The 143,166-nt window shown below is 40.8% G+C and overlaps 9 protein-coding genes across 10 annotated transcripts; 3 read left to right on the top strand and 6 right to left on the bottom strand.

The window, feature by feature from the left end:
* Positions 1-5,436: 5,436 nt before the first annotated feature.
* Positions 5,437-17,614, bottom strand: lrfn5b (leucine rich repeat and fibronectin type III domain containing 5b). Its single transcript, XM_062436855.1, has 6 exons — positions 17,549-17,614; positions 11,323-12,239; positions 10,342-10,516; positions 9,230-9,563; positions 6,266-6,566; positions 5,437-6,132 (listed from the first exon to the last, which is right to left on the bottom strand). Exons 2-6 carry the CDS (start codon positions 12,211-12,213, stop codon positions 5,437-5,439), a joined length of 2,397 nt encoding a protein of 798 aa, XP_062292839.1. The 5' UTR covers positions 12,214-12,239; positions 17,549-17,614.
* A 1,533-nt stretch (positions 17,615-19,147) lies between these two features.
* Positions 19,148-20,944, bottom strand: LOC133997302 (sterile alpha motif domain-containing protein 15-like). The gene is made up of 3 exons (XM_062436869.1): positions 20,787-20,944; positions 20,582-20,680; positions 19,148-19,593 (listed from the first exon to the last, which is right to left on the bottom strand). Exons 1-3 carry the CDS (start codon positions 20,856-20,858, stop codon positions 19,381-19,383), a joined length of 384 nt encoding a protein of 127 aa, XP_062292853.1. The 5' UTR covers positions 20,859-20,944; the 3' UTR covers positions 19,148-19,380.
* A 370-nt stretch (positions 20,945-21,314) lies between these two features.
* Positions 21,315-39,659, top strand: LOC133997293 (methylmalonate-semialdehyde/malonate-semialdehyde dehydrogenase [acylating], mitochondrial-like). The gene is made up of 12 exons (XM_062436856.1): positions 21,315-21,442; positions 22,171-22,215; positions 23,386-23,460; positions 23,894-24,055; positions 24,646-24,724; positions 25,678-25,980; positions 26,271-26,392; positions 35,052-35,241; positions 35,387-35,568; positions 36,345-36,524; positions 38,419-38,517; positions 38,650-39,659. Exons 1-12 carry the CDS (start codon positions 21,404-21,406, stop codon positions 38,752-38,754), a joined length of 1,581 nt encoding a protein of 526 aa, XP_062292840.1. The 5' UTR covers positions 21,315-21,403; the 3' UTR covers positions 38,755-39,659.
* A 3,012-nt stretch (positions 39,660-42,671) lies between these two features.
* LOC133997295 (ectonucleoside triphosphate diphosphohydrolase 5-like) lies at positions 42,672-52,044 on the top strand. Its single transcript, XM_062436861.1, has 14 exons — positions 42,672-42,725; positions 46,243-46,484; positions 47,524-47,603; positions 47,880-48,023; positions 48,489-48,564; positions 49,085-49,120; positions 49,427-49,515; positions 49,603-49,685; positions 50,038-50,099; positions 50,509-50,610; positions 50,944-51,087; positions 51,383-51,439; positions 51,629-51,744; positions 51,909-52,044. The coding sequence occupies exons 2-14, from the start codon at positions 46,250-46,252 to the stop codon at positions 51,990-51,992; spliced, it is 1,308 nt and encodes a 435-aa protein (XP_062292845.1). The 5' UTR covers positions 42,672-42,725; positions 46,243-46,249; the 3' UTR covers positions 51,993-52,044.
* A 1,141-nt stretch (positions 52,045-53,185) lies between these two features.
* znf410 (zinc finger protein 410) lies at positions 53,186-73,589 on the bottom strand. The gene is made up of 14 exons (XM_062437794.1): positions 73,242-73,589; positions 72,412-72,600; positions 72,143-72,321; positions 69,067-69,988; positions 62,628-62,662; positions 62,394-62,526; positions 60,488-60,673; positions 59,685-59,906; positions 57,277-57,436; positions 56,393-56,574; positions 55,768-55,857; positions 55,481-55,600; positions 54,218-54,337; positions 53,186-53,323 (listed from the first exon to the last, which is right to left on the bottom strand). The coding sequence occupies exons 2-14, from the start codon at positions 72,542-72,544 to the stop codon at positions 53,223-53,225; spliced, it is 2,583 nt and encodes an 860-aa protein (XP_062293778.1). The 5' UTR covers positions 72,545-72,600; positions 73,242-73,589; the 3' UTR covers positions 53,186-53,222.
* A 3,247-nt stretch (positions 73,590-76,836) lies between these two features.
* pgfa (placental growth factor a) lies at positions 76,837-83,811 on the bottom strand. Its single transcript, XM_062437502.1, has 7 exons — positions 83,693-83,811; positions 80,268-80,301; positions 79,978-80,174; positions 79,798-79,874; positions 79,652-79,681; positions 79,508-79,576; positions 76,837-77,113 (listed from the first exon to the last, which is right to left on the bottom strand). Exons 1-7 carry the CDS (start codon positions 83,756-83,758, stop codon positions 77,077-77,079), a joined length of 510 nt encoding a protein of 169 aa, XP_062293486.1. The 5' UTR covers positions 83,759-83,811; the 3' UTR covers positions 76,837-77,076.
* Positions 83,812-87,801: 3,990 nt separating this feature from the next.
* actr10 (actin related protein 10) lies at positions 87,802-95,441 on the bottom strand. Its single transcript, XM_062437085.1, has 13 exons — positions 95,252-95,441; positions 93,601-93,673; positions 93,427-93,509; positions 92,774-92,882; positions 92,449-92,556; positions 92,279-92,346; positions 92,012-92,091; positions 91,249-91,284; positions 91,017-91,096; positions 90,693-90,766; positions 90,334-90,415; positions 89,240-89,441; positions 87,802-88,613 (listed from the first exon to the last, which is right to left on the bottom strand). The coding sequence occupies exons 1-13, from the start codon at positions 95,326-95,328 to the stop codon at positions 88,432-88,434; spliced, it is 1,254 nt and encodes a 417-aa protein (XP_062293069.1). The 5' UTR covers positions 95,329-95,441; the 3' UTR covers positions 87,802-88,431.
* Positions 95,442-109,423: 13,982 nt separating this feature from the next.
* Positions 109,424-116,638, bottom strand: naa30 (N-alpha-acetyltransferase 30, NatC catalytic subunit). Its single transcript, XM_062437553.1, has 4 exons — positions 115,603-116,638; positions 114,174-114,297; positions 113,811-113,866; positions 109,424-110,878 (listed from the first exon to the last, which is right to left on the bottom strand). Exons 1-4 carry the CDS (start codon positions 116,461-116,463, stop codon positions 110,741-110,743), a joined length of 1,179 nt encoding a protein of 392 aa, XP_062293537.1. The 5' UTR covers positions 116,464-116,638; the 3' UTR covers positions 109,424-110,740.
* A 17,905-nt stretch (positions 116,639-134,543) lies between these two features.
* LOC133997609 (homeobox protein OTX2-like) lies at positions 134,544-136,274 on the top strand. Of its 2 annotated transcripts, none has more exons than XM_062437272.1 (3): positions 134,544-134,655; positions 135,045-135,196; positions 135,651-136,274. In XM_062437272.1, the coding sequence occupies exons 1-3, from the start codon at positions 134,544-134,546 to the stop codon at positions 136,272-136,274; spliced, it is 888 nt and encodes a 295-aa protein (XP_062293256.1). The 2 variants fall into 2 exon arrangements, with proteins under 2 accessions (XP_062293256.1, XP_062293257.1); XM_062437273.1 differs by having other exon boundaries at positions 134,544-134,640.
* Positions 136,275-143,166: the final 6,892 nt, after the last annotated feature.

The raw sequence follows: 143,166 nt of genomic DNA on the forward strand, positions 1-143,166 counted from the left end.
TGCATTTGTTGATGATTAATAGACTAAATAATTCCCTGGCTTCAGTGGTGGAAAGTCAGCAGGAAAAACAATACTTTTTATTCCACTATATCTATTTCCCAGCTACACTTGGTTTCTTTTCAGGTTAAGATTTTACATTAAAACATTTTTTTTAAAGCATATGATGAGTTTAAAACACAATATATTGTTATAGACTTAACCCCTTACAAAGAGCATTGTCAAATTGGGACCTCTTGACACATGTTTCAGATGTCTATGAGCTGTAAGAAGTTCTACCAAAGAGTGATTGTCCCTTCTTAAGTTCTAAGATGGTTTCATTTAATAACAGTTTGAGGCCAAAATAAGTAAAAATATCCAACATGTCACAAAAAAGGCAAAGATTAGAGTAAAGTCTGAAAGTAAAAATTAATGTGTGTTGGTCCAAATTCTATGAAGACTGTACTGAGGCCTGCACTGTTGCTCTCACTTTTGGCTCCACCAGTCTCTCCCTCCCTTCATCTTTCTTTCTCCCGTCAGCCACCAGACGTCAATCACAAATCGACCTTTATTTGATTAATGCCTCATTTCAGGATCCTCATCACGTCCCTGCTTCGCTCCACCCGGTCACTAAAGGTGAAATCTCTTCAAAAGAGCATAGCCACTGCATCTACATTTCAAATCACTGACTGTATGGCTGCACAGAGATGTGATCGGCCTGCAGGTTTTACACTGCAAACGTGGTCACAGTTACATCAAAAGACTTTTAAAGCTTTGTTTATGAAGAGCTACCTGACATTCTCAATTTTACATGCAGTAGCGCTGTCCCATCAGCTACAGAGGATGACAACCGATCAAACAATAGCTCTGGGGCCACCGCACTATTATTTTCTCCCCATGTGTTTTAAGGTGTTTGTTTTATATGCCCAATTAGTGTGAAATTCATGTTAAATGTGACACCGTGGTTTGATATCTCAACTTAACAAGCACATTAAGATGAGATCACTCTGAGCAATAAATAAGATTAACACACAGAAACACAGTCAATTCATAATCCTAGTGTGAGCTTGTTGTGGATGCCCTAAAGCTATGCAGATTTCTGTGTGTGGATGTAAAAGAAAAATGATTCAGCAGTGGCCAGTGCAGGCATGCATGCAGTAACATGTAATAGTTTTGGACCTCTTGGTGCCTCTGTGATGGGTGAGCAAAATGATGTGGCCCACAACCTCCCAACAGCTTCCTATCCTCCATTACCAGAAGCCTGAAGTGATAACAAGATTAGCATAAGCACTTTTAGAAAGTCACTGTGGATGGGATCCTTAAAGAGGCTTAAACTGTCCCCCTTCACCATCAGCTGATAGATAGTTGGAGCTGACTGGCACATCTGCTTGGTTCTTGCACTGTTCTCTTAGTATTCTTCAAGACTGGCAAATCAATGAGAGATCCATCACTGGGTGACGCTCAGCGGTGAGACAGAGAGCAAATCACTCCTATGAGCGATAGCAGCTATCAGGCAAATGGGCAGAAAATGGTTTCCTAATGGTGCCTGGTATGTCTGGTGTAAACTGCAGCCAGCCTCTTTGTCGTCCATCACCCTGGAGCATATGTAACTGAAAGAGAGGAGGCGGCAGGAGAGGAGAGGAAGAGGAAGAAGCATCTGTTCGTTCAGCGTGGGAACCCCTCAGGGGGGCAACACAATAATCTGGGTTCACGTCAAACCAAATCTGGTGTCTGTGCTGTGGGTTGATGCTGTGTCACTTAGTAAGTCTGTGTGTCAAACAGTGCAAGTCACTCAGTCAGCACCCCCGGTGTGTGACCTTCACTCAGCCGATGCTTCCACTCTGTAATGGGATTATAAAAATGCTCACTCATTTTCTCTTTCGGCTTTGTCAAAAATCCTGTTGGTAATTGAGGCAGACTTGACTCAAATGCTGAGATCATAAAAAATGGATGATGCTGTTCTACAAACCTCTTGAACTGGCTAAGCAAGGCGCAGGAGAGCACTGGTCAAGAGAGAAATAAAGCATGAGATGTTAGCATCCTAAAAGGACACTTGGCAGACTAGTTTAACAGCTTTAGTGATGAGTTTGACTTGACAGTAACAATTGGTGCTGAGTAAACAAGGAAGTCTTTAGTTTAAATTTGACCATTTCAATTATTTCACCCTTGCCCAGACTGATGTTTTCCCAGAAACAGTAATCACATTAACTATTAATGAGCCATGATGTTCATCCTGGACCCATTTACTCCTCTCAATAATGCATACTCTTTTGAATTGCCTGTGCATATTTTACACTATGCCACCTCCCCCTCTGTGTGCCCCCCCTCCTCCCCATGTGGGATATCACTGATGTTTTGGTCACACTCACTTTTTGGCCCCTCTACATCTCGCTATCTCTACATGTACTCCCATGGATAACGCTTGCCAGGGAAACAATAGTCTCATGTGTGAGTCAATCTGAGGATGCCTGCTGTGTGAAGATAATGAAACACTGAGTTGCAGCATGGAGAGCAAAAGGTGCTAACACACTTGTTGAAAGACCTCAGTCTTCTTCGACTAAATGTTCCTATTAGTCCTCTCTAACTGTGATTCTAACAGGCTGAATTAGGCCCAATGATCTCTTTAAATAAGACAATTGACCACAAATTGGACACATCAATGCCCCAATGTGATTTTCCCCACATCATGATTGTCTTAAATGCAGGCAATTGTGGCATCAGAGAACACGTTGGTTAAAGTGCTCCATATAGAGACTTATCCTGTCAGAACCAACTGAAACTCACACAAAGGAATGAAAAGCCCATTAGCAGTGACAGCAGAAAATGAATTTAATTAACGGAACATTGAAGCTACTATTGAGACGGCGGGGGGGCTCTCACTCGATGGCATTCAAGCAGCATATTGAGTCAGTCCAGACAGCAGAGGGATTGGCCAGTCTGTTTGTAGAAGGCAGGTCAGATCACAAAGATTGGCATGTTCACTTCTCCAGCGGGCCAGTGGGTGGGTGGTGGAGGGGGCGTTGGAGGTTTGGAGGTTTGTTTGAGAGCGTGGCGAGTCGCTTGCAGTTGAGAGGAGTGAGCATGATTCAAGGCAGTAGACAAAAAGGGGGAGGGGGGGTAAGAGGAAGACTAGACAAGGACCAGGAAACACATTATTAAGGGTTTTGTAAGCGGGTCAGGTTCGTGTGGTATTGTGAAGGGGAGCGTGTGGTGCTGATCTGGCCGCAGGGCTCACTCCACTCTGCTTGTTGCCAGACCTCCAGCCAAGGTCCCCCCCCTCCCCCCCTCACCCCCTTTGTGAAGGTGCACTGAATACTGAAGAGCCAGAGGCAGCATGGCTGGCTTACAAAGGGTGCTCTTTTCTCTGTCTCCTGCATTCCCCATTCCTGTTTCACTCTACATTCCTCCTTACTCTCCGCTCCCTGTGCCTTCTCTCTCTTTTCTTACTTCCCCCATCTCTGAGCTGTCTCGCTTTCTTCACTGCACCTCTCGTTCCCTCTCTATTTCTTCATCCTCATCCCTGCCTCTCTGCCTCCCACCCTCTTCGCCGTATTTGTTTCACAAAACCTTCCATCTACCCCTCTCTGCTGCTTCGCCTCCTCTCCTCCTCTCATTCTATGTCTCTCTCCCCAGAAAAGCATCTATTATTAACACACAATTGCCGAAGACTGAACCAAGGTTCAGGCCAAGCTCCTCAGCATTTTAATCACCCATAATGAGAGCTAGAAATAATGAATAAAAGTGCTTGAATCCAGCCTGTTTGTGTGACAGAAATTAATTTATGTCTTGCATACTGTATGTGCAGCTATTCTTAATAGATTAACTCTGTATTCTTGACCTATATACTGTATCCCTTGAGGTTTCATGCTGTGAGAGGCATGTATACAAAAAAATCTATCAGGCAACATCTGACCACCAAAAATACGCAGTGAATCAGAGGTTGTATTCCAGCAGATAATGCATATTATGTCAGCCCTGTGATCAGAGACATGACTGTAATTGTAGAATTGTGTCAGCCCAGGTTCCAGTTGCGGCGGTTGTATTTAGCCTCTCCTGTGGCAGGTTTCTGCAGTGGCTGCCTCCGAGGGCACAGGCACAGTGCTGTCAGGCAAGCTTGTAGATGTGCAGGAGAGGCATCCCCGGTGACTAACATGGCCTCTTTTCATCATCTGCTTCCCTCCCCTCTTTGAACAAACACAAGGGCTCAGGGCAGGGATCTGTCAGAGGTCCACCACTCATACAGAGAAAGGGGAGTTATGTTGCTGCAAGACTACTGAAACCCCAAATTCATTACCGCTTGGGCTGGTGGAGTTTGCTGAACCGTGGGATGCATCTATGGTTTTGTTCTTTGTGCAGCACAAAGAGAAAGCTGCTCTATCCAGCTGATGCTTGGATAAGTTGGTAGAATTCACATGGCAAGCTGAAAATGAGATAGAAATGTCCCTTTTGTCACTGGTTTATTTATACTTGTAAACATCAAACAGAAACAACAGCAAAATCAAGAGCTGACGTCCTTCCATACTTGTGATTATCGTTTCTCTTACATCGACAAGTTAATTTACAATGGTTGTCATTGGCGTGTCATGATAATGTCAGTAAGTAAAAAATATGGAAATGAACCAAGTTTCATTCCTCTGAATCTCATCCACACGTTATATCAGATTACTTCCTGCACCTGTCATGCTGTTGGTGTTGGTTCAATCGCCGTTGAAATCAGTCATGACAGGAATCCTATCACAGTTGAGTCTTTATGTAATTATGTGATAAAAATGTATCGATTCAAACCAGAGGGCAGTATTAGGCTGAGTCGACTTGTGCCACAAAATGCTGCATTGTGCTGTGTCTGGGAGTGTCGGATGAAAAGATGGAGCGCTGTCTACTACATTCTGGTCCAACACCTCTGGGATGTAAAGCACATTCGTAATTTCCCCCAAACCACCGCCAAGGTAATTAAGACATTTCACCGTCTGTCTGTAAGAGCTGGGGACAAGAATCATGTTCAAAGTCTACAGATTGTATCATTTAAGTAACAGGCAATGAGACTGCGAGTATAATAACCCCACCCCCTGCACATTTCGTTCTTTGTTATAATACAGTATGTCCAGGTTACTGCATTCAATACCACATGAACATTTATTTTTGTCTTGAGATATACAGCATCTCACACAACTAAACATTTTTGTACATGAAGTCATTTTATACATCTTTGTGCCTTTCATCAAACTTTGATCGAACGTCGTTATAAAGAAGACTTTGATAGGTTATAAGGTAGAAAACAAATGTGAAACGTTTCCCATAACCCTGTATGCCTGCCTTGCCCCCAAATATAAGAGGGAAGCTTACAGGTCTCTCAATGGAGAGCACAAACGCTCAAAACAAGGCATTAAATCCCTGTCTGTTCCATAACGGGCCACAAATCCAATTCAAGAAAACAAGAGAACGCAGGTCATAAACTCCAAATCATAAAGTGCTCTCCAAAAGCCACTCAGACCTGGAGAGCTTGTCCCTGGCCCGGTGAATGTTTGTTGTGCTCTTGAGCTGCGGCAGCTCTCCACTCATTGACAGGCTCCGCTTGGAGCGCAGACTGGCCCCAGTTTTGGGGTAGGCCACATAGCAGCGCTCCGTATATGAGTCTGCATTAAGGGAGTGCCTGCGGTTAACCCTGACACCCCCTGCAGGCACTGTCATGTATTGTCGAGGGGCGTGGTAGGGCCGTGGACCCCTTGGAACAGCAGTCCATTTGGTGGGCTGCCCTGGTACAGCCAGTGCAACGGCAGTGGCTATTTTTACCTCTGACGAGTTATTCCGATTCATGTTTTCAAGCTCAACATCTGCCTGAGCATCAGCTCGGTGGGACTCTGAGGGTTTTGGTGGAGCACTGGAACGTTTGGGCCTCGGAGCCCCCGGGGAGGCCGGGTGCCAGCTGTGGCTGGCAGCAGAGGTAGACACAGTGCAGTCAGGGACACAGGGTTTGGTGGTGGCTACCACGACTGGTGGTCGCTGCTTGGCCGGCTCCGGGGGCGGCAGCGCAACTCTGAGGCACTCCTTGTCATTCTTCTCTGGACGCAGGACTTGCTTGGAGAGAGACTTAGGAATCCCACATCCCTGTAGCTGTCCATCACTGCTCAGTGACCGAATATCCCCCATCTCCAGAGCCTGACAGCAGAGGAGACAGGTATGTGAAAAGAGAGAGGAATGAAAGTTGTTTTTTTTAGACACCCGTGTTTTAATATCAATAAAATTAATGAACAAAAAAAGAGCAAAACAGAAGGTATAATGCCAAACTGACCTTATCTACATCTCCTTGGTTACACACCCGGTAGCGCACAATGAGGAAGATGATAAAAGCAAGCACTGAGGCCACAATAATCCCTCCAATGATAACCACAATGGTACCGCCAAGAAACTGGGACTGCATGAAATGGCACCTCAGGTACTGCGGCTCGGTGGTGAAGTGGACACAACCGATCACCCTGGTGGCTGTCAGCGAGGTCACCTGGTCGTCGTAGATGGCCAGAACACACAGATCATATTGTGTACCAGCTGCCAGGTTGTTTACGAGGATGTTCTTACTGGTCGGGGGTATCATTCTGTGAAAAGAAAAGCTTTGTGAGTTCTGTCATAGATTAGAGAGGGTTAAATGAAAGGAGACAGAAGCAAATCAGATTATCCATCTTATTGTTTTGTAGGGATAAAATGACATGACAATCATTTTTCTCTCAGCAGGCTATTTAAGATCTGTCTAGGCATAATCTTTTGTGGCATTTGATTTGTTCTCTCCAGCATCCTTACTGATAAAAGGTTGCTTTCAGTAGCTGGGAATGCATGTTGCCTCTGTTGTTCATAACATCAGGATTACAGGCTTGAGTCTCTAATATGCCCCCTTGCATTCAGTAGCTGCTGCTGAACGACATATGTGTTAGTGACTTCGAAGTTCACTTGGAAAAAAAATGGAGCCTGTGCGACGATGCTATCACATCACAGTGATTAGCACAAAATACAGAGTGAAAAAGGGTAAAGATGAAAGAATGCCATTTATGTCGGTTTCTCAGATGGGCATGCCTCTGATGCTTTTTGTAAAACACTGGCTGATTTCTCTTTCATCTTGCTATCTGTCCACAGCTTAGTGCTGACATTCTGTTTTGATTTTGTTGATTAAGCATTATCAAGGTTTTGCACATAGTAACTGATACACTGAGGCAAGGGGGGGATTATGAATCGAATAATAAAAAATCAGATTCAGTGCATTAGTCTGTCTTCCTTAATAGACACCACAAATAATCATGTTGACAGTCAGGTCCAGTTCTTAATAACTACATTTCCAAGGGGATTTAAAAAATGAATGTAGACTATATACAGTAGGTAAAGCCACGGTCACAGGATTTTTAATAATATGTTTCCAATGATCATTCGTTTATTTGCATACATATTCAGATTTTTAGGGGACATATTATGCACATTTTCAGGCCTTTATTTTTAATCTAGGGCTTTATTTGAATATCTTTGCATGATTATTAATTAAAAAAACTCCTTATTCATCTTATACTGACCTTTTATGCTCCCCCCCAGTTCAGCCTCTGTCTGTAGGTAATTTTAGCTCCTGACAATTTAAAGGGAAATTCTGGTATTTTTCAATCTGGACCGTATTTTCCCATTATTTTAGGTCTACATGACTAATAGGGACAACAATTTTAGGAATTGGTCTAGTTTTGAGCCCACTCGCTTCAGCCCGCAGCCATGAAAGGGGCTGCAATGTAATCCTTACATCCACTGAAGTTAAACACAGGAATGAGCCGCCTTCAGCTTACTACATAGGGAACTACATATGGGGCAGTTTGCACATCGTTTTTGTAAAGGCTGTGGATAGCTCAGCGTGAGTCATGATAAAGAAATAGTAATTTAGTAGATTAAATAAAATGTTTCATGACAGGAAGTTTCCAAATTGCAAGGATAATAAGGGCATGATACACACTGTACAGTTTTCATGGATTACCTCTGGACGTGTAATTCCTCACACAGTTACGTGTTGTAATCACATTTTTCATAAAGTGTGAAAGCTGAGTGTTTGGACCAGCCAGCCTCGCTGTTTTCATCCACTAGATTCTGTTAAGGTGAAACAGTCACCTGGACGACAATGTTGATAAACGCTGTAAATCCATTTAGTGTAGTAACAAAACTGGGATTAATCTCTTCTGTGGATACTTTGCAGAAAAAGTTTTCCTCTTCACTCGTCAGGAGAACGGCACCATCAGTTTCTCTGAGGTAACATCACTGTATGTTGCCTTTCTGTCCCCATTCTTCATTTATCATCTTTTTATTTGTTTTTTCTTATATCCTCTCTGTGTACTGCAGCTCAAATAAATACACTTGGCCAGTCAAAGTAAAATGACTCATGATCATCCTCATAATAGTCCACAGGATAATCAATCATCATTGTACTTAGTTTTTTTAGTTCCCTTACAGTCTAACCGAGGTGAGAGTCAGCCTCATACCTGTAAACAAACTAGCATGCGTGGATGAATATGTGGGTGGTTCGGTCAGTCGGCAAACTGCCCCATATGCATTTCCCTATGCAGTTAGCCATAATGCTGCTATAGGCGGCTAGTTCCTGTATTTACTTTTGTTGTCAGACACTTTTAACCCTCACATACTGTTCATATTTGGGCATTTCACAGTATCCCCTCATAGTTAGTCTCTATACATAATTTTGGAACCACAAATCATTGATGAACACCTCATCAGTCATTCATAAATTGGTAGTTAACCCTTAATTAGGTTTTCAGAGAGTAGAGAGAGTGTAATCTTTACTTTTTATGCTTTTTGTTGATGGAGAAAAATGATTTGTAACACATGATACACGTTATATAACACTGGAGTGCATGACGCTTTCAATGAATGATGATGATGGTGAATAAACAGTATTTTACTGTTTACGCAAACATATGGAAAAACCTTAGCAACAACCTTAGCAACCAAGGCTACAGAACAGACGGACATTTATGGGCATGCAAGCCTAGCTGATGTCAGCTCGTCAGCAAGTTAGAAAAAAATGTTGCAAACAAAGCTTTCACAGCATGTTGAAGCCCTGGATTTTGATTTACAGGTGGCATTTTTATATAATTTATGTTACCTCAAGGTTTAGGCTCTTTAACATCCAACATCATAACAGTATATAAATAACAGAAAACCAGAAAAAGCATATGTCCTCTTTAAGATGTGTTTACATTTAGGTACTTTGAGTATTTCTGCTTACCTGTACACCAGCGAATCATCATAGCTCCCGTTGTATTGGATCTGGAACATGCGGATTCCTGGAATACTCCTCTGAAAGTTAAACTTGACCAGAGCAGACGTGGACGTGGCCTCAGCAATTACTACTTTCTTCTCCTGGCTCGTCTTCGCATTCCCCAGGGGCACCCCTCCTGCCTCAGCCCCAGTCTTGGTCACTGTGGCGATATCTGATGATCCGGGGTCAGGCTCCTGCTCTGCGATTGTGTTGTTGGTGATATGAGGGAGTTTAGCAATGACCAGATCCACCGTCTGCTGGGCTTCGCCGGCTGGGTTGGAGGCCACGCAGGTGAAGGAACCTGGAACATAAACTGATTGGATTATCGTCCTCACTGATACCTATTATTACAGATAAGCGCTGTGGGCCACACATGCTTTGTGCAATGTTACAGTTTCATTTGGCAGACGCTTTTATCCGAGGTGACATACACATGAGAGTTAATACAACACAAGCAAGGATCTAGTCAGGAAAACAGCGCGAGTACAGCTGCAGTAAAAACATATCTAATCATATTTAAAAGAATAGTTTGAAATCTATTTTCCTTTCTTGCCAAGAGTTAGATGAAATGATATTTGTCTGTTACAATTAAGGCTACAGCCAGCATACGGTTAGCTTAGCTTAGCACAAACACTGGAAACAGGGGGAAACAGCTAGCATGTTTCCAAAGATAACAACATCCACATACCAGCACTTCTAAATCTCACTAATTAACATTTTACATATATCCCAAGTGTAAAACACAGTGGTGCTTGTGGTTGCCCTGGAGTATTTTTATACTTGTCAAAATCATATCAAACACATATTATTATTCCATTCACAGTATTTCTATTTATCTTAAAATATGTCTAGAGGGGTCTTTAACTGATGTACATGACATGAACTAAGCTCAAGGTGAAAAAGTTATTCTTCACTCCATTGTGATTTTAATAAATGTGTGAGCCAGCGCTCTTCCATAATCTCAACTTTATCACCCAACGTAGACAAATACTTCAGTCCTATAGGCCTCTGTGCACACAAGCAAACAACTAATTTTGTTCAGTCAACAGCACAAGCACAGCCACTGGGTGTAAACAGACCTGAGTCCTTGACAGTGCTGATGAGGATGTCCAATGTGCCGTCAGTGTGGACCGCGGCCCTGGACGAGTTGGACATAAGGCGTCCGTCAGGGGCGATCCAGTGGATGATGGGGTCAGGGTCGCCCCTGGCCTTGCAACGCAGAGTCACACTCTGACCCTCCAAAGCTCGCAGCTCCTGAGGCAGAGGGAGGTGGAGGCAGTTAGTGGGAGGACCTCAGCATATGTTAAACACACAGGCACACTGATGACTACACTACATGAAGCACTGCATCCAAATACAACACTTTGGGCAAACAGTCGTCTCTTCAGTCTGAATAAGTGAGATATTAATGCCATTACTGATGATGTTGTGTTTTATTGCTTTATTCCATGTAAATACAATCAGCAATTGGTCATTGTCATGATATTGAATTAGCACGATTACGAAGGCAAGATAATCAATATGACAGCACATTGCAGTGTAGTGTATATGCTGTACCCCAAGTAAAAGATAATTTTCTCAGCAATTATGCAAAAGAGGTCTGCTGAATGTAAATGAGATGCTATAGCTGTAGTTACTTGGCAAGGATTTGATCAGATAATTTTGTTTGGATGCATGAATAAAGAGCTAAATCACTGTAAGCTTTCTCTGTGTAATAGCTTCACCACAGATCCATCATAAACCTGCAAATAGCTTTATTAAAATGATAACTGAAAATCTAGCGACAGAATTTCTTGAAAAACCCCAAAGGCCACAGTTTGATTACATTTTAAGTAAATCCTATATATTTTACAACATTCAGTTAGCTGAGTGGGCCAGCTGAGTCCCACAAGTCTTGTAAGACTCCTCTGTATCGCAAAGCTAATATTTGGTGTGCCAGTCAAAGAAAGCACAAACTGCCACCTTGGATTTACTGAGGCACAATCCAATGTCTGGCTCAGAGACTGTAACTGTAGCAAGTGTTTTGTCTTACAGTGCACAGCTCAATCCTGAGGTTATACCTGAGAGTGCCTAGTGATGAGAGGAGGCTCACACAGGAACTCTTCTTCTGAAACAGTCCAGAAATAGCGTCCAGCTAGGTGCTGCGGGGAAGCACAGGTCTCCAGATCATCCTCCCTGCGCAACCTCCTCAGCCAGAGCAGCTCACAGTTACACCTCAGAGGGTTCCCTCCGAAGCTCAGTGCAAATGACAAAGGCCCCATTATCCCCGAGGTAGCCAGGACCCCTGCTCTTTGGAAAATAGGGTCTGGAGGAAGCTTCTGGAGCTTGTTGGAGGTCACGTCCAGCCTCTTGAGCTTCTGCAGACCAGAGAAAGTGCCCTCTGGGATGTAGCTGAGCATGTTGTGGTCCAAATTGAGGGTGTGGAGATTGGACATCCTCTGGATGGCCACCCATGGGGCACTTTCCAAGTTGTTGTAGGATAAATCCAGCTCTTCCAGGGCTGTCAGGTCATTGAAGGCCCCAATATGGATATGGGTGAGCTGGTTGTTGTTAAGGATGAGGTGGTGCAGCTTGGACATGCCACTGAAGGTGTCGTTGGTGATTCGGGTTAGCCGGTTGCTGTCGAGGTGAAGGGCTCGTAGGTTTTCGAGGTCTTTGAAGGCATGAGGCGCGATGGAGCCGATGGTGTTCCGAGAGAGAGTCAGGTCAACTAGCTTGGTCATGTTAGCAAAGTCTTTGCGTTTTATGTTGGTTACAAAATTATCCCCCACACGCATCTCCACCGTGTGCCTGTCGATGTTCGGAGGCACAAACAGCAGCCCCTTTTTGTCGCACAAAGTTGCCAAGTTAGGGTTAAGCATCTGGCAGACGCAGCGTTTGGGACAGATTTGAACTTTGTGGGCCTTCACAGCCATGCCGAGGACTATCAGATACACCAGAAGAGACTCCATTTGGCTTTTCAGTCAGGTTAATACACCTAAAAGAGATGAAGGCAAAAAGAGAAAGAGAAAAAAAAACTGTAATATGTGTAATCTCTATCAAACTGTAATTTTTATAGCAGGGTAATCACGCATGCACTTAGAAACCTCCTTTAAAAAGTGGAACTGGGGATTCTGCTCCTTAAAGTTGAAGCTTTTCAACTAGATTTGAAAGACTATCTTTGACAGCTCACAGCCAAGATTCACAGCCAGTCCAGATTTTGCACAGGAAGCTGAACAAATCAATGCCTGAACAAACAATAAATGCTGTGCAATTAGACATGAAATTGGTCACCTGTAGACTTGAGAGTGAAACATCTTCAGTAATCTTGTGTGATATTTGTGACAGTTCTCCTTTTTAGTGCCTGCTCCCCTGATCATACTTTCTTTTTTTTTTATATGTTAATGCCAGTCCTTTTATGTTTGTGTACAGAGGGATGAAAGTCTAGACTGACAGTCCAGGGCCTCATCTGAATTAGACTGATATCTCACAGGATCATATCGCCAATAGGAAGGGATGATTGGGCGCAGTGCCTCTGTGAGGATGTGCTATGCCTTGCTATTGATTTTCTCTCTGCTCTCTCTGCTGCTACTCTTACTTATGACACAACTGAGATGGGGGGATAAAGAGGGATCCATTTGATGAATCCTGAGACCTTGTCAGGGATATAGCATGTCATAAAACTAAGAAAGTGGAGATCAGATCACAACTCTGCAAGTGCACCACACAATGTATCGGAATGAAAGCAACATTCATGTGATTATATTTATAAAACTAAATTTAGTGTCGTTTTTGGTTGAACATGTAATATTCCCCCCCTCCGGGAGTCCCATTATAGCACACAGAAAGGAACTACAATCCAATCAAACACAGAGAACAAGATATTCAATCCCACAACTGTAGTAAAAATCCAAAGCCAACCTTTAAATACTGAAGAGAAAGGGCTGATTTATAATTATAGCTTTCCGTGGTTTGCTGGTAATGTCTCCATTGTCGACATTGGGTCTTGGAAAGTGTGCATAAAAATCTTGCCTCAGCAAAGAGCCTGCCAACTGAGTACCTTCATGCTTCAAAAGCCTCTGTTGCACCGTAGCCGTGACACAGAACTCACAGTGTAATAACCTTGACAGTCGGAGTATGAAGAAAATATCATAGAGCAAAGAAAACATCAGACAGTATGGGAGTGACACACTGCCGTTTGGGGGCATGTTTTTAACTTGAGCAGGGAGTGAAGGGAGCCCGGTGGCAATTTGACAGCTGGGTAAAATGTATCACAGCCTGACAAGGAGGCAGGAAAGAGGGTGCCTTAAAATGGCTATAATAGCAAGGGAAGGGATGATATCATTTGAGGGAGCACGCTGGGTATAACATTTTCATGAATATTGCTGATCAGGCGGCAGTGAATCAATGTCTTTCCTGACCTATTTTTACAAGGGACACCTTTACCAAGTCACACAAGAGACCTGTTTTGGCTCTGTTGTGGCTTTCAGTCAGCGGTGCAGCGGTGCAGAGATCTGAACTGGTGAGAAAGTCATTATTAAATGATGTCATGACTCTCCTTAAATGTGGCAGATTACTTCAGTGTCAAGCAGTGCTGCAAAGCTATGTGTAAAGATTCCCAAGTACCTGCTGTATGTGGAAAGTTTGATATCTACGTCTGTGTGGATGAGTGTACAAAAACTGAGGTGTACACAAGTGTGTGTGTGTTTGTGTGTTGTGTGTGTGTGTGCGTGTGTGTGTGTGCGTTCATGTTAGTGTGCCAACCAGCTTCTGCTCTGACTCTGAGTGGCACGGCCTATGGATGTGCAATGAGGCAGAGAGGACCTGCTACTTCCAGACTCGAATGGCGCTGAAGACGTGATATTGATTCACTCTGTTGAAATGGGGGTTTTTTTTGCTGCTGAAAACTCAGCCAAACGTGAAGAGAATGGTTGCAACGGTAATCCCTACAAAATTCGTTCTGCGAGGACAAAAGGACAGCCCCTCGCTGCCGAGACAGGGCAGGAAATATCTGTTGCTGTCGCCCTAATTTGCATTTAATTATGGGTGTTCCACGGAGATTTGCATAACAGGTTGCACTCATCAGGTACATGAACAAATAAGTAGATAATCAATCAATGGGTTCATCAATCATGCACTTCATTTTTAAATGTCACACCCCCAAGAAAATCATTATCTTCCACGTTGGGCTGTTCATTATAGTGAGGTGACTTGGGAGGGACACAAATAAACAAGAAAACAGATAATCTACTGATCCATTAACCATAATCTCATTCTTAGTCAATCAATTGTTCGTTTACTACCTCTGAGCAGGTCTTTTCGCCTTCAGAGAGCAGAACAGACTGACAGCACACACCCACACACGCACACCAGTGGGTGGATTTGTGCCTAATAGAGGTAGCTCACTACACAACAACCCCCAGCTATGGAGACAGACATTCATGCGCAGCGCAGTATACTGTAGGAGAGGATATCTATGGTGTCCCTGGGCAGTATTCGCCAAGAAAAGCCTTATGCAGCACACTGCATGCCAATTGGCTGGTGAGGTCATGGGGGATATGTTTTCAGATGGTCTAACTTATGCTGGAGCTCATGTGAGAAAGCCTCTGCAATCCACGTCTGGGCAGGGAATCAGGGAAAGCAGCCCTGCGAGAGGAAGGTAATGAGATGAAGTCTGTTTAGTATGCCTCCACGCAGGTCGGAGCGATGGCACATGGCAGAGTCTCGGCAGTGTCTCACCTGGGTTACTCAGGGAACAGCAGCCGGACGACTGCTGCTGCTGCCAAAAATAAGCTGTGTTGTGTCAAGGAGGTAAACTGATGCTGGAACAAGGTGGTAAAATGGTATCGACAAAGCAGTGAAACAGGTCCTCAGTCCGCTTGCTTTATGAGACCAAATGGAGCTGCTGCCTCTGCTGAAGTGGATCATATTTTGACTGAGCTCATAGAAAATTTTATTTCGTCAGATAAATGCTTGTTGTAGCCTGAGTCCAAACATCCTGATCAAACACTGATGCTGTTATGGCGGTCTAACTAACACATCTGTGTTTGTGAATGTGGGTATGTGCTGTGACACCCTTTTCCTACAGAGTCTGCCAATGTTAGATTGCGATAGCTCTTGGGTGACAGCCTCGATGCCATGGCAACATAGAAAACGTCAGTTTTGGGTGAGATGTAATCAGTGGCTCATTTTCAGATCACCTAATAATATTTAGAACAAAGCGTCCTCTCTAGAGGAAAGGACCTTGACAATTTGGTTTGAGATAACAACTGAGGTTCTGGTTGAAGGCCAGACCAGACTCATTGGACCATTTATGGCACAGTGGTGATGAGAAGAAAGGATATTTTACACTCAGCTAATGTTATATTAGATTCGGTATTTGGACTGACTAAATCATTACTGCTTTTTCTAGTCTTGCACATAATAAAAACCTAAATGACTTGATGGAGTACCCTGATGTAGATTAAAATAATTTTTCGCTCAGACAAGCTTGTGTGTGAAAGTGTGTGTTAATCTGTGTGTGTGCCAGGGGATGGCATACTAAGCAGACCCCACTGCATCAATAGAAGTGCTGTTCATCAGCATTTACAACTCCCCCTTGTAACTCCAAGTGTTTTCCTTCACACAGTATCAGAAGAAATATGGTGCTACCTTGATATGCTGGATATCTCATGCTCCAGTCATATCTGATGATATGTATCAAGGAATATCAGTCCAACAACAAACACTCCTCGCGGTTTAGTCGCTGCTGTCTTGCACTGAAGCGTGAGAAAAATCTAAATGCTGATCACTGACTTTAGATCTTAATTCCTTCACTGTTGTGACGAGCCCCTGATGTGAGGGCCTTATGACCTAGGATTTTCCTCCGAAAAAAGGAATGAAGAATCCTTAAGCACCAACTCTGAATATCAATATGGCTTCCTCGAGTGAATACTCCACAGTGTGGGCCTGCAGGACTGTAGACTTTCAATCTTGCCCATTCCCAGGTGAAATTTCAGGTACAGGAAGTGCAGGAAAAATTAAATCCCTTCACATCTTTGTGAAACACAATACTCTATCAAAAGAGCTTTTTACAGCCTACCTGTGGGGAAATAAGAACAGCTGAAATGAAACCCATGATCATTATAACAATTGACTCATTTTCCCTCTTTCAAACACCCTCAGGATCCTGTGCTCTCTACCTAACACAGCAACAAAATGGCTAAATAATGTACAATCTTCTCTCTCCTTATTGTGCTCTGTAATCAAAAAGCTGCTCTCACAGTAGTCTACATGCACACATACGTACACAACATGTGCACTAGCTGTGTGTGTGAATGCATGCAAGTTTGTAAATGTGACTGTCAAATAATCTTGTTGTTCCAAATCGTGATGAGAGCACTTCTTCAGCAAAAACAAACGCTCATTTTGTGGTGAGCAAAAAAAATTTGGGTCAGTGAACGTGGAGCTGGTCTGCAGAACAGCCGTGGTGCTCATGGACCACATATCACTTTGCGTGGCAAGGTAGCAGAACTGGAGCTACATCACTGAGTGCATTAACATAGCAGTAAGAGCACATAGAAGCGGCGAAATGAGGCGTGGGCCTGGTTTCACTGGTGAAGCAGTTACATTGGTGCCTCAGGCACTCATGAATAATAGGATATGTGATAATTAACACTCATAAGAGTGACATATGACAAGACCATTGTACCTCATGCTTTGAACCAAAAAACACTTTTCACCTGTTTTCATCCATCACTTGGCAATATGTTCCACTGCCCACACACTTATCCAATTATCAGTTTTGTTGCTTGGGCTAATTTAGACTTTATCACACCTTAATGACTGATGTGTAATTTGCATATCAGCTCGGGTTTAACCACAGCACAGACATTACACCAGCTGATAGCCTATCACTGGATCCTCTGGGCTGATAAAATACACAATGAAGCATCTTATTCTGCACGTATCTGAATCTGACAGCGGGTTTGAATAATTTGCACATTAGGCATGATTCTCACTTTCACCTGTAGGGATAAAAAAACAAAAACAAAAAAACAGCACACAGTGCAGCCAAGTGGATACTTAAAATAAAATTGCTATCTTAAAGGATATTTAGAGATGTAGAGATACATATTTTTTGACCTTGCGGTACAGGTCCTGGGCTGGTGGGTTGCAGCCACAACCCCTGTCACAAGGGAAAATCTGAACCTATTCAGATGCGTCCTGGGAGAACTAGCCTACTTCAAGACAATATTGCGCCTCTTGAAAGACACTTTCCCCAAAAGAGTTCAGTGGCAAATGCAGTCCATAAAATATTGAATTTACCTTGCAGATGAAACATCAACCCAAGTCAAAGGAGGATGGATTTGAGCTGATTTCCTCCCAGGAGAGCCGAGAGCATACTGAGTGTCTTGCCTAAAATGGGACCGACTCTGCCTCTTGGAGATAATTCAGGTGTCCCGAAACACGCGTCTTGGCTCCTATAACATGTGACGGCCTGCGAAACCACCGATGCCCTTCAAGAAATCCATGACCATAAAGGACGACTCCATTCCGATCTTCTCACATCGGAGAAATGCGATTCAGCTTCCCCTTTCGTGAAAAAAACATACTGGGAAAACCACAACCTGAAGGGTCCCGGTGTGGCTTCTTTGAGGCTGCAGCTGTGCGGGATCGCCTCTACTGCGCATCTGCCTGTATGCACCTCCAGAAGAGAAAACGCCTTTGTAGCGACAGGCTGCTTTAATATCTACAGCGCTGTGAGTGACTGGTGCTGTGCAGAATACAGCCAGATGTGCGTATCGCTTTCACTGGGCTTCTTTTTATTTTTCTCCCCTCCCGCCGATGCAGAGCTCAGTGCGAGTTAATCCAGATTGACTGAAAGGTTGCTGCCATAATATACCCCCCCCCCTTCTGCTGCCCCCGGACTATACTGTCACCCACCGACCCAGCTCCATTTCTGACCAGAGGTGCTGTGCTCGGAATGGTAATCGGTGCGCTCCGAGCTGCACAGAGACCATTTGTGTGCATAGACAGATGCAGTGCCTCCCAGCCTATCTCAAAGGCAGGCATCATAATTTATTCATGTAGATTCAACTCCACTGCACGAAAATGCAGCAGGCCAATAATATTCTCTGAAATGAAATTTAAAAAAGCACTGAATAGTATTTATCAGATGTATACACGTACAGCAGATGAGATCATAAGAGAAACAATGTGGGTATATAAACTAGACTGTTATTGAAAGTCCACCCATTCCTTTAGATAAAACCTTCGGTGTGCAGTGTGTTGTCGGTAAAGCCAAATATAGAAAAGCCTATAGCTGAATATTCCTGCATGTATTACATAGATTATTGGCAAGAAAGTGTTGAGTTGGCTGAAACTGAAAGCCCTGGCTCCCTGTGGGTCTGCTTGGCACTCGACCCATCACTATCTGATGCAATGATACTATGGCCTTTTGTGCAAGTTGGCAAAGTAGTGTGTGTGTGTGTGTGTGTGTGTGTGTGTGTGTGTGTGTGTGTGTGTGTGTGTGTGTGTGTGTGTGTGTGTGTGTGTGTGTTAGTCTATTACAGCAGTGCAGGAGTCTTCTTGGAGGGCAATACTCGCAGACCCAGTGTCCCCCCCCCCCCCCCCCCCCCCCCCCCCATACTCCCAAGAACAATGATGTATACTGCTCGTTATCATCCAGAGAATTACCCCCAGGATTTCTATTGCGGATCAATAGTTTCATCCAGTTACAACACATCCATTTGAGATCAATAGGAATAGCCAGAGCAGTTTAAGCATTTGTAGTCATCCTGAACTGGAATGGCAGAAACTAAACTGTATGTATGTGCCCACAAAGCCAGAATATCATGTGCTGTTATTAGTCTTAAACTGCTGCTATTTGTCTTTTGTTCTTTCACTTTCTTTATGGGAGTCAGCCAGTATATAACCAGCAGATTGAGTTTTTCAGAGGAGGTAATTTTCATGGGAACTGAGCAAATTGGCAACCTGCATAAAATCCTAGTAGGACAACACATTTTTACGAGTCACAACAACAGCAGTGTGGGAGCATTTTGCTGGTGGGAAGTGAGAGGGCTGTGACCTACTGCAAGTGTCTCATCTTCATGAGCTGACAGCTGGCGATATGAAATGACACTGACATGTCTTGGTTTTCACTGTGCTCCTTTACTGTTGTGACTCATTTTCTGCTCTCGCTGACACGTGTCATTCAGGAACTGCTGGTAGGTGAGGCTGTCCGCCCGTTCGCCTGTCCGGTTCTTCATCTCCAAGAAAAGGCCCACTCTGTCCCTCGGAGGGTCGGCGATGCTGCGACTCCACAGGGTCTCTGTGATCCCCAGCAGCTTGTGCACACGAGCAGATATAGCCTGCAGAGTGCAAAGCAGGGGGTTGAGTCCTTTGATAAAGTTTATGTTTACAGTATCTAACCTTTATTTAATAAGCTATGTCTTCTGTGAGAGAGTGAGAATGACTTTCAAGGAGATCTCACCGAGATTGTGGCTTTATGATAAGAAAAGGTTACAGTGATATGCTCCTAAAAACAAATAAATCTCACTTACAGCTCTTAAAATGTATCAAAGGGCTTAGGGGTTTAAATAAGTTTTGACTAAATGGAGCAAAAACAATGCTTTACTGAGTCTGTCTGTCTCCAGGATCCTTCATAATCAGTTAACACTCACAAAAGAGACCTTGTTTTTTAGTTTGGTGCTTCTGTGGTAAAGCAGAACTGAATACATAAAGATGCTTTTAGCCAATTTACTTCTGACTTTTAGGGGAGAGAAATAAGAAAAATAGTCTTTTTTTTTTTTTTAAACTGTGAACAGCATATATCTGATACAGGTGTTTGCTGGCAATGATGCTCGGGTACAACACACAATTTTAATTGGATGTCACACTGTTCAAAAGGAAGAGTGCACAAGATCCAGAAGAGATGTGCAACTGAGCTGGCACCAACTAGTTTTCTGGTGCTTACAGTCCCCTCAGAGACATTTGGAATACAATTATTGATGCAAGTAACAATTATTCATATTGCTTGTTAGTCTGCTTAGTGCTTTTTCCCCCCATAAATCACAAATTATCATAGCCCAAATGAGGTATGTCCAACAATGCTTGTTAATTTTATTTGCTGAACTTGGCTGCTTAAATGATTAATTATTTATCAAATTCCAAATAAATTAGGGCACACTCATGAAGAAAAATAGCTTTAAAACCAGATGGTAACACTGTGTTGTTTAGTAGTGTTATGTTAGAGCAGTCAGTGCCATCATTAGGCTATTTTCCTTGAATAATATGAGAGCCTTCAGCTTTGATATACCAAACAAGTACAGCAGTCTCTTCTGTCTCTTCTTATAATACCTGCATGTCTTTAAAATCTGTTATTCCGAGTCTTGGCAAGTAGACACAATTTACATAAATGAGCTTTCTTCCAGTGATGATGTTCTCCGTGAAACATGCCTGCGACAGAAATGAATAGTAAAGTCAGGGCATGAAGTGAAGTGAAATATTATCACGCATTCAGTCAGTGTTATCTCTGTTAAGTCAGGTGAATGTTATAACCTACGGTGTATTGTGGAAATCCTATAGACTCAATCCATCTCGCAACATCATGACAACTCCACTGTAGGAACTCCATGTTGCCTGAATGCGTGTTGCCATGGAAACTGTTACCTGGCACTAGGTATTGAGAAAGTGTTTCCTTCACTCACTCACACAGAAGCGCATTTTTAGTCCTGTTATAAAACTTTAAAAAAATTAAATTAAAAAAAACGTCCTAAACTCTTCCTAAATCAACTTCCCAACATTTATCGACACTAAACTTCCGAGGAAAGCGCACTTAAATTGTCTCCAGTCTGTGTTTATGGGATCAGCCAATCAGCTTCTCATACTTTAGGGAGGTTGGTGAATTAGACACTCTGATTGGCTTTCGAATCGGCTATGCCCCGCCCATACCGACAGGAAATGCTGCACCACTTCCATCGATCTACAAATCATCAGGACCGGTACCTTACACGCACTGTCACATAGTTAATGTCTGTTATATCGTATGAAAGCGCAGCACTCCGTCCCATCGCTCTTAGCTCTGCAAATTTGTGCCAGCTGAAGTTCTCTTTTGCACTCCTGTGTCTTGTGGGTCGGTTGAAGGGCTTCAGAGAAGGAAAAAGAGACCCCCACCCAACAATGGCAGCAATGCTCCTTCGTACCTTTGCGAACAAGAAGGTAAAGCTAATTCGTGCAAAATCTTATTTCAGTGTGGGTTTTTTTTGTTGTTGGACGCTTATGCAACTCTAAATAGCTAGCAACCTGACTGAGCTAGCTAACAAAGTCGCTGCCTTTTATACAACACGCTGCACAGAGGCCCCCCCCCCCCCCCCCCCTGTTTTGCAATTGTTTAATAGTGGTCGTACTTTGTAATAATAACCTTACTTTGCATCAAATTAGATAAAAACTAGGAATAATATGTGCTTTATTGGACGATTAACAAACACAGTTAAACCCTAATTAGACACCATACACCTAAATTGGGCTGTAAGTTAATTAAAAACCCTTATAGTGCATTATTAGACCCAAAATATACTATTTTTAGACGCTATTACACCAAATTGTGTTTAAACTGCTATATGAATAAAACAGAAGTTGAAATTATACTCTAATTAGAAACCATGTAAAAGAGCCTAATAGAATATATTACACCCAATTTTATAAAATCATAGACTAATAAAGAGCATTATTTTTATTTTTTGTCTAATTTGATACACAGTAAGGCTTTAAGTGCCACTTTATTATGTATGTGTTACTGGCTGGGTAGGTGAGGGCTTGTTTAATTGCTTGACGTGAACAGGAGTGACAGTGGAGCAGTCAGACTTGGCTCTTATGCATGGGGCCTTGTACAACGATATTAAAATGAATTGGAGTTGACTAATGCTCTGGTGTTTGCTTTCTTGCAGGCCGCCCTCCAGCTGGGTCGCATGTGTTACTCCTCCTCCTCAGTGGTAAGAACTTCCACTCACCGATTTTAACATGTGCAGCAAAGAATGAACCACAGGCGGTTCATAATGTCAGTCTAGGAAAGCCTTCATACCTCATGACACGTGCCACATTTTGTTGTAATATGCAAATAATTATTCGACACACTTGATGCTTATAAAATGTTTGCAAAGATTGTCTTAATTGTTTTGAAACTCCAACATGGGGCTGAGATGCATCCTGTGCCCTTTAAATATCCATAAAATGTCTCGAGATTTTCTTTGTTGTGGAAAATGTCATTGACTGTACATGATTTAGTTCAGGGAAACCTCTCTGTGTGTGTGTGTGTGTGTGTGTGTGTGTGTGTGTGTGTGTGTGTGTGTGTGTGTGTGTGTGTGTGTGTGTGTGTGTGTTGTTCCACAGTTTCCAGATCATCAGTGCATAATTGTGGCATTAACTCAAAAGAATCTGGAAAACTGTGGATAACATTGCTAAAGCACTAGAAGCTCCCTTTAGCATTGCATAGTAACTGAAAAATGAAGACAAACTATATAAAGCAACATTATATTTGGTGATTGGAACATAATGACTTCTTAAAGGCTTAAAACACATTGTCTAGGACTTAGAATTGATTTAACCTGTTTTTAAATATACAAGAAACTAAGTTACATTCTTCCCATTATTTATACAAATAATAACTTGTACAGTACAATATATTGACAACTGTCAATCACAATGTGACTTAAAAGATTTTGCCAAAACGTTATTAGAAGAACTAAACTAAAACATTGTTCTAGAAAATGAAATGCATGTGTGTAGCTCCTGAATATATTATGTGCATTACATTGTGGGACAGTTGTGTATATCAATGGCAAGCCGGCAAAACTGTTATAACAGGTTTGATTCTTATTTTTTTTGGATTGCACTTAATTGTATTACTTTTCCAGTGTAAATACACTTTATAGTCAAAACCATTGAGTTGCTATGTTTTATGGATTGGTGCACAGTTGATCTAACACAGAAGATGAGTGATGAGCCAAAAACATGACTCACTGTGTACAAGTGAAGAGGTCTGAAACAAAGTCTTTAGAAACTGTCTGTGTACTTCATGATAATGGACATATGACCCCAATGAGCTAAGTCATGATGTAACCAGACAGTAAGGGATTTAACTGTGTTCTTCTGTGATCCTCTAGCCCACCACCAAGTTGTTCATTGACGGCAAGTTCGTCGAGTCCAACACTTCTGAATGGCTTGACATTCATGACCCTGTAAGTATTCCTAGATGGACAGTGCTTAACCCTGGACAGAAGGCTGCAGTAACAAGATCTGTACTACAAGCCTTCTGCAAATCACAAGAGCACCTTTGCAGTAGTAAAGCGGAAATGAGTCTTAATTCTGCCAGTTTATATACGATTTATTGGGAAAGCAAGAGCACTCAGAGCCTTGTCCACATAGCCAGTCTTGTTTTATATCTTCCGAAAGCCCAACCTTGTGAAGTTATAGCCTATAGCAAGGAAATGATAGGTGATTAGAGAATGCAGCAATAGCCATCTATTTTCATCACATAAAACTTAAAACCTGAGTGTAGAACATATATTTCATGATCAATATTAATGAATTAATGTACATGTAGTAATGCCAAGTAATAACTTCCCCTGCTCTCAGTCAAGTTGTCTATCCGGACTGTCTCCTGCTCCTTAGGCCACTAATGAGGTGGTGGGACGTGTTCCCAAAGCCACCCAGGAAGAGATGCTGGCAGCTGTCAACTCCTGCTCCAGAGCCTTCCACTCCTGGTCCGAGACCTCCATCCTCAGCAGGCAGCAGATCTTCCTGCGCTACCAGCAGCTCATCAAGGATAACATTGTAAGACATTTTGTTGCTCGCTCAGATAAACATGTTTAAGTGTATTTGGGTCAGTGACAAATAAGGGTTGGCAAGATGAGCAATTCAAAAAGATCTTTAAAAATAGTTTTAAAAGCAGCATCAGGTTTGTTAAAATATACATTTTGTATTTTTATTGGTTTTATGTCATTTGAAATTTGCACCATTATTAAGTGTATTTCAGTGTACTTACTCAAATAATTACTTCATTTTAAAACAATAATGAAAATAATTCTTTTTGGAGTATTTCTTCATTTAAATTTGAAAGCCTTTTGTCAATATTGAGCAGGACGTATCCTTAAAACAACCACTTTTTCAAAATAAGTTGTGACAAATTATGTAAAATTTAGTGTTGCATTGCTAAAAGTAGATTATATTTATTCTACATTTTAGATCTATACGAAAAAATACTATAATTACACCAGTTGACAATGGGTCGCATCACGTCATTGATCCATTTATGATGAGCTGGAAATATTTTTAAGATGAGCTAGATACATAGATGCTAGATGTACACATGACTTGCTGATGTCTAAAATTCATCCTTTTGTTGTTTTCCACTTATTTTTCAGAAAGAACTGGCTAAGTTGATCACACTGGAGCAGGGCAAAACCCTTGCTGATGCGGAGGGAGATGTATTTAGAGGACTGCGTAAGTAAACTGCCAGGTTTTAATATCCTGATTGAATTAAAGAGTGCTGGTGAATATATAGCAGAGCTCAAATTCCCTTGTTGAAGCTGTTGTCTATAGTATCTGTATCTGCTGATGAAAAGTCTGTAGCTTTGTACCCCTTTATTCCATGGCCTGGCTGAAAGTTTGATAAGTGGGCGGAGGGTGTCCATTATTTGTGTGCAACCAGACACTTGCTTTCATTTTAAATTAATGATAGGACCAAGGATCTGTTCTGCCCATTTCAGAGGCCTAAACTGCTATCCAATTCTAATAAAACAGTGGTTATGGCAATAGGAGTGTGGCAGCATTACATTGTTTAGTCCTTATGTGACAGTGAGACTACCTAGTTTGTTTTTGCCTTTCTGCAAAGCTCTTCGCTGGCTATATAGAGATAATTGTGCAGTTATCCTCATTGAGGCGCACTTGTTCACTTTGGCAGACTCGCATTAACAAGAATCATGTTGAGAAATTAAGATCTGTGTGCTCTTGCAAATAAAGGAAGATATATTTCAGTTATTACAAGACAGTGCTGCCAAGGTATTTTTTGTAGTTGGTGCAGCTCCCAGTTTTCAAATGCCCAAATAATTCTGGCTCGCTAACTTTCAGTTATCAGCTGACAGACAGGCTGCATCTGCAGGTGTGCTGCCAGCATTAGAGATTTTCTATAGTGCTGGGACCAATGTTGCTTGAAGTTTTTCACAAGTTCTGTCACTGTTCACTCATAAGGAAAATAGATCAATTACCAGGGAGGATTTTTATTCTTTAAAGAGAGACTAAAGTAAAAACTGGATAATCCATTGCATATAGATATCTTAAATAAATCATTTTTATTACATTTTTTCCAGAGTTGTTGATATGTGTCATCCATTAGTTTGTATTGTGTAGCTCATATTTCAGATTCTGCAGCTCATACCTGAGTTTCTCTCCCCCAGAGGTGGTCGAGCACGCCTGCAGCATTACATCGCTCATGCTGGGGGAAACTTTACCTTCCATCACCAAGGACATGGACACTTACACCTACCGGCTGCCCATTGGTGTGTGTGCCGGCATCGCCCCTTTCAACTTCCCCGCCATGATTCCTCTGTGGATGTATCCCCTCGGCATGGTATGCGGCAACACCTACCTGATGAAGCCTTCAGAACGGGTCCCTGGGTGCACCATGCTCTTGGCCAAAATGCTCCAGGATTCCGGGGCACCAGATGGTACTCTCAACATCATCCACGGCCAGCATGCAGGTGAGTGTGTGTGCGTGTGTGTGTTTTCCTGTTCTCGGAAGCATCTAATCTGTGCGTGTAATAAACAAGGTGGAAAGGTCCAAGGATGATTCAAACACTAATCATATACCTCAAGGCAATATGTAGATAGGAAATTTCCATAACATGTGCAGCCTATATCTGTAAGTAATTCCCCAGCATTTGAGGTGGGATGATTTCAATCTCCGTATCCGAGGCCTTTGTGCTCTTAAATTGTGCCTTAAGGGTTCAGCATAGATGAGAGAATTTACAATATCCGTGTCTTTGTGTAGCCGTGAACTTCATCTGCGACCATCCTGCCATCAAAGCCATCAGCTTCGTTGGATCCAACCAGGCTGGAGAGTACATCTACGAACGGGGCTCCAAGAACGGCAAGAGAGTGCAGTCCAACATGGTAAACCAGAACTCTCAGTACTGATTTTTATTTGCTAAATATACTTCTACTACACTTGGGATTATCAGTCTCACAGGGCTGAAATAGTTTCCATGATAACCCACATATTAAACACTGTTCCTATTGTTACAGAAGCATACTGCACCAGTCAAAAGTTTGGACACACTTGCCCATTCACATTGAATGAGAAAGTGGGTCCAAACTTTTGACTGGTGCAGTATGGAGCAAATCATTCTCTATTACTGTTACCAAGACAACAGCTCAGTACTTGGCTGTCAATCACTGATGTTCGCAACGTGTGATCAACACCGTGCTGCTTCTGTTTGATGTCCTACAGTCTACTGAATAGGAATGGGTCATTACATTATAAAAAAAAAAAATCAAATAGTTTATGTGAATGTCATCTGTCATCAAAAAATCTAATTTTTACTGCTGCCTGAGAGTAACTAAATAAAAATATGGAATAAGTTAGAGTCCTTAACAGTCGCTCAGATTATTAATGTCAGCATTGTCGTCACTCAGGAATGTTCAATAATTTAGACATGTAGAAAATGATTACATGTCATCCAAAAAAAAAAGACAGTTGTGAAAATCATGAATGGCTCTCCCTCTCCCGGTCTTTCTCTCCTCATTCCTTCCCCTCTCTGCCCCTCCCTCCCTCTATCGCTCTTTCTGGTGAAATGGTTTAATAGTTCCCAGTGCATATTATTAGGGCCCGAGCACTGACAAGTCAGTGAGGGACCTATTGCTTTTGCCAGGATTCTTATTAGGGCCCGAGCACTGACAAGTCAGTGAGGGACCTATTGCTTTTGCCAGGATTCTTATTATTAGGGCCCGAGCACTGACAAGTCAGTGAGGGACCTATTGCTTTTGCCGGAATTATTAGGGCCCGAGCACTGACAAGTCAGTGAGGGACCTATTGCTTTTGCCAGGATTCTTATTATTATTATTCACGTTCTTATGCCGTGTAATGAATCGCATTTTTGGCGGCTTGAACATAAATGAAAACTCATGAAATTCTGCACAAACGTCGCAGCTGGTGAAAATTTATTTAATTTAATGTGATTGGACGCAAGCGTGGTAAGGGGACTCGCTAGCGCCCCCTAACGTCGGGTCATGTGACCACAAATCCTCTCGGATCAGCATGAAATTTAAATATGTTACAGCTCTCATTGGATAATTGGGAAATTAATTTTGTGGAATTTTTTTACCAAACAGGAAGTCGCCCACGCGGCGTGGCGTGCACCGATTTTCATTTTTCGAACAACGCTTTGAGGACTTTATGATGTTCACAGAATCATGAAACCTGCCACGTAGGTTTCAAATCATGAGCTCTTTCATCTGATACCACATTTGCCCAATATTTTGCCCCAACAGCTCAGTAGCGCCCCCTAATGACTTTTCCCACTTAGCATGTACTGACAAGCTCTAAAACTCACCAAATTGGACACACTCATCAAGACTCACGAATATTATTTTTTGATATAACCGCAACCTTTTAAGTTGCAAAATGACTCTACAGCGCCCCCTAGAACATTAAAAGTTGAAGCCCCGCCTTCTACATGCACGTACATGAACGAAATTTAGGATTCATATATATCATGACCAGACGCACAAGAAAGCCTCTTGGACCCATACCCTAAGTCCAACAGGAAGTCGGCCATCTTGGATCACAGGTGCATTTTTTCCGCCATTTTCCCCATTTCCAGGCCTTGCACTTTAACGAACTCCTCCTGCAGTTTTGACTCCACAGACTTAAGATTGGCATTGTATCATCCTCAGACCTTGATTATGTAAACTTGATGACAGATTTTTCCTACGTTATACCAGGTGGGCGTGGCAGTCGTTTGTTTGTATAAACAAACAACTCCTTATAACTCCTCCATACATTGTCGGATGTTTATACATGCACTGCGTAAAATGTCACACCTGGTGACGCCGTTTAAATTTCAACATCATTGGGGGTGGATGTGGCAAGGGGTCTCCATAGCGCCCCCTAACAGCAGGTCATGTGACCACAAACTTTGTCTGATCTTCGTGAAATTTACAGGACTCATAGCACTCATGGGTAAACCCTCAAATTATTTTTTTCAAATTTTTCGCTCTAACAGGAAGTGAGTTATTGTGCATTTCCTGCGTCAATTTTCCGTTTTTCCCTCTGCGTTTAGAGGACTTTCCCATCTTCACAGAATCACCAAATTGACAACATAGGTTCACACTCAGGCGCACTTTAATTTGAGACCATAACTGCCCCTGGGCGTGGCACAACAGCTCAATAGCGCCCCCTAATGCCTTTATCCATTTTGTACATTTTCACAAACTCCTACACTCACCAAATTGTACACATACGTCAACAGTCACACAGATTGACTACTGACAAAGTTTGGGATTTTTAAGTGAGAAGATGACTCCACAGCGCCCCCTGGAAGATTTCAAAGTTTAAGCCCCGCCTTCCACATTGACATAGAAAAATGAAATCGACAAGGCCTATGTATTATGTCCAGACGCACAAAAAAGCCTCTTGGACCCATACCCTAAGTCCAACAGGAAGTCGGCCATCCAGGCTAAAATTTTCAATCTGGATGATTTTTATTATTATTATAGTTGTACGCCTTTTTGACAGCCTAAACATGCCCCAAAACTCACCAAAACTTGCAATCATGTCCGATCCGGAGAACACTTTGATATTTTAAGGAGCGCGGAAATGGCCGACGCAAAAATTGATTAATAGCGCCCCCTAGAAAATTTAAAAAATCAAGCCCCTCCACTCAGATTGACGTAGACAAACCAAATTCGGGAAACACATGTATCGTGTAAAGACGCACAAAAAAGCCTCTTGGAGCCATAGCCTAAGTCCAACAGGAAGTCTGCAATCCAGGCAAAAATGCTCAATCTCAATGATTTTTTGACCCTTCACCCACATTCCTTATTGCTTAGAAGTCACTCAGACTCATTTGTGGTCTTAGACTGCCATCTAGTGGAGACATTAACCGCTGCACACAATGTTCAATTAAAGGCACAGGAGCAAAGACATCTACATGCCAGTTTTGACAGCCCTGCGACCGCCGCACGCACCGACGTGCACGTACGGCGTTACAATTGGGGGGGTAAACGGGGGGGTGCGAGGGCCCTTCGACACTGCTTGCAGTTTTAATTATTATTATTCCTATTATTATTATTTTTCACGTTCTTATGCCGCCACTTTGAGCGCATTTTTGGCGGCTTGAACATGCATGAAAACTCATGAAATTCTGCACACACGTCACAGCTGGTGAAAATTTATTTAATTTAATGTGATTGGACGCAAGCGTGGTAAGGGGACTCGCTAGCGCCCCCTAACGTCGGGTCATGTGACCACAAATCCTCTCGGATCGGCATGAAATTTAAATATGTTACAGCTCACATCGGATCATTGGGAAATTAATTTTGTGGAATTTTTTTACCAAACAGGAAGTCGTCCACGCGGCGTGGCGTGCACCGATTTTCATTTTTTCGAACAGCGCTTTGAGGACTTTATGATGTTCACAGAATCATGAAACCTGCCACGTAGGTTTCAAATCATGAGCTCTTTCATCTGATACCACATTTGCCCAATATTTTGCCCCAACAGCTCAGTAGCGCCCCCTAATGCCTTTTCCCACTTAGGATGTACTGACAAGCTCTAAAACTCACCAAATTGGACACACTCGTCAAGACTCACTAATATTATTTTTTGGTATAACCGCAACCTTTTAAGTGCCAAAATGACTCTACAGCGCCCCCTAGAAAATTAAAAGTTGAAGCCCCGCCTTCTACATGCACATACATGAACGAAATTTAGGATTCATATATATCATGACCAGACGCACAAAAAAGCCTCTTGGACCCATACCCTAAATCCAACAGGAAGTCGGCCATCTTGGATCACAGGTGCATTTTTTCCGCCATTTTCCCCATTTCCAGGTCTCGCACTTTAACGAACTCCTCCTGCAGTTTTAACTCCAGAGACTTCAGATTGGAACTGTATCATCCTCAGACCTTGATGATGTAAACTTGATGACAGATTTTAACTACGTTATACCAGGTGGGCGTGGCAGTCGTTTGTTTGTATAAACAAACAACTCCTTATAACTCCTCAATACATTGTCGGATGTTTATACATGTATCACGTGAAATGTCACACTTGGTGACGCCGTTTCAATTTCAACATCATTGGGGGTGGGCCTAAACATGCCCCAAAACTCACCAAAACTTGCAATAATGTCCGATCCGGAGAAAACTTTGATATTTTAAGTAGCGCGGAAATGGCCGACGCAAAAATTGATTAATAGCGCCCCCTAGAAAATTTTAAAAATCAAGCCCCTCGACTCAGATTGACGTAGACAAACCAAATTCGGTAAACACATGTATCATATCCAGACGCACAAAAAAGCCTCTTGGACGCATACCCTATCTCCAACAGGAAGTCGGCCATCCAGGCAAAAATGCTCAATCTTGACGCTTTTTTGGCCCTTCACCCACATTCCTTTGTGCTGAGAAGTCACCCAGACTCATTTGTGGTCTTAGTTTGCCATCTAGTGGAGACATTAACCACTGCACACAATGTTCAGTTAAAGGCAAAGGAGCAAAGACATCTACATGCCAGTTTTGACAGCCCTGCGACTGCCGCACACACCGACGTGCATGTACAGCGTTACAGTTGGGGGGAAATCGGGGGGATGCGAGGGCCCTTCGACACTGCTTGCAGTTTTAATTATTATTCACGTTCTTATGCCGTGTAATGAATCGCATTTTTGGCGGCTTGAACATAAATGAAAACTCATGAAATTCTGCACACACGTCGCAGCTGGTGAAAATTTATTTAATTTAACGTGATTGGACGCAAGTGTTGTAAGGGGACTCGCTAGCGCCCCCTAACGTCGGGTCATGTGACCACAAATCCTCTCGGATCGGCATGAAATTTAAATATGTTACAGCTCTCATCGGATCATTGGGAAATTAATTTTGTGGAATTTTTTTACCAAACAGGAAGTCGCCCACGCGGCGTGGCGTGCACCGATTTTCATTTTTCGAACAACGCTTTGAGGACTTTATGATGTTCACAGAATCATGAAACCTGCCATGTAGGTTTCAAATCATGAGCTCTTTCATCTGATATCACATTTGCCCAATATTTTGCCCCAACAGCTCAGTAGCGCCCCCTAATGCCTTTTCCCACTTAGGATGTACTGACAAACTCTAAAACTCACCAAATTAGACACACTCATCAAGACTCACGAATATTATTTTTTGGTATAACCGCAACTTTTTAAGTGCCAAGATGACTCTACAGCGCCCCCTAGAACATTAAAAGTTGAAGCCCCGCCTTCTACATGCACGTACATGAACGAAATTTAGGATTCATATATATCATGACCAGACGCACAAAAAAGCCTCTTGGACCCATACCCTAAGTCCAACAGGAAGTCGGCCATCTTGGATCACAGGTGCATTTTTGTCGCCATTTTCCCCATTTCCAGGCCTCGTACTTTAACAAACTCTTCCTGCAGTTTTGACTCCACAGACTTCAGATTGGAACTGTATCATCCTCAGACCTTGATGATGTAAACCTGACGACAGATTTTTCCTACGTTATACCAGGTGGGCGTGGCAGTCGTTTGTTTGTATAAACAAACAACTCCTTATAACTCCTCCATACATTGTCGGATGTTTATACATGCACTGCGTAAAATGTCACACCTGGTGACGCCGTTTCAATTTCAACATCATTGGGGGTGGATGTGGCAAGGGGTCTCCATAGCGCCCCCTAACAGCAGGTCATGTGACCACAAACTTTGTCTGATCTTCGTGAAATTTACAGGACTCATAGCACTCATGGGTAAACCCTCAAATTATTTTTTTCAAATTTTTCGCTCTAACAGGAAGTGAGTTATTGTGCATTTCCTGCGTCAATTTTCCGTTTTTCCCTCTGCGTTTAGAGGACTTTCCCGTCTTCACAGAATCACCAAATTGCCCACATAGGTTCACACTCAGGCGCACTTTAATTTGAGACCATAACTGCCTCTGGGCGTGGCACAACAGCTCAATAGCGCCCCCTAATGCCTTTATCCATTTTGTACATTTTCACAAACTCCTACACTCACCAAATTGTACACATACGTCAACAGTCACACATATTGACTACTGACAAAGTTTGGGATTTTTAAGTGAGAAGATGACTCCACAGCGCCCCCTGGAAGATTTCAAAGTTTAAGCCCCGCCTACCACATTAACATAGAGAAATGAAATTTACAAGGCCTATGTATTATGTCCAGACGCACGAAAAAGCCTCTTGGACCCATACCCTATGTCCAACAGGAAGTCGGCCATCCAGGCTAAAATGTTCAATCTGGATGATTTTTATTATTATTATAGTTGTACGCCTTTTTGACAACCTAAACATGCCCCAAAACTCACCAAAACTTGCAATCATGTCCGATCCGGAGAAAACTTTGATATTTTAAGGAGCGCGGAAATGGCTGACGCAAAATGGATTAATAGCGCCCCCTAGAAAATTTAAAAAATCAAGCCCCTCGACTCAGATTGACGTAGACAAACAAAATTCGGTAAACACATGTATCATGTCCAGACGCACAAAAAAGCCTCTTGGAATCATAGCCTAAGTCCAACAGGAAGTCGGCCATCCAGGCAAAAAGGCTCAATCTTGATGCTTTTTTGGCCCTTCACCCACATTCCTTTATGCTGAGAAGTCACTCAGACTCATTTCTGGTCTTAGACTGCCATCTAGTGGAGACATTAACCCCATCACACAATGCTCACTTAAAGGCACAGGAGCAAAGACATCTACATGCCAGTTTTGACAGCCCTGCGACTGCCGCACGCACCGACGTGCATGTACGGCGTTACAGTTGGGGGGAAACCGGGGGGTGCGAGGGCCCTTCGACACTGCTTGCAGTTTTAATTATTATTATTTTTCACGTTCTTATGCCGCGCGTTTTTGGTGGCCTTAACATGCATGAAAACTCATGAAATTCTGCACACACGTCACAGCTGGTGAACATGTATTTAATGTAACGTGATTGGACGCAAGCGTGGTAAGGGGACTCGCTAGCGCCCCCACACGTCGGGTCATGTGACCACAAATCCTCTCGGATCGGCATGAAATTCAAATATGTCATAGGTCTCATCGGATCATTGGGAAATTAATTTTGTGGAATTTTTTTACCAAACAGGAAGTCGCCCACGCGGCGTGGCGTGCACCGATTTTCATTTTTCGAACACCGCTTTGAGGACTTTATGATGTTCACAGAATCATGAAACCTGCCACGTAGGTTTCAAATCATGAGCTCTTTCATCTGATACCACATTTGCCCAATATTTTGCCCCAACAGCTCAGTAGCGCCCCCTAATGCCTTTTCCCACTTAGCATGTACTGACAAGCTCTAAAACTCACCAAATTGGACACACTCATCAAGACTCACGAATATTATTTTTTGGTATAACCGCAACCTTTTAAGTGCCAAAATGACTCTACAGCGCCCCCTAGAACATTAAAGGTTGAAGCCCCGCCTTCTACATGCACGTACATGAACGAAATTTAGGATTCATATATATCATGACCAGACGCACAAAAAAGCCTCTTGGACCCATACCCTAAGTCCAACAGGAAGTCGGCCATCTTGGATCACAGGTGCATTTTTGCCGCCACAGGTGCATTTTTTCAGCCCTCGTACTTTAACGCACTCCTCCTGCAGTTTTGACTCCACAGACTTCAGATTGGAACTGTATCATCCTCAGACCTTGATTATGTAAACTTGATAACAGATTTTACCTACGTTATACCAGGTGGGCGTGGCAGTCGTTTGTTTCTATAAACAAACAACTCCTTATAACTCCTCCATACATTGTCGGATGTTAATACATGCACTGCGTAAAATGTCACACCTGTTGAAGCCGTTTCAATTTCAACATCATTGGGGGTGGGTGTGGCAAGGGGTCTCCATAGCGCCCCCTAACAGCAGGTCATGTGACCACAAACTTTGTCTGATCTTAGTGAAATTTACAGGACTCATAGCACTCATGGGTAAACCCCCAAATTATTTTTTTCAAAATTTTCGCTCTTACAGGAAGTGAGTTATTGTGCATTTCCTGCGTCAATTTTCCATTTTTCCCTCTGCCTTTAGAGGACTTTCCCGTCTTCACAGAATCACCAAATTGTACACATACGTCAACAGTCACACATATTGCCTACTGACAAAGTTTGGGATTTTTAAGTGAGAAAATGACTCCACAGCGCCCCCTGGAAGATTTCAAAGTTTAACCATTATATGAATAACTTATCCCGTTTCATTTCTGGTCTTGGTTTGCCATCTAGTGGAGACATTAACCCCATCACACAATGTTCCATTGAAGCAGCAGGAGCAAAGACCTTTACATGGCTGCTGTCAATGCCCTGCGACTGCGACAAGCACTGACGTTCCTGCGTATGAAGACCTCTACCTGCGCGCCCTCCGACTGCGCCACAATCCGACGTGCATGGATGTGCGAGGGCCCTTCGACACTGCTTGCAGTTTTAATTCTTATTATTATTCCTAGTGAATAGTATTTTTGCATGAAATGCCTTTATCCTTCTTACAGGAATGAAACCCTTGAGAGCCTTGTCCTACATTTTGCTTTTCAGGGTGCCAAAAACCATGGTGTGGTGATGCCTGATGCCAACAAAGAGAACACCCTCAACCAGCTGGTGGGTGCTGCGTTTGGAGCAGCTGGCCAGCGCTGCATGGCTCTTTCCACTGCTATTTTTGTTGGGGAGTCTCGTGAATGGCTCCCAGAGCTGGTGGAGCGCTCCAGATCACTGCGTGTAAATGCAGGTAACTTAATTAGTAACCATATTAACACAAATTAAATGTATCTGCTGAGCGTTTTAATATAGCATTAGATCTTGTACATTTTAATTTAAAAGGTTACCATTTAAAACCGCACTCTGTAAAGGGGTAATATACATGTGTCTTGAAGGTGATCAGCCCGGGGCAGATGTGGGTCCCCTGATCTCTCCGGAGGCCAAGACCAGGGTGGAGTCTTTGATCCAGAGTGGAGTGGACGAGGGTGCCAAGCTGCTGCTGGATGGAAGAAAAGTTAACGTCAAAGGATATGAAAACGGAAACTTTGTAGGACCCACCATTCTGGGCAACGTTACGGTGAGCTGATACAAGGAGTTCAACGCAGCCGCCCTCGTTTTCAGTGTTTCGATAAAAGAGATGGCTTAGGGCAACATTTACTGAGAAAAGCTAAAATAGATTTTTTTGTAGGTGGAGTTATCCCAGACAGAATCAATCACAACAGCTTTGAATTAATTCAGTATGTTAGAAGAAGCTTGTTGGTATAAATCCTTTAAATCCTATATTCAGCTTTCTATATCCCCACAACATTTTGAATGTGCATAACTGTTGGTCTTATTATTGTCCACCAGGTTAGAAAGTTGATGAAATGCTTAACTCCTGAGCCTAAAGGAGCTTAGGACTCATTTTCCAGGCTGGCACATGTACTGTATGTACTCATAGTGTTCCTGTACAAAACATGGCTGTCACTCCATAGTACAGACTTATAAAACCATCACAATATTAAACTTTAACTTCACTTTAACATAAAGTGCAAAGCTTTCATAAAATGTGTGCACATATGGTACACATCCAGCTACTGTGTGTCAGTGACATTTTCCCCACCCTCCACGGCTTCCTGTTATAAGTGTTGAATGTCAGACATGGTACATCTTAAAATAGAAAGTAGCTGTCAGTGTAACTAAATATACTCAAAGCACTTTTTCCTTGTCTTCTCCAGGTGTCGATTTAACGTCATAAATGTTGTACATGCTGACACTTCATGTACTGTTATAAATGCCTTGTGGAGTATTGTTTTAAATGTTGTTACATACCAGAGGAAACTTTTTTTGTGATTATTTTGTCGTTCTTTCCAGTCAAACATGACATGTTACAGGGAGGAGATCTTCGGACCGGTGCTTGTCGTCCTGGAGGCTGACACTCTTGATGAAGCAATTTCTTTAATCAACAATAACCCCTACGGCAACGGCACGGCCATCTTCACCACCAATGGAGCCACAGCACGCAAATACACACATGAAGTGGATGTTGGCCAGGTGAGAAACTTGACTTCAGGAAAAAATTAGAATAAACATGAGAATGATTTGTTGGAGGTGCTGTTTTCAGAGTGACTGGTCGCCTGGTGCTATTTGGTCCTTGGTGACTCACCTTTGTGAAACTGTAATGAGTTAACAGTTTTATGTGGGAGGTGTTTCAGATTTAGGAAACAGACAATGAGATAGTCATGTGAAGTGGAAATATTCACTGTGAAGGAGTCAGAAGGAATAATGTACTCAAAGTGATGCATTTATTGTAGATTCCTCTCCTAATTTAACAGTTGATATTTTATTCATTTTGGAGTGGCATTAACTTGAAGACATCTTTTTTTTATTTTATAAAAGATTTTTACTCAGTATCTGCATAGATTTAATAACACAAACAATTTAAATCAGAATCAAATGTATTGCCAAGTAAGTTTTCAAATATAAGGAATTTGTCTTGGTGTAGTGGCGCATAACAATCAAAATAGCAGGTAAGAGGAAAAACAATAATCTATACAAAGTCAGAAAAATACATCTACCACAAAAGAAAGGTGCTATTAATATATAAAGAATAAGTTAAAAAAAAAAAAAAAAAAAAAAGTTCTATGTGAAGGCAGCTGTGGGATTTTTGGCTGGGCCTGGGAATATGCAAATGTTAACACTATTAACAGTATATGTGATGTGCAAGTGTAATAAAACAAACAATAAAAATAATTGCCGGGTTAGATGTGATGAGTTCACAGATGCGCATTATAAATTTCACATTAATATAACGTAGTGAATATGAGTGGGATAAAGTCCATGTCATTGGGGGTCCTGGGTCAGCTGCAGCTGCAAAGAAACTGTTCTCGTAGCGTGAGGTTTTGGTCAACATAAACCTGTTCGAGAAGTCTATGTCTGGGCTGGGAGGAGCCGGCTGTGATCTTCCCTGCTCACCTCAGTGTCCTGGAGAGATGGCAGGTTGCAGCTAATCACTGTCTCAGCAGAGCGAATGATACACTGCAGTCTGCCCTTGTCCTTGGCAGTGGCAGCAGCGTACCAGATGGTGATGGAGGAGGTGAGGATGGACTCGATGATGGCAGTGTACAAGTGCACCATCACTGGTTTTGGCAGGTTGAACTTCTTCAGCTAGGGCAGGAATTCATGTTTTTCTGCCAGGCATGCGTTGTTAGTGGAGGAGGGGGTTTTCAGTCAGAAGTTGGTGATCGATCTGAAGCCCGTCAAGTCAGAGGCGGAGTTGTTTTCTGAGAAGTGCTGTTGAAGTTTCTCAGAGTACAGTCGTTTAGCATCTCTCACTGCCTTGATAAACCTGTGTTTAGTCTCTTAAAACTAGTCCTTGTCCCCATTCTGAAGCACTTCTTCCTTTTCCAACCTTAGCTGTCAGAGTTTAGTTGTAAACCAGGGTTTCTTGTTGTTGTAACTAATCCTGGTGTGTGATAGTACACAGCTGCCCTCACAGGAGCTGATGTATAAGGTCGGGAAATTAGTACTTTGTCAGCTTAAACTGCAAAGACATTGAAGGCTTTGGAAAACTTCCCAAATTGTACATTCATGCAGCAGGAGCCAATTTGCAGCGGTCACAAGCACTAGATTATTTGTGATAATCGAGTCCTGGTACAGTGGAGTGAGTGGACTGTTTTAAATGTGCAACATCAAACAGCAAACAGACGTGGAATGACTTTTCTTAGGGCCTTCATCCAAAGGGAATTTGCCCTCACATTTACTCTTTCACAAAATAAACTATAGACAAAATAAAGAAGAAGCTGAAAATAAAGTATATTGACTCTGTAACACCTGTCTTTTAAACAATCAACCAAATAAAACCAGCTACACTTTGATCCCTGAAGTTGTTGCATCTCTGCAGTAGTTCTGTATGATTTATTAATAATGTCTATATGTGTTTGTACAGATTGGCGTGAACGTGCCCATCCCAGTTCCTCTTCCCATGTTTTCCTTCACTGGCTCCAGAGGCTCATTCAGAGGAGACACCAACTTCTACGGCAAACAGGTAAATAACAGAAGTAGTGTCTAATGTTTTTGATCATTACTATACTCCGTATCAACATTAAAAACTTTAATATAAATGTTCTGAGTAGCTAAATACTGTATATAACACAGCTGTTGTCCTTTTTATTTCTAGGGCATCCAGTTCTACACTCAGATCAAGACAGTGACGTCACAATGGAAAGCTGAGGATGCTACCGTGACAAGCCCAGCTGTTACCATGCCAACTATGGGACGCTAAGCTAAAATTACGCTGCATAACCTTCAGTGAATTCTCATATGCCTTAAGAAAACTCATAAAGAGGGGATGGAGAAAAAGGTTACATGCTCTTTTTACTGTTAAGAAATGGGGATTATTAGTTGGTGATTGTTTAAACTTTGAACCTCCTGCACAATGTCGTTGCACAAACTCAAATTTTACACTTCCTACGGAGAAGGTGAAGATGACCTGCACTGATGCCATGAATGGTGCTGTCAGTCTTTACAGGTGTGTTGTGTTTTATACCTGTTTTCTCCCTCTCATTTTCCTGAGCTAACTGACCGGAGAGAGTTAATCATGATCCGTTGTGTGCTCTGCTATCACATCTCTGACAAAACTAGAGGGGGAAATCAAAAAAGATCAGGGATGCTGCTTCTGAAAAGTCACAGCAAATGTCTTCCACTTGTGTTCTCTGTGGTTTTTGTAACTTGTTCTGGTTATCAGACCATTGTGTAGATATTTGAGAAGTGGATATAAATGGATCAAATGCTACATTAGAACATAGACACACCCATTCTCTGCCACTCCATTAAAACTGAAAATGTGATTGCAGCTCTTGTACTCTCACTGTGTATCCTGTACTGTGATGTGTTGATGTGTCTTCTGTTTAGGAAAGAGGTTTAGTTTTGTACTATATTCAGAGTGAGCCTTTTTTTTCTCCTGGTCGTGAATGGTATAGAAGATAAATTGCAGCGTTTTACATGTTATGAACTTCTATGAAATCTGGTATGTTTATAGGTCAGTGATGACGAATGATGACATTTTCATCCAACGTGCTCAAGCTACTTCAAACTTTGGGTGCACATGAAGTGAAAACAATGAAAGTATTTGACTCTGGACTTCATTGTTTCAATAAAGACACTGTGGTTTGACTCAACTGAATCTGATTTGTGATAATAATAATTGCTCTTATGTGTTATAACTTATAAAACAACATATAATTTTGGAGCAAAGAAGGCGAAGATCTAAACAATGCCAAATAAGATGAGATAAGATATTCCTTTATTAGTCCCATGATGAGGAATTTTACATTATTGTAGCAGCGTAGTGGACAGTAAAAGTAGAAGTGTCAATAAAAAAGAATAAAGAACAATAAATAAGTACAAAAGCAATTAAAAATTAAAACTGAAAGCAGTGTCGAAGGGCCCTCGCACCCCCCAGTTTTCCCCCCAACTGTAACGCGCGCCGTACGTGCACGTTGGTGCGTGCGGCAGTGGCAGGGCTGTCAAAACTGGCATGTAGATGTCTTTGCTCCTGTGCCTTTAATTGAACATTGTGTGATGCGGTTAATGTCTCCACTAGATGGCAAACTAAGACCACAAATGAGTCTGGGTGACTTCTCAGCACAAAGGAATGTGGGTGAAGGGCCAAAAAATCATCAAGATTGAGCATTTTTGCCTGGATGGCCGACTTCCTGTTGGACTTAGGGTATGGGTCCAAGAGGCTTTTTTGTGCGTCTGGACATAATACATAGGCCTTGTCGATTTAATTTTTCTATGTCAATGTGGAAGGCGGGGCTTAAACTTTGAAATCTTCCAGGGGGCGCTGTGGAGTCATCTTCTCACTTAAAAATCCCAAACTTTGTCAGTAGTCAATATGTGTGACTGTTGACATATGTGTACAATTTGGTGAGTGTAGGAGTTTGTGAAAATGTACAAAATGGATAAAGGCATTAGGGGGCGCTATTGAGCTGTTGTGCCACGCCCAGGGGCAGTTATGGTCTCAAATTAAAGTGCGCCTGAGTGTGAACCTATGTGGGAAATTTGGTGATTCTGTGAAGACGGGAAAGTCCTCTAAACGCAGAGGGAAAAACGGAAAATTGACGCAGGAAATGCACAATAACTCACTTCCTGTTAGAATGAAAATTTTGAAAAAAATATGTTGGGGGTTTACCCATGAGTGCTATGAGTCCTGTAAATTTCACTAAGATCAGACAAAGTTTGTGGTCACATGACCTGCTGTTAGGGGGCGCCATGGAGCCCCCTTGCCACACCCACCCCCAATGATGTTGAAATTGAAACGGCGTCACCAGGACATTTCACACGCTGCATGTATAAACATCCGACAATGTATGGAGGAGTTATAAGGAGTTGTTTGTTTATACAAACAAACGACTGCCACGCCCACCTGGTATAACGTAGGTAAAATCTGTCGTAAAGTTTACATCATCAAGGTCTGAGGATGATACAGTTCGAATCTGAAGTCTCTGGAGTCAAAACTGTAGGAAGAGTTTTTTAAAGTACGAGGCCTGGAAATGGGGAAAATGGCGGAAAAAATGCACCTGTGATCCAAGATGGCCGACTTCCTGTTGGACTTAGGGTATGGGTCCAAGAGGCTTTTTTTTGCGTCTGGTCATGATATATATGAATCCTAAATTTCGTTCATGTACGTGCATGTAGAAGGCGGGGCTTCAACTTTTAATGTTCTAGGGGGCGCTGTAGAGTCATTTTGGGGGAGCTGTTGGGGCAAAATGTGGTATCAGATGAAAGAGCTCATGATTTGAAACCTACGTGGCAGGTTTCATGATTCTGTGAACATCGTAAAGTCCTCAAAGCGGTGTTCGAAAAACGAAAATCGGTGTACGCCACGCCGCGTGTGCAACTTCCTGTTCCAAATTCCACAAAATTAATATCCCCATGATCCGATGAGAGCTGTGACATATTAAAATTTCATGCCGATCCGAGAGGTTTTGTGGTCACATGACCCGACGTGTGGGGGGCGCTAGCGAGTCCCCTTACCACACTTGCGTCGAATCACGTTAAATTAAATACATTTTCACCAGCTGCGACGTGTGTGCAGAATTTCATGAGTTTTCATGCATGTTCAGGCCAAAAATGCGCTTCATTTGACGGCATAAGAACGTGAAAAATAATACTAAAGAAAAATAATAAGAATCCTGGCAAAAGCAATAGGTCCCTCACTGACTTGTCAGTGAGGGACCTAATAAGAATCTTGGCAAAAGCAATAGGTCCCTCACTGACTTGTCAGTGCTCGGGCCCTAAAAACAAAATAATAGTAACTGCACAAAAGTAATATTGGTGTTGAGTAATAATATACTGTACATATACCACAGATTTGAAGTGTGTATATATATATGCACATATATATTGCACAACTGAAAGTAGTACATGAAATACTAATATTGCACAGTAGTGAACATTAAAAGTGCAGTTTATCAAATTTTCCAGATTGGGGTGTGAGTGGGACTACTGGGAAATAATAATTATGATGATAATTCATTTATAGAGCGCTTTTAACAATACTCAAAGATGCTTTACAGAATCAAAGACAATTAAAAAAATAAAACCATACAGAATAAATGAAAACACAATCAATAAAACCAATGCAGACATGAAGAAACAAAACAAAAGAAAACATCAAAACAAACATTAAAAGCAGGTTTGATGTAGAGATGAAAAAAAGGGAATGAATGGATAGTTTATTTCAGTCATACATTATAAGAAACAAAACTTAACAATTTGTGTGGATATGGAGCTGACAACACATCACCATACAATGTTTACACCAATCCATTTCACACAATAAAATACACACACTGTCAATGACCAAAAAAGGGAATAGGCAGAAGCCCAGGGTTTATTTTTGCCTCTCCTATACAATCCATAAAACAACCCACAATATCAGCAGTAATATAGGAAGTGGTATGGTCTGAAGTTGAGTTATTTTGGCTCATTGATCTACATCATATGTATATATATATATATATATATATATATATATATATATATATATATATATATATATATATATATATATATATATATATATATATATATATATATATACAACCTATATATATATATATATATATATATATAATATTTCTGCATGAACATCTCACTGCTAAAACTGTGAAAGGTAAACAGCTTTTATTACTGCTGATGACGTCACTGCGAGTCAGCTGTGAGGAGAGCTGCTAGTTCAACATCATGGTGAGCCTGAAACTCTGATAAAGCGACCTGAAAACACCAATTAAATCAGTCACAGATGTGTGTCATGTGTGTCTTATCGGTGGACAACCTGTTATGAGTATTTTCTAACTTTTTGTTTTGTTTTGTGTAACGTGCCGCTTTAGCTTCTCTCAATGTAGCTAATTGACGGCTAGCTTCACGTTAGCTCAAGGTTAACAAACATGCTACTGCAGCTGTGGTGGATTAATGTTGCATGACAGCAGAATTAAAGGCTAGTTTGATCTGTTTGCGGGATAGTTTTGTTAAAAAATGGCGAGGGAGTGTGATGGTATAGCTCTTTAAAACATTAATGGTGAAGTTAGCTTCCGATTCAGAGATGAGGGAAACAAATATTGATATTTGGGTCAATGACGTATAAGGATTTAGAACAACTCAATTGTAGAATAATAAAAACAAGCATATCTAATGCAGTAGTTCAAACAGTCAGGATGTTGTGTACCTGAAGATCCATATTATACATTTGAAATTAAGTGATTTTAGTGGGTTTTTCAAGATTAATTAGCACTGGCCTTAAAAAAAGTCATGTGGTGCGACCACAATTCATCTTGAAATAAATTTATTTATTTAACACGCTTCACATCTTTTTTTTTACACGTTTTCAGTAAGATAAGGTGTTTGGAAACAAAGTGTTTGCATTTTTTTTTAAATTTTTGTAAATGATGGTCTTTTATTTAGATAAGACATTTCAAGATGAATCATGGTCGCACCAAATGACTTTTTTTTAAGGCCAGTGCCAATTAATCTTGAAAAACCCACTAAAATCACTTTCAAATTTTAATATGAATTGTCAGGTACACAACATTCTGAATGTTTGAACTACTGCATTAGATATGCTTGTTTTTATTATTTAAAATTGAGTTGTTGAAAATCCTTATACGTCATTGACCCATTTAGCAACTTATTACACTAATATGGAAGAGTGTTAGACATCCATAACAACAATAACAAAAAAAATACAATAACACCGTGTAAACTCACTCTCAGATTTGTGAGACCCTTGTTCACGGTTTCACAGCTATTTTTCCTCTAGTAAATTTTTTTCACAGACTAGTGTTTTAATAATAAGTGTCTAGAGTCTCCTGGCCTGGCTAGTTTAGTCCAGCTTTGTTAAGTCAAAGTATAGTGGTTTTTGATCAGGACCTGATCTAATGTCTTATTTTGCCTGAATGGTGAAAAAAACCAAACAAGGGAATTGTCCAGTTTTCACAAATAGAACAGAGGTTCCACCTGAAACAGTGTTATACGTCTCTAGAGTCTCCTTGTTAATCTAGTTCAGAGTTGACAAGTCAAAATAGAGTGTTTTTTGTTGTGGACCTGATCTAATGTGGCATGGATGGTGAAAAAAAGAAAAAAACAGTGAAAGTGCCCTTTTTTCTGTTTTCATAAGCTAAATAATAGTGTTGAGGCTTTTGCTAAGATGCCTAGTGGTTTAAAGAAAAAAAGGAAAAGAAAAAAGGTGGGAATCTGCCTCTAAACATTAATATGTATGTTCCCCTTAACTTTTCCTTTTTACCGGTGGACTGTTAACTTTATTGACACTTTAGTCATTAGGTTTTTATCTGGTTCATTTCCATTAACAGGACACTAAAAGCACGTTTACTTTAATTAAAAAGACTCCATTGTCCATTAACATTTTTTTTATTCATTGTCTGTGAGGCAGCTGCTGAAAGATCGAGGTTATGAGCATCCTAAACTATTACTCCCAAAGCGCTGATATGATTTCTACATGATTTATCTTGCATTAAACCTCTACCAAACCTTTGGGGCCAATACTTCATAAAAAGCTTGCTGATAATTTGCTTTGTGGCTCTTTTAACAGATGCAATCCAGAGTGTTTTCTAGGACAAATACCACAGTACTGTTGGCATGGTTTGGATAGTGATATTCAACTATGCAGCGGTGTGAACAGATTTTTAATGAGGCCCTACAGTGTGAATTTAAGGATGAAAAGTCCCAGCTGCATTTATTTGGTGACTTTAAACAGAGATGGGAATTGGACAAAAAAAACGTACAAGAAACTAATACTATGAATACAATGAACAGGATTATAGGTGATTTGAGTAAATCATGCAGGTTTCTTATGTTCTCCAAGGCTCACACAGTCCCCCCTTTCCCCATTTCTGCCTCAGAGCATACTGTCCACACTGTAAGTAACATTTATTACCATTGAAACAGTCACTTGAGACATTAGTAAAACCAGTAAACATACAAGAGACTAAGCAAGAAATCTGTATGCCGTTCTCGCATGCATGATGTTTGACACTTTTATTTCTTCAAGGTTTCAAGTGCTGATATAGGCCAATCATAAACACACACATACACACTCTCACACACACACACACACACACACACACACACACACACACACACACACACACACACACACACACACACTCACACACACTCAGACGATTGCAAACAGACTGTAATGTCTGATGGTTTTGTGAATCAATGAATGCTGGTGTGTTTTGACATTTAATGTTTGCAAACATCCAGACCAGAGAGGACAATGATCTCAGCAGTAGCATCAGCAGTACAGAAATGCTTCATTTCAAGGATTCAAGTATTCAGTTATTGTCATTCCAACCATGTAGATACACGAAAGAGAACAAAATACCATACTCAGGTCACAGGGATTGTAGTATTAATGTAAATATGGTCAAATAAGAACATGTATATTAAAATAAAGAACTCTACACAATAGGCATAATGAATGAATTAAAGTAAACAACAAGAGGTAAAGTGAGCAGTGCAAAAATCCCCTCACGTTTCATTTATTGAGTTTATGTGTGACTTTATTTCATTTATAAAGCCACACAGTAGTATCGTGCTCCTCTCTGTAACAGACTAATAAAGAAAGTCTTCTTTTATAGACAACACTTCAGCTTTTGAAACATTTCAGTGATAAATCAATAATAAATCTGCAAAGGCCTGTCCTGTAAATGCAAAGACGTGCTGTAGACATTCATTTTTCCATTTGTTGTATTTGTTATTTTTGTAAGTTTCTTTGCCGAGGAGCTCAAGTTCAGTGCCTGAAAATCAAATAATAATCCAAGTTTATGCAAGTCATTTTCTATATCAGCAGTGTCACAGCAGTGCTTAACTGAGACATCATAAATTCTCACGTAAAGAGATCTGAGTTTCTTAGAAAGGGTGAAGACCTGCTTGTGTTGCAGTATATTGTTCAAACATCAATATCAAAGGATTAAAGTGCAGCCGTGTAAGTCCAACACAATGAAATCCTGATGTTTTCTAAATTGTCTACAGGAGTTGACTCAGCAGGCAGAGATGTTCTCTCTGGTTGGTTAGAAAGTGTGAAGGGGGTGTGGTCTGATGCCCCAGTAAATAACCTGATGGCTTCTCTCACCTCTGTTGCTAGTCATGCTGTACTTTAACATCTCCCAATACGAGTCAGCAACAGTTTGAGCTGCTTTCTTAATTGAATAACAGCTGCTGTCTTTCTCTGCTGATCCTCCAGAGTGAAGATGAAGCCCAGCGTGACACTGCCGCCGCCTCTGCTGCTCCTGGTCCTGCTCGTTGTTGCGGGGCTGAGCCGAGCCCAGGTGAAGACGTCTCTCCTGGACCTGACTAGCATCAGGAGCGTCCTCCCTAACCTCAGCCGCCCGGCAAACCTCAGCCGCATCTTCTACGCAGTGATGTTTGACGCGGGGAGCACGGGGACACGCATCCACGTCTACACCTTCATCCAGAGTGACTCAGGTAAAGGTGGGCAGTACTCTGACCTGTTTCCCTCTGATCTTTTACTCATCTCATGTAGGTTTGAGGATATCAGTGTCATATAGATATTAAATTATAGGTGTATTTACTGCAGCAAGAATAACGTACTGTGTATGCAGTATACTGTATTGTAAAACACTTAAAAAGACTAATTTACAAACAGCAGAGTAACAAGCTGTTTTGCAATCTCTGGTGATTCTGGATTTATAAAGCAAACATTTTCTGACTCAAATTGACCTTCATTAAAATGTTCTGATATTGATTCGTAAAATCTTAGATTGATCTTTTAATTTGTGCCTTTTCCTGTGGACTTTAAATCCAAATAAATCCATACATCTGCCTTTAAGCTTGGCGGTGCCTTCAGTGGAGCAGCTTCTGCTAATGTTTACATTACAGTAGATATCCACCTTATTTACACTGTGTGTTAATTTGATTTAAAATCCTAAAGTTGTTGTTTACACACTTCACTCAATACTCACTGACTGTAGAGTCTGTAGAGTTACACTGTATGGTGTTGCCTGCTGTAAGTGTGTTCATGTTAAATAAAAAGTGCATTAATGTAACTATTTTGGGGTCTATTCTTACTATAAACATTAACAGTTTTATTAATGCACCCGGTAGAGGGTTCCTCGTACAATTAACAGCATTAGTTCTCTAAGAATCTCTTTCAAGCAATCAATTAAATTTGGTATTGTACCTGAAATATCCCTAATCTAATCAAATTGGGACCTTGAGAATCAGATCGATACCGAGCCCTTCTCTCTGCCTTTCCTCACAACCTCTCAGTTGTGTAAACCTGTAAGTTGTTACGTAAGAGGACATAGTTTTCACTTGACTCTGTTTACTTTTTAGTAATCTTATTTTGTCAGATTCAAGTCGACATGCTTAATCTTGAATAAGGGGATATGTTTTGCGTATGTATGCTAAGCAGATTTAGGCATCTTAATGCTTTTAATAGCTACTATAATTTTAATAGCTGCTACATATTTGATGTGGGTGTATCTTTGTGTGTTTTTTTTAGAGGAGCTGCCTGTTTTGGACAATGAGATGTTCCATTCCATAAAGCCCGGTTTGTCGGCATATGCTGACTCCCCTGAAGTGGTGAGTTCATTGTCAGAAATTAATCAATTATATTGAGCCGAAGGAAAAGGTCTGCTGGTGTTCAGAAACGCTGCCGGGAGCACCCCCCCTCACTGTGTGGAATCATATTCATATATGGAAGTATGTAGAAAGTGAGAAAAGGGACATGACAAACAAGTGAAGATGCAGCACAAGCAGAAGTCATGCATAAAAATTGAGGTGTTTTCTCAACTTTAACATGTCACCCTGTTGTCCACAGACAGGTTTGTACTGAGCTTTGTGTGACTGTGTTTAAAGGCTGGACACACAGTGAGGATGTTGTTGAAGGTGGCCAAGAAGACTGTGCCTCGTCTGGAGTGGAAGAGGACTCCAGTGATCCTCAGAGCCACAGCTGGACTTAGACTGCTGGCCCCAGAGAAAGCCCAGGCTCTTCTTGACCAGGTAAAAAAAAAAGAAAGAAAAGTACTAATACTGAGACATGTAAACAAGTAGTGTTCAGTAAAGTAAGTAAAGCTTGCATTTCTTCTATTCATCTATCGTAGGGGAGTTAGAAGTCGTTACATTTGTCTGACACTTTTAAGAGAAAGCACAGACTCTTATCCAGACAGCAAAGGAAGGAACATTTCCAGTGATATGGCAGGTGTTACAGAAACAAGAGGAAAAGTATTGTTATCAGACTGGTGTGAGCTTACTGTGGAAGGGATAAGGCAGTAATGGATGGCCCTGGGGCACCTTGGAAGATAAATGATACTTTATTAATCCCCCCGAGGGAATTAATTAATCCCTTCAAGCGGAGGGCACCTCTGGATGAGCTACCATTACAGCAGATAACATTAAGGCCATTTCTCTACTGATTTCCTCGGTTCCCTCGTGCTCTCATTCCTCCTCTCTTCCTGTGCTCCTCAGGTTCAACACGTGTTCGATGAATCTCCTTTTTTGGTACCAGACAACAGCGTCAGCATTATGGACGGCACAAATGAAGGTAACGTCTGACCACCCTCTGCCCCGACAAGCAGCATATTCGTCAGTCGTCACGGCCGCTCGTGCTCTCTGCAGCGCGTCGTAGGTGGCATCAGTGATCCTTCTGCTTTGGTTTTACTGTACTGTGCAATTCCTGTGTTTATTATTATTATTATTATTATTATTTATGTCTGTTTACTCAAGACATTTACGTAAATTGCAGTAGATTATTGTTATCTTTTGTGATGACACCTGAGAAAATGAAATGGCTTTTCACCACCACGTTGTTGTGACCGTACAAGGTTGTAATTATGTGGTGGAAAAATGTTAAGCCATATGTTTGACTACAGTGTAATTGATTTGTCAGCGTTTTTACCTTGTTTTCAAGAGTTGTATCTCTTACTCACGTGCTTGCACATGTTTGTGTATGCTGTAATTGTCATTTCTGTGTAAATTTGTCATCAGCTTTTCTAAAAGGAGCTTATACGTTCTGCCTGAAATGACTGTTTTCTCTTTCTTGCTTGTGAATTCTGTAAATGTAGGAATCCTGGCTTGGATATCTGTGAACTTTCTGACAGGTAAGTAACTGTTTATTGTGTTTTCTGAGCTCAGCTACTATATATTGAAGTTTTTCTCAGTGTATGAAATTGTCTTATTATAGACCCTTGTTCACAAATAGAGGCTGAACACACACACACAGCTACAATTTCATTACCTAAAGGGGATTGCTCTGATCCTCTCATCTATAAGGCTCCGTGCTGGGATTTTTTGCTTTTGGGTTGCACATCTGTGCCAAAGAGACCTTTTGAAGATAGCATCTGAAGTATAACTGATTAGGGTTTTCTTTGTGGTGGTTGCCGGATTAAAGTAGGAAATTTTTTCAGGTCACCTGCATCCACAAACCAAAAAGACAGTGGGAATCTTGGATTTGGGAGGAGGATCTACACAGATAACTTTCCTGCCGAAGCTGAGGGTTAGTTGTTTGTTTGCACCTTTAGACTATTTAAATTGTTCCCTTTTGTGATGTGTAACCTACTGTGTCCTCCATATTCCACCATAGAAAACCATTGACAGTGTTCCTGTCGCTGATTACATTGCCGGATTTGACCTCTTGAACTCGTCATTTGAATTGTACACCCATAGGTAACAAAGTTGATAATTTATGCAAATTTATGTGATACTCTTTTGTATTTGATTGTGTCAAATGCATCCCTGATTTAATCTCTATACAAGCTAATTTCCATAATACTGTAGACCACATACTGAGTGTGACTATTCACAATATTGTAAATTGGCCTCTAGTATCAACTAGCTGTATCACGGGTGCCACTTTGTTGTAACTTTGCAGCATCAATTGTATTTTTGATGTATTTAGTCATTAGGATGTGAATAATAGGCCAACAAAATGCTGCCTGTCGGTTTTCTGAATGATTTATTTGTTACATACGCGGCCTGTACCTGCTCGGTTTTATAACAATCCTTTGACTTCTTATAGCTACCTGGGAAATGGACTGATGGCAGCTCGACTGGCCGCACTGGGCGCTCTGGGTGCAGAAGGTACTGTGCTGTACATGAAATAAAAAAAGCTTCTCTGTAGCCATTACCTGTGGGTCAGTGTTGTTCATCCTGAGTGTGTCTCTGAAGGATACTGAGACACAACAGTGAGTCAGTTCTCCAAGTGCTCTCTGAGGTGTTTTTTTTCTTTTTTTCTCCCCTCCCTCCAAATACTGAGGAGGAGGTTAACAAAAGATAAGACGTGTTGTTTTTTGTTGTTGTGGGATGTACTTCAAGTCTTCCTTCCTAACGAACAATTCAAGTGAGACCCTGTTATGAATCACCGAAGGGCCTCTGAGTAGACTGTGTTGGTGACTAACTGTGTTAAGTCACAGTGTCAGCTCACAGTGACCAGGTGTGAGGTCAATGAGCCAGTCGGAAGATGAAACAAGTTGCATCTGTGCTCTCACAGGGTTGGAGTGGCGGGTCTTCAAAAGTTCCTGCCTGCCAAAGAAGTTTCAGGATGAATGGAGCTTTGGAGGGATTACCTATCAAGTGAGCGGAGACCCAGATGGTACAATGATGTTTGCTTTTAGTATTATCTGTCTTGAAAAGAATAAATGTACTGTTTGTGGGGAAGAACACTTCCTTCAAATGCTCCCTCTGACTTTTCCTTGCACTTGAATTAAGCCAAGAAATTTAACAGAGTACAAACATCTTGTGTAAATGAGGTAATGTGGCAGCTTTGAGTAAAATACTTGACAGGAAATTTAGTGACGGCAATGAAACATTAGCGGTAATGTTTGCAAAACCCGTTAAAATGGATTTACTTGGATTACAAATCATTTCATAACGTTCCAACACGAGATGCAGAATTAACATCACTGTCTCTTGTTTTCTTCTCCAGGTTATTCAGGATACAAGCACTGTTATCAGGAAGTGCTTAAGGTGGTGAAGGGGATTATTCATCAGCCGTATGAGCTTGAAGACAGCAATGTTTTCTATGCATTCTCCTATTACTTTGACAGAGCTGTGGATGCAGGCCTTATCGGTGAGGAGACTCACACACCTCTGTACACACCATACATAATTATACAGACCCAGCAAGATGTTATTACCCATTCTATTGCTAGACAGAGGTAGGGAAATGTGAGTCATCTGCACCTGTCTCAGTGGATTTGATGAGCTATAGGTGTGTAGTTATTAGAGAAATTGCTATCCTCAGCCAGCCTAAGCTGAAAGAGCACAAGCGCTATTATTAGTATTATGGAAATGCAGGCCTGCTCTCGTAATGAAGGGTATAGCATCTTAAATGTGAGGAAGATAACAATCACCTCTCGTTGCAGACGGGGTCAAAGGAGGGATGCTGGAGGTCAGAGATTTCAAGAAGAGAGCTAAAGAAGGTGAGATTGGCAAAGAGTCCTGAAACGCTTGGCAATGTGTCATTACTGTGACAGATCTGCAGCTTCCTGCGCTTTTAACAGTGTGCATCGAGAATAGTCTTAAGACATCCTGCCCTCATTCTCAGGGTAGAATACAGATGCCTTTATTATCCAACCTAAAAAAACCATGATTCTCTTTCGTCCGCTTAGTGTGCAATAAGATGACCAAGAACTCTGTCGGCAATCCTTTCCTGTGCATGGACATGACCTACATCACCTGTCTGCTCAAGGATGGGTTCGGCTTCAAGGAGAGCACCATGCTGCAGGTGAGGCAGCGTTACACAACACAATGTAGAGTTCACAGCCTTAAAAAGATAAAAAGGATGAAAATCACACAAGAGTCATGTTATTTTTTTTATTTCAATAAATACAAAAGGCATTTGAGTGATTTGGTGTTGGGTTTTTTTTTCCTTTTTTCTCCCTGTCCTAGTTGACCAAGAAAGTGAACAACGTGGAGGCAAGCTGGGCTCTGGGCGCCACGTTGGACCACTTCCACAACCTGAAGATCCACTGAGGACGAGGGAGGCGGCGCTCATTAACAAACAGGAGCAATACCTTATCTAACAGGCCCAGACGTCTGCTGTTTGTGTCGTAAGGGCAAGGACTAACCTCACGAGTAATTCTTAATATCTTTTAAAAAGCAATTATTCTCAAGTGTTAATATTGAGTTGTAAAGGAGAAATGTGTTGCCTTACTCAGAGAACAAGTGAAGCACTGGAGTTTGATATTTGAATAACACACTCAGTTAAAAAAGAAAAGAAAAAAAAGACCAGTGTGTAACATTTAGTGGCATCTAGTGTTGAGGTTGAGGATTACAACCAACTGAATACCCCTCCTCTCACCCTCTTCGTCTTCCTCTTCCAAGTGTGCAGGAGAATCTACGGTAGCCACAAAACTTGCAAAAAACAAGAAAGACCCTCTTTATAGAGCCAGTGTTTGGTTTGTCTGTTCTGGGCTACTGTAGAAACATGGTGGCCTCAATGGAAGAGGACCCGCTCCCTATGTAGATATATAAGGAGCTCATTCTAGGCTAATGAAAATACAGTTCTTATTTTTAGATGATTATACACTCATTTAAACACTCATTGTAAGTAGTATATTAAGCCCCTTCTGTTGGATGCCACTAAATCTTACACAATGGTCCTTAATGCAGCTTTGGGCATCACTGAATACATTGCTTGTATGACAGGGATGTTTTTTATATTTTATATTCAGGCTGATAAACAAGGTGGCCCGGCTGTGATCGACCAGTGTTTACATGCAGTAATATGACATACTGTGCTTTAGCAGTTTTCAATGTCGTGATTTTAGTAACGTTACAAAAAGGGGGGACACATGTGTTTGATACATTTTGACAGTCAATCATAAGAGCTATTTGAAGTTTTGGATAAAAAATAAGTGGCATTCATTTTCCAGAGAGAGAGAATATCACTGAATTTCAACCACTGACGTCTGTTTACAATAATAATATGTGGTCATTATTTTCATAAACTTTAAAACCCGTCTCAGTATTTCTTTGGGAGTATTTCTTTTTTCAAAAACTTGAGGAAAGAGGTTGCTTGTACAAACTTTGCCATTTCACACTTGTCAAAATAAAACCATCGTCGGCTGCTAATTACAAATATCTACAGGGGTGAAAGTTGGTGATTAATCTATTTACACATAGATGCCTCTCTTAAGTCCACTGACTGTCAGTCTAGTGCTGCTAAAATTGGCAGTGTGTGACAGACTTCATGACAACAGACTACAGTAGCGCCACCACATCATCTCCGTATGTGTGTCCTTCAGTCGTCATGGTCACCAGCTCGTGTGGCTGAGAGAGAACCAGCACAGAGTCTGCAGAGCCTGAAGGGAGGAACACAAAAACACCAAATTTAAAGAGGAGAAACTACCTGGTAACAAAAATGCAGTCAGATAGCGAGATACCTGTAAATGTGTGAGTACCTACACTAAGAGCTGGTTATAATCATGAAATTCTTTCAGGGCAGAAACATCTAATTCACAATTCTAATTCATTCATCATTGAGTTTCTCCAGGCGTAAACTGACTATTAACTTTTGGTTTCAGTGCTGATAAGCCAATTTAGGTAAACTGAAGGACACGTAGAGACACTTGTAATACAGAACCTATAAAAAAGCAGTCAGTACAGTTTTGAAACATGACCTTTAGATCCATAGATTGAAGTTGTGCCAGAAGTCTCCACCTTATTTGTTGAGTCTGTCAGAGGTGTTGACTGAAATCCGTTCACTTATTTTGCTGTGTTGCATAAATACCGTGTTCAGTGATTTTCAGACCCTAACCTATATTTGTAAGATTTATATCACAATTATAAAAAGCAGTTAAATACCACTCATATTAAGATGAATACCAGTAAGTTGTGTTTTACTTTAGTTGGTCATCATTGTCAAATTGAGTATTGAAGTCAACACAAGTCAAATTACACAGTGACAATAGAAGGAGCTCATATAAAGTAGCAGGTTCATTGTTTAAATTGTCTCTAAGTCTTGACAGTTGATGATAAACACAGGTTAACTGGTGTGTCCACAGTCTCCAACTCTTAATGGGACATTAGCAACACCACAAACTACCATCTCAGGAATCACCCGGCTGAATCAGCACCTCTGACATGAACAGAATATTATGAGCTTAAATAAATGAGCGCTTGCTACAGATGTTCGTTATTTTGTCCATCTCCCGTATATTGTCTAAGCTCTGCAGCACATGTGCCATAACGCCTACCTGGTGATCTCAGCATAGCGTGATGAAGATTCATGGGTTCAACGGTTGTTGTCATGGTGACCATACTGTCTCCGTTCTCACCGTCTGCCTCCAGCAGGCTGCTTTGTGTTAAGGCCTCACCTGTCAACACATAACACACAGTTGACAGCACTGAAAACTGGAGAACTTCTCTCATGGCGTGCAGCTGTTCTTAAGTGAGTGTAACTCGAGAAAAATCTTGTCACCTTGGTTTTACAACACCTCAACCAACACATGAGGTATGAAACGGAGGGAAAGATGTATTTTCACTTAATCCACAACCTTTATGTTGGTCCAATGTTGGCTGAGTTGGTTTTAAGTCTGAAATCTGCTCACTGTTGCCTTCTACGTTACCTTTTGAGAAAATGTGTTTTTAGGATTGTAGTTATTTCTACACTGTCAATTAAATAATTCATCCACTAACTCGGTTACGTATAAATAACACAGAGCTACCCCCTCTGTTGTGAAGCTGCTTCTTCCTCTGCTCTGCTTTTACAAAAGACCAGTCCCTTCGGGGAGGCTGACCCGAATAAATCTGCTGTTTATAATTAGAGCTTTGGCAGCGTTTCCTCTGTGGTGATTCAGCTGCGGTGCTTCCCCGCTGCTACAGAAATGTGACAAGGAAGTAAATGAGGCGTCTGCTTTCATTGTTTCACAAAAGAACTAATTTAAGCAGATTTTGTACAATTAGTCCATATGTTGGAATGTGAGCAGCTCAATGAAATACTGAAACTTATTCAGAGAATAGTGACAGGAACAAACTCACAACAGAAACGATCTCACACAGCTGCAGCAGATTGACTGAATGTCCACTCATTTATCTCAGTCAGTGACGGCAAAAACACATGAAGAATGAGGCGAAGGACATTAGAAAGACATAAATGAATAATTGTGCCATTTTAACTAAGTGATTACATACTTTGTTGAAGAATCTGACCCCATAACAAGATGCCTAACAGGCCTATTTCTGCGGCAGAGTTGTGCTGTCTCTGCTTTTTCAGAGATATGTTCAGTCTAAAACAATTTAGCTGCTGGCCTTGAAGAATAAAAACTTTAATGATACATTTTTAAGCACAAGGAGTTGTTAATAATTCAAGAAATGTTCCTAAATGTAACTTAACCAACACCATCTCTATGCACATTTTAAAATGTATGGGCAGCTTGAAGCTATATAATCCAAGGATTAGCATAACCACCTAACACACAGTGTGTGAGAAAAAGATAATGTGATGTGTAAAGAAAGACCGGTTTCTCTGCTTTCACTGCTGAGCCCCTCCTCGCCGTGTCTCTTCCTCATGTGGACGTTTCTGCTGCCGGACTGAGAGAAAGTCTTCCCACAGATCCCGCAGTGATGAGGCTTCTCACCTGGAGAACACACACACACACACACAAAGAGATACATTTTCCTTCTGCTCCCCTTTGAACTGATACAGTAGTCATCTTTTTAAAAGCACATGCTGATATAATGTATCTGTAACACACTAATTACAAATAATGCTCAGCTGTGCAGCCGTAAACTCTGTCCCACTCACCAGAATGTACGAGCATATGTTTCCGTAGACTGGAATACTCTGCGAAAGATCGCCCACAACCATCTGCTTCACAAAGAAAAGGCTTCTCTCCTGGAAGCAGCCACACACACACACACACACACACACACAGTTAAACTCCACAATATAAGGACTTAATGAAGTAAACTCTGAACGCATCAGATGTAAATGTGCCCAAAGGGATTTTAATGGCCCAACACACACAGTTTCTTTTGGGACCTGAGGTGTCGAGCTGACCTTTTCTGACACAGAAGAACGTAAAAAATGCAATACAGCTTCTTCACACTAAGTAGATATTACAGCTCATAGAAAGCTGTTCTTTCAGCCTTGTGAGAAAAATACAAACACTGTATACTTTGCTAACTGGTCCCTAGATAGAAGAAGCAGGCTGTGGAACAGGCCATCAAAAATCTTAATGCGACCCTAAATAAAATATGACAGAGTCCTGTTACTCATGGCAGCAGTGAAATGGAGGCGCCAGTGCTGCTGACTCCTCAAATCAACAGCCTTGACTGCACCAAGGAAGCATTAAATGAGTAGAGCCAAACAGCCTGAGTCAGTTATTGCCTCCAGCGTGTTTGGCTTTTTTATATGCGGGCATCCCCACCTGTGTGTATGCGCCTGTGGTTCTTTAAGTTTCCGGCTGTGGTGAACTTCTTGCCACAGTTTTTCTCCTTGCAGATGAAGGGCTTCTCGCCGTTGTGAGTTCTCATGTGAACCTGCAGCCTCTGCAGCACGTAGAAACTCTTCCCGCAGCCTTCGGCGCCGCACCTGAACATTCGGTCATTCCTAGAAGCCGAGATGGGCAAACAAACGAGCCAGTCAGTGTCTCATGTGTGCACGTTTTATTTGCCACGAGGTCACACAGGGATGACTGCAAATAGATTCCCCACACTGATGATAACAGAGCTCCTGATGTACAAGTACACAGAGTTTCAGCTCTTTGTCCTGGAGGTGGAAGTGAAACACTGCCTTGATCAAGGACACTTCAACAGAACAGAAACTTGTTTAAACGTTTTTATGCTACTATTATTACTGTATGAATCATTTGGGTTTGGTGTACGTGACACAAAACACCTGCACCTGTTTCATGCATACGGATTAGAAGCCTTGTGTTTAAATGAGGCATTGTCTGATTTCTACAGGGCCATAGTTCAAATATCTGTGCTGCAGTTAGATTTTAAAGGAATAAAACACCTTTGAATTATCACTCAGCAGCTAATATTTGATTTCACATATGATGATTAAAAGGTATAATGATAATAATTATGACCAGACACTGTATTAGTTGCAAGCTTGCATTATTATGATGTTTCAATTTAAATTATCCACACTAGCCAGGATTTGGATATGAATATTGATGTTTTGGTGATGGTATCTTGTTGGGACGTCTTGTTGAATCATTATCCTCCACTGCTGTTTGTGTGTGTGTGTGTGTGTGTGTGTGTGTGTGTGTGTGTGTGTGTGTGTGTGTGTGTGTGTGTGTCTCACCTGTGAGTTTTTAGGTGGTACTTGAGATGAGCCGGCCAGGTGAACGTCCTGCAGCAACCCTCAAACGAGCAGCGGAGGATCTGCTTGGAAACAGGGCGGCCGGTCCGCAACGGCAGCTCCCGCTTGTCCCCGTCTGATGGCAAGCTGTGTGTGTGGTCACCTAGGCAACCAGAAGAGGAAAGTGAGCAGGGCAATGAGGAAAATCCAGGAGTGCCACGGGGGCTGGTCTCTGGAGCCCAGCTGTAAAAAAGCAAATCATCAGGTGCTGACTGAGACCCAAATGAACAACCTGAAGCTGAATGCAATCACTCCCTTTTTAACCTGCCCGGACTCCTCGCTTTCAGAGCCTTTAACAGGCCTGATTTTACTGACAGCATGCCAGCAGTAATGCATCTATAACTGATACTGCACTGCTGAAGGAAACCTGTCTAATCCTATGCAAAGCAGTGGGGGGGCCACAAATTACAGCGGCTCAGATGGAGGAATTTTAGTTACAATCCGGCCGCTGTAGTTGTTAAAGATCTTTACACTAGCACAGAGTAATATTTTTCAATGTGCTTCTACATGTAAAATGCTCCATTTTGGTGTTGGGAGATCTTGTCCAACACATCCAGGACTGGATCCTTTTTCCTTTACCAACCTCTCTTACTTGAAATTAAAGTTAAATATGAGGTCAAGGACAAAAGTGGAGAAAACATGAGGAGGAAAGGAAAAGAACACCTGTGCTTAAATAGTCCAGCTGAACTTAAACTAGGCTAAATAGTCACATGAGCAGAACTGCAACGACTAGTTGACTGACAGAAAGTTAATCAGCAACTATTTTGATAATCAAATTTTACACTGTTAATCAAAAATGTCCCATTTCTGCTGGTCACTGCTTCTCAAAATGTGAGAATTTTAAGCCTCTCTGTGTCATATATGATAGTAAACTGAATTTCTTTGGATATTAGACTGTTGATTAAACAACTAGAATGAATGAATGAAGAATGAATCAAGAAAATAGGTCAACTGAAATGAAGGTAGTTGTTAGTTGAAGCCCCATCAAAGACACACAGCTTTAAATACTGCGTCAATAAAAAATTGTGTGACATAGCTTTTCTCAATGGGTCAAAATAGAAAAGATATGAAATATTCAAGCCTTTCTAACTTGATTGTAATAGCCACGTTCATACACCATGGAAAACAGAACCAGGCTGGGATTCAAGGAACTGAACTTGAACCCGGCGAGATGAGAGAAAAACCTGCCACTGTGATTTAGCTCAGACAGCGGTTCAGAGATCTGAGATGTAGGTGGGAGTCAGGGAGCCTTAAATGTCATGGGTAAATTCTTTAACAGGTCACCTGTGGAGAGAAGTTAAACTGAGTTGTAATGTAGTCTTGACTCCTGCTGAGGGTCAACAGCTCGCTACGGCAGCACTGTATGTGCTGCAGGAGAGAAATCACTCAGAGTAAAGAGCTGCACTGTTCTGTGAGATGAGACAAAGGATAACTTTCACTCAGTAAGAAGCGGATTAAGACATTTTTCTGAGGTAAGAAGCATATGAGAGATGTGTCCCAAATTCTACAAAGGAAACCCATTTATCAACTTTTCACAGCTGGTATAACATCTTTAAAACCAACCAACCTTATTTCTCATCTTTATATTTTATTGACCCATGTCTCCTCTTGGTTGTCTTGTCTTTACGGTTACTTCTCTTCCCTGTCTTGTCCTCCCTCTTGTACGAGTTAAACCTGTGTTTCTCTTTCTGGTCACTGCAGCCTCGGGGCCTCTCTCCCTCTCTTAGCCTCATGACTAAATGCACATTAAATCATCACGGACACAGCACGGCCATATGTATTAGAGCACGGATCGATATTTCATGACAATGTGGCATTTAGAGCACCGCTGGATATCTGACATCAGACTTTTAGATCCATCTCGACAAAGCTACAAATTCTTTGTGATTTAGAGACGTACGATGAGAAGTGTTGAACACAGTTTCAGTCGGTGCTGATACACTACATTTTCATCTCATTGCTGACCTCATTTCTCTTCTTTCTGTCTTCGATGCCTGAAGTAAGTAGACCAGTAGATGCCAGTTTCCGATAAAAAATGTGCTGCTTCCTGTACAAATGTATTTTTACATTTTATTTTCTCAGTTTTTTGTTTGTTTGTTTTAAGTCTCAAACTTGATATTACATCACTCCTGGTTGTATTTTACATATCAGCAGCAATTCCCACACACTGGTGATTGTATTTATGAAAAATCTGGAGAGCCCAAAGAAAAATTGGAAAAACAGAAGTTTGTTCATCTTCTACCGGATCAAAATGCATTAGTGATCGTGTTTGACTGAGAGGAACATAATTTACTTCAGCTTTCTGACTCAGAAGAACTTTTGCTAGTGTTGATACAACAAAGTGACTGTACCGTTAGTGACGCATGCAGTTCTAGCGTCCAGGCTGGCCTTGGCATCTCTAGCGAGCTGTGCCCGTGTGGCGGCAATCAGGCTGTCATGTGCCAGCTCCTGCACCCGCAGATACCAGGGAGCACTGCCATCAATCCCATAGTCCCCCGATGAAACCCCCTCATCGTCATCCTCCCCGGCGCCATCTGCGGCGAAGATCAGGGACTCTGAGGAGGCTGTGATGCCTGAGAGGGAAGAAAAGGCAAAGGGAGAATCATTGTGTAAGAAATTCATGGTCGACACAATGTTCTGGAGCTCATCAGTGGCCTGAGCCCCTTTAGGTCACACTCTGAATTTATTATCGTCTTCACATCACGCTCTGAGAGTTTAATGATATGGCTTTATTCTGGACAGAAAGTGATTCTGTGGCCTGAAAAGTCTTTTCTATCTTTTGCAATGCTGACTGCACAAAAGGTGTGTGTCAGGAGACCAAAATTTATTTTTTCGCTCTCCTGCCAAAGGCTGATGATGAACCAAGAGAACGTGCCTGCCAAGGATAATTTCTTCCAGCCAAAATAATTTGTTTTCTTTTAAAGGAAAATGTGTCACCCCATTTCTTTTTAGCGCCGTCTTGTGTGTAAAATTAAGTGCTGTGTGAAGCACAAAGTGCAGAAACGAGAGCAGGCTGAAAGTTTGAATGTAAAACTTTGTAACTATGTAAAACTTTTCAAGTTTCACATGGAAAGTGAGATCTGCTTGGTAGGTTTAAATTTCAGACTCTGGCATGTGTGAATGATTGACTAGTTGGTGTTTTAGTGTTTCTTACCTTTTGCCAGGTTCAGCAGGACATACGAAGTGCTGTCTGACTGTTGCAGGTCATGGAGGATGGGTGGGGGGCTGGGTGAGGCCCGTGGGTGAGCGTGTGCCTGCACCACTAAAGGGTTTCGCTCTGACACCCCCCCAAACTCCGACAGGGAGGGAGAAGTCTCAGGCTCATGGCTCAGGCCTCCATCTGAGGAGCAAGCCAGTGCTTGTTAGTTTTTATGTTGAATAAATTTAAGCACTTAATCTGCAAATTAATTCCAGCAACAAGCTGGACTGCTTGGTAGGTTTTATGAGGTCACAGTGTTTAAGGACCTGCATGTAGAATCAGATGTGGCAAACATGGATTAAAGCTGTACCGAAAAATATGTTAACATAACTTTGCAAATGTTTTACTAGGAGGACAATGTGTTTGTTAAGTCTCAAGGATGCATTGTGATGAGATACACCGAATAAACATTGCTGTGCTTGTTTTAACAAAAGTCCACAGGGTAACTTTTAAATATACAAACACATCAAGTATTAATAACTAGCTTTATCTGCACTGTCAAATACACTTTTTCAAAGAGCATTTCCAGGGAATCGCACAAGCAAGCAGGCGATGTACTTTAATACTCCTCATTTCCACTTAAGGGTCATGTGGATTTTGTCAGAACTTATTATTTTTACTTTAGTCAGAAGATTGAAGGCAGTGAAACACTGACGTAATCTCAGCAGAATTGACATCTCATGAAACAAGAAGATTATTCACAAAGCTGAAATACTGTCAAGAGCTCTCTCTATAAATGAGTAGGTGCAATAACTCTTGACTCTTACTTTACAGTGTTTCCCATTAATTATATAGAATTTAGTGGCCCAGTATAGTCTAATTTGTGCCACCACAGTTTCATAGTGAGCCAAACATGTCTGTACTAAAGCACAGAATTGTTTAGAATACAAATTGTTGTTGATGTTTTATAGATATAACCTCTTAATTTTGCTCTCAGAGTGCACCACAATGATGCATTTGACTTAAAAATGTGCCCCTGGACCCCTCTAGACTGGTCAGACAGAGGTCCAACCAGCATAGTCTCTCAAAATTATGTGGGAAACACTGCTTTTCATTATGATATAGAACATTTTCACTATCTTATCATAAATTAGTACATTTGAAAGAAACAATAATTTTGCCATTAATGTTTTTTCACTTTCTGCATTTTGAAGTAGATCCAGATTCCAAGTTTCTGTGATTTGTGGATTTTCTCTAATATTATCTAATAAATAATGTCTTACCGCCCAGTCCAACTGAATGGCAGAAAAGTAACACATAAAGATTCAGTGAATGCTCTTACAAAACTTATTTACCCTGTCAGGGGTTTTTCTCTTCATATGATATGTTCTCTCTCTCTCTCCCTCTCCCTCTCTCTCTCTCTCTCTCTCTACACAGATACAGAGATTTCTTATCATACAATTGTGTATCTTTGCAAACATGTCTGCTAAGGAGCAGAAGAAGAAAAATAAATTAAATTAAAGAATACGGTCTATTGAAAAGTGCCTTGAGATGACTTTTGTTGTGCTTTGGTGCTATAAAAATAAAGATTGATAAAGATGTTTTATTTTATTATTACTAGTAGTAGTAGTAGTTGTATATTGCAGAATCATCTGTACACATTACACATATTGTCTTCTACCATGTAAATTCCAACCATTGCTTGTTATACTAGTCAGAGAGTTGAGATCTGTCAACAATAAACCCACCCACACTGTAAAAACAATCTAAAAAAGACACAGTTACACATAATCTCCACCAAATGTTACAATGGAGCAGGTGCAGTGACTATAAAAATGAGTGAGCTCTGGATAGCACTCCTGCTGGTTGTTTGACCTGTAATAAACATGACAAGAGCCTGGAGCAGTGAGTGGCTGCTGACCTGTGAGCTCCAGCTGGCTGCACAGGGAGCTGTCAGCTGTGGCCAGCAGAGGCAGACAGGAGTGTTTGGACTCTGAGTCCTCCAGACCCTGGACCAGAGGGATGGATGCATTCTGCACAAACTGCACCAGCAGCTGAGGAGCAAAACAAAAACAGACAGGGGGGAAGACAGGACAGTCACAACAGAGTCCACTTCCTCCGACATGAAGATGGTGCACAATGACAGGAAGCTTACCTCTGGTTTGGAGTCAAGCTCATCAGAAAGCATGAGTCACCCTGTGTGGAAGCTGCAGAGGAACAAACTGTAACCATCACATATTACTACTATTAACTTAAAGCTACAGGTATAAGAAAAAACGAGACTTACCTCAAATTTGACCTGCTAAATGTGCGATTCTCAGTCAGTCATAAGCTTGAGTTATCAGTCATCTTAGAGTCAAAACCATCGCAGACTCTGGGGTCAAACGTCACACGAAAAAAATGTCAAAAACAGCAAAGCTACAAGCTAACGCCTTGGCTTTGCGAGCCAAAGGAGACTCCTTGCAAGTATTATTGCGGATACAACTTAACTATCCGGTCAAAGAGTTCAACTAAATGTAGTCAGCCTCGATAGCACCGTCTGTACTCGACAGACTGGCTGGTTAACTTATTAGCTAGCAGGGTTAGCACTTACCAAACTAGCCACCGGGGCTAGGTCGTAACTTACTGACGACACACGGTGGATATATTTAATAGTATTAAATGCTCAGCGGTGTGAAATTAAATGGGTTTAACTCGCAGATTGTTGTGTAAGTGCGCTACAGTGTGAGGTGAGAGCAGCAGCTGGATAATTGTCTCAAAACACAGCAGCAGCAGGTTTGTTCTACGGAGTATCTGCAGGGACAATTAGAGCGCTTCGCGTTTTTTTTTCCAAGCAGGGATCCTGCATCATCACTGACATCCAGCGGTCAAATACTGGATGAAATGCCATACTATACTGTATGTTGCACACACACTTAAACTTATTTTTCAGTTTTTTTATTTTGTCATTTTTGTTATTATATGCATATTGTAATCATTTGGTTTGTTCTCACTTTTATGCGGTCATGTTATTTTCTGTGATATTGTGAAATTTTAACATTTTTTAGGTGGAGGCTTTAAATAAGTCCATTCAGGTTTTCAACCTCTCCCTGCACTGTATATTATGTCATTATCTGTCAGTTTGTGCAAACTAAACTACACTAAATTACACTCAACTAAACTAAACTAAACTATCATGAGTACAATTGCATTCAGGCTTTATTGCCCTTTAGTTACAATAAATAAATAAGCATCCTGCTCCAAATACCTTAAAATGAAAGAAAATATGCTTTATGTATACAATACTACTACTACTACTACTACTACTACTTTACTCTAAATTATTTGACCTGGCCTCTTAATTAAAGCTTTATTGATGGAAAGTGTACTGGAGGGATTGAACTGTTTATCCTGTGTGTTAACGTATTTTTATATGGTAGAACAAATGTTGTGTCTACCACATGTGTCAATAATTAGCAATCAGGATCTCATTTTGAATCAAATTACGCCACATAAACACAGGTTTTCATGACAAGCACATATATTTTGTTTAAATCTAATCTAATTTTGTCTCCTGTGTTTGTAAAGTCCACATATTGTTCACAGTTGATTTGTGTTTGCTTTTTCTCAGTTTGACAGTGTGATGAGAAGAACTGTGTGGAAAACTCCCAAAATAAACACTTCAATTTGTTGTTTCTTCTCGTCTCTCTCCGAGTTTCAACAATTACCACAATGAAAACTAGAGATGATGTCGGCACTTTGGACGGTCGAGATGCAGTATAATTAACTTGGAGAAATAACACATAAAGATGAGGTGTATAACATAGTACGAAACCACAAGTCTTTCTTTGGAAATTACATTTATTAAACAAGCAATGACACTAACTTAACATGTACAAAAAGAGCCCTAAAGCACCTTACACAAAAGCCTTTCTCAATCTTATCTTATTGATCTGTGATTTATAAAACTGAAGTTTCTCATTAAACACCACAGCTCCTATGTCCTCAGATGTTTTAGTGCAATGAGGATTACAACATCAGTCTTATTTACCAGTTAACACAGTTAAAGCAACACTACATTAATCCTGCATAATTCCACCAAATGAATCCATCACGTTTAACCAACACAATTTTTTGTTAAGCATAAAAAATAAAATTATTTGGGCTAATCGTCATTATTTTTTTTTACTGCTGGTGCACTGCTGAAAACATCTTGATAAAAACATTCACAAACATTTACAGCATCTTTAAAATGAGAAGAAGGCAGACGGAAATGCCCTGAGGAGTCAAAGCTGCCTACTTTTTGATGATAAACTCAAAATCTAGTGTTAGAAAATGACACACTGGTGCTACTGTACAAGTAACCGCAGTCTTTATTCTTTTTTTCAAATATTAAGTTCTTGTTTTTGGATATAAAACACAGGAAATGTCACAATAACTGCAACAAAAATGTATGACACAGCATGTAGTATGTTTCAGCCGTATCAGACACTATGGTTTGATAAGAGTTCAGTCAATGAATAGTCAAACACATTTCAAGGAACCAAGAGTCACCACAGTAGGGCGGATCCGTTTAAACAAAGCCAAACTTTAGACTCCGGTGAGCTGATGGGAGCTACTATCTCACAAATAAATATGCTGCACTGAAAGCTGATGACAGCAGACCAGAAAAACTCTTTACCATGATGGAATATACCAGCGTATTGTTCTGCTATTTTCATCTAAAAAATTATTGACCTTTTCAGCATTTATTACCATCTTGAACCATATGACAGCTGGGCACAGACACACTGGCATTTGTTTTTGGATGTCATGGATGTGTAAAGAGCTGCAGGTCTGTGTGTCTGTTTGATGGAGGGCGAGGCTGAGCTACACACATGATGAAACTTTGCACTCACACAAAATCCAGCAGGGCGGCACCCTCCTGTAGAATTGTGTAGAGGTGGGGGCATGTTTATATGTGCTTAAAACCACGGCTACTCTGTCTCTCTCTCTAGCTTGTTCGTCAAGTTGGGGAGGAGGGGCCAACTTTAAATGCTGTTTACAAAAACAACTGACAAATCCTGCACCTTTAAGGATATGTGGCATACAAACAGGTAACTGGATCTATGACAGTGACAAAGCACAAACATTATAGCCTCATGGAAATTCACAAGACTGTGCTGTTTCTATGAATCTAAAATTATTGTGCAATGAGCTGTGGCTTTTAAAACTTTTGATTTGAGTATTTGAAAAGATTTAGAACTGAGGTTGTACGGTTTACACACTTGTATAACATACGTGGATCATGGCAGGTAAATCCTGTCTGCAACATTTTTTACTGACATGTTCTGAAAACATAAGTCACATTCTCATACATAAACATAAAAACCACATTGTTGGTTCCCTTATAAATGTATTGTGGGTTTTTGGAACATCCGCTGGATTAAATTAAAACCACATGGTACACTCGGCTTAGAATTTTACCTTGGCTGTGTATAAAAGTCTAAAATGTCAACATGATATGGTCTCACAATCTCTTACAGCTGGAATTGATCTACATCTGTGTAAACAGAGTGGGTTTGACTGCACTCATTGGATTGAGCCATATTCATGATAATGGAAAGACAGTAGAAAGAGTAAAGATAAGAGAAGGTAGATCTACAGAAGTCACTTCACGCTACAGCAACAGGTCTGTCTTGTTTTAGAAAATTCAACTATGCACAAAATCTGTTGCTCTCCCAAATAAATGTGGCCAAGTCATCTGAAGTTATGATTAAATGGACATAGAAAAATCCATTTGAAGGACTTTCTGGTCAGTTATCAACAACAGTGCTGTGTTTGGAGGGGAGATAATGAGCCGTTCAACCCCAAAAAAGATACAAAGCATCCGGGGCAAACATCTTCAGTTCACCCTCAAACTATCATCCAGAGAGTTGAATATTAGACACAGCATGGTTCTCCAGCAGGACAATGACCCAAAACACACTGATATGGGTCAGGAACGACTGAAACCTGAAAAGTTATCATTTTTAAGCATTTAATGTTGAAACAGATTAACATTATCTGCTACTGTGTCATCTTCATTATCAAAATGCTGGCTGATACTGACTGATGAAGACATAACTGTTAAAATATGTTTACAATAAAAGCTGAGAGTACTCCCGTCCTTCATCTCTTTACTTTGTGTCAAAAAGAGGATGATCAAGATTTTTTTTTAAAGACATACAAACATATTTATGAGATGTTATTGCCCACAATAAATGTATGGAACCCAAACATCTGAGTTATTGTTTGTGTGACAAAGATTTCTAAACATTTTGCTACAGAAAATATGACTGTCATGAGTGCAAATGAACTGTATTTACATTCTGATGCACACTCATTAAGACTGCAAAAAGTAGAAAATAAAGTTTCCCTTATTTGAGATGTTCAGGAACCATTTTAAGTCAACATAAGCACAAGTATATTTTTTATTACATCAAATATTATAATTGTAAAATACACAAGCATGATTGATAATGAGAAGAAACTACTCAGTGATAAAAAAAATCTGACAATGTCATGACAAAAAATTCATGTAAATGTCTGTTCTATACAGATAGTATGTGTACACTTGTAGTGTGCTTATGCCTCACAATGCACTTCAAGTTAAAAAATGACTTTTGCAGTCTGCCTCAAAATTACCATAGCTGCCATTAAATTCTGTTCAGAAATGATGTCAGAGCTACACGCAGAACACTTTAGTGCAAATGTAAAGTTCTGTGATCTACATTGAACTTGAATATTAAGGCCATGATTTATAAACGTACAAAAGGTGACTAATGAAGCTCCACAAATGTTCTTAATTTAGACATAATTGTTTGACTTTCTTTGTCGAATGTAATTAGACGGCCATAAGTTGATGCACAACTGGTCTTCATCAAGAAAACAGACGTGATGCTTGTCTAATGGTCTCCACAAAGTTCACACAATGAATCATTGCATACAGTAAAAAAAAACATAAAGAAACTTAACAGTAAACAAAAAACTTAAATTAGACAATATTGCCACTTTAAATTATATCAATTTGTATATAAAAACACACACATACAAAAACAAATGACACAACTTTCACTCAAGACACTGAGAACTTTTTGAACTATGGGAAGCACCCTTTAAATGATCATGGAAGCCTCTGAATAGCTGTTCAGACATCTCAGCTAGTTTGCACTGTCACTTAAAGCTGCCATCAACAGGATGGGAATGCTAAGCTGGAAACTGTCAACAGGCTGTACCAAATCTTTCACCAAGTTTCACAATGCAGCAGGAACTAAACACACTTTAGGCACATATTTTGTCTATTTAAAAAGATGCTGACTGGTGAGAGGCCCTGAACACATTCAATGTGACGTGAGAACATTTTCTATAAGCCTATCATAATCATAGATATTACATAACTGCTGCATGAAACTATTTAGATCATGTAAAGACTTTGAGTGTGACCTGGATATCTATCAGGAAACAAAACAGTAAGAGCAGAATTAAGCAATGATGGAAACCGTTAGATGTAATGAGTTTTGGATGAAATACCTGCTAGGAGCTTTAATCAAGCATTCGGATTTTGAGCCTGTATTGTGCATTCAGTAAAAAAAAGGGAAAAAAAGTTTTATTTTATCCCTTCATGCCTTAGATCCAAATCTCTCAGGGCTTTCAGGTGTTGATTGCCAATGAGCAAAACATTTCTGTGCAGAAGAGAGGCAGTTTCAGTGGAAGTGATTGAGTCAGGCTCAGCGCAGCAGTACAGTGAGCTGCGACTCTGTCCTTGTTTGACCTTCAAGACCAGACACACCAAGCCAACAGTTGGCCACCAGGCAGTGCGTGCAGCCGCCCGTCGCCCAAAGTTTCTGCAATGTCTTTCACTTCTGGGAAACGTCAGCAGATATCTGCGGCTGTTTGGACGATTAAGCTTGTTGAATCTGCAGTGAAGACAATTAGAGAGCTCTCTGACCAGCTGTTCAGTGAAGCAAATATGTAATTTTACTAATTTAGCGTGGTTTATCCTTGTTTTTCAAATCCATGTTTAGGACCACAGGCTGACAAAGCCAAGAATACAACTGCAACTTTAAAAAAAGAAAAGTACTCACAGTAGTCACAGTCCATAATCTAAGTATAAAACGTAACCATTTTAACACACTGCCATAAAAACAGCAGTATAGTTTGCTTTGCTTCCCTTTCCAAGATGTTCCCTGAATTACAAAAGCCAGACTGCTAACTAAAACATTTCCTCTCATGCAGGTGCAGGACATGCTGTACGCTGGCAGACAACTGGCCTCCCGCTACAGTCTATTGATGAGTTACAATGCAACTTTCAACAGAGGAGGTGAAGCAATGAAAAGTCTATCAACTCTAATTCTTTGAGGTCGGCTTGGTGTGTCAGGGCCCTACGGCAGACGGCAGCCATAATGTAGGCCACAGCACACTGCATGAAATAGTCTGGGAGTGGGGTGGGGGGTAGGGGGGTGTATTGTGGAGCACATTACTTTCAGTCCATCTGTCTATTTTCGCTCCAACCCCCAACCTGGCCTGCTTTTCCCCAATCCCAGTTTAAAGGATTTACCATCTAGTACTAGTCTAGGTCTAATCTTCCCTTAAACTGGTCTGAGCAGCTTTCTCCTTTTCTTTTTCCAAGTCTTCCTCCTGAAGTCTGGCCTGCAGTTTAACAAAAATGCTGGTGTCACCACTGTGCAGAGCCTGGAGGAAGAGGTCTGTTTGTTCTTTTAGTCGGTCTAGGTCAGTTTGGGTGCGTCGGTTCTGCCTGAGGAGCTCCTTGGTGCGGAGTGTGATGTCTAGTAAGCCAGATTTATTCAGGATGTTGTAAGTGTTGCAGAATCGCTTCCTCTTCGAATCAGGATCACTGTCGCTGTGGTTAAACTCTTCTGGTGAGCTGTCCTGTAGGGTGACTGCCTGAGGGACAGGGAGTGGCAGGTTTTTGGAGTTAGTGGTGTGAGTACAAGACAGGGAGGGGGTCGACTCTGACTGGCTGACAGCTGATGAAGGCCTCTCCTTGGCAGCAATACTGCTGGAGCTGGTTTCTGTTGTGGGCAGAGAAAGTCGGCTCTGGAGCAGAGGAGATGCTGTGCTGGGGGTAAGAGGCAGAATGGGAGTGGTCGAGCCAGACTTCACAGTACCACCACACAGACTTCTCTTCTGCTTCTCTCTTTGGTGGGAGGTCAAACTGCTACCCCTCTCTGACCCTGAAGAAGAGGAGGCGTAAGAGGAGGAGTAAGAGGAGGAGGAGGAAGAGGAGGAAGTGGAAGAAGACGAAGATGCAGTTCCTCTCCCTGAGGAACTGGAGCTGTCTCCAGGATGAGGAGCAATCTTGGGGTAGGATTTCAGGATTGGAAGATACTTCTTTGGACGTCTTTGTCTAGAAGATGTCTCTTTGGAGGCAGGTGAAGCCTGACGAGAGACAACTGGCTGGAGGAAAACAACCTGAGGCTGCTGGACCACAGGTCGGACCACTTCCACTGTGGGACTGTAGCCCCAGCGCTTCAGAGCAGGAGGACTATCTCCAGGCTGCAAAGACAAAAGAGCCAACATTGAGTGCTTTTAATGTCATATCCACGATGAGCGTTTCCCCATTTCACATTTTCTTTTTTTACATTGACACACAAAGAAAAAACACTCTCCACAAATAAAATGACAAAGTACCAAATAGGACCATTATTTACATCATCAATTAATATTCTGATACTTTTCCAAAGGGAAGAATTCATCATTTATTCTATTTAATATTTAACACTGACACAGGCTCATCATAAATTTGGACAAAACATTTTCATCAAATGAATTGCTTATTGACCACATTACATTTTTACTAGATAAATGAGCAAAATTTAGTTGTCCGTTATTACACCAAAGCTTACAGGTTATAATTCAATAAAGAGCTGCAATTATTCGATTAATCGCTTGATAGAATAAATTGACAATTATTCTTATAATAGAGTCATCATTTCAAGCCTTTAAAAAAGAAATAGCTGATATGTTTCATAAAGGGGATCTATTTTCCTTATTTTCAGTCCTATAATGTTACAATGTTGGATGTTCATATTAAACGTAGCCAAAGTGTCAAAATAATGAAGTGAATGTAAACAGAAGTAATCCTGGTTAGCCAAAAGCACCGGCTTCAGACTGCTCTAAATATTTGGTTTCCATTGATTTTTTTCTACTGTCAGCATTTTTCCATTGTTTTGGGTGTAGTCATGGCTCTGCGTGGCATGCTGGCACGCTGTGTGTGTTTTTCCATTAAACAGCATGGCAAAGTTAAATAAGTACTTTTCCTGTTGGAGGTGTGCCTATCATCTGCAGCTCTTCAAACATCATCACCACTGTGGCTGTTTCCATTTGTACCATTCTTTCCTGCATTGTTTCTACTTGATCCACTGAACAAATGGCACAAGATTTCTCTATATGTCCTTTTTCCAGCGCCACTTATGAAGCTCTGCTAATTCGGTGAGGAACACTGTCAAGTTTCCTGACAGAGGCTGAACTGAGGGGCTACATAAAAGACTACTATAAGATAAACTGTAGATGATGCAAAGCTACTCTAGTGGAGTAGATAAAAATATAGAGCTGTAATTGATCATAATAGATCCCCTTTAAGTTCTCTATGATAGTAAACTGAATATTTTTGGATTATGAATGTTGGTCGGGACAACACAAAACATTTAAGGTTGCATCTAAAGCTTTGTGAAATGGTGATCATAAATGTTCACAGTTGTATAGACCAGATAACTAATCTATTAAAAGAGAAAATAACCAACAGATTGATCGATAGGGGAAAAAATCATTAGTTCCAGCCCTAATTACCCATTAATAGGGGAAATACCACCATGTGATGGGGCTACTAATAAATAAAAACAGAAAAGGTTTAACACAGACTTAAAAAAAACCCATTGAGTTTAATTCTGCTGAACAAACTGTGGCAGAAAACTTCAAAAGTTGAATAATATTAATAATAAGTAAAGTAAGCGTCATTCATCTTTTTTGATTGCCCTACCTTATTTCCAACTACATTTTAAAAATAAATGTAACTAAGCCACTTCTACTTTATCCGCTGTTGGTCATCAAGGAGTCTTGAAGCTATGTGAATGGTCAGTGTTGTTTCGGTGATACAGTCACAGCTGTGACTAGACCGCGAAAACATGCTTAAGTTAGACCTGCTGTGCGGAACTTTTTCATATACGTGAATGTCCTTAACATTCGAGCCGTCGCCAAACAAGTTCACACAGGTTTGACATTCCATGCTCTGTCCACAGAGCCTTCAGCCAGCCAAGCAGCTAACTTCCTGATAGCTCTCTGCTAACTTGAAGTGGGATAAAATAATTTTTCTTGCAGCTTTTATTTAAAGGACTGAATGGATCAAATTCTAAAAATTAAATGAATAATTTTGCTGAGATTGAACGACTACGGTGGAGACTATGAAGTAAGTGGATGACGATGTCAGTGTTTTTGTAATTACTTTCACTGCCAGAGAGGGGAAAAAACGTCCAGCACTGCAGCTTTAAACACAGGTGCAATAAATTGAGACGGCCGCTTTCCTGGAGTAGCCTGATTATACCAGTGCCTCAAATTACGGTTGAGGGTTGAACCTCTGAGCAGAAGCAGAGAATGAATTAAGTCAAACTCAGTATTTTATGTTTATGGTTTTGATGTGTAGTAGTCATGTACCTGCTTAAGGAGAACATTGTTCATGATGATCATTGGAGAGAGGTTGGAGTAGGAGCCTCCTACCACAGCCAACTGAGAGGGCTGCTGCCCTGAGCCAGAAGTCTGTGGTGCCCCTGCAGGACGAGGTGACTGCTCACTGTCTGTGGTGTCCATTGTGCTCTGGTGCTCTGAGCTTGCATCTATAGACAAGGGAGAGGAGTAACTGGGATTCATTAAATCCATCTTTATAATTAAAAACACATAAAATTGTGGCAAAAGCGAGATCGAACCTGAGAATCCAGAGTCTCTCTCAGAATCGGCTCGGGAGCCTCCAGACTTCATGATGGAAGGTCTGTTTTCTGCCCTTGAGTGGCTCTCTGCCTTCCTTTTGGTGCTCATCTTCTTTTCCTGTTGTACTGACATTATCCTTGACTCCACAAGCTCTCACAGCAATCACATCAGCATATCAGAGGATAAATCTAGGAATCAACGCAAAACACAGAGTAAACCCTCTTTTCATGTCAATAACAGATTTATACAGATACAAAGACGGCACTGAAGTTTTCGAGTGTAACGAACACGCCAATAATATTACCTATAGTATGGTCATCATTTTTCACAATGAGCACATCTAACACCCACCCACATTTTCCATTGAGTTGCGTAGCGTTGCCATCATTGTACGAAAACAACAAAAATATAACGTAGCTACACAAAATATTGATATCAAAGTATTAAGTTAGCTAAAAAAAATAAACTTTAACATTATTAGTTGGCGTTAACTTAGTTAATAGGCCCGTTATTAACAACCACGAAACATTAAAGCTGCAGGACATGACAGGGTGTTTAATGTTTGTATTTATAATACATACATAATGCATTTGGGGGAACTTAAAATAATTCTGTCCTAGCTAAAAGCAACTGAACACTTCAAGAATGTGCACAACCCGCCCCCCGCCAAAAAACCCCCACCATAAACATATATTTAGGGAAACAATGCGAACAATTCAAGTAAACACTGGGCGCTAACATTAAATGCAAAGCTAATGTTAGCCTTTAGCGTTTACTGACACAAAGTGGACAACAATTACAAAACACATTTAAAAAACAATATGCCTACTTTTGTGCTGGTGCTGCTCCGGCGACGCTGTCTAGGAAGCAAGGGGGAAACAGGGTTGCCTCCGGTCGAGGTGCCTAGTTAAACGTACCGACTGTTTTTCCTGGTGTGGCCACCGCTGATACTGCTGCTGCCCGGCCTGTACTAGGACTCTGCGTCCCACGGTACTCTCCACGAGACTCACCACCCCTCCCCTGTCCGCTCGGTCACATGCGAAGCACGGTGGGAACACACGTCCACTATTACCATCTACTTCTCCTTCCGAGAGCATCTAAACTCAGATTGGGACACTAGCTACCTGTTTGCGTCAGTTTAACCCACCAGCGATTGTTCCCGAGCTTCGAAAAGCTTAAAAAGACAGGATATTCATTTTAGCCATTTCCCATATATGGTAATTCGGGGCGTGGCTTTGTCTGGAGTAGCGGACACGTCACATTCTTTAGGGTTCTGTGCTCGCCCACTGTGCCGTTCTTCTGGCTCCTGATTGGTTAGCGCAGCCAGCAGCTGAAAAACGTGACCGCTGCCGAATGTGTGGCGAAGCAGAGGACATTGTGTTCGGTGTGCAGTTAAGAAGTGTACAATCCTGTACAGGCACATCAAACGTGTCGACGGGTGTCTGGTGACGTGAGGTATAATATTCTGGTGTAGCCTATTATATAATAGCTTGGATGTCCCGGAGCTAAAACTAAGCAAGTCCTCTCTGCTGTATGGTGGAAGAAGTAAACACAACCACCTCTCAGAACAAAACGTACTCACGTGCAGGCATGTTGATTTTCACTGCATCATTTTTTACTATGAACATCTAGTTCCCATGCCTGCAATAACAGAACTAGAGGACAAGATAACCACCATTAAGCACAATAAGAGCAGAGTAATGGAAAATACTTCAAAAAAAAAATGTGAAAAATATTAGTACATGGTGTCATTAAGTGTAGTTTAGTTTAGTTAGCACAAGTTCAACATTTACATTAAAAATGACAGATAATATACAATGCAGATGATACAATTTCACAATATTACAGAAAATAACCAAATAATTACAATAGGCTATACAGTCACCGGCCACTTCATTAGGTACACCTGTGCAATCTAATTCAATCCAATACATCAGCTCTGCCATAAATTCTACTTTTTGAAGTTAACATTGTCAGTTTTTGTTAATATCGTCGAAAAAGTGATCATTTTACTTTACCCAATAAAGAAGGCAGTGACTGTATATATATATATATAATAACAACAATAACTAAATAAAAACAGAAAAATAAGTGTATGTGAAGGGGACATTGGCCTCAGCATCTATACATGATACATGAAAACTATGACTGAAACAAATAAAAACAGACAAAATACATTGAGAAAAAAAGTTAAAATACAGCAGTTAAATGTTCCTCTAAACATCTTTTAAAACTTTTTGAAGATTTTTCTCAGATTTGAAAAGCTATTCCATAACTTAAAAAAATGTACTTCTGCAAGTAAGAACTTTGGGAGGATGAAGATGAAGTTGAAACCAATGAAACAAAACTTGAATACCAGGGTTATGTGATTCAGTCATGTGTTTTAATGATGAAAAGTTGCCTGGTGATCTTGTGAATTACTTTGTGAGCAGTGTTGGGGATTAACTAATAGCATTACATAGTTTAACTACAAAATAAATGTAACTGTAATCCGTTACAGTTACTGAGAAAAAAAACAAGTTACGTATGAATAGGGCTGACTGAGTATCTTTAAAAAAATTACAGTACCAGTGCCAATCCAAGTACCCTTAAAGTGATACTGATATCAAATGAGTACTTCAATACCCATCATGTGAATAAAAGCATAACATTACATAAAATGCCACACAAAACTCCTCCACAACTAAATGATTAGATTTTTACAAAAATGCATTTTGTAAGTCTTCAAATGATTAATATTTATTAATTGAGGAAAGTTTGCGTCAATTGGCTGTGAAGAAGTCCATACAAATAGTCAAATTCAATATTTAACATGTTACTGAATACATATATTGCTGTTTTAAATTCTTTGAAATTCATATTTTTTTAATATATTTTGTAAATAATTCATGACGCTGTTTCAGTAAAGCTCGCCATATCCTCAGGAACCCATCTCACCCAGGACACTCGCTCTTTGAGCTGCTGCCCTCAGGCAAACGCTACAGGACATTGAGAGTACGCACAAACAGATTACAAAACAGCTTTTACGCTAAAGCCATAAATGCACTAAACTGCATTAAATAATGGTAATTATTTATTTATTTTTGTTATTCCCAACCCTGTTTGTCACAAAGCTTCATTGTTTTGTTTTTTATATAGTTAGATTTCATCTGCAGTCCCTCGGCAGGTCACAATTAACAAATGCACAATAACAGTACAGAATAGCTGTTTTATCTAACCACACCTCCATCATCTCACATGTCTCATAAAAGGCTGTGAATGCATTACAAATCAGTAGATACCAGCAAGCCCTTGTGCTTTGTTAACAATGCGCTTACTACAGAGCCTTGCCAGATACAGAGCTCAGTGTCCTCACGTTACCAACTCTGATGCTCCACCAATGCAAATGAAGATAACACAGAGGCTCCTTGTATTTGGAGTTCATTTTATTAAAAGTATAACTATTCATGACTCAAAAGTACGCATATTCAGTAGGTGTTCATCATAGAAACACAGCCAAAAATAACACAATTACATGGAGGAAGTCACATAGATGTTTCCATAGCTGCGCACAAGGTATAATGGGGTTAATAACAATTATAACAGCATGAGTCATTTTACAAAAAATCCCAATGAATCTGAAGTCATGGAGAAGGTTTCTGGCCTCTCTATGAATGTTGGATGGAAGTCTCTATTGCCTTTTATTCTTTTTATTTATATTTACATTTTTTTAAAGTGATTTTTAGTGGCTTGATAAGCTTGTGAGGAAGGCAGGCTCGGTGCTTGGCACTCACAGCTTAGAAACAGGCGGTAGAAAGGGCTACAGGTGCAAAGGTACAGGCCATTATGAACAACCCCAAACACCTTTGGTGCAACATCTTTAAAGAGCAGGAGAGCAATACTGGCAGTGGGGGGGCTCATCTCGCTGCACTGTAAGACAGCGGTTCAGCAGGTCCTTTGTACCAGTAGCCATCAGACTTTACAACAATAATACCCAAAGATAGTGATGGGGCACTGCAATAATCTGAACAATTATTTCTCCCCTTAACATAATTTTTTTAAACATATTTTATTTCGTTTATTAACCTTTAGTTTTTGTATATTAGTTCTTATTTATTTATGTATATGTGTTTGTATTTATTTGTGTATATATATGAATTTCCCCAATGGAGATGAATACAGTCTATCTATAAATCTATCTATTATCTCTTTATCTTTCATCATCCTGTCTTCTCTCTACTTGGTAGACCTTGCACTTTGTAAACTCTTTTTAAAGGTGCTATTTAAATTAAGATATTGTTATTATTATTATTAATCCTTCCCCCTTGGCAACTGATAAGCTTTAAGCATCCCACCCATTATCTTTGTATCTCTGACATGTTGTATCCTGTCTATTTTTAAAACCTCAAACAAAAGAAACTTTTTGACATGGAAGCTGACAGGGATTGTCGGCCATTACCAACAGCAATCATAGCCAAAATGAGTTTGATATTGTTGTTTAATCAAAAAAGAAAATAGTGCATGGATACGATGCCAAACTGAACATCTGGTAGATGCACAGGATGAGGAAAGATGTTTGGATATACATAGAAGATGATTTGTCAGATGTGATCAGTCACCAGATGTGTTGTTGTTCACCTCTACAAAGTCATTCGTCCAAATTAAACTTTGGACAGATGTTTGAATCAGTGTTGACCTATCTTGTTTTCAGGGAACGGGCACCTGGAAAAACAAAAATAAACAATCAGAGAGATTTATTTATTTTTATACGTTGGTCTTTTTACTCAAGATTTTTAAATTTCACTAAAAGTAATTTGTCAGCTTTTTAGGCTAAAATTATTCATTCTATTCTTCTATTCAAGTATTGCTGGATTTTCATTCAGAGGCAATCAGTAACAATACAGAAACCAAGCTCCAAATTAAAAAGAAATATATTTAGGCAATTAGATCTCATGTTCAAATGTATTAATTGATACAAGTACATAATATTTCTTAAGTCTGACTTTAAGCATGAGCTTGAGAACCAATTTAAGAAGTTTAGTTTTTTTTAATCTTATTCCTTATTAAAATGTTTTGGGAGTGAATATGGTCCAAGAGTGAGTTTAAATACTATTTTCTCTATTAGATGAGCCTCCTAAACATAAGCAGTTGATCATCAGTCCAGCAACTTTTTTCCCTCTTTTGAAAATACATCCCGGTCTTGTCTCTGGTAGTTCTCCACAGGCAATGCTACAGCTGCAAGTGGACTCTGAAAGTTATGAGACCCACGAATGAGCTCAAATGCGATCTCAAAACCACAAACCACAACTGAAATGATCATTTTGACACCGCTGTGAATGGATACAGAACATATTCACCCTGCCTACAGGGGCCAAGGTGTCAGAGGTCCCTTAAAACAGAGCCTCATGTGAAATGTGTCATTTAAGTTTGAAAACGCAAAATGTTCTCTTGAACAACTGAGATACAGTCCTAAATATTCACTTTAAAGTTGTTTCAAGAGTGAAACCATCATGGCGCCATGAAAAGGGAATATTTATACCCTCAGATTATATGTAGGATGAGTAAATCTAGTTGAGTTTATGTTCACTGCTGACATCAAGCAGTGTGTGGGCCCTCTGAATCTACTGGAGGAAAGAAAAAGTCTGGCAGAAATTAAAACAACTGTGTAGTCCCTTAACCACTAAAAATGGGGTGGAAGGTTTATGTGATGATGGGGTGTAGACTTAAACTATAGTTTACAAAGGAATGAAAACCAAAATTAGTGAAGGTGTGGCATGAGCACGTGCAGTACCACGGTGAGAGCAACATGGCCACACAGGCTCCACCATAAAGTACTTTTGTGGGACAACGTGCAGACCCCCATCAAACACAGCCTTCCCAAATCCATCTCTGGTGAAACCCTATAATCACTGTTTCATTATCACCTGATCCCACCTATTTCAAACCATTGTTCCTTATTCCCCAAGAAGGAAGAATGCTTAACTGACTGAGCTAGTAGTGACACCTCCATGTTTTGCATCTCAAAAAACCTCACAATGTAGCCCTTTTCAGTGCCAAATATGTATTTTGGGAATATCATTCTTCAAGGCAATGTCTTCATTGTGTACTATTTCACAATTGGTTACACAACAATATCCCTTGGTAAATTGGAAAGAATAGGAGGGAGAGGTGTAGAGAGATTATCCGTGACACATGCTGCCCTTTTGACCTTTACGAGAGAAGAGAGAGCCTACAGACAAACAAAATACCAGACTCGCCGCACATAAAACTCCTGTGTCTGTCTGTAAAAAGGTGGTGCAGCATCCAATATTGCTCTGGGACTGAATTGCTTGAGCTTAAAAGTTCATCGGGTCACTTTCTCACAAGGTGGATTTGGCTGCCTTTTAGATGTATTCCTTCCCTGGTCAGATTCAATTTCAAGGCTTGAATCGAGCTTTGCCGCTGTTAAACTCATACTCCAGTTGCACCATTGTATTACTATAAACCATGCTGTACCATGCACTGATTCAATGGGACACATATCTGATAGTTGTATTGTGGATAAAAGTATGAATACAAAGCTTTGACTGTATATGAGCTAGCTGTCCCATCTGCCAGACAAAATATGACATAAAAATCAATTTATTTATTTATTTTTCTTGTTGTTTCCAGTTTCCTGATATTCGAGTACGTTTTTTTATTGGTAACAGTTACAACTATCAATGGCCTCAGATTAGTTATGCTCCGTGGCACCGCACAGAGGCACAAGCTCATCATAACTGTTTGGAAGATTACTGTATAGGCCAGCCAAGGAGAGAGCAACACAGTATACTGTGATACTGTTTAACACTAAGATACTGTTTGTGTGTGTGTCAGGGACATAAACCAGATTTAAGACATTTTGATTGGCGATGGTTTGGAGCAGGCAAGTAGTGGTTACAGTAAGGGTTAAGGTAAGTCCAACTGAATGTAAGTCTATGTAATGTCCCCAAAAGTGACTTAGGCAAACCTGTGTGTGTGTGTGTGTGTGTGTGTGTGTGTGTGTGTGTGTGTGTGTGTGTGTGTGTGTGTGTGTGTGTGTGTGTGTGTGTGTGTGTGTGTGTGTGTGTGCCACAGGGGAGTAATCCATTCACTTACTTGCCACATCCGTTTGCTGTCTTTTTGTGCTTCCTCCTCCGAGGTCTGTTCTTGATCGACTCACTGTTGCTGTGAAGGAAGAGCAAAGTGCAATGAAAATATTGACATGTTCAAGTCTGCTAGATGAAATGTTCATTTACTGACCTTTTATTATGTAGAAGATCCTTTCTGAGTCTAAAAACAGGGGGAAAAAACATGCAAATGGAAGTAAGTTGCGCTATATACATCTAGATTTGCATCTCAATTTGCATTTAGTGTTTATTACATAGAATGGACCCTCAGTGACTAACCTGCATTCACATCTCTGATGCTCCACAAAAGTGAGTTCCACAGTTCGCATAGATTTCATGGGATAAATCCTCATTACCTGATGAACGAAATAAAGAGGAAGCTGAATACAGGACCATGTGTGTAATGTTAACTCAAGCTATCTCCATTCAGGTGTTCAAAAATCAAAGATCTCTCCACACCTGCAGAGTGATGTTGTGTTCAAGGGTAGGGTAACACTCCATTGTTTCATCGTGACAGCAACCGGAGCATCGCCAAAGTGGGACGCAAGCAGGTATGAAGATGTGCTCCACTTCTCCGGGGTACTCCTGCTCCACGTCCACCAACTGCTCCATGGGTCGACAGGTGCTCCTCACCCACACCTCCTCGAATGTCATCACTACAAAACAAGTTCAATCTTTAGTCTTTAAATAATGTTTAACGGCGAGGACGATTTCTGATGGCATTACAGTTTCATGAGCACAGCTTTTACCTCTTGAGTGAGCCTCTTCTGGCTGGTCTGAAATCTGCAAAATACATTTTTTCAAAAGTTCATATTTTTGATGTCATAAAAATACTGTAAGCATGATTGTAATGATACACAACCTGCAGACAATCAAGAAGCTGACACAGGTGGGAAAAGAGAGGGAGCATGAAGGATTAGAATAGCAGCAGGTTCATTGAGCAGTTGGAGAGCACCCTCTTGTGGTAAAGAAACAGCAGTGGCCATTCATAATAACCTAATATAAACAGTGATGCAGCACATGGTCTGAGGAGTGCAGCACCGTGCTGCTGATTGCAAATCAGCAAAAAAAAAAACATAGCAAAATGAGTCAGCCAACAAGAAAAGCACGCGTGATTTCTCAATTTGTTTTTAATACTCGATGGTTTATTATCATAAGAAGCAAAGCATGCAAAGAATAACAGCAAAGAATAGCTGCTGCCTTGACTCATGGGACTTTTAACACACAATAAACATAGTTTAAACAAAGGATAGCACTGAGCAGAATCATGACACAGCGTGAATTTTGGTAAGTTCTCACAATCCTGGCCTCCAGCTCACAAAGGCAACGTTCCCGATTTGTGAACGACAAATTGAGCAGAAACACAAGTGCAAAGTTGATCTTGGCTCCCTCTTTCTTTTGAGTATCAACTATCTCTTTCTGACTCCTCACCTATCTCTTGCTTTCCCCATCCCTCCCTCCACTCGCCTCTATCTCCGAGAACAGTGATGGGAACACTGTCTTCTAAATGTCATGTGCGGGGAATGTTTCAGGTTTTTACTGCAGGATTTTTATGTTTACAGCCCCAAACCCAGATGACCCAGATGCATAACAACAGCTGTAATGAGGATAGGATATGCAGATAAGACATGCAGGAATAACACAATGCAATGGTAAAGTGGTTTGCCACTGGATGTGAATCACGATTTGCTCCATCACATCCTGTGTTTAAAATGGCTTGTTGTTTTTTGTAATAACAGAGAGAATCATGGAAAAAGTGTGTTCATCTCTACTTGTTTCCTTTTCTCCTCTTCTCCTTTTTTCCTATTTTTTTAAACCCAGTTTCAAAGGCAAATCCACAAGTTATTTTAATACTGTACAAAAATAAAGAAATGACATGAGATAGAGGTCTTAAGTTGATCTTGGCTCTTCTTTTTGATTTCACATCTCTCTCACTCCCACTTTCCCCAACCCTACCCCCATTTCTCTGTATGTGTGAGTCTGAAATGTCACATGTACAGTATGTTTTAGTTCAGTGTTTAAAAGTTAAAATAGTTGGTTTACTGCACTAAAAACAATGAGGTCCCATGTAGGTTGCTTTGGAAGAATCTTGTAAATCATCAAAAAAATAATTGTTGAGGTCATTGTCCGGATTTGATCTTGTCTTCAAATCTTGTGTAGATCAAAGAACAGATGTTGTTATTTTTCCCAAGTTATCAACGTAAAAATGGGAATTTCTCAATAGTTTGATTTCGACATGGGCTTGTCCTGATTCTTAAGCCCTTTTTATTTATCACTCTTGCAATCACAGCCAAAGGCAGGTGAAAAATAGTGGCTGAAGAGTCCCAACTTCATGTAATTTATTGTATGTAGAGTTCAAACTAACAAAACAAAGCTTTACCACTTGAATGAAAAGGTTACTGCAGTGTAGAAGGGCACTCAAGTGATTTATCATTGCACTTTCATTAATTTGGGGCATTCACAACAGACAGATTGAAAAAAATATGGTAAGAATCGATGCAGCAGCGGCCAAGATATCACTACTCCAGTTTGGTTAAGCTCCAAAAACACAGGATCAAATCCCAGATAACCCTAATCACATCATTAGGGATTTTATCTCTGGCTTTAGAAAGCTCACAGACAACATTATATAACTGAGGTTGAGTAGTGCTCCTCCTGACAAGTCAGCTGAGCTTCATGTGGAGTCCTACTATGCCCTACATGCACAGTGCCACTCAGGCCATTCATGTTATATAAAGTATGGAATGGTTTTGTTCTCACCCATTAAAGACGCCCTCCAAACATGTTTTAAGGTACATAGAAATACTCTGCTTTGAATAATAGTTTGTGTATGATATGGTTTTTCCATAAAGAGGTTCAGTTCTTGAAATTACATCCCCTCCTGCCTCCTTATTAAAATGTTTCTTTTGCAAAGTTTAATTAAGAGATGCAAGATGTCCCCTGCTTCACTGAAAAGTAAATTCTCAGTGTTTGTGCACTTGAGGGCTTCAAGTTTCCACATCACAGTTGTGTAAGCTGCACACCGGACCACAATTGGCTCCCAAAACCAGTTGTGATGTCATAAATCATGCTTACATGCCTTAAACTCAGATTTTTGGTGAGCACGGAGAAACTTTCCCCTTCTGGCAGATTCATTTGAACACATTTTTTATAGTGTCAAATTCTGCACATGCATCATTCTGCACAGAAAAACAAACTCTGACTGATGTGGACCTTTAAAAATGAATTTCTTACCAGCTGTGCTTAACATGCCACAACAAGAGTTGTTTCCATTATTTGCACTTCTCAGGTTATTCAAATTTCCATTCATGATTTCTTATCTTGCAGACCCAAACAAGGAGCTAAATGCACTAGAGGTAATATTTTCTAATGTTTAGGGGTGAAAAGTTCCCTTTGAGCGTTCTTTCACCTCATCTCACATCAGTAATCCTGTGCTAACAGACAGCAATGCAGCTCCTCTAAATCATTATATTCCCTGTGTAATTGCCTGCAATCACACCTGTGCTAAACCAGAGTATTAACCAACATCACACCCAGGGGAGCAGAACCTGGAGCTGCAGAGCCTCCAAACCACAGCATTATGTTTGTTTCAGCAGTCAACTCTCTCCAATTTTACTGATGCACCTCAAGCTGCTCTCTCAGGCTCAGCTGAGTTTTTCACAGCTTTTCTCTCAGATACAGTATGTAATTCTGTTCACCTCTTTATCTCAATCTGGATCAGAGGAACATGCAGCAGCTGCATCTGAGGCCAGCTGGTTCAATAACTATATCTGTACACATGGCTGTAAACATGCCAATTCTCAAAACCCCAAAACAGAGATGGTATCTCAGAGGTGCGGGCACAAGCAGTCAAAATACAGTTAGTGTGTAAAAAGGCTGAAGTGTGGAGCAGATGTGTTCTCTGACAGTGGGAAAACCATTCAAATATAACTCCTGTTAGCTTCACATTAAGCAGTAACATGAGCCACATTTAGAGGAGTTGTGGGAAAAAAGGCAAGAAAACCCTGAATACTGTATGTACCATTATTAAATACTCACAATGAACATAATTTCAAATGGAGTTTTACAATTTAGTCAATTACAGAAATAACAAATATTCTAAGTAATAAAAGAAAATGATCATCTTAACAGGAAAAATAACCAATAATGCATGTTTTAGAGTTGGTTGAGTTACCTGCGCAGGTACTAGCTGCACCAGAAGAACCGCAAAAAGTTGTGAGGCTGCGAAGAAACTTTTCATGTTGCCAAGGAGGACAAGTTGTCGTCTCTTGTCTTCAGTCGGACAGAAACAAATGAAAACGCCTAAAAGAGGTCGTTTAGTGACGCTGCTGGAGTTTTGATTGGCGCGCTCTTGCCGCTGTGCGCGAGCTGGGGATGGAGAGCGTGCGCCTGACCCGTGTTTTTATACACACAGCTGATGATCAATAAGAGAGAGCTGGCTTTAATATAAAATAATGATGTAAGTTATCCCAGTCTGTCTGTACCCCCGCCCCCCTCCTCTCTCTCACACACACGCACTTCTTTTTTATTAAAGGACTTGTGAATATGAGGTTATGCAATGAGGCATACAAACAGATAATAATTAATGTATAAATAAATCATCTTAATAAGCTATCAACCTAAACTTTAATAAACAAATGATTGATTTCCAACAATTATATGATTAACAAATATAATACTGAGGCATACATAATACTGTATATATGAATTTTGTAATGGATTACTTTATGAATAACAACCTTAGGGATATGTAACTATGCATATATAAGGAAAGATATGTGTACATATATGTGTATATTTTCACTGTATTAGTATATGTGTATTATATTATATATTTACATATATATAGCCAATTATTAGAAATGTTTTGTGTTTGTTATGTGCATAGGGATCTATTGAATAACTAACATTGCAAATACCAATACTAATAGACTACAAACCTACTAATAATGTAATACAATAGTGTGATAAATACATGAATCTTAAAACAAGTGCATAATTCAAAAGTTCAGAAAATAAAGTCTGTCTTCTCATGTCAGTTCTTATCTTTGGTACTTGATTTTTATCATGTACTAAAAAAAGAAGTGCAGTCTAAACAGAAGTTGACTTCTCTATGTTAAAGGACCATACTAGCACTTTTGTAAGTTTTAGTCCATTTAATACAAACTATCTATGCTTTACTGCTAACCATTTAATCAATATTAATATATTTGATCTTGTATTGGTTGTAGCTATTGGTTTTTCACAGTTCATCACAGTGAACGTCAAGTCTGTTTTCCTTTTTTCTCTAAGTTACATCATTGTTAGGCATTAACACAGTGCAGACTTCAAATCACTCTGCACTGAAACTGTATTAACACACAACAATAATATAACATTGAATGAAAGGTTTTCCGATAACACAGAAATGACTGTAAATCAACAAATGCCTGGAACAGTGGGGCAAAAAGCACACCCAAAAGTCTCAAAATTAAAAATGTTCAGCAAAATGTGAAGTAACCTGTACATATTTTACAGTTACTGAACTAAACTCACCAATATGGTCCTTTTAAAAGCCCCCATGTCCCTTTTTCTTGGCCTGATTGTGATACTGAAATGTAAGCTGGAAGTACAGGGAGCTCCCTGTATCTCTGTACTAACACATATCAGCTCCGGGTCCACGTCTGGATCTGGTTCCTATTGAAGCGGTTTGGCTCTTCGGCATTGTTTATGCACTGAGCCCTCCTGAGTGTTTTGCCTGTTTAGTCTTGGCACAGCGCAGCAGACCTGAGGTTATCAACACCGCTGCTGCAAGAATGAGCAGAATGTCTCAGAGGTACCCCCCTTCATTCCAGGCTTTGGCTTGTTTATGCACAACTGTGTTTACAACAGATAACATGTCTGTTATCAACAATACATGTCTGGTATGAGTGGTGTAAACAACCGTCGTATAAATACAGCCTTCCTATCATATAACACCTCACTCCTTGTTGTTTACACAGTCAATGCTAATAACTAATGACAAGCATAATGACTTATAGGTGCAGCCAAATTTCCATATTTGTTGGCTCATCCTGCAGTGCGTGGCCCACATGCACCCAGATGCCTTTCTATTTATTAGGAGGGTTCAGATGTGTTTTCACAGCCAGTGTGATTTACAGGATAATTGGGCTGGTGTGTTATGAAAAACAGCCTCTGTGGAGGAGATAGCAAGGATGGATGATACCATCCCTCTCACTGCACATCCCTGTCAGTCCTCAAAGGCTGTGATGTGATGGTAGGAAAAATTATATATACAGTATATCACCTTGTACATGACATTAATGTATGTATTGTGTGTTTTGTAGGATGATATTACATAAAAAAACCCAATTTATTTCAATTCAATGTCTCTGCTTCCAGGCGTTTTCAGCTATGCCGTCATCGGATTTAATATTGCACACCCTTCATAGACAATGAGTGACTATTATATTCCAATGAGCGAACTTTTTATGAACTCCTCGGTGTTCCAGTGATTGCTCTGCCAGCGCTCCTTAAAGGCAGGGCTCACCCACTTTCCGGGGAGTCCCCTCCCCGCTCAGTCTGACATACAGAGGTCAGATGGACAGCTGCTGCTTCCTGTCTCTGGGAACCACACTGATGCTCCAGTCCCAGTCCCCATCAGGGGAGGATGGGGTTTCCCTCAGCTGGAGCAGAGGCAGCAGGTGGGACTGTACAGCTTTATATGGTCCATAACAGGACAATCAATTCCAGCTTCCTTAAATTATGGACAAGGCTGTGGCTGTCTTAGGATCATTTGAGGCTGTAACATGTAACTCATGGTAACTCGCATGATAGGAGGTCTGCACTCATTCTGCATGCATATGAGCATTTAAATTAGTAAGGAAGCTTTTGTTTTCATCTCCAAATACATCTGGAGTTGATCAAGCTCTACATCTATATTATATCTAATAAAATTAAGCTGCATCACATGGGAAAAGACAAGTTTTGAGCCTACATTCCGCAACTGAAAAAGCTAATAAAAAAGGATTATGAATACTCTAGAGAAGTAGTTTGACCTTTGACATTGAGGGTAGATGGGTGTATAAGGGCACGACAGAACCGTCATCAGTGTGGAGACGTCCTTAATTGCAGTAGTCTTTTGTTCTCCTCCTTCCACTTAATATTTAATTTTGCATTTCTGTGATCACAATCCAAACTGTAGCCATTTCCCACATTTTTTTTTTTGCCAGTTTAAACCTGCAGGTGCATTGTGGGTAATGCTACTGATTCCCAAGCTCAGCCAGACGGACCAACATTGAGTGATGAATGTGACCCAGAAGGCCAAACAGATGTAAGTCCATTCTGGGACGCACACAGACATAAAAACATGTTGAGATTGTCAGCTGAAATAACCCACACGGTGTCGTAAACAGTTTGAATATATGGGGTACATGCATTTCTGTTGTGTTCATGGTGAAAAGGATGCTGTCGTTTCTGCTGTGTCGTCCTACATGTTGGCAAGAAATTAAGAATCAGGTGGAAAACACTTCAATATTATCAGTGCGTTTTTCTTTATTACTGGAGAATCTGCAGCAAGCTGTGGAGCAACATCACAAATAAAGAGCGCTGGTTTTGTAGCTTTTGGTGGAAGATTTGAAAACTTATGAAATTGATAATTTTGTTTATACACAAAAAAACTATCTTCAAACTAAATAATCAATGTACCTGTCTAAGGCACTATTTTCGCTAATTTTGTAAAATTATGGAAAATAAATAAAAATGAGAAAACATGTCATTCAATTCAGAATATATATTTGTTGTAATAGTTAAATTAAAAGGTTACAGATAAAGACGACACTGCCTGTAACATATTCTAAAGCTCACAACTACGGACGATGTTTCTCTATTATTTTGCTTGATTACACCTAAACTCACAAGTCAGTCTCTATGAGCAAAACATTTATAGAGCACAATCTCCCAGGATTCATTGTTAAAACTTTGTTGAAACATTTAGTGTGTTTAAAAAAAAAACCCTGCACTCCAATCTGAATATTTTAGGGCAGCCTTTCTGATATCTGATTGTCTGTTATTGTGAGACTAGATAACACCTCTCTGCAAGATTGTATGGGTGTGTACAAACATGATTTTTGGCGAGTATTTTTACCTCTATTTGAAAGTCAACTGTGAAGAGGAACCATCTTTATGACTCTTTTGAATATATGAAGTTAAGTGACCTCAGCAAACCTCCAGCATTGCTTCACCCACATTTAAATTCAAGAGGATATTAATTGTTAAGAATAACTGAGAACACCTGTGTGAGTGTGAAGGGCCTTTAATGACTTGAACAATCACTTTCCACTTTGGAGTACAAACAATAAATAAATAAAACGTTTTGATGCAGGATGTTACCGTCATGACCAAACTTTCACACTACATCATACTCAAATAAAGTTGGGCAACATTTTCTGTAGATTTGCTGAAAAATCGATGACTTTAGCTTTATCATCTGATACATTTGTGTTCCTCCAGTTAACTGCTAGTTAAATCCAGAAGGAAGGAGAAAGGGAATCAGCATGTACTGGTTTGATGTCTTACTCGATGAGACTCCAACAGAAGACAATGCTGCATGTAGCGCATGAACCATTTAAATTTTTTAACACCGTGATTTTTTTAACCACTGATGTTCATATTTAGTGGAATGCTTATCCAACGGCCTCAAATCCTAATATCTGTTCTGTCTGGTAAGGTCAGAAAACAGCTCACCTGATTATCAAACAGTCCACAATCAGTGCATACAAAAACTTATGTGTGACTACTAGATATTAAAAACATCTAGAGCTCTTTGTTTAGGTAACACATGAACTTATTTTGTGTGGAAATGTTACATTAAAGATTACTGGACTGTTCTATCAGACATGGAAGTACATTATTTGAATTATATTGCAGCACAATCTACTTCTCTGTGGAGAAGGCTCTCTTCATAAGTGGAGGGGGGGTCTTCCCTGCTTCATACAGAGATTCAGGGGGAGGGGAGCTCAAGCAGCACCAGTCTGGGATGCGGCCTGTCTGATTGTAGTAGTCCCGGGACACCGACCTGCTGCCCAGGATGTCCTGCAGCGCCCCGAAGATGGCACCTGGTGAGCAGAGCAAGGGTTGAATATAGAAAGTAGACTGAAAAGTGGTCACAGCCAATATTTTTCAAACATCTTCTTGTTTAGAGCTGATAAAGGCTGACATTATGATTTTTGAAGTATGCTGATACTGAATGAATATCTATCTGCAACGCTGTTTTAAGAAAACCTCCAGTTAAAGAAGTAATTCATCGCTGTGAATATGATGATTTCTTAAACCTGGGTCACCTATATAGTAGAAATGTGCAATTATATTTTAAACTGGTGCCCGATGACTAACGTTGAATAAAGTTTGCATTCATTATTATCCACCATGAATTACGTGTTTTGGGGATTTTGTGTAGAAAAGAACATCAGTTACTTTCACTATTTAAATCTCCTCTAAAGAGTGTGATATTCAGCTTATTGCATGGTACACAGGAGTGTTTTGGGAGACCCACATTTTACCGTCCTTGAAGGCACCATTAAAGAAATTAGTAGTTTGTAGTCTGAGACTCTGAATGCACGCAACATGGAGGGAAGTGAAACATTTGCATACACTACCACACATTGTAATAATACAATGCTGGTTAAAAATGGGCAACGTTTCCCTTTAAACAGATGGCAATAAATTAAACCTCATGTCTGACCTCCGAGCCAGGCGGTGCAGTTGGGCTTGGCGGGTGGAGCGTGTATGCGGAAGCTCTTGCTGGCCAGGACGTCGCTGTACTTGGGTTTCTCCACCAGGAGGCGGATCTCCGCTAGCAGGCGGTGCAGGAAGCCCGGTAGCATGGCTGTCCCTCCAATCACCACCAGGTTCTCAGAGAGCACCTTACGTGTGTCAATGGGGCACTGAAAAGAAACACAAAGACACATTTTCTCAGAGAGGAGAATTACAATAAAGAATTGTTTTTATCAGCCCTATATGTCCACAGTCCTTAAAAATCTGATATATATGGAGGACAGAATCTGAGTTTCTTAACTTAAGCATGATATAGTGGAAAAAACAACACGCACATGTTGAAGTGCTTTAAATTTTGACCTGGTAAATGTGCAAGTAATTACTTCTATAAAATACTAATCTCACTTCATTATGCCCTTTCAATAAACAAAACATTTGACCAACCTCTGTCTGTCATATAAGTGCTGTAGGAGAAAAGAAAAGGCAGCTCAGCTCCACCACTAAAGATTACACTGTCTGGTAATCAGGACAGGTGCAGACTCACACAAAATGGATGAAAGTAGCTGCTGCTGGCTTTACTGCAGTGCCTTCTCTTGTGTATAGAGCTCTACTGGTGCCTCACATCAACTGATCGTGAGCAGCGTACTGCACAGTTTGAGGTTAATATTGCTTTGAAGTCTGCTGCGTTACATATTAAGATTAATGAGGCTGTCCTGAGCTGACTTGAGCCCCACATGGAACAACAAAATCCACGCTCTGTTCCCTGGAATGGCCACGGCCGAGCATCGCCATGGCAACCACATTATTAAGTCAAACTGTGTGCTCGATTCCCCCGTTGGACGGTATGGAGAGAAAAACTGGGACTCTACCTTCCTCCCTGCAAAAGATGCTGAAGCCTTGCAGCACAATAGCGATAAGAACATTAACTGAGATATTTATGTTGCTTCTGCCCTGATTATAGCCTGATAGCTGATGTACATCTCATCTTCAGTTCATAACAAGTCAGTGACATATTTCCCTCACCCATGCCATTACATAACACAATGAAGACTTTTCCTCTACCTTCACCAGAGCGTCAAGTATCAGCGAGGCCACACTCTTCTCCTCATTGTCCTGTTCAAACAGAATCTCCATCACCGAGTCCCTGAAAAGAAAGGAAGAGAAACTCTTATGATCAAAACTATGCAAAGACACAGTGCAGACACAATCAACCAGCGAGTTATAGACAAATAAATAAACACAGTTCAGCAGAGAGACAAACAAAAAACAAGGACAATCTCATTTGACATGCACAGCTTACACTGAAAAATAAAATATGCAAATCTCAAGATGTGAGACACACTTTCAAAGAAATCTACAGAAAAAAAACAACTCTATTTTGTCAGCTCAGTGAAAAATGACAGCGTCATCTGATGACCTACCTGATGGATCCTTTGATATGCAGGATTTTCTCTCCATCCAAAGGGTAATCAACATCTGGAGGATGGGCTGGACGCTTCGAAAACACAATCAAAAGGAAGAAAAGTTTTATTAAACAGGGATTAAAGCAAGAAAGGATTTGTGAGACTGAACAGCTGTCCAGGCGGAAATATGTGCAATGTACTGAATTAAGTATTATATGAATTAAAACTGCTCTTTGTCTGAAATCATGCATGGTGCCTTACAACTTTAAGCCCTGATTAAAACATCTGTACACAGACCGAGAATAACTGAGACAACCAGTATAGCAATAAGTTGTGACTCACCTCGGCGGTGCCGTCCAGGTTAAATTTGGCTTCCTGAATCTTGAGGCCTCTCTGCAGGTCACTGACAAAGCATGTTCTGACTGCAGGAAACCAAACCAAACCAGCTGTTATATAACCAAACTTCACAACAGGTATATTTTAAGCAGTTCTTTAATTGCTTTACCAGAGTGATACTAAACTCTTTAAGAAAACAAAGCAAGAGCTGTTGAGTTTTTCTTCAGAAACAACCTACCCTTGATATCCTCCACAGTCTCCTCTGGGATGGTCCCTGAGGAAAGGATGGGGGGGAAAAGAAAGAGAGAGAAATGAAAGTGAAGCTTTTTTTTTTTTTTAGCTCACTTCTGCAAAGATAAGCCTTTTCCCCCCATTTGACTGTGTTGGGACTGAATCAGCATTTAGAAAAGTATGAGCTGACACCGCAGCAAACTATGACAACTATGACTGCTTTGTGAAAACACATTTACCACAAATCCCCTCAGGGAACTTCTACGTTATTGCCAAATAAAATTGTTTGGTTTTTGGGGTGTTTTGACACCAGTTTCTGCATTAAATTTTCTTCCTGAATCATGTGTGGTATGAGTGATTGATTTCAGAGACCTTTTGCACTTTTAAAGGCAGACATGCACTTCCAGTCCAGTCAAGTGAGTCAGCCTGCTCTCTGTCTTAATTATTGATGTACATGTGTGTAGCTTCCCTCACTGTGCCACAGCTGTAGATCTCACAGCTCAACACTGTTCCCTCCATCAGGAAAAAGAAGGGAACTCTAAAATAGACTGTATGCATATGTATAATTCACAAATTGAGAAAGGGAGTCACTGAGATGTCAAACAGAAACTAGTTCTACTTATAAATAGTAAATGGTGCATAGTAAAGTCAAAGCCTTTATATTCTCCTGCGCTCTGCACCGTAAAACAAATCAACAGTCCGTAGCAGAGTTACACATTAATGCATTTAAAAGGTAATGCTTTAAAAGTCGAGTATTTTACAGTAATTACCAATGGCAGCTGGCACACTCTGCCCTGTGGTTGTGTCTGTGTCCACAGTGCACTGTTCCACAAGAAGTCCATCTAATTCTCTACAATAAATACAGACACATGCTGTTATAGGACATATAAAACACACATCTACAACAAAGCTCCATTTTAATGTCACATGGTTTCAAGTGTGAAACAGAAATGCTCTTTCCATGACAAAAATATTCAAAAATAGGACACCATCAGGCAATGTCACACTCTCCTCTTAAATCTGTTAGAGCTACTTACTTATGGATGGCTTTTCCACCCAAAGGCAAAGCCTCCCAAGCTGGTAGAATAGGAGTGCACTCATAAACCTGGTTTCACAGTCAAGGTGGTAACATACGAATCCCAAATTGAAAGTTAATGAGACATTTCTGTAACTGTTTTTCTACTACGAGATGACAGGGAAAGGATACAGGAAGGACCAGCGTCTCTGTGTAGCCGCAATCCATCACCAGGGCGGAGTTGATACCCAAAGACATGATGGCCATGAGGTGACTTGGTGCAAACAGCACAGAGGGCACCTGGGAAACAGCACAAGACACACAATAAAACATCAGAAAACCCACAACAAACTGTAGCTGATATTTACTACTACTTGTTTCTGTTAGGTTAAAATAGATGTGTTACTATATAATCAATTTAGATAGAGGTTGGAGCAAAATTGTCTCTATTTTTTTGCCAAACTAGAGTTACAGAAGTAGAGAATTTGCTCAACACATGATGTGCAGTTTCTGGTACCTCAAACTGTTTGAAAAAAACCTTGGTGAGCGTCTCCCTGAAGTGAGACGGGCAGAGGATGGACTCGATGATGACCACTCTTCTGTCGCGAGGGTTCACCAGCAGGTGCCTGATTAAGACAAATACCAAGACAAACTTATATAAGATGAGGCAGAATCACTCAGTTTTCAACTAATAGAAGCATATATTCTGTATAGTTTATTTATTGTGTACACCATAATACAGTTGTAATGGTAAAACATCTCTTAAACACAGACAAGAACGAGGTCTTACATTACACTGATACAAATAACTTCCATACAGAAAAAATCATCAGAAATTAAGGACATTTTACTACATATTGTTACCCTCAAGATCATCATATAATGAGCAATAAAACATAAAATGGCCTTTGTTTCCAGTTTTACCAAATCCACATAGCAAACTGAATCTTTTGCCTTCAGGCAGAGCAGTACAGGCAATATCTTTGCATTTCAGATTTGTTTAATTGCTAAAAACACTGAATGCAATTAAAAAAATTTCAGTCACTTATTGATTTGTTACAATATTCTTATGTTTTATTAACTGAGCTGCAGATCACACACACAGTATGAGTACTTTACTAACTTTCTTAAACTTGTTAATAGTGAAAATCAAAAGTAGCAGAGCCTCACCTGAAGTACAGTATGTGGATAAACTCTTTGAGGATGACATAAAGCTCTTCTGTGTTGATGTTGTACTGAACCACTTTGATGGCCTTTTAAATGAGACATCACACACCAGGTTAACATCACTTCTTTTTACATTTTCCACAAATGCTTCCAAAAAAAAGCACATCAGCGTATCACCTGTTGCTGTCCTGGCCTCCGGATCTCGCTCGGAATGATGAACCTGGGCCCCGTTTCCCCTGCAAAGCCACATCTGTGAGAAAAAGAGGCTGTCAGGTGAGCTGCACGCAACTGAAACAACGATAAATATGATGCGTACCAACATGGCAATCAAACTTTTTTATTGAGGAATAATTTGTATTGAAGGAGCAAACTCTTAACTAGAGGGCGCCTCAGATGTCCAAAAATCAAATAAGGAGCTCTGTGTGAGACGCTCACTGTAGACAAAGAAATCTTTATTTTAAAAAAAAGAGAGAAGTCCTCTTGATCTTCATGTGATCTGCCTCAGGCTAATATGTCGTCCTAACGCAGGGGTGTCAAACATACGGCTCGTGGGCCAGAACCAGCCCGCCAATGGGTCCAATCTGGCCAACTGGATAACTTTGCAAAGTATGAAAATTGAAGAAAAGTAATTTTAATTTTTCAGTTAAATGCGTCACTATTCTCGCTTATTTTCACTCGTCACCCAAAGTCAGGTCCTCTGTGGATATCCAACTGGATATAAGGGACTTGCAGTGTGATTCAAATTTGAAGGACACATTTTCCTCGGTGGGCTTCGACACATTTTAAAAGTATCTCTTATCAGGTTCGTGTATGTTTGGGACGTCTTATCTTTTTGAACAAGCTTTTAGTGTATTTATGTATTTATATGAGCATTAATTAAAACAAAACTGTGCTCCAGATTGAGACAAAAGATTGTTGAAATTGAACTCATTTTTCTTAAGATATCTCAGGCTGTTCATCTGTTTTGTGAATAGATGGTTTATTACAGTAAAGTTATTATATATATTACATATTATTTAAGGGTTACTATGCAGTGGTTTTACTGGTCCAGCCCTAATGAGAACAAATTGGGTTGTATTGTGACTAAAATGAGTTTGACACCCCTGTGCTAACATTACATAAAATAACTAGTGCTGAATTTCCACCCAGCTGCCATTCATTACTGTACACTGGGGTCACAAACACTGCCAGCTTAACAGTTTTACAACCTTTAATTTAACATTTAAAAGGGAAATCTCCAGTATTTTATTCACTTTGACCAGAACCCCAAGTGACTTTTAGTATCAGACAAGCTTTCAGGTGCTTACACATAAAGATTTAGGTCACTGACACAGCATTAAAGGAGAGAGAGAGAGGAACAACAACAAAAGACAGGCAGTAACTTTAGATTCATTGCTCAGTTTGTCGATTATTTCTACAATTATTTAATTTCCACCAACATTATAAAACGCCTTCAATGCATGTCAACAAAGACAGCTACATAAATGATAAAGTGTTAAGCTTTAAATGGGCTCCATGTCTAAAAATGACCAAAATGAGCACTTTAAGGGTGTTTTATTTAGCAGTGTAGTTGGTTATATTACTGCTAGTGTTGAGTTTTGTTGTTTTTCTTTACACATTTATTCAGGGTTTAAGGCTGTTATAACGCCTACATGTTAGCTGCCGGTTTCTACAATGATGTATTATGTGTTTGTAAAGTTAGACCCCTTGTTTCAGCCCTAAATCACAAAGACACGGACAACTAGAAAAGAAAAAAAACACAGAAACATATAAAAGATAACGACGTTAGCATGCTGTGCTAATCGAGCAGCTAACAGCTGATACTCACTTTGTGAACGCTGCTCCTAAATCAATGACGATCGCTGTCTTCTCCGCTCCACTTCCCAATCCATCAAATAATGGCATTTTACCAACGTTGTTTTGTAAATGAGCGTCTGTTAATTAGTCGCAAATTTGCATCGTATCAAGAAAAAACTCAAATCTGTTGTCTTCCTGTTGGGCTGGGCGGGGTCTTCAGAGAGGCGATGCCGTCACGCGGAGTTGCCTGACTAAAAAAAAAAGCTTAAAATATGCGACATGAAAACATTTATTATTATATTGATTCTGATTTTACTTTATGCCTAGAGTATGTTTTGTTTCATTTCAATTAGTGCCAGACCATTATATATATCAGTCAGCCGGTATTATCGACCGATATTGACCTATCACAGATATATTGGTATCGGCATATGTTGTACCATAGGCTATGTACCGATAATTTAAAAAAAATTATATAGTCAACATGTCATGTACATTTGATCTCAATTCAAGTTTAATATAAACGTTGATATGTTTTTTTTTGTTGTATGTATTTTATTATTTTTAGGAATTTACCTTATAATTATGAAATATCCCATTATCCCAGCACTGATGTCATTTTATGAAATAAAGTTTATAGTTAAACTGTAAAATATCAAAGCCTCCATAAGCTATCTTCATTACAAGTGAAGATAGATTGAACCACGTTGTGTTCATATATATTTGTAGTACATATAGCCTACATATATACATATATATATATATATATATATATATATTCTGTGTAAGATTATCAGCCGATATATCAACATAGGAATTTTTGACTCCCTGATATCCTAATTGGCATTGGCCCCAAAAATCCAGTATCGGTCGGGCCCAAGTTTCAGTCCTTTAGAAATTTTTCAAATACACAAATCCCAATTTAATAACTCTAAACTTGTATTTACTACATTTGAAAATTAAACAAAGCAATACATGAAAACTATATTCTCCCCCCAAAAAATGTGTTGTGTACTTGCCCTGAGGTAATATGTACATGGTTTTGTTTTTTTTGTTTTTTAGAAATGCTCAAAAGATACTTACTGTACTTTCTGTGAAAATGAAAATTGGTCACTCACTCCCACAACCCTTTTTTTCAACTGTAACTTTGTGGCCAGATTTTTGTCAGATTTGAATGGTCATTTCTATAATAAACATCATCTTAAACTTTACTGTGCTACCACAGGGGGTCACTGGAACTTGTTCTGGATACTGCTGTCACTATAAGCCCACTCTAGTTTTGTCAGGCTGTGTTCATACTAAAACTCATATCCAGGAATCTCATGAAGATATTATATCATTTTTTATACAATTACCATAAAATGTTATACCATTAACTGCTGTCAATGCCATTTGATTCCATTATGTCCCACCTCACCTTTCTTCCACTCCAGTCCAATATCTCACAGGATGTTTCTTCTACCCCTACTTGATTATTGATGCATCCTCCAGATAGTTACTGATGAAGTTACAAATCAAATTTACCTCTTTTGTAAGGATGAGGTGATTGGATTTAAATCAATTTAAGCATATCCGACTTTACCTGTTCAAAAAACAGTTGAATGCAATATGTAAGTTATAGAACTGTGTTCACTTATTAAATAACTGAAAAGTCCTACTTAAAAGGTATTTCTTGAAGGTATACAATGCAGGGTTTTCCTAAAAAATCAATATATTGACTCATACAAAAATAATCATTCCCAATCATTTTGCCATGGGGCACTTCTCAGGTCAGAGCCCATTACACAATGACGATAGTTACACTTATATACTAGAGGAAAATATACTTCAGGTCACGTTTCTGTGTGTGTATAGGGTGCATCTGCATTGTTTAAAATAGCAGTGTATAATCGTACCTTTGCTTATCATGGCTGGTGTTACTCAAGCAAACCATACCTTGTTTACTAGCCTGCTAAACAGCAATTTGGGTAACTTCATGTCATTATTAAGACCATAGGGTGCTTTTTTTCTTTTCTTGTAATAACCAACATCAGATATATTAGTAATTGGTTTGTAAATACAGTATTATTTTTAATTTTATTAGGCTAACTACTATTATTTCTATTGTTCAGACCAGAAAGGTAAGTTCCAAAAAAAATTAATTTGGTTTCAAAAAGATTTATTTCTGTACAGCTCTCATTGTTTAAAAGAGAGTATTGGGGCCCAGTTGTTGAACAGTGTTGGTTCAAAATAAATATTAAAATCAGACCTTGTTCCGTATCTGGATGTATTCATTATATTGATACCATCAGACCAAAAACCTTATGTCTAGCTGCATTCTTAATCATTCAACTTGTACTTTTCATCAGATAATGATCAGATAAAATTATGTGAAATACGTTTGACAAAAATTATTGGTTTTGTTAGACTAGATTGTTTGAAATGTTCAGTATAATCTGATGGCTAAAAAAAGACTAAAATGTAATTTCTTTGACTAAAATTGTATACTAAAATAGTTAATTAAGACTAAAACAGACTAAATATGACAAAAACTAACAAGGATATTTGGGACAAGACTGAGACTAAAACTTAATTTTAAAAAGTCTGACCAAATGAACTCTACAAGTAAGGAAATTATGTTACATCTGTCCCTGGTCTCCCCTATTCTCAGTGAAGCGACCTTTAACTTGAGGTTAAGTAGCTGTCCACTCAGCACCACCAGTTGTCTGATATAGCCTGTTTTGTATAGACAAGGAAAAACTATGAAAGTAGGCAGTGCAGGCGAAACATTAACTGCTGATTTCACAACAAGGAATTAATGTTGTGGAAAGAATTGCACAGTTATCCTAAATCAGCAGCTGAACCCCGCAGTTTTAATACATCCTTGCAGATTTTAAGCATTTGGTGGCAGCACCTCAGGAGCCCGGGAGCGCGGACACACGTAGAGAAGACTTTCAGTCTGTGACGTTGAGCTGCACAACAACAAGCCTCTCCTTCAGCTTGCTTTCCACGTTAGACTACCCTCAATTTGTATTCGTGCCTATTGCATTTTCCTGCAAGCTGCAAAAGAAGCTCTGCATCCTCCGGGCAAAGCAATCCGTCATGAAGTCTTGAAGGTAACGGCAGTTTTATTTTTAGCCATATGCGACTTTAATTGTTCGCTTATGTAAATGTAGCTCTCAATACCAGAATATGATGAGTGATTCGATGTAGGGGGGTTGCATATAGTCCCTGTGAGTGAATGTATAACCCCAATACGGTAATCCCGTGCAGTCAGATGGGAGAATTGGGACTCAACACCGCAGTGTGAATTTGTTTACATATGCTGGAGCAATTGTGTAGTCAGGTGGTGTGGATTGCATGATGATACCGGCAGTTCCGTGCATTGATCACAGGGGAGGTGCGCAGGCAGAAAAGTGGGGTTGTGCTGTGACATTGATGGACTGTGCATCAGCAGAGCTTGATGATGATTTGTCTCAGACGCTTGTCTGACTCAGGCAATATGGATTGGTGTCACCTTTTCTATTTTAATCATGTTTTACCAATCATGTATTTTAATCATGAATTTACCAACATAACGGATTTTAACGTGTCTGTTTCCTTTTTTCCAGATGTGATTGATATTAGGTGATTATTGGTATTACATCAGAGAAGCAACAAATGTGTCACACACAGAGAGATTTGTCTCACACAGACTGATTTATTTTTTAATCAAATTTAGTATTTGGTCATGTGCATTGTATCTGTTTTAAAAGAGGTGCAGGTCTGTGTAAAGTACAAATTCAACATTGGTGGATCCATCTGAAGAGGATCCTAGAGGATAGAAAACCTGCTGCTATTTATAGCTGAAGTGTGGAGGGGTGCTAAGGATTGCTGTGTCAGATTCCCTCTCTCTCTCTCTCTGTTTGTCACTCTCCCTGTGTGTGTGTGTGTGTGTGTGTGTGTGTGTGTGTGTGTGTGTGTGTGTGTGTGTGTGTGTGTGTGTGTGTGTGTGTGTGTGTGCGTGTGCATGTGCGTCCCTGTATTTCCTTCTGTTTATACAAAACGTACAGAGGAGTCTGAGATGAAAAGGAATTTCATCCGAATTAGCTGAGCCATTCAGAACGGTGCAACTGCAGCATCAAAGCAAAGGCGGGCAGAAACGCACAGTTAATCCTGTTCTCTGTGCTTATCACAGCCCATGTGAAGTTCTCAAATGAAAAACACTTGGCATTCTGACCCTTTAATCTGCCGTTGCACACCTTTATAATGTGTGCCCTGCCACCTATCGTCCTCTACAGGCTCCTTCACCTTTGCCGTGTCTCTCTGTCTGGGTGCCAAAGTGTACAAGTTTCAGGCAGGGACTTGTTTACACCTCTGTTAAGCCTATTAGCATTTATCATTTGCATCCACTCTCACCAGGTATTGAGACAAGACAGAGATGCTGATGTCCGGGACGCTCTATCGCCTCCTCTTCCTGGCTGAGACTTGTCTCTGTGTCTATGGAAACCCTGTCCACCTCCCAAACTTCACCCCCACGCAGGACGGTAGCTGTGATGGGCAGTGCGCCAGCTCAGTGACAACTCACCCCACAGAGTCTAAACTCTCAGATACAAAACATCTAAGTGACCCAATATTGAATGTAGGTGCAGAGGGAGGGGCTGGCTCACAGGGACGCAGAACAGGACCTGAGGGGATTGCTCTAGTGACGCAGACAGAAAACGGGGACAGCCTTGATGGAAGATCTGGGCTGAGTGTGGCTGGTGGAGAGGCATGGAGCCAGAGCAGCGAGGTAAAGAAGGCCGGGGGTGCGTCGGAGATGGGAAACGCTCACAGACAGTCAAAGGCGGATTCAGTGCTGTCTGCTAATCCAGAGAGCACAAAGCAGCCTGTATTAACTCCCACAGGTGAAAGCAAGCAGTCGGACATGGCTGTCAGTCCACCAAGATTGACTCCAGATGGATTTTCGGCCTCCTCTGCAGTGCCACCACAGATGGAGGCATCCAGTCGGAGTAAAGAGCTTATCCAGGAGAAGCAAAAGAATAACCAAGATGGAGAAGACAGAAAACCACCTGAAGATGGGGATACTCTACAAGGTAAAGACACAGAAACAAGCTGGCCATCATCCACAGAACCTCCAAATCCCTCGGTGCGGATCCAGAGACTGACATCTCAAAACCCCATCCCTCCCTCTGTCTTTGCCTCCCCTCGGACCTCTTTGTCAATGTGGGGCCATGATGGAGCCACAACATCCACAATCCCAGACCCCCTGCTGCCTGAAATCGGACCAAACCTGGTGCCAAGAGAGGACGGCCTGGAAAGCCTTTGGACTGAGGCTGCGAGACCAAGTGGTGGTAAGTCTTACAAAAATTTGAAAAGCATAATTAATGTTGCTGGGAAATGAAAAAAAGATTGGGGTAAAAGCTCGTTTTCATGGCTAATTAAATCCATAGCTGCAACCTTGAAACACACAGAATCCCTGTGAAGTGGTGTAAGGTAATGCTCTGCAGTCATTGTCACCCAATAAGAACCTCCTCCACAACAAACCATTTTTAACGGCTTGCCGGAGTTCGCAGGGTTTCAGGAGGCTTCATTAAAAAGTGTGTCGGAAATGAAAATGACACATCTAGCGGCAGAGATTGCCTTTGATGATTGGCAAAGAAGGCGCCCGCTTTTCCACGCTCCACTTTGAACCCCAGCTGGGACCCGTGGCAGTCTAATTACTTTCTATTCCTGACCTGACAACTGCAAGGAAAAAGGCTGGTGGCGGGGTGTGTTATACAAGTCTTTGGAGGATTCATCCCCTCTCTATCTATCCATAACCTCCCCACATACCCCTCTACCCCCATCTCTTCTCTTTCTTTCCCACCCTTCACACTCCTCATATTGTAAAGAACCAGGCAGGTTATTATTCAGAGCGTCAGGAGAGGGAAATGGATTAACGGAGTCTGTCTGAGCCAATATGTGCTCCTGCCTTCCATAGGGGGATTGTCTGTTTGATGAAGCTTCCTCCCAACAGAAAGGAAGCTCACAAAAAAAACCCACAATTCCCAAAACGGTATTATGTAAAAGGATTGCGGTCTTTATAAGCATTTAAAAATGCTTTGGACTAAAGGAAAAACGCCTGAGAGATATGCAGTAAGAGTTTCTCCTGTGAGCGCCCTCCCCACCACCACCTCCTCTGTGGTAGCCTCTTATCTAGAAAGGAACCTTTTTTTTTCAAACAACCCTTCATTGTGTCTTAGCTGCTCAGAGAGTGCAAGTGACTCTAATGAGAAGATTGCATGTCCAAAAAAGGCACCTTTTCAAAAAGCCGCATTCTGACATAAATACTTCAGCGCTATGTGCTGAGCTCAGTTGCCGCTATGCAAATAGAAAACTTATACATTTTTCATTTAAGCTAACAGCAGAGTTACGTGCGGGGCTGAAAACTGTAAGATCAACTTGGCATTGTTCATTTGCCCTGATTTCAACCCGACATAAGCACTAAACTTTTTCAGACTACAGTGTTTTTCTGACATTTACCAAAAGGTCCAAACAATTCTGCCCTTTGGAAATGAAATCCTAGTGCTACGTATCATGACCCTGATTCTGTGCTTGTGTTGACACAACTACAGTGGACACTGTGGTCCCACTGTCTCAGGATGAAGCCACAGAGGGCACCATGTCATCAGAGGCTCTCCCTCTTATCTTTGAGCCATTTGAAGATGTCACATCAGAAGGGGCAGCAGCAGCGACCGCAGTCACCCTGGTGCCCGGCAGCGCTCAGCCTCCTGCTGCCATGGCGACCGGAGGCATGCCTCTGTCAGAGGTGGACCTCGACCAGCTGGTCACTGTGGAGACAGACAGTGACGGTCCCTCACACGCCTCACCCCTGCTGATGCCAGACTGGACGTCACCTTGGCAGACATCCGGCGCCGAGCTCCCGGAGCCAATCAGCTCCTTGGGTCCGTCTGTTTCGCAGCGTCGCGCCGGAAGTGAGCCAGGACTGTCGGAGGATCACTCTGATAAAGGTGAGAGAAGTGATGTGGCAGGAATCTCAATGTAAACATGAGGTTGTTGACCAGGCTACATTCAAATCACAGAGTCAGAGATGTGAGAATTAGTTTGACACCGGTGATTCATCTGTAAACATTTCACCTGCATGAAGGCATTTTGATTGGTAGTTGGAAAACAACTCAGGCTTAAAGTCCCCCTCCACTCAAAAATATGTTTTTCTTTTTGTTCATACAGTTGTATGTTTAAGCCTGTTTGTGCAAAATGTTATATGTGAAGAGTTTGACACTAGAAGGCTGAAAGTTTCTCTGTGCTCATTGAAAACCGTATTTTAAGGGGTGGGCATATGAGGATGAGGATTTGAGACATCACAAATAGTTTGGAGCATGCAACTTACACAAGTGTGAAGTACAAACTTGAAGCTGAGAATGGACTTTATCTTGTGTCCAACAGCTAAACTTCTGAAATGAACAATATTTTATAGAGTCTGGAAGTTTTAACTAGGGAGTGGATGTAATTTTAAGAATTTTAACAAGATAATGTAACTTTTTTATGGAAAAAACATCAGACACAATTTATGTGCACAAATCTGGAGAGGATCTTTCAGAGTCTGCTGCTAGAAACTTCTTTAATCTAAGAAGCTGCAACATTATCTGTGCAGTTTATATTGTCCATGTTTGAATATTGCTCACCTTTCAAGTTTGAATTTACAACATAACTTCCTAATATAATACTGTTTGTCATCTGACCTTTAGGTTGTACATTTCTTACATCCTATTATTTTAATTACATATGACCTTTTTTCTTTAAAAAAAGGGCTTTTCAAGTCTGTCCAAATTTATTTGACTTTGACAGGAACTGACATCATTATCTGCAATGTAATGTACTGAATGTAAATGATGGAAAACGACTTTGCAATGTCATGTATTTGTGATATGAAAGCAGGTTTATGTTTGCAGATGCATTTTTTGAATGACTCATTGAAATACAATAAATGCATTTCCAAATCTAATCAGGCATTTTGTCTCTCACACATTATGGAGATGAGCTTCGGTTGTAAAAACTGTGTGAAAACCTTCACTTCTCTTGTTCTCCCTGTGCTGTGTAATTTCTGCTGTATAGATGCTGTGAGGACACCAAACCTTGAAGACAACCAGCCCACCAGTGGCCCCTCACTCTCATCCTTCCAGCGTGCCACGACAACAGTAACCATGGCAACCCACCATCCTTTGCATAAATCCCGATCGGGGTTAGAGGAGATGGAGTCTGAGGGTCACATGAGTTTAATTGCCTACTGACAATCATTTTAAATTTTTTTTTTTTTTAATTTCAACTATCAGTCATTGGAAAAGCTACAACTCTAGCCTGATCCTTCCTTCTTGGTTTGCTTTGATCCTCACAGAGGAGCCGGATGAGGATGAGGAGGATGAAAACTCAGAGGAATCGGTTGAAGAAGAGAGTGAAGAAGACCTGACTGACACACCTAAAACATCCTCAACGCAGCCTCCATACAGCCTCATTCCTCCACCTCCTGTCTGGGTTCAACGCAACCAGGGGCTGAGTATGAGAGAGAGCATGAAACACACACAGCAAACACATTTATAAACCATCAGTTTATTATTAGAGTGTGTTTCATTTGCTGCTATCATAAGAACTACCAAGCTCAACATAGATAGAAATAAAGAGTCCAGTAGTTTGTGGTTTTTGGTAAATCTATGGCTCTTTTCTTCTAGTGCGTAGCTGGGTAGAACTGATCAGAGAAAAGGTAAGACTGCCCCCTACTGTCCTTGAAAAGTCTTGTTTTTAGTCAAAAAATGAAAAACCAGTGGTGATAATTTGTTAAAGATAATTTGGGTGGAGATTAAATGGATTTACACTCACTAGACTCATTATCTTAATTTACCTCCATTTTGACCTCTGTGTCTCCATGCTCGGCAGGCGGGCTATGTGTCTGGGATGTTGGCCCCAGTGGGCATCGGCATCACAGGGGCCCTGCTAATCGTCGGCGCCCTCTACAGCATCCGGATGATTCACCGCAAGAGGAGGAACAGCTTCAAACACCAGAGGAGGAAGGTCAGACAGCCAGAGGTCAATACCCCACTTATATTAATCACTTATTGTTGTGTATTGGATGAGGTGGTGAGGACGGATGATTAGAAACATCATGGTTTGTGTGCATCGACACTGAGATGTAAGAGTCTCATTTTACATCCTCAGCAACCTCGCGAGCCCGGCACCAGCCGTCAGGACCAGGCCATGCTACTGGCCGACAGCTCCGAAGACGAATTCTGATGACACCATGATAGGGTCTTGTTTGAGGAGGCTCTGCGAATTTCACCATTGTTACGACTACCGCATATCCAATCACCTTAGGCTGTTTGGCGATGATTCATCTGACCCACAGAGTGTGACTGAGTATAGGGCACAATTTGCACAGGCTGCACAAAGGTCATCTTTGTACCCCCCTTCACCCCACCCAACCCCTTTTTTTTAAAGTACCAATGTGTGTACTTTTCTGAATGTTGTCAGGTGATGTTGACTCTAAAGGCTTGGCAGGGCTGGTATGATGCACTTTGACATAAAAAAAAATTAATAAATGAAATTGCTGCTTGTAAAAATGACGTACATTTGCAGGGTATCGGCAGCCGGAAAGCGTTGCTGGTAAATTGAGGTTTTGGTTTTGTGGCGTTTGGGTCCAGCAGGTTTAATGTCAAGTAATAAAGGGCTGTAGAAACGCTACATTACATAAACAATGTAAATATATGTACTGTATATGTAGCTGACTTGGGGTCAGTCATTGTAGTGTAAATAAAATGTTCTTTCTTGCTACAATTTAAGGATATTTAAATGAATAGTTCTGGGAAATCTGCTTATTTGCTTTCTTGACATGAATGAAATGAGACGATTAAGCCAGCAACCGGTTAGCTAAGCTTTGAATAAGGACTGCTCTATCCAAAGGTGCCATAACCTGCCTACCAGCACCTCTGTAGCTCACTAATGAACACATTATATCATGTTTAAAAACCAAATAGTAAAAACAACAAAAGGTGGTATTACAGGTGGTTTATGTGCCAGACTACAGCTCCAGGAGCAGTGACTTCTTGGACCTGTGTGTAAGATTTAGATGATCTATTGGCAGAAATATATTCACAAGTATATTTTAATTGATGTATAATCACCTGAAAATAAGAATTGTGTTTTTGTTACCATAGAATGAGCCCTTTATATCTATAAAGGGAGCGGGTCCTCTTCCAAGGAACCCACCATGTTGCAACAGTAGCCCAAAATGGACAAACCTAAATCCTACACATTGGACCTTTAAAATGACAATTTAGTTTTTTTTCTATCACTATAGTGATACAAACTGTGTTCATTTAGTGAACTTTAGGGGAGCTGGTTGGTGCATTTAGTTAGATTAGGACAGAGCCAGGCAAACTATTTCCCTGCTAATCCAATCTGGGAACACATCGGCTACGCAGATATCTGTTTATAGAGATTACTGCTAATCTAAACTAAGCGGCTACTGGCGGAAGCTTCATACATACTGTATGCCAAATTGTTTTCCTGGGATGGTGAAGTTATTCTTCTGATTGGCTTACCCTGAGATTCTTATACTAACCAATCTCACTCCTAATGCCTAAATCTAACCAACCCAACCAACGACGGTAACGATTACTGGCCAATCAGAGGCAGAGTAGGGCAGGTTATTAATGATGGACTTCGCCATCCTAGTTATTGATCATCTCGTCCAACTCAACAAGAAAACAAGCACATTTCCCACAAACGTTTCCTCTATGAAAGATTTCCACACATTTTTAGAGACCTTCACTTACGATTTATTTACATTAACGTTTGGGTTCAATTGTGAGTTTTGTGTAAATGTAAATGTTTTATTCAAGGCTCATAAAAGTTACTGTGAAAAGCACATCTGAAATACCACCCTATAGAAGTATGTAGCATAAAACAGATTTTGATGTGCAATATAACTGTGTAAGGACTCATAGGAACTCACTGTTTTGCCACTTTCTTTCTATATGCATGACTTTGTCAAAGTCTATTCATACAGACTTATTCTTCTTTGCAATGAATCCAGTGTTTCTGTTGGCTGGAAAAGCACAAACATTGAAGACACTGGAGTGTTTTTTAAGCAGCTCAGTTTGCACTTTAGTGTTTTTTGTGTTTTAATCTGGTTCAGAACAGAGCAGACACAGGAGACATTTAGTTGGATACATTTAGCTCAAAATGTCACACTGATGAGACGCAATGAGTCAGATCAAGTCTTTACTTCATGACTTGATAGATTTAAAAAAGGATTTATTTAATAAAAACATCCCTTCTGCTGTGGTTCAGAGACTGAAAAGATGCAAGAAATATTTAAAACACTTCATTTGAGCGAGTCTTTTGTTTAAAGTAAATATATTTTCTGTAACTTCATGAGCCATCTGATATGCTTCATGTACAACTGCCTGTGTATATGCAATAATACTGTTTTAGAGTAAGAGTGATGTAAAATAGTGACACTTTGTCTATTTATGTAGATATGAAACCAGATGTGATCAAATAAACAATTCTTTCAGATGTCTGATTGTGTCTCTCTATGAAAACACAGCTACTGATCTCCTTTACTGAGGTGTAAATGTTTTAAATGAAACCCACTCCACACAGCAGACAAGATAACCCAGTTTACAGCATTAAAAAAATCAAATAATTTATTTCTGTGTTCTTTTTCCACATTAAATAAAAGCTATCGGACATTTCCAGATCAAAATCAAGAGAGGGGACGGGGAAGAGGAACAGGGGAAACAGAAAATCTGACATGCAAAAAAACCTTTTGCTCTCCCCTTTGCACACTTGGTGGATGCCTGAAAAGACTGCAGGAAACCCCTGTGGTTGGTTGGCTGTTATGTGTGTGTGTGTGTGTGTTTGTGTGTGTGTAGGGGGGTACCACAGCGTTTTGTGGTGCAGCATGACTTCCAAGACAAATGTTACTACCAATAATCTGGTTTCTGGGGGAATTTATAATCGTAATATAGGATGGCAGATGTTGGGTGAGGACAGAGTAGGGGGGGGGGATTGTTAGAGTAAGCCACCCGGGCAGCACGGCGGATGTCCAGGGTGAAGACAAAAAATAGCTTCAGACATCTGTGAACACTGAACTGGCATGTTGTGTCAAAACTTAGAGCTGATTCCAAATGCAGAAGAGACATTGAGTGCGAGAGCCAGATAAAACTACCCACACACCACAGGGCCATGGCTACAAACTGATATTGATGACAAAGCCCTTCAGTCTGTGATCATGATCTAAACAGAGCCCTTTGGCTCAGTATGGCAGGCTGTAATGCCCTTATACCCAGTAGAACTGCCAGAGTTTCACAGGATTATAACACAAAGTAGCTAGCAGAGCCTTTCCTTCAAAATCTAAAACACCTCCTTATGTGACAACTGGTTTGATTGAACGAGATAGGTTTTTTGTTAAGGTGTCACCTATCCTGTCCTTTCATCCGCCAGTAGTCGCTGTGTTAAAAGCCCAGACAGTAAGGGGAACAAGTGTCCAACGCGGGGACACGAGATTTTAACCTCCAGATTAAACCGGGAGGAGTTCGAAACAGGGTGATCATTGAATTTAATTTAAACAGCGAACGATGAGCAGAAAAAGTGAATAGTTGGCGTTGGCGTAGATAGTTTTGTATCCCACAGTGAACTGCTTATCTTCTTTGTAACACCTCTTGATGGGCTAAAGTAGCACAGAAATTAAAAAATAAAAATCAAATTTGATAAATCAACCAAATCGCCCCCTCCCAACAGATGATTCACACAAAAAAAAAAATACTCTCAATATATCCAATGAATAGAACAACACTCTTATACAAATCTGAAAAAAAAAAGAAAAAAAGAAAAATAGTTCATCTGATCCATTGTTCCAAATGCACACAGACACAAACATACACAGGCTGTTATGGTGGGTGGCAACTCTGTAAACATCTACTCTCTCTTCCAGTCAAGGGCTCCTGGGGGTGTAAAATTTCAGCTCAGCTGCTGAAAGGGGAAATAAACCCTAATCACTAACAGGGTTCTGTAGTGTCACTATCAGAGAGAGAGTAGCTCATCTGCCCTTAAATCCTTTAAATATATAATCAGTATGAATGTTTGCTGAAGCCTTTATTTGATTTGTGCCACATGTCAGTTTCTTTTCACCGCTTTCTCTCGAGAGTACTGTAAAAGCACACAGATGTCCAATTGCATAATTTGAAAAACTAGATCAACAAAAAAATCTAGTTGAAATTGCATTTACAACCTGACATGAAGGTTGAAATTTGACAAATCAAAGCTGACTTTGGGGTTTATTCTCCCGGCAGCTTTCAACCAATCTGTCTCCTTTCTCTCTCTATCGCATCAGGCACGAACCAGAATCCTGGAAAGCTTAAAAAAAAAGAAAAAGAAAAAAAAAAGAGAGAAAGTGCTTGCTTTTGTTCCTTCCTATTACACACCCTGCTGTCCTTATTAGGCTGGAACAAAACACAGCACAATAAAGGCTAGGATTTTTCTGTGCGGGGCCTCTGAAAGTAGAGAAATAAAAGTCTATCAGAACAGATCCACACCATTGTCAAAAATAACGAGACACACACAAACACATTCAAACTTACACATACACACTGCAGCAATTTTCCAAAGAAGTGCATCTGACCATTGTTCATTTGACTTTTGAAGAAAAACAAAAGCGGTTAAAGCAAACTTTCTTTGCCGTAATTAGTGTGGACTGGAACGTCCGGGTGGATCTATGACCAGTGTTCCAGGCTGCAGGTCTTAAAAATGTTAGCGAGGTTGGTTGTGCATCGAGCTAGGGCACCTGGGAAGTGCATTGTGGACTCAGCCGCTTATGGGCGACGTGAGGTTATACAGGTGTATATTAGACAATCTAAATAAACTGAAAGCGAACAAAAAGAATAAAATATAATCTGCTAAGAATACTTGTCTATTTTCCTTTTTTTATCATCAAGAGATAAACACACACACACAGCATACTCAAACAGGAATCCAACACATGTAACACTTCACCTCCAGTCTGGTGCCAAGGCAGACCGGAAACGGGCCGAGGCTGCAGATCACTGCAGTCGTGGCGGAGAGTGCTGACGGACTGAGTGGCACTTGCAACGAGGAGAATCAGCCTGGTAATCTAAGAGTAAACTGAGATGGTAAGGATGTATTTGACCACATCATCATTGGCAAGATGTCTGTTTAAAGACTCCATTTTCTCTCTCTTTTTTTTTTTGGGGGGGGGGGGGGTTGCAGCGGCTGGCAGTGCGTTTGGGGAGAACAAGTTCTGATCTGCAAAAATAAGAAAGGGAGAATAAACTCGTAACCCACACTCAGTCAGGGTTTGATGATCTGAGAGATTTAGGACGCTGAAGCGAAAAAAAGTGGCAGATCCACCAGTTGGGCAAAGTTTGAGGTGCTAATGGAGTGATTTGTTTCGATCAACAGCTCTGCACCAACATGCTTACACCAAATAGAGGAAGGGGTTCAGAGTGTTAGCCTCAGACTGGGTTAATCAACACACACACACACACTCGTCACGCTCATTCTCGCACTCACATTAAAATAAATGCATGCATATCTTTACAGGCTTCAGTCCTGGAGGCTGAGGCAGGTAATGGAGACAGCAGCAGGGGGCCGCTGCGCCCGCTGGAACACGATGGGAAACAAAAACGAACATCGGGAGAACAGTAACGCACCAATTTCCGACCGATCACGCGCTCTCGCAGTCACACAAACACGTTCACTCGCTCACAGTGAAACCAACCACGCCACGTACACATGCACACAAAAACAGGCCAAACAGTTGCTTTCCAAAAAAGTACAAACACACAGTCATACTAGAGCTTTTCCATCCCCCATCCAACATACAAGGTTAAAAAAGAAACACAAAAATAAACTCCACAAATATTTTCTTCCCAGTCTTTTTTTTTTAGTTTTTTTTTTTTTTTACCGCCCCGCTTCCTTGTTTCACGTGTTGTTTGCTTTAAGTCTGTTTTGTCCTGGGTTCTGCAGGATGATTTGGTGTGGTGCCCTGTCCTCTGGGGTTTGGACGCACGTCCTCACACCAAACGTCCCGCTCAATGCGGATTCCAAGCTTGAAGGTCAAAAGGTCATCTAGTCCCCAGTCAAGGTCATCCCAGAGACCACCCTCGCTAGCCCCCCTCCTCGTCACAAAAAGTATCAGGGGCCCCGTCATGAAAACATCTGGAGGGATTTTAGTCTGTTTCTGCCTAAACAACAGTTGTTCAGAGGTCAAGGACAAAAATAGGGTGTGTGTGTGTGTGTTTATGCAGACCTATGTGCATACTCTCAATGTTTGTACACAGGTGTGTGAGTGAGTGTGTGTGTGTGTGTGTGTGTGTGTGTGTGTGTGTGTGTGTGTGTGTGTGTACTGTGTGTGTGTGTGTGTGTGAGTGTTTGTGTATATAAGAGTGAAATGACCAGGGCAGAGCTGAGGCCGTCAAGCTGATAGTGTACGAGGTGAACAGCACCTGCTGTCCTGTCCTCCCCTGTCCCCTCTTCTTTTCCTCTAGCGGAGCCACAGTTTGAGCCGCAGCGCGTCCACTCCGTTCAGGTAGTATCTGAACAGCCGCTTGTCTCTGACAAAACCCAAGTTCTCGTAGAGCTTCAGGGCTGATTTGTTGGTGATCTCGGTCTCTAATACAACCTGTTGACGAAAGACAGACATGTCAGTACTTTGTTTTGTGAAATATGAGACTAACTGAACCATTTTACATCTGAAAATGTTTCAGATGCATTTGTCTGTCATTTGACTCACACACCACTGATGGAACAGATACATTCCCATTTTGATCCATACTGCTGTCTACAGAGGTCATGTACAGCATATTACTATTGGTATTGGGCTCTGAGTGCTTACAAAATACGGGTGACCCACACTCACTGTCTCTGAACACCTCAAACTCACTGCTGCTGCTCTGCTACGATGCTGCTCATTAGATTCTTTTCACAACCTGCCAGACAGAATTATTTAGTTATTCTGGCCTTTTTTTAAACAATACTTAAGCCCAATTGCTTACAAGAAACAAATGAAAATGTTGATATTTCTGTGTGGTACAGTGATAGCTCTTTGACATGATTTCCATGGCTTAGCACAAAGACTGGAAGCAGGGAAAACAGTCAATCTTTGTCATAAGAAAAAATAAAAACAATATCTAATAACATCTAACAACTCCAAATCCACCTCAGTTACAATATGTGGTGGCTGTATGCACATAAATCACCAATATTGTAACTGTGATTAGCTGTGTTTGGTTCAAAATTAGTGCTTGAAACCTGCAACTAAACCACAGTACATGTGCTTACTGGTTCTAGCTGATGTTGGCCAAAAAATAGCTTCAATTATAAAGTGAACTGCTTATAATACTACAATGTCACACGCTCAATTTCTAGATTTATTAAATACAGACAAACAACATTAAAAATAAAACAGAGCTACGCTAACTGCTTCCCCTACTTCCATTCTTTGTGCTAAAGTAGCGTAACAACGTCATGGAGCTACATTGCATAAACCTTTTTCTACAGCAGAACATTTTCACTTGTCATGTAGCCGGGGAAAAAAACAGGTATGACTAATAATATTAATGAGTGCTCTGTTCAATTCAAGTGTCCCAGCCAGGACAGTGTGACAGTGGGCACAATACCAGGAAACTGAAGCAGCTGACTGGAATTCAACCATCATTATTATTTACACCTGTACTTTTCCTACTTTGACATATTAAATGATCCTTTGTTAAAAAGGCGTCTTTAACAAACAAAATCCATAATTATCTTCCTGATTACAATTAAGAATTAAGAAATGAGCAAACATCCCAAACTGGCCAGTTATTCCTGTAACTACAAATCATCTTTTGACTTTTTTCAGGTTTTCTTTAACAACACTCAGTGAGTATTGATCGAGGTGAATTGAAAACTCAACACATATTGATCAGAATTAAGAACTAAATTAAAGTTAATCCACTTGGCTGGTCAAGCATTCACACCCTCCTTAAGTCAATATTTAGTAGGAACAACAACGTGGTGAGAAAATGTTCTACTCACAAGCACTTTGATTCAATATTGTATAATGATAAAGTCCAAGAGGGGTTGAAAACTTCAAAATTGCACTATTTCCCAAAGGGTACTCAAGTTTTAAAAATCTTTTCTCCTTTTCTAGCAACTCTGAGCTTCCATTTATTGCTCTACAGTTTACAAATCAAATAAACCGAGATATGTAACAATGAACATTCTGTAACTTCTACTTTTTGTCAAACGTATGTTGATATTATGTGGTAACGCAGCTGCAAGAAGGAGGTTTTGAAATCGTTCTCGTTGCCTAGTTCAAGGGGGCATTTAGAGCACGAGAGTCAGCTGCTAAACAGAACTGTGTTGGGAAATCAAACCCAGAAGACAAACTGAAAGTCTGGTATTCGTCTAGATTAACGTCCTACAAACGCTTGAGGGCTTCAACACAGCCAAAAACCAACATCTGCCTGGAAGATCAAACAACGAATCTTTTAAAAAACTAAAAAATTGTTTGTCAGAAATGTAAAAGGGACGGATTTTAGAGTCAGTGGGCTGTCAACCTGCTCCTTTGGCTTCTACGATCAAAGTATTAATGATTTATTTCGATGTTTTTGATCAACACAAATTTCCATAAAAAGCAGCCTTAATGTCAACAGCTACGAGCTATGAAATGATTAATTGTTTCATTTCTTGGGTAAATTTAAAAAATACATGAATTTTAAAAAAGGTACTTAGTCCAAAAATTATGTGGTGGATCATTTTGTCCATTTTTAACACTGTGATTCATTTGTACTTCATAAAACTGCTCTCACTTAGAATATTTCAAATGATTGTGTGTAAGAATAATGTGAGTGATTGTGCAGCTATTCATCAAGAAGCAGAAAGAGTGACACTATAAGGATTACATTAGCTGACAAGATGACTCGCAAACTTAGATAAGCCAATGACAGGGTGGGAAAAACTGGACCTTGAGCACATTTTTTTCCATTTAGTCAGCAGTCTAACACGAATTAGCATAAAGCTGATGAAATGAGTAATATTTAGACAGGTTCAAAATCAAGATAATACTAATATCAAAAGATAGGATAAGCTGGAAATGTAAAAGAATGAATGAATTGCTAAATCTTACTAAACTTTCCTGATAACCCGGTTACAGTAAGACTAAAACCTGCTTTTCCAGAATTAACCAAACTGGATTGTGTAAGAATGTAGAAGCAGGTCTTTTAAAAAAGGTAAAAATTTGGGGCAACACAAACCTACAGCACATAACCAAATGTTAGAAAGGTCTATTTTAACAATCTTCTGATGTATAGTCATTTTAAGTGTTACCTTTTTTTCTAAAGACTTTCTTTAATTGTTCCTGTCCAATGCGTGCTAGTCAATGTAAGACTGTCTTTTTCTGCATATAAGTGCAGAGTAAAGCTCTGTGAATGTTTGCATCACTACTGAGGTGTGTTTCAGGCTCTTCTTTGGGACTTTAATAATCTCTGTATGTGTTTATATATTTGTAATAGACAAGAGAGTCTTGGGTGGCACTGTCCGCCTCACAGTGGAGATGAATGTGGGTATCTCACCTCGTCACAGTCACCCTCCACCATGGCATAGATGGCCTTCTTCACCAGATTAGTACCTGGAAATAGAAGAGCCCAAGTGAGTAATGACGTGTGAATGAACAAAACACAACCTTTTACAAAAATAACACCTGCTCTCTCTATTTGTATGGCTTCAAGTCTAATAGAATAAGAAAGAGATCAGCTGAGGAACAAATTTAAAGCGTACCGTGACACAGAAACCCAGAGTGTATAATTTATCTGAATGTTGCATTTACATAAAAGAGATTTGGCTATCAAAGAAAGAAAGACAGCACTGTAAAACCTTGTGAAGGCTCAAGATGAGACACACTGTTCACTTTTATACGCGCAGAGTTGAGATCTCACCAATGCTTTTCCTTCTGTGTTTCGAGTCCACGGCCAGCATGGCGATGTAGCCACGTCGGAACATCTTCTTGTGCATGTCAAGCTTACATACGATGGCTCCGACGCACTCCTGCTCCACCATGGCCTGCGACACAAACAAACAAACAAACACACTCACAATAAGTCAGGGCACTCCAAGATGTCTGCGTGGTCAGCCGCTGCAAACCGAGCAACGGTTCCTCTAAAGTCCCTGTCATCCTGCCAACTCTGCCGGCTGTCTTCGCTGACCTCTGACCTTTATTTCATGGCACTTCCTCTTATGTCACAGACAAACTGGAACTGGGAGGTTTACGACTTTGGGGGCTCTGGGGATAAACAAAGACAGTGTAGAAAGTTGAAAACCTTCATGGGGACACTGTAGGTGCAACACGAAACACCTTGCTGTATGTAAGATTGAGCCGTAACGTTAAAGAAAAGTGTTTACTCACTCCTGAAAAAAAAGGAAAAAAAGGAAATGGAAAATTTACAATTCTATGACAAGTGGGCAAACAGCTGAGATAGACTGATGTGGCTGAAAGCTGCAAAACAGCTACTGAATAGATTTTGTGGTGAGACTGGTTTAGTCAGCTGAACGTTTTAAGAGTCTTCTTGTCTTCAAAGTCCCTGATGTTATTGATGAACTAAAAAGACCTGATGTCACGACACTTGCACCTTGTCAACACACACACTCCAACCCAACGTGCTTTCACAGTGGATTATGAACATTGTGTGTGTGTTTATCTATAGCACACATCAGGGTTATGTCTGATTGCCTTTGAGACACACTGACAGGTGAGCTGTGATTGTGAAGTCATATCCCAGCCCCAGTAACGCTATGCAACTTCAGGTAACGAGCGAATGAGCGTCTAAGCTGTACACACCCCCCACCCACACCTCTTTTCTACTCATTCTCTCTTTTCTCTCAGGCGTCTCTTTGCTGGGTCATCACCTTTCCTGGAAACACTCTGCTTCAGGGCTGCTGTCAGTGCCATTCCCTGAATTTGGATCCGGTTCCTCATCCCATAGGAGTTTCAGCCTCACCTCATGTGCCTCTCTCTCTCTCTCTCTCTCTCTCTACTGTGTGAATATTGTCCTGTCTCACTCTCTTTCTCTCCTGTCTAAATTATGTCCCATCTCTCTCTCTCTCTAGTGTGTGAATGATATCCTGTCTCTCTGTCTCTTGCTCTCCTGTGTGAATTTTGGAGTTTTTCCCTATTAGTGTCGAGGGTGTAAAGACAGAAGATGTTATATTGCTGTACAGATTGTAAAGCCCCTTGAGGCAAATGTGTGATTTGTGATATTGGGCTATAAATAAATACGATAAAACTGACATGACATGCAAAAAGAGTCCATGGGAAAGACGTGCAGAGGTATTTCCTTCACAATAAGAGCCGTGTTGTGTCATACTCACCAGAAAGCAGAGCTGTGGCCAGTTGTGGATGAAGTACCTGTACGTGTAAATGGAATAAGGCTCAGACAAGTCCTTGGTGATCAGTCTCATGATCCACGGCATCTGCAGCTCAGACTCGTAGCGGACATAGCGGATGCCGTGGCTCTCTTCTTCCACCCGGCCAGGGGAGCTGCTCAGGTCCAGCCGGGCCAGCTCTGCCTCTGGCGGCTGCTGCTGCGGGTCAGAGGGGCTCCCCTCTCCGCCAGGCCCGGCTGCGTCCGGCGGCTCGTCGCTCGGCGGTCTCGGAGGCTCCGTGTGGTCAAACTCCTCTTTCCCTCCGTCCTCGGAGTGGATCCGGGCCGCCTCAGTCCTCGTGAAGCCCGGCATCCCGTTCATGCTGTTGTTAACGAGGGGAGAGTGGCTGCCGTTATTGGAGCAGGGGCTGTGGCCTTCGTGTTGGCAGTGCTCACTATTGTTTCTGGCGGCTGCAGCCTCCTCGTTGCTGCTGCCGCTGCTGTCACAGTTGTCCACGGACGGTCTCGGGTTGTCAGGCCGGTTTCCTGTCAGCTGGTGGCCGTCTGCGTCCTCTGAGGGACTGGCCAAGCCGTTCAGCTGCTGCTGCTCCCGGGCTTGCATTTTAAGGTGCAGCGCCGCCGGGCTAGCTCGGGCTAGCATGTTTTTCTGCTTCTTCTTCACCGACCCTGTGACTTCGGTCAACGGCTGAGACTTCTTCCCTGTACCGGCGGGGACACAGTCGTCCCTGTGACAGGCCGGCTCTCCGTCTTCCCCCGCCGGCTCCTGGCTCCCAGCCCCGGGGAAAGGAGGAACTTGAGCCGGGGATGAGGGCAGTGCGCTACTAGGCCCAGGCGGCACTGTGGCCATCCCACCGCATTAAGGTGGAGATTCACGCTTGGAAAACGTTGAACACAATCTCATTCACAAGGCGCAGGGAAATAACACCAGTACACACGTTACTTTACCGAGTATTGTATAAATCCGAGGATTACTGAGGTGATAATATCTCCGCTGGAGACGACAGCCGCTGCTTTCTCCTCGATTTCCCTGCTGCCGCAAAGTGCTGTCGCAGTAAACGCCATTGCAACACCAGACAGAGACGTTTTACGACAGTGGTGTAACGCATGAGAGGCCAATTAATATCACTACATATAAAGTTAAGGACTTTTCTTTAAAACTCATTCATAAAGTCTATCCGGCTACAAAATTATCTTAAAAGAGATTTAAAAGAGTCATTGATATGAGTTGTAGTTTTTGTTATGAAAGTCTAGAATGTATTGTACATTTATTTTGGCAGTTGGCCCATTTTTGAAGATATTCTGGCAAAATCTTTGTGATTTTATTGTTGAAAATATTGATGAAAGTTTGAATTTAATTTAAGAATGTATTGTTTGGTCTCATGGAGACTAACACACAGAAAAATTATCATTTGTACATTTATAAATCTTATAAATTATAAATCTTCTTGGCCAAATTCTATAACAATACATTCACTCAATTCAATACTCCCAAAAGCAATTAAAACTGTAACACATTGTGTTATGTCAAACATCTTTGTGTAGGCGTTAATTTATAGTTGTAATGTGTACATTTTCTTTTACATATACAGTCACCTTTCTTTGTATTTGTTATATGTACCCAGAATGTGTACGGTTTGTACGTTGCTTACATATATAAACTGTTTTTTTAATTGTTTCTGTCAATACAAATTTAATAATCTTAGATATTAATAAAGTATATTTTCCCTTTTCTATAGTTTTATTGACCTTTATTTGGTTTTCCAATCAACTGTAAAGTCACGAATCTACTGAACTACATAAACCACAGAGTTAATAATAACTCTGTGGTTTATAATAAATAATAAAAGGAGAAGAACACAAGGAAAACATTTTAGAGGGGCCACGAATAAAGTTTTTTTTCTCCAATTGATGCATAGTCTAACATTTCTATTTCCCCCCCAGCATACACTGATCAGCTATCTGAAACCCTGAAAGACGTTGCATATCATTAACAGGCCTATGGGTCCTGATTTACCTGCTTTACATGATTTTATCCACCAAAATGATAAGATTATTGAAAAGGGGGGCAAAATCGTTAATTTTAGTTTAATTTTGTTCATGCCTCTTCTTGCATTTTTTAAATGATATTTCTATTTACAGCCGAGTACGCTATAAGAATTGTATCATATGTTGGACAAAGACTGTGAAATTGTCTCAACATTGAAACCATCAAAGGTGATTTATGAAGTTGCTGGATTGAAGGGTCAACTGTCCTGAGAGGTCAAGAACTACAGAGTTGTCTACTTTTCTACCAGCAGAGGGCGCCAAGCTCAGGGTAGTCTTGATTAGAGGATTTCTTTTCCTCTTGCAGCAACACTACAGTTTCTCCAGTAGATGTCACCAGTAGATTAGTTTCATGGATCTCTCCTCATCAGTCTGCATCCTGAAAGGTGACAATAGTAAAAGCACAGTTCATTTTGAGATGTAAGAGCTATCTTAAGTAATATCTAGGTTGTGAGACTCTGTACTTCTATCCCATTACCTGCCAGAGGAAATCACTGGCAAGAGCACTCACAAGAGCAGTTCAATCTTTTTGTATGAAATTAATACACACAGATCTATAAAATGACAGGCAAAAACATTTAGACAAACATTAAAACTTAACAAAACTATAAATAAAGGATATGGATCATTTTGAGAAAGGGCATCAAACCAACATTAAATACATTTTGAACACAACAATACATTATAAAACCTTATGAAATGGATCAAAATAACATGCTTCAGAACAAGAAGTATACATCTTTTTGTATTTATCATGTTCAGTGATATATCAGGTTTTAAAAAGGGAGTAAACCTCTACGCCTTCATGGCTGAATTGTCAACATACTTAAAAAACACACATTTATATAGATGCAAACATTTAGTCTCCTTGGAATATTGGGAGCATTCCTGTAAATGGAAAGAATGAGTGAAGTTTGTGGTGAATGCCTTAAAGTTGAACATTTAGGACAATGACAAAGTAAACGTACCCCATGAAAGTAAATGATTTGACCATGATTTGACATAAAACTCAAGTCAGTCAGACTGAAGTTTATCTGCAGGATGGTCCAGTTCAGACTAGGACGCAGTGTTGCTCTATCATGTGCTCACGCAGGCCCACGTACTCAGAGGGGGAACACTATTTGGACATGATGTGAACTTTTAAAGTCCAATAGTGTTGCCTTGTCTCCTATAGCTCCATGGTCTAAACACAACTGTATTATATTCGTGTAAAAAAAAAAAGAGAAGAAAGACAGAAGGATGGATAGATGAGATATTGTTCACATACAGTACGAGAGCTTGATACGTGGAAAGAGGAAGATGTTTTGTTTGTAAATATGTGTTCCAGAGAAAGAGACGGAGCGATAGACCGGTAGAGAGACAGCCCTTTGAAAGCTAAGCCTTGGGGCTGAGAACTCTCTGAAGAGCTGGAATCAGACATGCACAATCAGTTCCCCTCTTCAAATCTCCTTTACAGGCCTATCTACTTGAACAGGCTTCTCTTAATTACTTTCTCTATCACTTAGCGAGCTGTGCCTGGGACTCAGAGCAGCGTCTTGCCAGAGACACTTGGCTGGTTTGAACCCATATTTATATATCTTCTTTCTCACAATCCTGTCCCATACCTTTTTCTCTCCCCATCCTCCTCCTCCACCTCCTTTTTTCTCCTCCTGCTTTCATTCTACACTGCTCTTGTCTCTCCGCGGCTCTCCCCATCCTGCCTCCTATATCCTTTTCCAAATATCTCCAGGCCGTCGGTTGCGTCATGTGACTGGTGTGCTTGTGATTACAGCGGTTGGCACCCATACCCAACTGAGGAAGAACCCAGAATACCTTGAAAAATGACAGCGTGTAAAGAAGTGCAAGGTCAGTGTGGAGCTCAGCGGAGAGTGAGAACGTGCTTTGGAGATTTGTGCATCAGGAAAACCCAGGCTGACATTGAAACCCAAATATCCTCCTCCTTTAGAGCCTCCCTCCCTGTCTTTCTGTCTGTCTGAACCGGTCTCAAGGGCTGGAGGCCAAGCTTTGGATCCCCCCCCCCTCTCCTACTCCTGCCTGTCACATTGGCTCGCTCCCCTAACTCAACTCACTTCCCGGTGTCCTCCTTCTTCTTCTCTTTTTTTTCCCCCTCATGCCTGGCGTCTGGTCCACTAGAGCTGTATTTAATTAGTTTCTGTTGGGTTAATTAGGGGCTAAAGTTAGGGGGTCGGACCAGAACAAAAGCGGGTCAGGCTGGACGGATGCAGGTGCTCTGGAGTGCTTGCCAGATTCCACCGTTCAGATTAAGATGGCTGCAAATTGTCTGGAGTATTGGAGAGAGCCACCAGTGATTCGTGAGGGGGGGGGGGTTCCACCACATATGGGATGGCAGCTCCTTATACGCCCATGCAGGCATCATTGTTCTCCACTTTGATGATTATTTGAGGAATTTCAACGTCCCCTCTTTGCATTTTCCACAAGAAACCACCTCGTTTTCCTCGGGATTTGCGCTCGCTTTCATGTCTTTTCCCTCTCATATTACACTGGCACGCATCAGACGGTGCTGATAATGTACGTTGTGCTCAAGTGATGTCTTTGCCAGCCTGTTTCCCTTTTGCAGTACAAGGTGCTGTGTTGTATGTTCTCATTCATATTGCTCTCAGCACTCTGCAGTACCTTTTTCATCTGTGAGTGGCAGCTATACACTGTTCCTTTGCTTTGTTGGTTGGCTGTGTAGAATGAAAAACATGTGAGAGGGGGACATCAAATGACCAATCGAAGCAACTGAAGCATACATAAAATGGGCAATTAAGGCCTGTGAAGTGTACATCAATTGTTGAAATGTATCACTGAAACGAATGAAACACTGGATGTGAGTCTAGAAAACCTTCAGGCACTTTTACTTTTGACATGTATTTGAAAAAAGTAAAGCATATTAAGGTGAAAACCTGAAATCTTTGATTGATATATGTCAAATACACACATAGATATAGATGACATGGAAAAGGAGCCACAATTTGACCTTTTCGTCTATCCTGTGGAGATTAAGAGGAACCAGATGAGCTGATATGAGCCAGTGAGAGGAGAGAAGAGGAGAGGAGAGAAGAGGAGAGGAGAGGAGAGGAAAGAGCTTCTCTGGCATGGTTGGAGCCCCCTCAGTGAGTGAGGGTCCTGGGGCCCTTTAGACAGGCGCCAGCCCAGCAGGGAAGCAGAGACAATCACGCAGCACCAGATTCAATGCACAGAGATGGAGGGATGGAGGGAGATGAGGATTGAAGGGGAGTGGTGGGACAAAGAGCACAGTTGAGAAAGGTGGAGGACGTGACAAGGAGAAGAGAGAAGGTCCAGGTAGAAATGGAAAGAGCTGCTTGGGAACAAAAAAAAGACATGAGAAGCATGCTGAAAAGAGATGGGCGGAGAGGCAGAAAACGACAGTAGATCAAGAGGAGGTGAGAGGAAAAAGGAGTGAAAGGAAGAAAGAGCAAGCTAGAGAGAGATAGTATATATTCCCTCTGTAACAGTCTTTATCACCAGCCCAGATCGTGGCGTATGAACAGTGATCCAAGTCAACCATCTGCTGAGGCTAGATAAGCCTGGGAGAGCTGGGTATTGAGCTGTCACTCAGGGAGGAGCGCAGAAAAAGAAAGAGAGGAGGGGAGAGAGAAACAGAAGAGAAATAAAGACAGAACGCAGGGAGAGAGAGCAGTAGGGAGGGAGATAAAAGAGGGAGGGAGGGGTCTGTGCAAGGTAGGAAAATTCAAAGGAGAAGATTTGCGCAGACTGGAGAGCATCCGTCTTGTTTGGGAAAGACTTAACGTCAAATAGATGTCCGGCCCTGTCTAGCCTGATCTCGAAATAATCCTTCAGCTAATGAGAGGAACAATAAAAAGAGGCTATTTGATTGGTTTATATTTTTGTCAACCCACGTCTTCCATGTGCACGCATACACACTCGACTCTTGCACGGACACATACATCCACTCACATCATCCCACAGCTAATCATGCCACTAATGAGCCTGTTGTCTCTCTGTCACTAAAACACACACATACACACATATTCTCATGTCAATATCAGTACTAAAAAATGAATCTGTTTGCTGTTTAACTTTTCCTCAAATAACTTCATAATTCACAGGTTATCTTGGTCAAAAAAAGTGCGTCTCTGTCTCCGGGGAGTTGTTTCCTCCACTATCATAGTTGATTAGACACCTCTTCTGGTGGGGAGGATCCCCAGAGTGGAAGATGGGTTACTAGTTGATTAAGCCCATGTGCAGGTGATTAAGTTAAATCCCACTTAAACATACCCCCCTAAACCACTTACTGCATAACTATGAATTACATTATTCTGCTGTGTGTGAGTGTGAAGCAGAGACAGAGTGAGAAAGAGTGTCACATGATCATATATTTGGGTGATTTGTATCATTATTCCCTTGTTTTTTGACTTTTTCAAGGTGCGTAATCGCAGTTCATACATGAATCTGCGTGTTTGTGTTTATAGTGTGATACGGTGGTAGTACAGGGGGCGTGATTAAGGCTGGGAGGTGTAGGGGTGGAGTGGTGGAGGGTCAGGCCCGGGAGTGGGGGTTAGGAGGGGATTAGCCAGGGCCAGTTGGATCATTTTACAGGCAGAGGACCCCCCCCTCACCCTCTGCAGTCTCCTGGACAATGAGGATTAAACTCCTCTTGTTCCTCAACTCTGAAAACGGCAGGACGACAAAGACACTATTCCTCCTGGGTCCCTGGCTGTGGCTGGGAGCTGAGTTGCGGAGAGGAGGGAGGGAAGGAGTAAAGAGGAGGAGGAGGAGGGAGGGAGGCAGGAGGAGGCAGGGGGTCCATCATAAAATTAATCCCTTCACAGTTTCCTCTGGGTGCAAAGTGAGATATGAGGCAGACATGTCTAATGAAACGCTACAGTCATCTAAGGGCACAGCGATAAAAGCATATATTAAACTAATGGAGCTCGTTATTAGTGCTTCTATTAAGCGGATCGAGAGGGTTGTGCTCTCCTCTGGTGATCGGCATGGAAGATTAATCAATGCATGCTGTTCCAATAAAACTCCACCTTCCCACATTGCCCCTGTGTCAGAGCTCATACAGTCGTCATATGGCATAATTTAAGCTCGCACACTCATGATCTTCTTAGTCAAAACCATGCCTAGACTCACTGTCTATTTACAGTTAAGACTTAACGAATAGCTCAACAATTTTAGGAAGAATGCTTAATTGCTTTCTTGCTGAAGGGTTAGATCCATACCACTCTCATGTCTTCCCAATTAATATAACGCTACAGCCAACCAGCTGGGTTGCTTACTTTAGCATAAAGACTGGAAATGAGGAAACAGATAGCCTGGCTTTATCCGAAAGTAACAAAATCTGCCTGACAGAACCTCTGTCAACATTTGTTTGTGTAAGTGTTTATTGCATAAAACTCCAGGGAAGTCTGCTTCCCTGCTCCTAACCAAGAAATAGTCCCACATGTAAGCCCCCATAAAACCACAAATTTGCAATCAGCTAATTTACACTTGACTTATGTATGGATTAAACAAACAAGATATAATGTGGTAATTAGTGAGCTTCAGAGACGCTGTTAGGTGGATTTTCTTAAACCTACAGACAGAACCAGGCTAGTTGTTCCCTCCTGTTTCCAGTCTCAATGCTATGCTAAGCTAACCTGACCAGCTGGTTAGCTGTCGCTCCATATTTAATGGAAAATTATGAGCGGCATCTCATCTAAGTGCAACACGACAGAATGTTCCCTTAAAGACACTAATACCGGCCACAATATATCACTTAAGTGCTCTTTGTATCCAAAGTATCCGCAACTCAGAAAATTGAAAGATAAAGCCTGTGGAAAAGGCCCGTGTTGAGAGGTGTTGCTCATAGCCTGAGGCAAAGTGATTAAGTATCCCAGTGTGTCAAAGTGTCTACCGTAGGATGTGATACTGGGATAAATATGTGGCACAGTGTCTGACTTATGGAGAGAGACGGATTTGGTTGCCCTCAGTGTTTGAAATTACCATTACAGTAACAGTTACTGTTGCTTATAGAGAAAGAGAACAAAAGTAAATTTGTGATGTTGTGATGCTAAGGATCAAATTTACTGGTCAACATCCAAGTGAGAGGGACAATAAAAGAGGAAGACAAAAAAGGAGAAGTACTTGGTTTTAATCTGAGGAGAAAAAAAATTGAGGGAGTCAATATAAGAACGTAAAGAAACGAGTGAAAGAGAGAACTGAGGAGGAGGGCAAGTAGCACAACAGAACCAGGGGGAGTTAGAGGAGAGAGGAGAGGAGGGGGCTTTTATACAAAAAGCCTCTCTTTTACTTATAGAAAAAAAAGAGCAAAAGAAAAGCTTCTTCTCGCCTCCTGGACGCAGTGTCAAACCCAATCAGTGTCTGGCCTGGCAGTGCTGCTCGTCTCCCAGGCACCGGCTCACAATGGAGGCGAGCCACGGCCGCCACACCTCTCACTTCCAATCTGCATCCTCCAGGACAGGCCTGAGAGCAGGGGGCCGTGGGGAGGGACAACAATGCACCTCAAATGTTCAAAATTCTCATAAAAAAATCCCTGTGTGGTGAGAATTGGATTAGTGAGTAAAAGTAAGAAGAAAAAAACACTTCTAAAGTAGCTTTAGATCAGTTTGTGTCGATTTAGACAGTTAATATCAGATTTTATTGTTCAAGAGCTGGTGTAAATGTGGCTTAGGATAAAATGGCTGGGTGTAGGTAGAGCTATTGTTCTTAAAGATGTTCAATACAGGTGGAAAGAATGGGACTTAGTGTCAGGGTGTATACAAGTAAAGCCAAACACAAACATGGATAAACTGCTCTACGATTACAACGACCAACAACCCTTGAGCTGCGGAGTCCCGCGCTAATAAACGTGAGCAACAAGGCTTGATCCTTAAAAAAAAACCTCGCCACTCAAATAAAAAATGTCTATCTTGAATAGACACCCCCTAAATCGCATTGTTGAGCAAATCCTGTATTAAAAGGAAAGAGTTACTCTGCATTTATACTCTTGAAGACTTTAGTTAAGCCAGTGCCTCTGCCACTTTGCAGCGCGGGCTTCATCCAGCCTGAGTAAATCCGTCTCTCAATGGCGATTGGCTGAAGCCGAAGGGGCCATCTTTTTCACACGCTTCCTCACTCGGCACCCCCCACACCCCCTCTCAGCTAGTGTTTACCCGTCACCAAACAATGGCTGGTTACTGGCAATTAAACAGCATTTTCCGAGGAATCCGTGGCACTGGTCTAATGGCATTACTGTTGGATGATTCAATCCTTGAATAGTCAACAGGATTTTGCCTCTCACCAGGAAAATACTGCTTCATAGAATTACCCGTATTACATAGATTTACCCAAAGCTTATGATTCAGGGTTCACAGATTACTGCTCGACTAAAGATGGCGGGAGAAAGGAGTGATAGGCCAGGAGAATGATGACTCCAAGACCTCAGAGACTTCAGAAAACTGAGGATGTTTATCGAAAACCTTTGTCTTATTTAGAAAAATGACATCTAAATGCAAAGACGTGTTCTTTTAATGTTAACTGTATTTCTGACTCAGCCTTTAATATCCATTTGACGCTGCAAGTCTTGTAAAAAAGATTTACACAACAACATCTACAGTCGCAGCTCAACGACACACACACACGGACACACAAACATATAAGAGCCAAACTGCACATTGTGCCCTTTGACCTTCCATGGGTCGAGTCAGGCTGGGCAGCTCGGGGAACCAGGAAGACCGGCCAAGTCCATTATCTCACAATGAAGGGCTAATTACTGGGCCTGCAAGCCTCAAATCACACGGCAGCAGACTGCCTGTCTCTGTCCTCCGCTCACCCAACATCTTAATTGCTCTTTTATTCTCTCTGTGTTTTTACAGTGCCTCTCTCCCCAACTCGCCTCAGCCATTTCACACATAAAAGCAAGATGCTAATTGCCTGCTATGGAAATATTGGGCCTGTGATTAGCAAGGCGCAAGGTTTGGCTGGTTTGAGTTTCCCTGACTGTATGAGGTAGCGTCAAGCCAGCACGCCAGGCATAAAAAAAAATGAAGAAAAAAAAAGGAAACTGCAGTTATTGGCGTTGAAAAGAAAATTCATTTCTCTGTCATTCACATGCGGGGCAGGGTTGACAGTGCGAGGACTGTCATTGTGCTCCAGTGGCAATTTGTCAGACTGCACTGTTGGCAAAATGTTGATAGAAAATCCGCTTGAACAAAATTACAGGAAAATTAGCTCAGGCAGAGTTTGTGTATTGTTGACATTACTATGAGACAAATTATTTTTCCCCTTATACTTTAACTATTATGCACAACAGTGAGTCAAATGCACGGAGCCCAGTCTGGACCACTAACTGTCAAGCTAAGTTAATAACAGATAAAAACAGGATGGTCAAACACACAAAATTGGTTCATGAATTATTATCCAGGTATTGTGTTATTATCTATGATGAGTAATTTACCTGAATCCTCATTACGTTGTCCTTACTGACCCTGACTTATTATCTCAATCTAATAATGGACTCACATAATCATCTAATCAACAAGGGTTAGATTTAATAGACTCCATCTTCAGAGGAGTATAAATACAGTATGGAAATGAGGCCCAGTGGGGGAGTTTGCTTCAGCTTATGCTCTTTGTAACTCTTTAATTGGCTTTTTAATCTAAAAAACTGCTGCTTTTACAAGATATTTTCTTCACATTGTAATTGAGTAATGGTCAACTTTAACACATTTTTTTTTTTTTAATCAGTCTCTTTTTTCGCCAAAAAGCAAAGTTAAAAAAATGTGTGAAAATGTAATTTTATATTAGCACAGTATGCACATGGTGTATAATTATAGTATAGTATCAGAAAAAATGGAAATACACATAAAAGAGACAGATAAGACTAGAAGACATATAAAACAAGATTATATATAAAGAAAGTTGTAAAATCCTAAAGTCCAAAGAAACTAATTTCATTTCAAACACTGATTTGGCATCTCTGAGAGTCAGCAAGTGCAGCATCTTCCCCTCTACTAATTTTTTTTGCACTGTTGTTTGCATCAAAATTTGCATCTTTAGCAGGTTATTTCAGGAACGTTCCTGTGGTCTGAGTCACCTGCCATTTGACCTCAGACTTGTGACAGTTCCAAACCAAAGCTTTCGGAGAGCTTTGGCAGATATTGAAAAGGTCTTTCAGACACTTTCCTGCACCCCCAAGTGCGTTGTCCAAGTTGCTGGAAAAGATGGAGAAGAAGAGAGAGAGAGTCTAGCTTTCCCAACGGTGGGAGCAGTGGAGTGTTTGGTCAGTGCAGCGATTGGTGGAGTGGGGGAGTTCGGGGGGACAAGGGGGTGCAGGTCGGCTGTTCAAAGGCTGGCTTTTTGCATTGTTGGTCAGTTGGGGATTAAAGTCCTCTGTGCAGCAGAATAGGCCCTCTAATTAAAAAGGATAAGAAGGCAGAAAAATAGCGAGAGGCACGGGAGGAAGCAAAGAGAGAGGGGAGAGGGGAGAGCAAATTTGCGGAGAAAAGAAAGAAAAGAAAAACTGTTTTCAGTGTCATTCCTTGCAGCCGGGCCCATCGATTCAGACTGGATTAACTTTACACTCCTCCTTCTTATTTCTCCTCTTTTTCTTCTTCTCTCTTTCTGTATCAGTCTCTCCCTCTGTCTGTATCCTTCTGCTGCGATGCTGCAGTTTCCGAACTTTGAGCTCCACATGCACTTTATTATCTCAGCAGGACCCAAGTACAGTAAAACAACACATTCAGAGGATTTGGCTGGCGTCAACAATGCTTGATAAACGTATTTCTGGTTTGCAGCTATGGATCATGTAAAAACTTAAAATATATACTTTATAAATATATTCTTAACCAGAAAGAAACAACTTGATTTTGATCCTAGTGCAGATTTTACAAGAGTGAAAATGTGTGTGTGTGTGTGTGTGTGTGTGTGTGTGTGTGTGTGTGTGTGTGTGTGTGTGTGTGTGTGTGTGTGTGTGTGTGTGTGTGTGTGTGTGTGTGTGCTACTCACTATTTGCCGTCATCAGAATGTGAATAGAGGCCTGTGTGCTGTGTGCCCCAGATGCTGGCTGACAGTAGGTGGGCTGTTTGCCGTGGGGATGCCAGGTTGTGTTTTTGTTTGGCCCTCCTCTGTCCTGCCTGCCTCCCTCCCATCGCCCGGTGGGAGGTCTGGGGATTCTGGGGCTGGTCCCTGCTAACCAATACCCAGGTATGAGGTCTCTTAGTTTGGTTAACACTAGCTGTAGGCCATGGGAGGTTAACGAGGTACCAGCAGGGACAAGATATTCAACCCTCCCACGGGCAAACCACAAGTGGTGTATGTATCTCAATGAAGAACATGAATATGATATGATCTGGGCCATGTGGGAGTAGGTGCATAAAGGGTTAAATGATAATAATACTGCAGGTGCAATAGATGCACAGTTCACTGACACTCAGCCATCAAAGACATGTTTATTTTCTTTTAGTTTATGCACATCAGCTATTTAAAATGCTTGTTGCAATGATTGCAGGAATGCATTCAGTGAATTAGCAAACCGTCTTGACATAGTCGACCTTTGAGGCAATTGAGAGCCATTAATGGAGGAAGTGATCACAGCTTATCAACTGTGGTACATCATCCAATAGTATTTAACCATCCTATGTGAGAAATGATGAGGCAAAAATAGAAAGAAATACGTAAACTGTGCTAACTAAGCTTCACATTTCAGACACTTCAATAAATTGGGTAAATATAGTTCACAGTGAATAGGGAGTGATGTCAATGCCTTTACTGAATGAGACAATGACTGTAGAGCTGTAATTAGTTTATTAATTGATTATTTATTATCGAAACTGAGGACATCACTTTGGGTTCAGAGAAATTGCGGTTATAACGGTTATCATAAATTGCGACCCTAGATGAATGAACAAAATGCCATTAGGGCCCAGTACAGAGAAAATAGGAAGAAGTTTGAAGACTTATTGTGACCACCCAATGCTGCAAGTTTGATTAGCGGTTTGGTTGCCAGCTGCAGAAGTTCCTAAACTAGCCCTGTGAGTAGTGTCTTCATCATCAAGCCTCGAGCACGTCCTGAGTCACAAAGACACAGTGATGAATGTGTGACAGCGCCTTAAAACTACAACTGACATTTTGCAAAACTCACGGCTCTCTGTTTCGGTTGTTTTCCTCAGAAACACCTGCTGTTCAAAGCATACAGACTCTATTCACAACACAGTTCAATATCCACGGACGCTCACTTTGTGGTTCCTTATTGTAGAATTATCAATATTGCTACCTCCGCTATGCCTATCAATAAATCTATCAATGTGAGGTCTACAGTGCAGATGGCAAAAAGCAAACAGTTATAATGTCCAATACAGTTCTCTCTCTGTGTGTGTGTGTGTGTGTGTGTGTGTGTGTGTGTGTGTGTGTGTGTGTGTGTGTGTGTGTGTGTGTGTGTGTGTGTGTGTGTGTGTGTGTGTGTGTGTGTGTGTGTGTGTGTCAGTGTGTAACAGATGGGGTTGGTTGAGTGGGCCAAGTCATTGATTTGACCTTGAGATGGACAGCTGAAATGAACTGAAATGGTTGTTTCAAAAATGAAGGATCTGATAATGCTAGATTAGATGGATAGATAGATAGATAGATAGATAGATAGATAGATAGATAGATAGATAGATAGATAGATAGATAGATAGATAGATAGATAGATAGATAGATAGATAGATAGATAGATAGATAGATAGATAGATAGATAGATAGATAGATAGATAGATAGATAGATCTAGAGCTATAAAAAATAGGACTGCACTAACATGGTGTTTCCAAGTCAGTGCCAAGCTCTAAAATATTAAATAAAATATTAAACAGGAGGACATTGTCAATAAATTTAAACATCTCTAATTATTTTACAAGGTGTTTTTTTTGTAATTCACTTTTTGTTGCCTTTATGTCTCACAAAACAAAGACATTAACAGAAAAGACAACAACAATATAATGATAAAACTAAGAAATCAGGAAGAAAGGCTGGGAGGAAAACAAATAATATATATAATATAATGTAAGTAAATAAGTAAATAAATAAATAAACAAATACACAGTGTAAGCATTAGCATCACCTATCACATTACCGTCTCATGCACCAGTAATATACATGGTAAGTGACTATCTTTATTCATCACCTTCCATTTATACAGTTTATTAAGTGGGTTAGGGTCTAAAAATTATGTAAATCAATTCTATACTAATTGACCAAATATGGCATTAAAAATATGAAATAGTCCTTTTGTAGAGCTCATTTACTGCACGTTGATTCAAAATGTGAATCTGAAGACGTGCAGTGCCATTTCCACAACATTTCTTCAGATTTTTGTTATCTTTACTTGTCTGGAAACATACGTCCTGTTATGGGGAGCAAACAAAAGGCAGCTGGAGGAGGAGGCAGCACATCATATACAATATACATCATAGTTTCCTCATGCCAGCCAGTATTATCCAGCAGCCTACACTGTGAGAGAGTGCTATCTCAGTCCCACGATTCTTAGCCTTCACAAAGTCTCCGTAACAGCAGGAGAAACCGTGACTTCGTCAATTGGCCCGGAGACAGGAGGCGGGCATATTGCCACAGACATTAACAAGCGACTTCACCTTTTTACAACCGCGGCCCCGTTTAGCTGAAACGCTCCCCAGGGCTATTAGATATTTTTCCGATGAATTATATATCACAGCTGAAGATGAAAGCACTCTGTATGAGCCAAGAACATAGCTGCGGGACAACAAGAGGACCAAATGAGCCCGGTTAGGCTGTTTGTTTTATCATGGCTGTTGAGGGAAAATGGGAAAACTATAGAAAAAGCGGACCTGAAAAGGAGATTTATAAAAAAAAAAACAAAACTAAAAAAACCCCTCACTCTCAAAATGAAATCAGGCATATTTAACCTTTAGGTGATATTAACAAAATGTTTTCCCCCTAAGATTTTCCTTAAAATGGACAAAAAAGTTACTTTTCATGCCAGAAAATAATGTGATCACGTTTAATCTTAAACCAGAAGATAATCCATAAACTGGCTACTGTAAATGATTTTCAATAGAGTCCGTAGTTAAAGTGGTCATATTGATTTTAGGCTTGTCTAACAACACACCAGCCTCGCAGTCTGTTCATCTGGCATGTAGACTCCTAATTAGTCCTCTAACCTGCTGGTTGTTTGGGAGACTCAATCAAGACCTTCATTAGGGGTCAAAACCAGTTTAAACATTCAAATTCACTCTGATTTTGCCGGATTCAAAACGATCACTGGGGCCTATACAGAGATGAGTATGTATAAACACAGCACAGGCGTTTATCTAATACCAAAATGAAACTTTTCCCCCCTTGACGCAAATGAGAGGGGTGTGACGGTGAGGTGGGGGTGACAGGCGGAGGTAGAACTACACAAATGTAAACGTGATACACGCCAACAGTGCGTCGACAAAATACGTTTTCGAGTCATGTGTAAAAGAAAAACATAATACAAAAAGCATTATTTAGGTTGTGGTATTTTGAATTTAAACAGAGAGAGAAAGAGGGGGAGGTGTGTGTGTTTGTTTGTGTGTGTGTGTGTGTGTGTGTGTGTGTGTGTGTGTGTGTGTGTGTGTGTGTGTGTGTGTGTGTGTGTGTGTGTGTGTGTGTGTGTGTGTGCAGCTTCACGGGCCATTTTTTAAATCCCCTTTGGTTACAGAATCAAACCGTGACAGATCTCCAAGTTATTTTCACCTCTAAACACAGCAATGCTTCAGTTTTGCTTGCTCAGCTTATTCTGACGATAAAATATAGCTTCTTTTTTCCCCTTAATTCACACAGCTTCCCATTTTGAGGATAAAGACAGGGCTGATTGTTAATTGTTGCTTGGTTCTGATTGGCTGCTTTTCAATTGGTCAAGTCCTTGCAGCTCTACTGCACCCGGGTGCCGACTTTTGAAGCAGACCTGTAAAGATAGATGTTATTTGCTATTAATATAATGTCTAATTATTACTGAAAAATGTTGTTAGATATTTGATTTTGTTTAAATAACACTACACATGCCTTCATACTGAATAATCAGAGGTACTTTGGAGTTGATGTTGCCACCAACAGGCCACTTTTACTCCAGCTGCATCCTTTCACACATCTGCCCATCATCTTTTCTCTCATTTCCATTGGCTGCTAAAATTCCTCACCAGTCTCTCTCTCTCTACATAAATACCGAGCATCTCCTGGTATTAACGGCATCCAACAAGCTCACCCGGGAGAAATCTAATCAAAGCCGCTTTATATTACCCTGCTCTGCCGAGGAGAGGCTTTTTAGAGGAGAAACTGCTTCAGAACCGAGAAGTAAGCGCTTTATTTAACTATTAAAGGTGACATTTTCTCTTGTGATTCAGTGGAGATGAGTTGTTGTATTTTTTCATAAAGCTGCATGAGGTGGAAATGAGGGTTGATGCAGACGGGGAGATAATTGGGGAGGCGTGTTTTTTTTAAAAAGGAAACTTTTTCTCCCTCTCTGCTTTCTGATCCTGCGGGCTGCATGCTCCCAGCAAAGAGGCATTCAACCGACTAATAGCAGCACAGTGGACCAGTCCACAACTTCAAATAATGCGCACTAACTGCTGCGTGTTTGCAGCGCTCAGGCAGAGAGGAGAGGGAGGGGTTCTACTAAAGTCAAACTGTAAGATGACAGCGTTTATGTTAATGTTAAATCACATATCAAATTCATATCAGCCTAAATATTTCACTTTTGGAAAGTTAAACTGATTAGAAAGTTCAATTCTGAATACGACAATAATAATCATAATAATTACAAATGGTCTATTTTTATTTATTGCTGAATTTTGACAATAAAATTAAAAACAAAATTATGGGAAAATGTTCATATAAGCTAATTCCATTGCAAACATACACTAATACTAATTCTAATACTACTTCTACTACTAATAATAATAATAATAATAAAGGTCCATATGAACGTGCCAGTTTGGGAAAGTGAGTTGTATGGTTGTTATGGTGGTAGTGGGGGGTGAAGAGGGGGGTGTGTGTGTGAGGGGGGGGGGGGGGGGGGGTGGTTGTCTGGCAGTCAGCTGGTCTGATAAATACAATGCCAGTCTTTGTTTAATTTTCGTGACGCAGAAAATTAAGGAGGCCTGAATGCGAGTCGTGGCTGGCGTCCTGTAATCAGGCCAACGCGTGCCATCCGGATTATCTCGTTAATTTCTTACAGAAAGACGAAAAAAAAATCCTGTAGCCAATAATAATTAATGACTGGGTATTTATTATTGAACGGGTGTGGAGCAACCGGTAGCTGGGGGTCTGGGTTAGTTAAAAAAAAAAAAAAAAGGTGACAGATTGAGTATAGGAGTGGCCGTTATTGGCTGTATAAAAAGTAGTGGTCAGCTGAAGAGAGGAGCACCCCGGGGTCCTGGGAGCTTTACTCTACAGGTAGGTGTCACAGAAAAATTAGCTATTAGAGAAAGGAAATATGAGACCCATTAAAAGGATAGATTTCTGTGTTTCCATTGCTTTTAGTTATTTTTTCTCCCAGTAGGCCTAAACCAAAAAATATATAATGCATTTAATAATGAATATAATATAAGGTAAGGATGTCTATGCTGTGAGCTAAAATGAATTTACACAATTAGACATATGCATGCTCAATTTCCAATGTTAGCATTTTTATCTCGCAAATGTGACCTTTTTCCTCCCCATGAATTACAAAATATAATATTGTAATGGGAAAGCTAAATATACTTTGTTTTTTTTTTATGTTATTAAGCCTATGCTGCTCCTGTTTTTGCAATTGTAAAACCTAGGCTACCTTTATCGTTCAGTTAGGCTATATTAAGATCTTACAGATAAGCTGTCCCTTGAACTGACAATCATATGTTTTATGTAAAATAAAAGGTTGAATACGTGTTTTTCCGTATTTCAACGCTATACCTCCCTGTTTGTTTAGATTAAGATTAAGTGCTCCCCTCTAATCAACACCTTAAGATAGTCTCACCTTCCAAATCTAATTACCGGGAGCAATTCATTAGTGAAGGAGGGGGGGGGGAATCACCCCGAGGAGTGTCAATAATATGTCAGAATTAGCCTCCACTTTGGGGAATGCCTCCGTGTTTCTAATTATTTGCTAAACTTGTCCTTCTTATTTTAATTTGGTCACATTTGAATGTACAAGGGTTTGAGTGGAAACACACAAAAGGCCGCAGATATAGAAATGAAAATGCTCGGTTGTATCTGAATGAGCGCTCAGTTTGCAGTATTGGCTTCTTTGTTTGTTCCCTAAAGTCTTTTGTTATCAGCATTACTTATCGGTCAACAGTGGGCTTTGTTTCTGCAAATGCAGCCCCCCTCCCAACCCAATCAGCTGTCTATTTAGCTTCGCCTAACTTGCATGTGGGTATATGCTAATTGAGTGCCCGGTTGGGGCCCAACGAGTGTGCGCATTTTAACGACAATGTTTTGTTTTTGGTGGTACTAGGAGAGGAGGAGAGGAGTGTGTTTTGGGGGGTAATAAGGGGCGGGGCTATAGTAACTGTTGGGATGTGTGTGTCTGTGTGTGTGTGTGTGGTAGGGGGTGGGGGGGTGTGATGGCGTAAACGCCTGTCAGCCAGACAGAGCATCCTCACTACAGCAGGACAGCTGGGGGTCTCCACTAGGCTTTAAGAGCCCTGCAAGACCAAGGACGCCCACTTCTCCAAACCCACCGCGGTGCGTAAAGGCTGAGCGTAAAAACCAGCGGACGCAAACGAATCCAAACCATCTCTTTAAAAGATAACGTTTATTTTTTCCTGTTCTGTGTCCTGCTTCAGATTGACCTGGACCTGGTGAAATACCAAACGGAGACGCGTGAGGATTAAAACACAATTTTTCTGCCCTATTTTTCTATTTTTTCCTCATCGGTGCCCCGATCGTCCGGCCGCAGCATGATGTCCTATTTGAAGCAGCCGCCCTACACGGTGAACGGACTGAGTTTATCTACCTCAGGAGTGGACCTGCTGCACCCTTCAGTGGGATATCAAGGTAGTAAATCTCACGGTGCAACTATTTTCGTTAGTAGAGACTACTTTGGCAAATATAAATATTATAATTCGTCTGTTTTAAATATTAATAAAGAATTGTTACATCTGATACACAACATGAAATCATTATAACTTTCCAACCATTTGAATTAATCAACACAGGTCTTTTTTTCAATTTGTACATTAATAGCTCAAAATTATCAAGTTTTAAAGTCACTTTTTTCTTCATTATGTTCATCTATAATAAAACCTGCTTTTACCATTATAATATAGGGTCATGCTTTGAGATCTATTCTATTTCTGGCACACTATTATATGTTTTAAATAAGATGATGGTGCCTTTAAAGTCAAGCTTTATTTTGTTTCTTATTTTAATAACCATTTCTCACCCTCTCTTCTTATCAGGAACACCTCGCAAACAGAGGAGAGAGAGGACGACCTTCACCCGGGCCCAGCTCGACCTGCTGGAGAGTCTGTTCGGCAAGACTCGATATCCTGACATCTTCATGAGAGAGGAGGTGGCCTTAAAGATCAACCTGCCTGAATCCAGAGTGCAGGTGAGTCTCCAACACAAACACCACCTGACCCACACAGTCCAATTCAGCAACAGTAGATTAATTTCAATTCGCCCATAAAAGGTGCCACTTGAGGGCAAAGTCCTCTCCATTGTTGAAGGAGCATTGAGTCACTTCTTCAGATCACATTGGGTCTTTCTTGTTAAGTGATCCCAGTGTGAACTGCTCACAAACGCATTGTATAATTGACCCACTACTATTTGGATAATGGAGTTTATACATCCCATAATAATGCTTATAGTAGCCTATAGGAAACTGGCTGGTGAATTAATAAAATGGACAGTCAGGGAAATATATTCCTAAAGATCCATACATCCCTGAGAATGTGAAATGACTCATTTAACCATTTTAAGGATTTTTGTTTTAAATTGGAAACTGTTAAATTAAGATTTCTTTACAGAAAATGAAATTAATCCAACTGAACATTTTCTTGCAGGTATGGTTTAAAAACAGACGAGCTAAACATCGCCAGCAGGCCCAGCAAACCCAAAGTGGAGTGCAGAGCAAAGCTGTCAGCAAGCCGGTGAAAAAGAAAGGCTCTCCGGTCCGAGAGGCCAGCTCAGAGAGCGGAGCCAGCGGACAGTTCACGCCGCCCTCGAGCGCCTCACTCCCAGCTGTGAGCAGCAGCGCGGCGCCGGTCTCTATTTGGAGCCCGGCCTCCATCTCCCCGCTCTCCGACCCGCTGTCTACCTCCTCCTCCTGCATGCAGCGCTCTTACCCCATGACCTACACCCAGGCGTCGGGCTACAACCAGGGCTACACGGGCTCCTCGTCCTACTTCACCGGGATGGACTGCGGCTCCTACCTTTCGCCTATGCACCACCAGCTATCCGCCGCGGGCTCCGCCATGAGCCCCATGGGCACCAACGGGGTATCCAGCCACCTGAGCCCCGCGTCCTCCCTCTCCTCGTCGGCGTACGGAGCAGCGGGGCTGGGCTTCAGTGGCGCTGCAGACTGCCTGGACTATAAGGACCAAACAGCTTCCTCATGGAAGCTCAATTTCAACGCGGATTGTTTGGATTACAAAGACCAAGCAGCGTGGAAATTTCAAGTGTTGTGAAAGGACATAATGAACAGGACAATTTTCACAGACTGCAGACTATAGGCTACAGGCAAATAAAGCCCAGACTTGGGAGGTTTTTCCACCACTAGGCCCCAGCTTCAGAGCAGGACTGCCAACCGGCTGTCTCACTTGTTGGGTTAACTTATTGAACATTCAGACTGACTTCTACCCAACTTTGATCAAGGACACGGAACAAATTTGCTGACCAAAAGGAAAAAAGGATCAAGAGAGCAAAAGATCCGAGCTTAACTTGGTTGAGTTAGAGGAATAGGTCAGGTTTTCTTATAAGCTCCTTAAAGACTCCCCTCTCTTGTCTTTTTTTAAAATTTTGTTGGCACGCGGAAGGGCCCCTTTGATCAAAGCGTTGTGCGTGCGTGTGTGTGTGTGTGTGTGTGCGTGCGTGCGTGCGTGCGTAAAAGAAAGTGTGTGGGAGCAGCTCTGACATGAACCTGGATGCACTATTTAATTTATGAGAAATATGTTTTAAGACTAGTTATAAGAGACAATCAGCCCGTTTGCGTGTGCTCATAAATGTCCTTTATGTGTTTTTGAATTATTATTTTCACCCCTGTGTTAGATTATTCTTTAAAGTTGTGATTCTTTGTAGGCTACTACCTGTATGCGCCACAGCCAGCTGTCAATTTGATAGTTTTTATTTCCATGTCTCGAGTGTTTAAATGATAAATTATTATAAGGACGTTTAGTTGAACGATGAAATATGGGTGAAATATGAGTAAATCAATCAAGCAGCAAGCAGGGTCCATTTGAGCTGTATACAAAGCGGCGAGGAGACCACAAACACACTAAATAACAATAAAGATCACTTGACCTGACCCAATACTGTGCCTGCATGTGTAAATCCATTGAAATCTCCTGTCTTTATTCCAGTTTTTATCACAAGTTCCTCCACACAACACCACAACATACCAACAAGCCTGTCCTCCACAGATTATTAATGATTTAACACACTTTTTGTTGGTTTGACATATATTTTACTGACCGCCATTAAACGTGTCAGTTTGATCTTTGACTTTGAGATGATCAACAAAATGTAATATATTAGTTCTACCACTACATCACAGCCTATAATGTCCACGATTGCCTGGACCGACAGGAATGTGAATTATGAGAGAGAGCTATGTTAATCCCGCCTCATAAAGAGGATAATCCAACATTTTTATTGACGGCTGCTCTTTGGTTCACACGGAGAAATGTATGTGAATGAGCTGAAACTTCTGCGAGGGGCAAAAAGTCCGAGGGGCAAAAAAAGAGAAAGAGTTTAAAGACAAACTGCCACGTGTTATATAAGCAAAACAAATCAGAAAAGCACCAATAAGTGGATTTTCTTAAAGACAACATCATCACTAATAGGAGAGTAATTGCTAAAACAAAATATATTGAGAATCCTATATCCAAATTATATTAAGTCTCATATTATGTCAACAAAATGATAAAAAGACAAAACAATCTCTATTAAATCAGTTTATCGCACCCAGACATCTGTTGCAGGGATTGTGATATGACGGATTGTGATATGACATATTGCGGACATAAACCCGGACATGCTGAGGGTTTTTTTAGGGTTTTTTTTAGGAAGAGACATGAGAGCCTGAGCAGGTCCAGAAGCCTCGTGCGTGGATTAAAGCAGAAGGCTCGTGCTATCCGTCTAATTAGGATGTGACAGGAGAGGCTTCATATAGTGACTTCTGAAGGGCTTTGTTGTCCATTTGACCCCCCAATTAGTAACAAATGACACACACGATTAAAAAGAACCGACTATGAAGAAATCTACTCATGTCACATTGTTATCTTTATTGTTAGTAAAGCTTTTAAATCAGTCACATTTTTAAGGACCTGAAGTTGGCACAAGCCTTATCATGATCATATAGAAAATTTAAAATCTTAACCAAAAAAAAGAAGACATTAAATCAGTTGTAAAAGTGATGTGCAGCTAAAATAAATTTCAGTATAGAATATAGAATAATGAAGCTTTATGAGAGGGAAATATCCTGCAGTCCCATCCAATGGCGTAGATGAATAAAACAGTCAAATAAATGATTAGAGCTTATATCGATTTTTCTTAAATTCTCTGACTGAAAATCATATAGATAATATATGTTTAGGACTATAAGTAGTCCTCTTTTTTTTTTTCTTAATCCACGAGTCATATTCAAAGCTTCAACAGGTCTAATAGACGTCAGCTTTGAGCAGTCAGTCAGTGTCCCTGCAGCAGGAGGACCGGGGCCCTCGAGTATCCATTCGGTTTTAATTAAGCACAAGCAGCACTAAAGGGGACATATGGGTCCGGCAGACGCGCTTCATTAATCCTCTCATCGCATTTGAGGATGTTAAACAATAAAAAAAGAAAGAAGAGGAGCCACGGAAGCCTCTTCTTGGCCGAGGCGACCGCACATTTTGTCGCCCTGAGGCAGGGCTTTCCCAAGCGGCTCCACTTCACCGTGCATGGTCCGGGATTTCCAGTCCAGGTTTCCCCGCCGGCGGAGAGGGAATCCAACGCCGGAGGGGTGCCTCTGTCCCGCATTACAGCGGCCAAGGAGCCCTTATTTAAAACTACAACAGGCCTTCTCTACAGTTCAGCTGCTGAGAATAATAATAATAATAATAATAATAATAATAATAATGATAATGATAATGATAATGATAATGATAATGATAATAATAATAATAATAATAATAATAATAATAATGTAACACCAGAAGTTAGGATACTTTTTATTTTCATTAATCCTACTGATGAGTGTTTACCTGCTGGGCTCACTACTGCAGCCTGTAACATGGTGAAATATTCAATAAAGGGCAAATCAAATGACAGTTTTTCTAAAACACTGTCAGCCTTGTAATAAATATCTTCATTGCCCCAAAACATACTGTATTACAGTATATTACTGTCATTGCACAGTGTGTGTAATAATATGCTTATTTGGTTCTTTTAGGTTTTCATTTATTTAATAGTATTTTTATGACTTTTTATTGCATTTATCTACCAAATCTACTTTAGAAATAATGCAATTGTTCATTAGGTTAATTAAATACAAACCGCATCAGTTTAAAAGGACATTAATAGTGTTTAAAAAAACAGGGGAGAAGTTGAATTAAGATTGTATTGTAAAAAAAAAAAAAAAAAAAAAAAGCATAAAAGCCCTGTCAGGATTACCTCAGTTAACACAACTATCACATCAGCAACTAAAGCTTAAAAGCCTTAAAATTACAGAGAAGTTGCCTGTTTTTCACCATGTGTTTGAAGTGAAAAATGCTCACAGCACTCCTTATTGGTGATGACCTGCTGTGTAATATTTGTAGCTTGGCTTCGAAACAACATTTTGTTGCATCCCTAATTATACAGCTCCTTCTAAGTTAACCAGAACATTTATGGACTGATATGGGGTTTTTTTTGTCAGACCAGTACAACAGGCTTAGTGTGAGCAGACCAATATGTCATTTATTGTCTGGAGAAGAGAAGAAAGGCATGATGTAAAACATCAAGATATGTTTTTCATGAACAATTCATGATTTGAACCATTTAAACAAGCCTATCCGGGTGATTTTAAGTAGGCTATGTTATTATCAGCTGTACAATGTCACTGACAGGCATATGACTTTAAGGAATTAGTGAAAGTATTAGGGCAACTGTAACTGCCATTTGGTAAAGTGGGATATGGACCTGATTTCTTAACAGCAGGTGCATAAAATAAGCGGCAGATAAACCAAATAGACTTTCTTTTATGAAAAAAAAAAACAGAACGTAACAGATAAACGGCCAATTTGCCGGTGAGAATATAACTGAAGACTATTGTTATGCATAAGTATGTGTCCTACATTCCCAGGGAGGCAATGTCTATAACATATCAACACACCAACACATACATAATTCATCTGCGACAACAGCAGTCATGGAATCTCATTTAAATGAATGAAACAATAGCGTTTCTGTACTCCTGTCAGACTGGCGGTTGAGGAATATGGTAAATGGCTACAAGTACACAGCGTTAACACTTCGTGACCCTCTGCATCCGTGTTAAACCGTGTAATATGTAGAGTGATTTCATCTCATGGATTACACAATTTGATGAGATTAAACGCGATGGCGCACAGTAAATGTTGCCATGTGAGGTTTTAAATGGGACTTAAAGCAATGCAAAATGTCCTTTTAATTGCTCTGAATGCAGAAACAGGGGTTGACTTTAAAGTAGGTGCAGCTGAAATCATGTTAAATTGACTTTCATTTACTGTAAACTGTCTTTATTCTGGCTTAATGTGCAACAAAGTAGGAGTCACTGAGCTGTGACAAAGTGGGCCAAAGTTCATATGAAACTGTGAGTAAATGCAGTACAGTGACCTGAAGGTTTTTTGTGTGTGGCTATAACAAGAACATGTGAACATAACATTGCAATTATCACCAATATATTATGCATTAAACATCATGAGTGCCGTTGACTGAGTCGGATTTTGTCACCATGGAGAGTTCGGTGTTATTGTGCATAAAACCAGGATCGTGTGGGTGTATTACAAGGTTTATTTGGCTTTCTTCCAATTTATGGCGGAAATTGCTGCAGAAAATGTTTACAAACTGGACCTCCTGAGTGCTGCTGCAATAATAATGGCCGCTTTCACCTTCTGTTGATGCTATTTTTGTATTAGAACCATGGCACGCTGCATGCATCTTTTTAATTTTCATTGGTGACAGTGACACAAACACAAAGCCAATTTTTAATACAGGATTGAAAGATCATCAGTAATCATTTACAGCTTCTTTGTGAGCATCTGCAGATCATATCATGTGTGAGTACATTGTACACTTGTATATACTTTAATAAAGGCCACAGGGTGAAGTTTTATATCCTCTTTAAGTCAATTAAATGCTTTTTGATTTCTCTTAGTCATCTTAGTGAAAGCTCTGCAGGCAACAAATAACCCCTTGAAAGATTTCAGGATGAGCACAGGCCTGCTATTAAATCATAGAAATCTGATTTGTATCATAATCTGTACATTAATCTCAGCCAATAATAACTCAATTTATGCAGAATTAACTGATTTTCAAGACATGAGCTTGTTATGAATGCAGGCAAACCTCTTACAAAGAAAACATTAGTGAAATATTAAACTAAATGAGCAGTGCTGGGATTTAAATTTGGATTCTCAACCATATGGCCTGACCTACAGATGTGAAGCAAAATATAATGCTGAAAAATTGTCATTCAGTGAAATGTAATAGTGTAAAAATACACACAGATGCATATATTCACACACACACACACACACACACACACACACACACACACACACACACACACACACACACACACACACACACACACACACACACACACACACACACACACACACACACACACACACACACACACACACACACACACAGCAGAAAGCTGATTACAAGGTTAAAAGAAAATCCAGCATATGTTAAAAAAAAAAAAAAATGCCTTTAGAGAATTAGTGCTTTACATAAAGTTAATGCCTAGTTAATGTTTCTTTCTTTCTGTTTTTTCCCCCCCAAAGCATCCATTTAACCTTAGAACCAATACAACCCTGGATTATGTCGACAGTGGACATTCAGCCAACAAAGCACTCCAGCCCTTATGAGAACGGCCCATTAGCAAGGGGGGAAAAATCATAAATCTCCTTATAAAGAGCAAAAGGAGATGTTATAATAACAGATTACATGCATTTAATGGCCAAATTTACATCCATAAGCTTGATGTGATGCTAAAAGCATTTGACGCAAACAGATGTTTGCTGAGTGACGTTTTGTCAAGGAAACTATAGGACGAGGAGGAGGAGGTGGCGTAGGCAGCTACAGAAACGGTGAAATCATTATGAAATCACACCCGCACGGTGGCTGTTGCCAGTTTATTCTGCAAGCTGGTTGTTCAGCAGCTTGTTCTGCTCAGTTTTTCCCTGTAACACAGGTGCCAAGGAAGTTTCAGTCCAGTGTGTTCTGTGTCAGAAAACACTGGCTGAACAAAGTTTATTGCTTAAAGTATTAAACCTGAAATGTAGAGCAGGTGACCAACTTGCCGATAACTAAAATCCTAAATGTAAGCAATGACATTTACATACTGTCTGTTCATGGGGGATATTTGTACTTGTAGATAATATATATAACATATATAGATATGAAATACGTTAGATGTAACTGTACTAGTGATGTTTGCTTACATTATGTTGTCTCATAAACAGATAATCATGTGAGCTACCAATACAAACTGTTTATCTGGCCATATAGTGGCAAAAATATCAGTAAACAAATGGACATTAGAGAAGTGGATTATGCTGCAGGTTTTGAGATGTTTCTGGAGACATTTTGATTCTTGTTTTGCATCATAAAAAATCTAAACTGAAATGAATTTAAGCTGATTATTATTGGTGTTCTCTATGAAGGATGAAGGTGAGTGTTGGCTACACCCCAAATGGTTAGTGAATGTTCAAATTTTACTAGCCACTCAATAGATTACTGTTGTTGCAAGCATGAACTTTCACACTCAAATAAAGTGAAATAATTTAACTTTAATATCCTAAAACAATTGGGTGTCAACAATTTATCAGACAAATATAATTCTTGTAAGTAGTGATTGTAGTATATTATGCCTTTATTAGAGAGATGGCAGGAAGAGATGTAGAAGGTTTTCTGGCCAGTATTAAACTGTGTGGTGGGTGATCAGCACTGGTGAAATAACTATAAAATACTATAAAATAAGGTCAAATCAGTGCCAATAGCATGCTAACCAGACAAAACTGTTAGACACGTAATGACTTCAACTGCCAAACCTATCCTGTACTCCTCATACAATACAGAGGTCAAAGGTCAAGGGGCCTCCTCTTGCTTCGCAGACAACAGTACAGTGTAGAAAGT

The sequence above is a fragment of the Scomber scombrus genome, chromosome 17, assembly GCF_963691925.1.
Source record: "Scomber scombrus chromosome 17, fScoSco1.1, whole genome shotgun sequence".
Classification (NCBI taxonomy): domain Eukaryota; kingdom Metazoa; phylum Chordata; class Actinopteri; order Scombriformes; family Scombridae; genus Scomber; species Scomber scombrus.

Excerpts from the sequence above, each read along its gene's own strand:
- lrfn5b (XM_062436855.1), bottom strand. The coding sequence starts at position 12,213 with ATGGAGTCTCTTCTGGTGTATCTGATAGTCCTCGGCATGGCTGTGAAG. Across the intron at positions 9,564-10,341 it reads CAGCACTGTCAAGGACTCAG|GTTCCTTCACCTGCGTGGCC; the intron begins GTCTGTTTACAC and ends TTTATGTTCCAG. Across the intron at positions 6,133-6,265 it reads ACCAAGGAGATGTAGATAAG|GCTCTGGAGATGGGGGATAT; the intron begins GTCAGTTTGGCA and ends CTCTGCTGTCAG.
- LOC133997302 (XM_062436869.1), bottom strand. The coding sequence starts at position 20,858 with ATGGAGTTCCTACAGTGGAGTTGTCATGATGTTGCGAGATGGATTGAG. Across the intron at positions 20,681-20,786 it reads TAGGATTTCCACAATACACC|GCATGTTTCACGGAGAACAT; the intron begins GTAGGTTATAAC and ends TTTCTGTCGCAG. Across the intron at positions 19,594-20,581 it reads CAGATTTTAAAGACATGCAG|GCTATATCTGCTCGTGTGCA; the intron begins GTATTATAAGAA and ends TGCACTCTGCAG.
- LOC133997293 (XM_062436856.1), top strand. The coding sequence starts at position 21,404 with ATGGCAGCAATGCTCCTTCGTACCTTTGCGAACAAGAAG. Across the intron at positions 22,216-23,385 it reads GTTACTCCTCCTCCTCAGTG|CCCACCACCAAGTTGTTCAT; the intron begins GTAAGAACTTCC and ends GTGATCCTCTAG. Across the intron at positions 35,569-36,344 it reads CCATTCTGGGCAACGTTACG|TCAAACATGACATGTTACAG; the intron begins GTGAGCTGATAC and ends CGTTCTTTCCAG.
- LOC133997295 (XM_062436861.1), top strand. The coding sequence starts at position 46,250 with ATGAAGCCCAGCGTGACACTGCCGCCGCCTCTGCTGCTCCTGGTCCTG. Across the intron at positions 46,485-47,523 it reads CTTCATCCAGAGTGACTCAG|AGGAGCTGCCTGTTTTGGAC; the intron begins GTAAAGGTGGGC and ends TGTTTTTTTTAG. Across the intron at positions 48,565-49,084 it reads TATGGACGGCACAAATGAAG|GAATCCTGGCTTGGATATCT; the intron begins GTAACGTCTGAC and ends CTGTAAATGTAG.
- znf410 (XM_062437794.1), bottom strand. The coding sequence starts at position 72,544 with ATGTCAGTACAACAGGAAAAGAAGATGAGCACCAAAAGGAAGGCAGAG. Across the intron at positions 57,437-59,684 it reads AACTGCATGCGTCACTAACG|GTGACCACACACACAGCTTG; the intron begins GTACAGTCACTT and ends CTGGTTGCCTAG. Across the intron at positions 54,338-55,480 it reads CAGTGAAAGCAGAGAAACCG|GTGAGGCCTTAACACAAAGC; the intron begins GTCTTTCTTTAC and ends ATGTGTTGACAG.
- pgfa (XM_062437502.1), bottom strand. The coding sequence starts at position 83,758 with ATGAAAAGTTTCTTCGCAGCCTCACAACTTTTTGCGGTTCTTCTGGTG. Across the intron at positions 80,302-83,692 it reads TGCAGCTAGTACCTGCGCAG|ATTTCAGACCAGCCAGAAGA; the intron begins GTAACTCAACCA and ends TGTATTTTGCAG. Across the intron at positions 79,875-79,977 it reads AACACAACATCACTCTGCAG|GTAATGAGGATTTATCCCAT; the intron begins GTGTGGAGAGAT and ends TTCGTTCATCAG.
- actr10 (XM_062437085.1), bottom strand. The coding sequence starts at position 95,328 with ATGCCATTATTTGATGGATTGGGAAGTGGAGCGGAGAAGACAGCGATC. Across the intron at positions 91,285-92,011 it reads GAGTGTGCCAGCTGCCATTG|GGACCATCCCAGAGGAGACT; the intron begins GTAATTACTGTA and ends TCCTTTCCTCAG. Across the intron at positions 88,614-89,239 it reads CTGCACCGCCTGGCTCGGAG|GTGCCATCTTCGGGGCGCTG; the intron begins GTCAGACATGAG and ends TCTGCTCACCAG.
- naa30 (XM_062437553.1), bottom strand. The coding sequence starts at position 116,463 with ATGGCCACAGTGCCGCCTGGGCCTAGTAGCGCACTGCCCTCATCCCCG. Across the intron at positions 114,298-115,602 it reads GGCCACAGCTCTGCTTTCTG|GCCATGGTGGAGCAGGAGTG; the intron begins GTGAGTATGACA and ends TTTGTGTCGCAG. Across the intron at positions 110,879-113,810 it reads TGGAGGGTGACTGTGACGAG|GTTGTATTAGAGACCGAGAT; the intron begins GTGAGATACCCA and ends TTTCGTCAACAG.
- LOC133997609 (XM_062437272.1), top strand. The coding sequence starts at position 134,544 with ATGATGTCCTATTTGAAGCAGCCGCCCTACACGGTGAACGGACTGAGT. Across the intron at positions 134,656-135,044 it reads TCAAGGTAGTAAATCTCACG|GAACACCTCGCAAACAGAGG; the intron begins GTGCAACTATTT and ends TCTTCTTATCAG. Across the intron at positions 135,197-135,650 it reads TGCCTGAATCCAGAGTGCAG|GTATGGTTTAAAAACAGACG; the intron begins GTGAGTCTCCAA and ends ATTTTCTTGCAG.